Source organism: Cannabis sativa, chromosome 1, assembly GCF_029168945.1.
Source record: "Cannabis sativa cultivar Pink pepper isolate KNU-18-1 chromosome 1, ASM2916894v1, whole genome shotgun sequence".
Taxonomy (NCBI): domain Eukaryota; kingdom Viridiplantae; phylum Streptophyta; class Magnoliopsida; order Rosales; family Cannabaceae; genus Cannabis; species Cannabis sativa.
Genome location: NC_083601.1, coordinates 38,262,280 through 38,395,078, shown reverse-complemented (window position 1 = coordinate 38,395,078; position 132,799 = coordinate 38,262,280). Strand labels below are relative to the sequence as shown.

General features: G+C 30.4%; 13 protein-coding genes across 19 annotated transcripts; 8 read left to right on the top strand and 5 right to left on the bottom strand.

Annotated features, from left to right (window-relative positions):
- The first annotated feature begins 15,930 nt into the window (after positions 1-15,930).
- Positions 15,931-17,751, top strand: LOC115706788 (uncharacterized protein At5g39865). The gene has a single exon (XM_030634521.2). The coding sequence runs from the start codon at positions 16,468-16,470 to the stop codon at positions 17,329-17,331; it is 864 nt and encodes a 287-aa protein (XP_030490381.1). The 5' UTR covers positions 15,931-16,467; the 3' UTR covers positions 17,332-17,751.
- A 4,353-nt stretch (positions 17,752-22,104) lies between these two features.
- Positions 22,105-25,348, bottom strand: LOC115707188 (ribokinase). Its single transcript, XM_030635067.2, has 4 exons — positions 24,495-25,348; positions 23,136-23,321; positions 22,544-22,739; positions 22,105-22,452 (listed from the first exon to the last, which is right to left on the bottom strand). The coding sequence occupies exons 1-4, from the start codon at positions 25,155-25,157 to the stop codon at positions 22,361-22,363; spliced, it is 1,137 nt and encodes a 378-aa protein (XP_030490927.2). The 5' UTR covers positions 25,158-25,348; the 3' UTR covers positions 22,105-22,360.
- A 3,929-nt stretch (positions 25,349-29,277) lies between these two features.
- Positions 29,278-31,877, top strand: LOC115708089 (peptide methionine sulfoxide reductase B1, chloroplastic). The gene is made up of 5 exons (XM_030636274.2): positions 29,278-29,534; positions 29,824-29,938; positions 30,904-30,969; positions 31,047-31,244; positions 31,376-31,877. The coding sequence occupies exons 1-5, from the start codon at positions 29,339-29,341 to the stop codon at positions 31,413-31,415; spliced, it is 615 nt and encodes a 204-aa protein (XP_030492134.2). The 5' UTR covers positions 29,278-29,338; the 3' UTR covers positions 31,416-31,877.
- Positions 31,878-32,724: 847 nt separating this feature from the next.
- On the top strand, positions 32,725-39,806 carry LOC115707974 (SH2 domain-containing protein A). Of its 2 annotated transcripts, XM_030636097.2 has the most exons (13): positions 32,725-33,280; positions 33,931-34,119; positions 34,651-34,860; positions 34,976-35,065; positions 35,466-35,543; positions 35,648-35,812; positions 36,660-37,025; positions 37,098-37,378; positions 37,659-37,821; positions 37,989-38,338; positions 38,982-39,062; positions 39,156-39,222; positions 39,308-39,806. In XM_030636097.2, exons 1-12 carry the CDS (start codon positions 33,134-33,136, stop codon positions 39,172-39,174), a joined length of 2,139 nt encoding a protein of 712 aa, XP_030491957.2. In that variant the 5' UTR covers positions 32,725-33,133; the 3' UTR covers positions 39,175-39,222; positions 39,308-39,806. The 2 variants fall into 2 exon arrangements, with proteins under 2 accessions (XP_030491957.2, XP_030491956.2); XM_030636096.2 differs by having other exon boundaries at positions 39,156-39,806.
- Positions 39,807-44,122: 4,316 nt separating this feature from the next.
- LOC115704786 (putative pentatricopeptide repeat-containing protein At3g25060, mitochondrial) lies at positions 44,123-46,472 on the top strand. Its single transcript, XM_030631995.2, has one exon. The coding sequence runs from the start codon at positions 44,288-44,290 to the stop codon at positions 46,073-46,075; it is 1,788 nt and encodes a 595-aa protein (XP_030487855.2). The 5' UTR covers positions 44,123-44,287; the 3' UTR covers positions 46,076-46,472.
- Positions 46,473-47,663: 1,191 nt separating this feature from the next.
- On the top strand, positions 47,664-49,831 carry LOC115706776 (receptor-like serine/threonine-protein kinase At1g78530). Of its 5 annotated transcripts, none has more exons than XM_061114590.1 (6): positions 47,693-47,828; positions 48,129-48,267; positions 48,363-48,704; positions 48,925-49,179; positions 49,281-49,414; positions 49,625-49,831. In XM_061114590.1, the coding sequence occupies exons 2-6, from the start codon at positions 48,129-48,131 to the stop codon at positions 49,811-49,813; spliced, it is 1,059 nt and encodes a 352-aa protein (XP_060970573.1). In that variant the 5' UTR covers positions 47,693-47,828; the 3' UTR covers positions 49,814-49,831. The 5 variants fall into 5 exon arrangements, with proteins under 5 accessions (XP_030490374.2, XP_060970573.1, XP_030490371.2 ...); XM_030634511.2 differs by having other exon boundaries at positions 48,114-48,267; XM_030634510.2 differs by having other exon boundaries at positions 47,976-48,267.
- Positions 49,832-50,406: 575 nt separating this feature from the next.
- On the bottom strand, positions 50,407-52,914 carry LOC115706775 (fatty-acid-binding protein 3, chloroplastic). Its single transcript, XM_030634509.2, has 5 exons — positions 52,490-52,914; positions 51,854-51,955; positions 51,341-51,496; positions 50,976-51,190; positions 50,407-50,749 (listed from the first exon to the last, which is right to left on the bottom strand). The coding sequence occupies exons 1-5, from the start codon at positions 52,719-52,721 to the stop codon at positions 50,591-50,593; spliced, it is 864 nt and encodes a 287-aa protein (XP_030490369.2). The 5' UTR covers positions 52,722-52,914; the 3' UTR covers positions 50,407-50,590.
- A 2,626-nt stretch (positions 52,915-55,540) lies between these two features.
- On the top strand, positions 55,541-57,615 carry LOC115704733 (glucan endo-1,3-beta-D-glucosidase). 2 transcript variants are annotated; one of them, XM_030631942.2, is made up of 5 exons: positions 55,541-55,784; positions 55,882-55,991; positions 56,689-56,714; positions 56,792-57,032; positions 57,378-57,615. In XM_030631942.2, exons 2-5 carry the CDS (start codon positions 55,931-55,933, stop codon positions 57,401-57,403), a joined length of 354 nt encoding a protein of 117 aa, XP_030487802.1. In that variant the 5' UTR covers positions 55,541-55,784; positions 55,882-55,930; the 3' UTR covers positions 57,404-57,615. The 2 variants fall into 2 exon arrangements, with proteins under 2 accessions (XP_030487802.1, XP_030487801.1); XM_030631941.2 differs by having other exon boundaries at positions 55,625-55,991.
- Positions 57,616-62,551: 4,936 nt separating this feature from the next.
- Positions 62,552-66,215, top strand: LOC115706724 (solanesyl diphosphate synthase 2, chloroplastic). Its single transcript, XM_030634445.2, has 6 exons — positions 62,552-63,349; positions 63,436-63,557; positions 64,442-64,569; positions 64,659-64,762; positions 65,061-65,188; positions 65,364-66,215. The coding sequence occupies exons 1-6, from the start codon at positions 62,956-62,958 to the stop codon at positions 65,910-65,912; spliced, it is 1,425 nt and encodes a 474-aa protein (XP_030490305.2). The 5' UTR covers positions 62,552-62,955; the 3' UTR covers positions 65,913-66,215.
- Positions 66,216-66,687: 472 nt separating this feature from the next.
- LOC115706722 (mitochondrial ATP-independent inner membrane protease subunit 1a) lies at positions 66,688-68,816 on the top strand. Its single transcript, XM_030634439.2, has 4 exons — positions 66,688-66,939; positions 67,049-67,273; positions 68,249-68,359; positions 68,606-68,816. Exons 1-4 carry the CDS (start codon positions 66,703-66,705, stop codon positions 68,645-68,647), a joined length of 615 nt encoding a protein of 204 aa, XP_030490299.2. The 5' UTR covers positions 66,688-66,702; the 3' UTR covers positions 68,648-68,816.
- Positions 68,817-72,495: 3,679 nt separating this feature from the next.
- On the bottom strand, positions 72,496-78,474 carry LOC115706721 (cytochrome P450 CYP72A219). The gene is made up of 5 exons (XM_030634438.2): positions 78,106-78,474; positions 76,521-76,738; positions 73,933-74,192; positions 73,428-73,815; positions 72,496-73,104 (listed from the first exon to the last, which is right to left on the bottom strand). Exons 1-5 carry the CDS (start codon positions 78,395-78,397, stop codon positions 72,676-72,678), a joined length of 1,587 nt encoding a protein of 528 aa, XP_030490298.2. The 5' UTR covers positions 78,398-78,474; the 3' UTR covers positions 72,496-72,675.
- A 16,562-nt stretch (positions 78,475-95,036) lies between these two features.
- On the bottom strand, positions 95,037-100,249 carry LOC115708157 (cytochrome P450 CYP72A219). The gene is made up of 5 exons (XM_030636367.2): positions 99,768-100,249; positions 97,152-97,369; positions 96,453-96,712; positions 95,967-96,357; positions 95,037-95,568 (listed from the first exon to the last, which is right to left on the bottom strand). Exons 1-5 carry the CDS (start codon positions 100,054-100,056, stop codon positions 95,140-95,142), a joined length of 1,587 nt encoding a protein of 528 aa, XP_030492227.2. The 5' UTR covers positions 100,057-100,249; the 3' UTR covers positions 95,037-95,139.
- Positions 100,250-103,976: 3,727 nt separating this feature from the next.
- LOC115707772 (cytochrome P450 CYP72A219) lies at positions 103,977-111,386 on the bottom strand. Its single transcript, XM_030635828.2, has 5 exons — positions 110,998-111,386; positions 105,819-106,036; positions 105,478-105,737; positions 105,006-105,393; positions 103,977-104,467 (listed from the first exon to the last, which is right to left on the bottom strand). Exons 1-5 carry the CDS (start codon positions 111,278-111,280, stop codon positions 104,039-104,041), a joined length of 1,578 nt encoding a protein of 525 aa, XP_030491688.2. The 5' UTR covers positions 111,281-111,386; the 3' UTR covers positions 103,977-104,038.
- Positions 111,387-132,799: the final 21,413 nt, after the last annotated feature.

Here is a 132,799-nt window from a genome sequence, read left to right as displayed (position 1 = left end):
TTTTTATTCTTAAGTAGATATATCCATACTTTCCTAGAATAATCATCTACTATAGATAAAAAATAAGAACAACCACCATGAGTGCTGATTTTTTCTGGACCCCATAAATCAGAATGTACATACTCAAGTATTCTTTTAGAGTTGTGAGTACCTGCTGTGAACTTTAATCTGTGATGCTTTCCAAGTATGCAATGTTCACAAAAGTCTAGTTTACTCACTTTATCCTTACCCAACAGTTGTTGCTCACTCATGAGTTGCAAGCCTCGCTCACTTATATGCCCTAATCTTCTGTGCCATAGAGTAGCTATCTCTTCTTCTTTGTCGTTGTGAGTTGTAATGTTACAGCTTGAAATAGGAGAGCCTTGTAGGTAGTAAAGTCCACCATTTTTGATTCCTTTCATGATTGTTAATGCTCCTCTACTAAGCTTCATATGACCTGCCTCTACCTTACTCACAACACCCAAATCATCAAGCACACTAATAGAAATTAAATTTCTAGAAAGATTAGGCACATACCTCACTGCTGTTAGGGTTCTTACTATCCCATCGTACATTTTAAATCTGATAGATCCCGAGCCTTTAATCTCACAAGTCTGATTGTTTCCAAGGATTACTTTTCCTCCTTTAGATTCCCTATAATCAAACATATAACTCTTGTCATTAGTCATATGAAAAGTACAACCTGAATCTAAAATCCAATCATCTTTAAAAGATGATGCAACAATGTATACTTCACCACTATCAACACTTTCATAACCATCACCATAATTAGCTTGGTTATTTTTATGAAAATTAGGTTTAGAGTTAGAATTTTCTCCCTGTCCTTTATATTTATTTGGTTTGCCTTTGTTTAGAAAATAACAATCTCTCTTGAAATGCCCTGGCTTGCCACAGTTGTAGCATCCCGTAGGATCAGTTGGTTCTTTTGAATTTGATCTTCCCTTGTTGTGACTCTTTCCTTTGTGGTGATCTCTGCTGTGACTTTTACTTTTGTAGTGTCCATGTTTTCTTTGATTGGGTCTCCCTCTACTGAAGTTTACTTCTCCATTAGAACCTCCATGCTTCTCATTCTTGATCTCCAAGTCTTTTGACTTCAAGGCTGAAATTACTTCTTCTAAAGTAATTTCTGTCCTACCATATTTAATGGCATTCTTCACTTCTTTGTAGGATTCGGGTAATGAGTTTAAGATGATGATGGCTTGGTTCTCATCACTTAAAGCCTCATTTTCACCAGAATTAGCCAATTCAATATGTAACCTTAGAAATTCATCTAGGTTTTCATCAAGAGTCTTGCTAGTGCTCATCTTGAAACCAAAGATCCTTTCTTTAAGAAAGATCTTGTTGATTAAGGATTTCTTTTGAAACTGATCTTCAAGCTTTTTCCATATTTTTGCTGGTGTATCTTCTTTATCAACTAACCTGATAATAGCATCGTACAAGTTAAAAATGATTAAACCAAGAGTTTCAAGAAGTTCTTCTTGTGTAGATTTAGAAGTATTTTCTGGCCATTCTATAGGTTCACTAAGAACCCTAAGTAATTTGTTATGAGCAAGAAGAGCTCTAATCTTCTTCCTCCAAATCCTATAGTCCCCCGATCCATCAAACTTGTCAACATCTACTCTAATATTACTCATGTTTAATTGTTATAACAAGATAATAAAAGTAAGAATGTAACAAGACAAAGTTTAGGTTAGAGTTTTCCTTTTCTTGATAATTTCAGATTTTGCTTCTTCAATGTTTTGATGATCTTGCTTGTTTCTTGATGTTGTTTCCAGGTGTTGTTAAATCTTCTTGCTTCCCCGAGCTCTGATACCACTGTAGGAAATCAATGCAGTTTCCAAATGCCGAAACTACCCCCTACACCAACACCCAACAGTCATAAAGCAAGGGCATAATGGTATTTTTCTCTTTGTGCGGATCCAAAGAGAATATTCTCTCTCAAAACCGAATATGCCTCTTTGCAAAAATCTGATGCCCTTTTTTGAAAAACCAGATCTGCCTTTTATTACCAAAGTGCCATTAATGACCATATAAAACCTTCTTTTCTTTGTTCAAAGAAAACCCTAGCTGCCACACTTGTCTTTCACAGCCGGCCCTTCATTCCCCTTCTCTCCTTCTTCTCTTTTCTTTGAACAGCAACCAAAAAACCCCAGCTGCGTTTCTGCAAAATGCAGCAGCCAAGTCCTCTTCCTTTCCTTCCTTTCTTCTTGCTACAGCCCAGCCGAGACCCTTTCCTTTCTTCCTTTCTTTCTTGCTGCGACACTCCTCAACCAAGTCGTATTCTTCTTCTCCTTCAAGCTACGGTTGTAGCTTTCATGGCAGCCCTTTTATCTCTTCAAAAACCTGCAACACAACCACACAAATACAACCCGAAAATAGTAACAACAAAGATCTAAAATGATCTTTGTTGGTTATAGAAAAGAAAACCCGAAAAAACAATACAGAAAAATAAAGGAGAACACAACAAAGTTTGATCTCGGAGTTCCCCTTGAAATCAAGAGTACATCTCCGTCAAGCTTCCCTCAAAGACGCTTGATTCTTCACTATGCAAGTCCAAACCGATTACAAGGATTTTGGAGACTCCAAGCTACAAAGTCAGCTGGTAATCTCTTTGCTCTTTTCTCTCTTTTCTCTCTTTTATTTTTCTGGTATTGTTCATACAATTTCTCTCACTAACTCTCTCTATTTTTTTTCTCTCTTGTTTCTGAGGTGGGTTACACAAAGAAAACAAAGGTTGCTGGTTTTTTTTTTCTTTTTGGCCGAAATGTTGTGTTGCTGTAAAAATGAAGGTTGTATGTCTATTTATAATGTTGATGTTGTTGCTGGCTGTGTTTGTTTCTGATCTGAGAAAAGACTATATTCTGTTGAGATATTTTGCCTTGAATAGCTGAGAGTTTGTTAGAGTCTTGAGATATTTATTTGCTTCCTTTATTGTAAAGAAATAAAAGACCTAAGCCTAGGAAAACAGAACCGACAACTCTATGAGTTATAATGGTCTGTTGAGGCAATATAAAGAGGTCTATTTTATTTTTCCTTGTAACTTTATTTATGGGACGATAGTATGGGAATTTATCCAACATTTTATTTACAAAATATTTATGCCATTAATTATTAATTAATTAGGTATACATTAATCAATCATTCTCTGCCCTCAAAGTTAATTATTTAATTAAAAAAATTTAATGTTTATAGTTTAAACATATATAAAGAAATGCTAAAAGGCACCACTGGTGCCTAGCACCCTCCTACGTGTCAATATCGCTATTGGTGCAATTAAGTATCGGGTCCCATATAGTTTAATATAATAATTTTTATAGAGTATCGCTAGCCAATTGCAAGTCGACACATTTAGAAGGTGCTAGGCACCACTGATGCCCAATAGCAATGCTCATAATAATATCATCCGTAGATAACCTTATGAGTTCAAATTAATCCCAATTAGCGAGAGAAATTATATATTTGAAATATAAATGTTGGCATTCATCTTTCAAAATAAATGGTGTTTGGTCCCTTATAAATTATAGTGGTTTTACTCTTGTTTTCGTGTAATATCCCGATAAGCCTAATGGTGAATAATTAGGGTTTATATTTATATTATGAATTAATCAGGTAATAAGTGGGATTATGATCCTACTAATTTATTTCAGCATAAAATTTAAATTTTGCTATAAGTGAGTAAATAATCGTAATTTGTTAATTACGGAGATTTATATAGCATGTGTGAATGTAATATGAGCTATACGTGGAATAAAAATATTTTCAGGTTGGGCGACCCTGGAGACTCAATAAGTGGATACATAAGCGTAATTTGTTAATTACGGGGATTTACTTGAAATACGTGGATATAATATGAGTTATTTGTGAAATAAAAATATTTTCAAGTTTGGCGACCCTGGAGACCCGATTGGAGGCCAAAAATGTCACAACAGTTTTAGTTAGAAATATTGATGAGATTATTGGGATAAGTTGATTTTTGAAATATCGGGGTATTTTAGAGTACTCGAAGTTGACCAAATACCCTAGAAATAGAGATTTCTTAGTGGCTAAGAAATAATAAGATAGTTATTAATAATAAATTTTTTTATTAATATTATTATATTATTATATTATTATATTATTATTATTATTATAATATATATATAAAAACGAAACAGAAGTTTCGTTTTATTTAAATATATATATATATATTAAGTTTTAAGTTATAACAGAACAGAACAGAACGAACGACGAACGAAACCCTCGTTCTCCCTCCTTCGATAAAATTTTCTCCCCTTATATCCATTTTCTTAAATTTTCAATCCAAAACTTAGCGATCTAAGCTCTGGTAGTAGCAGGATAGCAAATCCTTGAAAAAGGAAAGCTTAAGGGCCGAGATCATCGGGGATAGTTCTCCACTTGGGTTGGTCGAAATATATGAATCTGGATTAAAGGTAAGAAAAGTATATTGTACTGAATAGTACGCTGTATATAATACAATTAGTATTGTTATGAATTGATCAATATTGAAATATAGTTAATATTGTTATATATTGAAAAGTATATTGTACTGCATAGTACGTTGTATGTAATACAATTAGTATTGTTATGAATTGATCAATATTGAGATATAGTTAATATTGTTATATATTGAAAAGATTGATTGGTTGAGTATTGATAATGTGATAATATTATGCATGTGATATGTGGGCTCACCTGATTAGGTGATGCAATTTTTCTGGTAACGTACTGGGCGTAAGTACAGGCGTTGGTGATATATGATGAGTACCGAGTGTAGGTACGGGCTCACCTGATTAGGTGATGCGATTTTCCTGGCGACGTACTGGGCGTAAGTACGGGCGTCAGTGACATGATAAGTACCGGGCGTAGGTACGAGCTCGTCTAATTAGACGATGCGATATATTGGTGCCAGATTGTGGCACGGGCTCACCTGATTAGGTGATGCAATTATATGATATATGGTGCAGGTTTTTAGGCATAGGCTCACCTGATTAGGTGATGCAGTTATGCGACATATGGGTGCCAGGCTATGGCACGGGCTTGCCTGATTAGGCGATACAATATAAGATCATCAGATTTAAGCATCGACTTGCCTGATTAGGCAGCATGATGTCATGAAGATGGTTGCTTTATAAGGTAACATATATATTATTTATATGATTAAATGAATATGAATTCCATTATTGGTATAATGGTTTTGTATTACCAAATATCTGTATACTAATGTTTATTCGTGACAGATGCCAGTAATGATTTGGATTTCATCTTATGAACAAAGTGTGATGGTTTGATTCTTATTGTGTATAAATGACAATATTCAAATAATAAACTATATGATTGTTATTATTACTTTTCTTGCTGAGTCCTTGTGACTCACGGGTGCTATGTGGTGCAGGTAAAGGCAAAGAAAAGCTAGATCAACCATGAGGTGACAGTCTTCTCCAGCAATGTACATATTGACCTCACTGGCCTGCGTGCCGAGTTGCCAGGAGTTGTTTTGGACTGGTTGTATCTGCTGTGTATTTTGATTTTTTTTATATTAAAATGGTTGTCGTATATATTTTTTTTTAGCAAAACTTTTTATAACAGGGATTCCCGGAACACACTTTTTATGCCGTTATAATGTCCGTTTTTAGTGTTTTATTTTAGTCAAGTTTTTAATATTATCACAGTTTTTAATAATTAATTATTCTATTAGTATTAAACTAGTTTATAAAATCACACACGTGGCGTCCCTATAGATTAGGGCGTTACAACTTGGTATCAGAGCAGCCATGGTTTTAAAGGTCCTGAAGACTGGTCGAATATGTACATTTGCTGCGAGGACAGGTCAACTCATGGTATACAGTAAGTATTTATATTATTTGCTATTGGATTACCTGCATAGGCAATTATAAAGTATGTTGGGAAAAGTAGCATACTGATAATTTTGATAATAATATGTGTATGGTATATGCATATTGATATTGATATCCGTCTGAGTTTTAAATAGTTAGAAGAAATATGTGATAAGTTATACAGTAAGGGCAATCAAATAGTCTGATTAGAGAGCTATTTGGGCTCAGGGCAAACAATATGGAAGACAATTATTCTACCGCCATAATGCGGGAACATGTAAATTACATTAGACAGGATATGATTAGACGACAAGGAGAAAAAAAAAATAAATCTGAGATTTGAAAAGATAACAGGCTCATCTTATGTCTGTTTTTATACTACCGACACTTCCTGTTGTACCACTAAATGTGGTGGAATATATGAAGCCAACTTACTAGTAGATCAGGAAGCAAAAATTAAATGATCCACAAGTTATGGGATAGAACGAAAGGTTCTAGGGTGACCATGATAGTGGTCAAAGTGAGTATAAGAGATGGTGACCTTATCTTGAGTGTTCAAGATGCAAAAAGGTGCCATTTGAACCAATGTAGAGCCAGATCTTGTTTTATTGTGGGGTAGTGGGTCATCTGAAAAGAGCCTGCCCACAGTTAAGAAAGATTGATGTTAAAGAAGAAAAGTGTACAGATCTTGCCCAAGCGCCAGTTATGATTCAAGGGGACCCGAATATCGGTCCTTCGGCTGACTCAAGTTAGAATTTATGGGCAATATTATAATTGTTATTGATATTAAACATTGTACATTTAGTTAGAGACATCAAGAAATCTGAATGGACTGTGCATGTATGTTATTTAGTGGTAACCCATTTAACAGGGTAGACAAATTAGAAAGATGACAATATGAGTTAAATTGTTGATATTCCCTAGTGGAATATAGAAAATGAGCAGTTAATGGAGGCATCGATTTAATTGATTCAAATAACAAAATCTTTTGTTTAGAAGTGATCTAGCGTTACCAAAGGTGGGGCAATTTATGAGTAATGTTTGGAATCCTAGATGAATTGAAGGTGACGATTGTGTAGTAATTTTGAGATTATGTAGGAGTGGGACTACCTATGTTAGCAAGAAGCATCTTGTTTTGGTAGCTCACCATGACGGAACTCCATGGTTGAGTGTCCTTGACTTGGGGTGGTTTCATTTAAGAAAATTTCCCATGAAGCGTGCGAGTAAGAGCAAAGTATGTTAGAAACACTTGGATTGGTCCGTTGGACCAGTCGTCAGTCCAGGAAACAACTAGAGTGATGCAGTCATGTATAAAAGCCATTAATTCGTGGGAATAAGGGCCCAATGGAGGCTTAAAGCAGTGACGTTACTGAGGTAACGTATAAAAGAACATCAGGAAGAGTAGTGGTATCACTAAGGTAAAGAAGATTACCTAAATTACTTAAGGTGATACGGTAATGATGGAGAGTACTTTATAATTGACTAGATAGTCAATATGGTATATAAGGAGACCATTGACATTCTGAGAAAAGATTACTTTATTGTGCAATTATGGAAAGGCATACTCACCCAGAATGGAGAAAAGCTTATGAATTGAGATGCAATTTAATAGACACGTAATTGAGTGATTGGTGGATATTGGATCACAAAGTAGGTTGTTTATTAAACAACGAGTTATATAATTGAGTGTAGAATAAGTTTTGAAGTGGTTAACGAAGTATGAAGATAGTGATGATTGCAGGAAAGCAATGGTATCATATGAACCAGGGAGTGAAACCTTAGTGGTGATGATGAAAAGAAACTTCGGGATCAAGGAATGATCTTTAATTAATTGTTATTAGTTGAGAATTCGGGAAATGGGTATTTCCGGTTTAGTTGTGGGTACACAGTATGAGCAGTGTTGCCTCTACTGTATATATTTAATCAAATTACCTTATAATGGTGGTTAATCGTAAATGATTGGAAAAAAAAAATTAATTAATTAAAAGTTGTGTCAATTCAAGGGAAATTGATACAAGTTAAAATAAGTGGAGATGAACAAGATTTAAGTTGACAATAAGATGGGAATTCCTCAAGTTTGAGTGAATAAAAACCGATGAGGAATTGCAAGAGATTTATGAAGGGAGTGATGGCAATTGAATTTTATTAATGAAAGAATGAAAGCAAGAAATACAATTAAGAACGACAAAAAAAAGGGGCATCTACTTTCTAATAACCCACCATGAGCTTACCTTGGAGTTAAGCATACTTAACTTGGGTAATCTCAATATGGGAAATCTTTTGGGGAGTCATCCCGGAAAGCGTATGAGTGAGGACAAAGTACGCTAGAATGATTCATATTAGGATGCGAATCGATAGTCGTTCCGAGATTATCAAGAGGAAGTGATGTGTTAATAAGTAGAGATTGACAAGGTATTGAGAGGAGTATATAGTAGTGGATGGAAATAAGAAGTGCTCTAATTGAAAATCTATCAGAAATGAATACTTAACTTGTTACTAAGTTAAGTCAGTAGATCAGCTTAGGAGATCTCATAGAAAGAATAGAAAGACATAATTACGAATTATGTACTATGGGATCTTATGATTTTGACCGAGTAGTAACGATTGGACATACAGAGTTAATATGTTGTCTATCAGTGTAGACAATTTATACTATAAATGAGAATACAGAATTCATACGAAGGAATAGTCTAATCTTGTAAAATTCCAAGGTTGATATTTTTGGCTATGATGTTAAGAATTAAAGAAGGTTATTGAGAACCATGGAAGTTAAAGCGAAAATAGTATAATGCTTTATTCTTGAAAGGTGGGTAACCCGTGAAGATCAATAGAATATTAGAAGTATATCTTGTGAGCATATTTGATAAAGGTTAGAATATCTTAGAATAATATCTTCCCTTATGAGGTGTTTATTTAAAAAGTGATAATTAAATGTACCACTGGTTAGGTACCTTAATAAGTGTGGTACAAGAGAAATATTATATACATGTTCACTGGATTAAATAGGCTAGATAGCCTATTAGCTAGCCTTAACTTGCGTCGTCCGAGTATATAATGTGTTTCATGTCTCCATGTTGAGAAAATATGAATCAGACTCGACCCATGTTCTTAGTTGTGACGATGTTAAACTTCAGACAAATTTATTATATGAGGAAAATATCTTGTCCAGGGTTTGGACTAGAAAGATGAAATTAGACAATTCTATTAGTTAAGAAAGTGCTATAAAAAAACAAAGATAGAAGTAGCAATTTGAGAATTAGAATCATAAATATGGGGGTAATATCCCGAATTGTTTAAATAAATTTCGAGGACGAAATTTTTATAAGGAGGGGATGGTTGTAATATCCCGATAAGTCTAATGGTAAATAATTAGGGTTTATATTTATATTATGAGTTAATCAAGTAATAAGTGGGAGTATGATCCTACTAATTTATTTCAGCATAAAATTTAAATTTTGCTATAAGTGAGTATATAATCGTAATTTGTTAATTATGGAGATTTATATAGCATGTGTGAATGTAATATGAGCTATACGTGGAATAAAAATATTTTCAGGTTGGGCGACCCTGGAGACTCAATAAGTGGATACATAAGCGTAATTTGTTAATTACGGGGATTTACTTGAAATACGTGGATATAATATGAGTTATTTGTGAAATAAAAATATTTTCAAGTTTGGCGACCCTGGAGACCCGATTGGAGGCCAAAAATGTCACAACAGTTTTAGTTAGAAATATTGATGAGATTATTGGGATAAGTTGATTTTTGAAATATCGGGGTATTTTAGAGTACTCGAAGTTGACCAAATACCCTAGAAATAGAGATTTCTTAGTGGCTAAGAAATAATAAGATAATTATTAATAATAAATTTTTTTATTAATATTATTATATTATTATATTATTATATTATTATTATTATTATAATATATATATAAAAACGAAACAGAAGTTTCGTTTTATTTAAATATATATATATATATTAAGTTTTAAGTTATAACAGAACAGAACAGAACGAACGACGAACGAAACCCTCGTTCTCCCTCCTTCGATAAAACTTTCTCCCCTTATATCCATTTTCTTAAATTTTCAATCCAAAACTTAGCGATCTAAGCTCTGGTAGTAGCAGGATAGCAAATCCTTGAAAAAGGAAAGCTTAAGGGCCGAGATCATCGGGGATAGTTCTCCACTTGGGTTGGTCGAAATATATGAATCTGGATTAAAGGTAAGAAAAGTATATTGTACTGAATAGTACGCTGTATATAATACAATTAGTATTGTTATGAATTGATCAATATTGAAATATAGTTAATATTGTTATATACTGAAAAGTATATTGTACTGCATAGTACGTTGTATGTAATACAATTAGTATTGTTATGAATTGATCAATATTGAGATATAGTTAATATTGTTATATATTGAAAAGATTGATTGGTTGAGTATTGATAATGTGATAATATTATGCATGTGATATGTGGGCTCACCTGATTAGGTGATGCAATTTTTCTGGTAACGTACTGGGCGTAAGTACAGGCGTTGGTGATATATGATGAGTACCGAGTGTAGGTACGGGCTCACCTGATTAGGTGATGCGATTTTCCTGGCGACGTACTGGGCGTAAGTACGGGCGTCAGTGACATGATAAGTACCGGGCGTAGGTACGAGCTCGTCTAATTAGACGATGCGATATATTGGTGCCAGATTGTGGCACGGGCTCACCTGATTAGGTGATGCAATTATATGATATATGGTGCAGGTTTTTAGGCATAGGCTCACCTGATTAGGTGATGCAGTTATGCGACATATGGGTGCCAGGCTATGGCACGGGCTTGCCTGATTAGGCGATACAATATAAGATCATCAGATTTAAGCATCGACTTGCCTGATTAGGCAGCATGATGTCATGAAGATGGTTGCTTTATAAGGTAACATATATATTATTTATATGATTAAATGAATATGAATTCCATTATTGGTATAATGGTTTTGTATTACCAAATATCTGTATACTAATGTTTATTCGTGACAGATGCCAGTAATGATTTGGATTTCATCTTATGAACAAAGTGTGATGGTTTGATTCTTATTGTGTATAAATGACAATATTCAAATAATAAACTATATGATTGTTATTATTACTTTTCTTGCTGAGTCCTTGTGACTCACGGGTGCTATGTGGTGCAGGTAAAGGCAAAGAAAAGCTAGATCAACCATGAGGTGACAGTCTTCTCCAGCAATGTACATATTGACCTCACTGGCCTGCGTGCCGAGTTGCCAGGAGTTGTTTTGGACTGGTTGTATCTGCTGTGTATTTTGATTTTTTTTATATTAAAATGGTTGTCGTATATATTTTTTTTAGCAAAACTTTTTATAACAGGGATTCCCGGAACACACTTTTTATGCCGTTATAATGTCCGTTTTTAGTGTTTTATTTTAGTCAAGTTTTTAATATTATCACAGTTTTTAATAATTAATTATTCTATTAGTATTAAACTAGTTTATAAAATCACACACGTGGCGTCCCTATAGATTAGGGCGTTACATTTCGTATCATCCATATTCTCTCAATCATGGAGAGTATCAATATATACTCCCCATTATAAGAGTTATATATTTTAGTAATGAAGATAAATTTCGTTAGTGAAGAATATTTTTTTTATCGTTGTTTCATGATACTTAAATATCGTTAGTGATATACTTGTAGTAAAGACATTTTGCCCTCAATAATAGCACTATTGGTGATGCTTATAATTCTTGTTGTGTCTCTTTATGAATAGTATTTTTGATGGATGAATTGTACGTGTTTGAGTTGAGCACTATAAATAAATTAATTAAGAACCATTAATATGTTAACTGTAAATATATATACACATGTTATAGCACTATTGAAATTTTTGCAATTAAAAGTTAAATATTTCATTATCAATAATATATATGTGTGGACATATGTTAATTAGAAAAAAGAACATAAGATGTATAAGGGAAACATATATACTAAATATTTTCCATCGGTATGCATGTTAACATTTTTGTTATAATTAAGTTTGCCTTGGGTAGAGGGCATTTGAATGAATGTGGTGCTACGTACTATTACTCGATCAGTCAACGTTATTGGCTAGCTTATAAACATATTGCAGCCATAATTGCAATATTTATTGTTGGCTAGTATCACATTTTTTATTTGTTTCTTTTTTCATTGCTAGTGCATGCATATTATAGTTCATAATAGTATTCCTATCCAAATACAGTAGAACCTCTATTCAAGAATATACTTGGGACCAAGTAAATTATATTCTGAGAGGTTATAACTAAATAGAGTTACACTAGAAAAAAAAAATTAAAAAACCAAAAAATATCAACGTAACAATAATAACAATAAATAATCATTAATACTATATCATAATAGATATATTTTAGAGTAAATATAATATTCATACATGTATTATAATTTAAAATAAAATTATTAATTTTACATAAATAAATTTACAAAATACATGTATATATTTTTATTAAGATGTAATTATTCTTATATAGAGGTATACTTTGGTAATAAGGGACTTAAAAAATGTATAACTAATTACAATTTAGAGGTTATTCTTATATATAACTGGTCCAAATTGGGACTTGATTTTTTATAACAAATTAGAGGTTATTCTTGAATAGAGTATTCTTAAATAGAGGTTCTACTGTATATATTACTAGATTTCGTGGACCCAAATTCTTAATAATGTTGTTCTATGTATGTTATGTGTGGCTTTGCTGTTTTTATTATTATTATTATTATTATTATTATTATTATTATTATATTTAAACAATAATAATATGTATATAGGACCACATGCATGATGAGAAAGAGCATTAATATTGCACCATTAGCTAATATCTCTAAAGATGTTATTTTATAATTGGTTAATAATAATTTCTAAATTAAATTATATAAGATCTAATAATTAATTAAACTAATAACGATATTCATACATATGAACGCATTAAGTAATACTACCTTTTAGTATTTCATCTTATAATTAATTAACGATTTTTTATAATATCTATTAAAATAAAATAAATAGAATCTTAATTGAGTTATACCAATAATCATATTATATCTTACAAAAGTGATACACATTATACTTTTAAGGCTAGTTAGTATTTTTTTCTCCTGAACTTTGACATGTATCAAATCATGCTACCTGAACTTTTTTAGTTGTTAAAAATTCCCCTTAAACTATTGCAATTGTTAGATTTAAGGACATTTGTCTAATTTCATCTAATTTTACTGTTTCGGTATTATTTATGTACTAAATCATGCTTTCTAAACTTTGATATCTACCAAATCATGCCCCTCAATTTTTTTACTAAAATTAGATAAAAGTGCTTAAACCTAACAATCTCATTTGACGACCTTAAAAATTCAGAGAACATAATTTAGTGAATATCAAAATTTCGGAAAAAAAATTCCTAATTAAACTACTTTTAAGCATTTCCCATATATATACTTCTTCCTTTCTCCCTGTCATTACACGTGCGTGTGTCTACTGTTAAGTGCAACAATAATCCAATATTCCAATTAATTTTTTTTTCTTTTCTTTTCTTTGAATATTCATTTTTTTTGTTTTTGAAATTAAATATCCATTATTTAAAGTTAAAATAGAATAATTTCACCTTTGCCAACTGATTAGCTAATCTATTATTACGGGATACAACTTTTTTAGTTGAAAAGAATTACTATCCTGTTTGGAATTTATTCATTAATTTGTTTTTCTAATAATACATATAATAATGACCTGGATAATATTAAGGATTATGTGATCTTGAGATATATAGTAATATAGACTTAAGATATGTTTCAAATGAAGGCTGATGTGATATCCACAGTATATATATTTCATTTATCATTTAATAAAAAATTAAAAAATATGCTATGTTTTATTTAAAATATGATATCCACAGTAAGTAGATTAATGGATTAATTAATAAGTTTGTAAAGATATGCGGCCTCGGCCAATTGTTTAGTATGTAAACTATGTCCACCTTATTTATTACCATATGGGAATTAATAATCATTATTTTTATTTTGAAAAGGAATTATAATAGAGATTTGTCTCTATACTCATTTACAGTAATTTAAGTTGTACAGTTATTAAAAAAACGAGTTGGTAATGCTAACAATTACTTAAAAAAAAGTGAGAAAGGGAGAAATTACACTTTTCAAATTATTGTAACTAATATGATGACATGTTATTTTTTAATTAGATTTTAAGTAAATAACGGTATAAGTATTTAAAATTTTAAATTTATAAACGGCATAAATTTAATGATTTTTTTAGGAATATAAGTAAACAATTTTTTTTAAACTATAATTTTACTTAAGTGTCATTCTATTTTGAATTTAATAAAAGAAGATTTGAAAGTAACTGGTACTACATGTTTCTGTTTAGACTTAATGATTTTAGAATCTGACCCTTATATTTGTGTGTTATGTTTAAGACAATAACAAAATCTCTATTAACGAAATTAGAAGAAAATTACTATTTTACAAATATTGAGTATTTATACTACTAAAAAAAATTATTGAATTTATGCCGCTTATAAACTTAAAATTTAAAGTAATTATATCGCTATTTAATAGATCAACCAACTATAATTATATAAATGTCCTTTATAGTCTTTTTCATCCTTAATTTTAATTATATAAAAACTGGATTTTCTATCACAAATACAAGTATATAATGGGAAAATGTGAAAAATTAGGAAAAATCAACTAATTCGAAAGTTGTGGAGAATTTCTCATCTCCCACACAATTCATGGAAAGTGACATAGTTACATGTAAGTGAAATCCATATCTTTTGGAAAGTAACATATTTACATTTAAGTGAAAGTAACATCTAACGTTCATCTGAAAAATTTTCAAAATCCTATTTTTAAAATTTTTAAATGTCATATTTACTATAAAATTATCTATATTAAAAAAAAAAAAAACAATTAGAAGTTATAGAGATTAAAATGGGCTTTGGAGAAAGGCTAGTGGGCTTGGACCTCCGGCTAGGGCCCTACTATTTGTTTAGTGTGTACTCTACTTTATGCCCATTTTTTTTCACTCATATTGTATTTTGTCATGTATAAATATGTGTTAAACATCTAACTAGGCATATTTTTACTGTATCAAAGTCTTTTTAAATTCCCTAAAATATTATTTTTAATTAAATCTGTTGCAATCTATCCAAAAATTAAATTAATTAAGAAAATCTATTGTGTGATGCACTCCCATCAAATAATATAGTGTTTCCAAATTTAGCTTTCCTAGCAAATTGTTTTGCATGTGTGTAGCCTCATTTTACATGTACTATTAGTGTTAATATATAATATACTATGTGTGTGATTATACATTTTCAATTTATACACTATATAATTAATCATAATTATAAATATTTTTTAATTGTTTGTTTGATATTAATAGTGTATAACTTTTTTTTTTTTTTGAATGAATAGTGTATAACTTGAGTGTGCATTATATATAAAAAGATTAAATGTGCAAATTGGATCTCAAAAAATAAAAAATGGATGTATCAGTCGAAGCTGCTGGGAAACTAAAAAAAGGCAAGAATTTTCTCTTCTTGTTAAAAAAAAGTAGTGGTGAAACGAAGATCTGGCTCATTGGGCAGTTTGGGTTAAAAAATAGATATGTATTGAGTTACTTTATTTGACAAAATCAAATGAGTTTAGTTTAACAGTTTAAAAATTAATTAGGAAAGTTTGAAAATAGAAAACTCAACCTGAAAATTAAGAAGATACCCCTCAAAAAAAAAAAAAACATAAAACGAATGTCCCACTGATTAATTTTTAAATTACCAAATATATTTGTCAATCCAAAATCCCCTTCTGTCTTTTATGAGTGGAAGATCATATATTATTATATTAAATAAATTATCCCACTTTTTAAATTATTATTATTTAAAAAGAAATTCTTTCAGTATGTGACTCTACACAGCCAATTTAAAAAACGTTTTTCTTTTTTCAAATTATTAAATAATAATGGAAGAAAACGCGCTTCTTTCCTTTTTCTAATTTCTATTTACTCTTCTTCATCACTCGATCAATCTATTCTTAAATTATTTTATTTATTTTATTAAAAAAGTGAGTTCTTCTGACAACCGAAAATTCTTTGCTTTCTGTCTACGTCTTTAGTTTTAGCTATGTTGGTAGTTTTGTCATAACAAACCCAAACGGAAAACAACTCAGTCCTTTCAGAAACAAAACCAAATACAACGAAATATTATCTTATCTAAAAAAACAAAACAAGAAAAACTAAAAACAAAAATTGAAAATAATCCCAATTTTTTTTCATATTCGTTTGTTTTTTTTCCTCATTACCTCACCTGCCTACTTTGTCATTTTACCAATTCCACCGCCCCCTATAACCGACCCAAATTCTAAAACCACAATTTTCTTCTGATGATCAATTATCTCTTCAGTTTGTTTCTCCAATTGATCAACGGTTGAGATTAATTTACTCTTCTTGATTGTCTAGAATTGAACCCTAAGCCTTGAGAAAAGTTTGCAGGAGGAAAGAGATAGCTAATAATAAGAAATTGAGTTTTGGAGGTGGGTTTTCGAAGCTTGATTCTGGTTCAATGGCGGATTACGGGAAGAAGCCCGTGTCCTCGGAGAAACCCAGGTTCTCTTTCTTCAATCGTTCGCTTTCCATGTACCCTCCGGCGGCGGCGGCGGTGATGGCCGACCCTGTTGATTCTCCCCTGAAGCCTACTCACACCAAAACCTCATCTCTCGAACGAACCAGCTCGTTCTCTAAATTCTACAATTCGATGGAGTCCGTTCGGTCCACGAGTAATTCAATCAAAGGGAAGGTAAAGAAGCTATGCAGTATCTTCGAGACGACGTCGAAGCCCGCTTTGACGGCACCTCCGAGCCCATCGGACGAACCAACGAATTTGCAATTTCAATCCAAGCTTAAATCCTCGAAATCGATGTGTTCCGATCACCGACTCTCCCCCTTGAACAGCTCCACAATTCGATTGCCTGGAACCGAGGACCGAATTGTCGTCTATCTAACTAGCTTGCGAGGGATTCGGAGAACGTATGAGGACTGTTACGCCGTTCGGATGATATTCAGGGGGTTTAGGGTTTGGGTGGATGAGCGTGATATATCGATGGATTCGGCGTACAGAAAAGAATTACAGAGTGTTCTGGGGGATAAGAACGTGGGCTTGCCTCAGGTGTTCATAAGGGGAAGCTATGTGGGAGGTGCAGAGGTGATCAAGCAGCTTTTCGAAACAGGGGAATTGGCGAAAATTCTCAAAGGTTTTCCGCTTCGGGCACCGGGATTTAGGTGTGATAGCTGTGGAGATGTAAGGTTTGTACCGTGCCTGAATTGCAGTGGGAGTAGGAAGGTGTTTGATGAAGATGAAGAAATGCTTAAAAGATGTTTGGAGTGCAATGAGAATGGACTAATTCGATGTCCTGATTGCTGTTCTTGAGCAAACTTGGGCGTTGAAATTCTACTCTGGTGCGTCTTTTAAATGCTCCTTTGTTGATAGAAGAATTACATTAATTTGATGTGAAGTAATAAATAAGATTACAGTATGTTATGGCTTGAATTTGGGATCCAAATATCTCTTTGGAGGATTTGTTGGTCTTCTTTTCTTGAATGTTCATTGGTTATTGGGATTGATGTTCATTCACTTGTTGAACAGCATTTGAATAACAATTTATGTTATAAAGAAATGCTTACTTTGGGTTTGTTGGTTGTGTTGAACACTGACCAGAGTGTCTTTTCTATGATAGTGTGTAAATATTTTAGTGTTGTAATTATTGCAAAGATTTGCAGTATTGCATACCATAAATTGTAATGAGATTGGATTTATATATAATATATATATATAACCTAAGTTCCAAAAGTTGGATTCGATTGGTACTCATGTTTCTGCAGCTTTTATGTATGCTAATGTTCTCGCAAGTTTGGTTGATGAATGATGGTGGTGAAGTGTTTAACAATGTGAATTACTCAAAATGCTTGATTTTGTTGTATACGAACTTTTGACCTCTAACCAGAGTTTTCAATCTTGTAACTCTTGGCATTATTCTTTGGGGTATATAGATTAAGAGTTGTTTGTTTTGTTGCTTTGTGCATGTTGCTCTATGAGGGAACTAAAAGGGTTTTTGTAGGAGGATGAAGTAGATTTGGGTCAATGAGTACAGGGATTTTTAGATTAGAATGAATCAAGTAATGGATTTAGAATTTTATTTGTTGTAAGTCTCATTTAGGCAAAAATTAGCTGGCTCATAGAATGATTATTATACAAACTGACCCACTTTTTGTCTTTCAAATTGAAATGCTAAACAAAGGAAGATGGTGTTGGTGTTGGTGTTTTCTACTTCTCATATTGGACACAACACACACACACACACAAAAAGGGTGTTATTTTCTCCTCTTCTTGCTTCCCTTGGTAATGTGATTCTTTTACTCCTCCCACATACAGTGTTAAAGATGATATTGTTCTTGGCTTATCGTTTATGTTCTTTATGTGGTGTGGCTATTAATTGATGTTTGTGCCATACTTTAATACCTTCCCGCTCACAGAGTAGCTCAAGTTGTCATATCTGAGTTGAATTGATAATGAACTCTCTCCACCAAAGGATTGACCTTAAAACTTTTTTTCATTTTCAAAATAGCCTATTTACCCAGATATGACATCCAGGACACACTGAATTTGTTAACTGTTGTACTCCACTCTTAATCAGCACACAAATTTTATTAGTAGGAAAATGATATTGGAAGCTGCTGAGGTTTTGGAAGAAGACGGTCTGTGTTATATACGTACCCTAATATGGTCTCATTACATAAAATTTTTATACCAATTTGCCAAACTAATGTGGTGAATTCAGTGTTAATTTGAATGCATATTGATATTGTAGGGTCAGATTTGGCTAAAATCATTATGAACAGATCATTGTAGAGAGGTTCCTAATCTCTCATATGTTGGAGTTCAATTTATCTGAAACTGAATCTTGTGAAACATCATGAATTGATCAAAACAAATTCGTAACCAGGGATAATTCATAAAAGCAAGAAATAACAATTGGGAGAACTAGCCTATGGAGATTCTCAACTCAACTGGAAAATTAGTCTCTTTTCAAAATACTAAAATGTATTTCGATTGACATTTCCTTTTCTTTGGACACTGACAACATAAGCATATTAACACTTGTTTTTATCTTATTTATATATAAAAAGGAAAGCCCTCATAATCAGAGGCAAAAACTTCTGCCGTATAACGACATCTTAAAAGAGGCAAAAATTTTGTTTGGGAAAATGGTAAAGTAGATGGTGGATGATAATTTTCACTGTTACAATTACTTACAGAATACTAAATAGTACTATAATAAAGCTCATAGTCTAGTAATGTTTATGTACCTAACCTTAATTCTTCTTATTACCAGAGGAGCCAAAGCCAATTAGCTCATCTTTGTTTTAATAACCCCAAAATCTTTTTTACTTTTTATTTCTTAAAAGGCAATGTTAGTAACAAACAAATTGCTTTTTCCCACCTCAGAAAAGAAGTGTAGAATTATGCTTTTCATAAAGAGCCTTTATTCTTTCGTCTTTTCTTACAATTATGCTATTGATTAGTAGACCAAAGATATCTTTGGTGGAGCTACATTTCGAGAATATTTCGAAAGACCCACATAATTAAAATCAATGTCATATTATTTCTTTGCTTTCCCACCCAAAATAAAATTATTAAGTTTCAATAACCTTCTCAAAATAGTTTCTCTTTTATCCAAGTGTTCAACATTTTTTTTCAAGTCAACTAAAGCCACTTCTTTTATACTAATTAATTATCAAATATAATATGCACAATTAGTATCTGTAAAATAAAACAAGCTAATGAATGATTAGTTACACTCAATATTAATATGGGTTTATTATTTATATATACTACAGTTTTCCCTAGCTCTATATTTTGGTGTTTCTTATTCTCATTGGGCCATCTAATACAATATTGCACCCTTTTCTTTCTTAAAAAACATCATTTGAACTGCTTTAAACCATAGCCTTAAATTTAATCTCTTTCTCCATCATAAGCACAACTAGTACTACTACTATGAGATTTCACTTCCTAGTCCTCAGATCTATCATATGAAGAAGTGCCTTCAAAATCAAATGACAGATTTACATTACATCTTTTGATAAATAAGAATTTACTTGCTTTTTGCTAGGAAATGTAAAAGGTACATTACTGCTACTAAGTCTAAAGTTGAACTACCAATACTACCAACAGTCAAATGCTGTCCTTTTTTCTTCACTCAAAACCAATAGTTTGAAAGCATTTTGAAATGTAAAAGTTTCCAATGAATTATAATTAAGATAGTATAATAACTTAATTAACATGTAAATGAATATATGTTATCAACAATTGTAAATATATATTTTTTAATATATATACTAATAAAAATCGTTGAAGATTTACCATTATCATTCTTTTTTTACCATAAGGGATAGTTTTGTAACAAAAATAAAGTCAAAGTTATATAAATGGTGGGTTATTTTACAATTAGAAGAAACGGAGACTTTGGCTTATTTTTATTTGTTTATTAGCTTCTCGTCCTCGAATTTTATAGTGGTATTGAGTCTTGTTTTATTTGTTTGTTCTCATTATTATATAAATTCTCAATGAGATTTTCTTATTATTATCCTTTCAGGTTACTGTTCATGGCTAAATATGTGCTCCATTAATTTGCAAGAAATTGTTTAAGAAAAAAATTGCTTCAAAAACAGAATCCTAATAAACAAATAAAACATGGTTTCATTAAAAAGAAAAATCCACTGAAATACTGTATTGATAACAACAAAATTAGTTCCAATATTTTATTTGCAGTCCCAGTTTAAACATAAAAACACAGTGAGAAATTCCAATAATTCCATTAAAAAATTTATTAAAATAACAATCAGAATAATGCTGAGGAAGTGAGGAAGTATTAATAATTATTCAGAAGAGGATAAGAGATAAATTTGTTAGTTAAAGAATACATAAAATTAAAAAGCTAATCATGATGATTGTCACAAGACAACATAATCATCTTTATTCATAGATATATAATATTGCTGAAAATTGATATTATGTCATTAAATTAAATATGTGTAGTGTAAAATTGAGTTTATTGATCTTATTGATTATTTCACTCCAGTATACAAAGTTAACCAAGCTTATTAATATAATCAAATGAAATTAAGAAACAAAGAATTATTACTATGGCAATCTTTGTAACTTTTTGGTCCTCATATTCCTCTTCTCTTGTGGAATGGAATTGCCTATGGGATTTGTTCCTGAATGTACTTCATGCAATCTTTTTCTGCTCGGTACTATTTCACCTTCATCCTGCAAAGAACATCATCAAAGATAAACAAAAAATTAGTTCATTTAGATATATATATCATGTATGGATGAATATATTAGTGTAAATATATAGGATATACATAAATGAGATACTTACCATGACTTTGAGCTGACCCTTTACGAATTCAGGTCTAGTTTTGTGAATTTTCTCAACATTTCCTAAGAATATGTATATGAACTTTCATTAGCCTTGAAATTTCAAATAGAGAGAAAGAGAAAGAGATAGAGAGAATTAGAGTACCTATACCTTTGTGTTGTAGTGCAGTAGCCATACTGGAGTGGGGAAATAGAAGTGAGAGTAGAAAGAATGAGAGGAGAATATTGAGTAAAGTTACAAGTTCATAGTGTCTCATTAGTGAGGGAAGAAGACTGAGGATTAAGTTTTGGTCAAAGATATAAGTGTTGATGGGAATTTTAAAAGAGAGGAAATGGTAACGTGGAAAGGCAAATTAAAAATGAAATTCAATAGTAATGACTTTGCTAGTGGGAGAAAAGAAAAAAACTTTGGCATAAGAGCCCTTGACAAGACATAAAATGGGGAAGACTAGCGTATTAATTGTTACCATATATTAAAATAGTCTCTCCTAGTACACAAGTTTATTTGTATTAAATAAATAAAATTATTTATCTTATTGGCTATTATAATGGATGAAGTCATCTGCAACGATTTTGGAAGTTGGCGTAGAAGCATGCATGCTTCTTCATTCAACACAAGCCAAGTCTTTTTTCTAGCTACGTATTGTGGTTTGTTTATGAAGTAACAAGAAGTAACCTTTCATATAATTTAGGCAAGTTACTCTTAAATATAATAATTAATGAATTGCATACCAGTAATACAGAAAAGCTGGCAAATGTAGAATAGTATGATCCAAATATTATTACAAATTTGGAAAGAAATAAATCATTCTTGAGTTAAGGTCGTTTTATTAAGTTGAATTCCATTGTCTCTTTACAAGCTTAACATTATAGTTTACTTATTGGTCACGTCATAATAAAAGTAAAGTCCAAATTTGATCATGAACTAGTTATTTGGTCACTTCTGGTGGCTTGCATTCATGCTTGCTTATGGTGAAAATTTAGAGTTCCGGTCATTGGATTCAATACCATCTCAACCAAACTGAAGAAGATTCAAAACTGATGTTCTGTCAGGCATGCTAGGAATGGCTCCCTTGACTTGAACACATAATGAAGCTGCCGCGGCTGTTGAAAAGAGGAGGCAGAAAATAAAAGTAATGAATTGTGAGAAGAAGCATAATCAAGGATCATTGAAGGGTTTTCGGGAATGCCATACCTGCAAATCTCAAGCATTCCTTCATGGACTTGCCCTCCACAAAAGCTACAGCAAAAGATGCAGTAAAGGTATCACCAGCTCCTGTAGTGTCTACAACTTTCTCAGCAGATATGACTGGTTGTTTGATTGGTTCTTCTCCTTTTGTAAAAAGAGCAGACCCTTTTTCCCCAAGCTTCACTAAGACTTGCTTAACACCCTGAGAATAGACATCAAGAACTTGTGGTAACTCTCAAACTTGAATGTTCCAGCACATCAAATGCAACTGAGTTTGTGTGTGTGACTCCAATATCAGTTAAACTAATATGATTTCACAAATATACAATACCGTATCAGGAAATGCCTCACAACAGGAGGGGGGTTGAATTTAATGAGAACAGAAAAATTCCTTTCAAAAAATAAAAAATAAAGCCTAATTAAGGTTTGGCTTCATTGTGCTCAAGAAATAAACTTTTATTAAAAATTCATCATAAAATAAGAAACCAAAGAAATGACAGATTAGTGTCTAAAAATGCCTAAAAAGTTGAGAAACTAAATGCAATTTTAAGGCATGATTCTATATTGGATCAAGTCTCCCCTTTTCACCAAAACTTACCATTTCATGGCATTTAACTACAGCTTGAGTAATCTGTTCAAATGTTTCAGTTGGCATTCCAGTCAAACGACGAAGTTCACTTTCATTTGGGCTAAAGATATCTACTGAATTCAGCAGTTCCTGCGGGACCGGAGAGTCCACTCCTCCAGCATCCAAAATGACTGGAACTCCAGCACTTCTGGCAGCCTATATATCATGAAATACAAAGCAATGAGTTTTGCTTTGAACACTGAGAAAATATGATGTCTCAGAATACAAGGAAGCAAGAAATAGACCGTAGAATTGAAAATCACATGCAACAAAACCAACATAGTTAAGTTCATTAAATATTCAAAACAAATGCAGATGGGGAAAAGTAAAACAAACAAAGCCAAAGAATAATTAATGATATAGGAAACAGAAAAGAGAGTGGACACAAGAAGAATATGGTATCCAAATTGGGATGAAAACTTTCAAGGATAGACGTTTGCAGAATTGTAGCAAAAACACAAACAAGGTCAGTTGTTAGCATGTAGAAAATACAAATGTGTCTTCATGAAAATAAAGACAATCCTGCATGTATAGGCTGTACAGTATAACTATTCATTATTTAAATTGTTAAGTGGAAGTATAACAAAACCTGCATGTATAGTAAGCTGTTTGAAATAGTTGTCTTTGGGAATTAAAAAAAAACATATTTCTGATGGCTGCTGTGTATATGAACACTTACAGTACCTGTCCTCTTCAAAAACAGGAATGCAATTCATTGAGTAATAACATTGTAAACAAAAGCCTAGGAACAAAGAGTTTCTAAATCAGGAAAAAAGTAACACTAACAGTATTTCATTGCTTAACAACACTAACAGTATTGGGAAGTCTAATTACCAATCATTTATTAGCATGATTTACAGCATGATCTCCTTCACAGAAAGGAAAAGGCATATACATAGAACAAACTACTACTAACGATGCCATTGGATATCTAGATTCAAAGAATAAAGGACATAGATTACAACAGTAAAACAGTTTTGTGGCTCTTTTCATAATGCTACAAAACTGTGTCTGAGAGGGCTGAGTACACCATTAACATTTTCAGAATTCATAATTAGCTTCAAACTCAAACTCATAATTCTAGCCAATTGGAGAAGTTTCCAGCGATTTGACCAATAGAGCAACTTCAGAGCATTAAAGAATCAGTTGACCGGCGGCAGCCAAGATAATATATCATCAACATAGATAACATATTCATAACATAAACTCACAAATTAACCAAATTTCTAATAAGCTCATACATAGTTAGTTTACTTACTCCCAACATGGAACCTCAAATAATAATAATAATAATTATAAAAGGTGAAAGTTTTAAATCCTTTCAATTACCTGGGCAACTTGAATGTTGACTGAATCCGGAATCTCTCTCTGAAGCAAAACAATCCCAGCATTCCTAACAAGCTCAGAATCCTTATCAGAAAGAGTCTCGGGCCAACAAGTCATGTTAGCACCACCAACAATGATGATCGAATTCTGACCGTCCGATTGGAGCATTACCACAGCATGCCCAGTTGGCGAAGCATCCACAGTACTCAACCGATCAAGACAAACCCCGCCATTTCCAAGAGCCTCGGTAATCAACTTACCATGGGCGTCATTACCGACTTGACCCACGAAGTAAGTCGGATAAGAGAGCTTGCCGCCGCAAGCGGCCTGGTTAGCGCCCTTTCCTCCCGCGAGTGTCTGCCCTGTCTTTGCTGAAATGGTCTCACCCTCCGCGGGAAGTCGGTCGATCTCCACGTAGATATCGGCATTGGCCGAACCCACCACAACCAGAGGCGGTGAGCTCGGAAGTGGGGTTAGCGGAGAAGGTGTTTCTGATCGATTTATGGCGAAACAAGGAAATGGGGTTGTTTTATTTAATGGGATTTGGTGATTATAGAAGTGAAATCGTGTGTTGGCGTTGAAAGATGTTGTTTGGTTAATTGAAGATGGGTTTATCTTGGGTTGGGGGCACCATTGATTTAATGTTGAAAAGGCTATTCCTTTCATTCTGGGGTTTGTTGTTGGGAGTTAGGAAGATGAAGAAGACCCTTATTCTGGTCCCAACTTCTTTAACTATTCTTAAATTGACCAATAGTTTATAGTCAGACTGGACTCCAGGTGGAACCTACCTACATTTTGTTCTTATCCGTTTTTATTCTTCCCAAGAATCACATTTCCAGTTACTAATTTCATAATGTCGTTTAGCATACTCTCCGGAATAATGTCGTTGTAGCGAAATTATGTCGTTTCCCTGAATGGGTATCGTTTCGTTTTTCCAAAATCATGGAAATAGTAATTCTAGTTTGCATACCCAGGAAAAAGAAGTTTCTAGTTGGCATTTCTTTAATAAATTATTTATTTAATTATTGTTTTCATACCCGAAACTCACACTGCAAATTTTGAATCAAAACAATAAAATAAAATAAAATGTACCATAAATTTAAAAAACTGGTAAATTTTATAATATCTGTGTGCAATTTAATTCGTTTTTTAATGATTTAAAACTGTAAATTGTACTGTACTGCATGATTTAAAAAAATACTAACTATAATTATACTGAATTTCAAACTGCAATTTTTATACAGTGGGAACAATTTTTACAATGTGATGCTTTGATGACCAGCCCTAAATTATCATTTAAATATATTTAACAAACAATTAGCAGAAATAAAAAAGATATTAGCAAACACAATAAATTTGCAAACAAAATAAGAGACCTTCCCATCAATATCAATCAATATCAATCAATATCAATATCAATATATAAAGGAAAGCACAAAACATCTTAAGTGGCATTTTAATCTTCTTCTATTCTCTATTCTCTATTTTTTTTCAATTTCTATTTTTTTAATACATATATTTTTAGTTTGAAGTAATTAATTCATTTCAAATTGATGTCTAGCCTTAATACTATTGGCCCTTTAATTATTATGTATTTTATTCTTAATTATATGTGTTATTTGAAAAGACCACCTATCATTAATTATGTAGATATTATTTTTTTGTATCAATTATATATTTTTGATAATTTTACACTAATGTCTATATAGATATTTTTTATTTATTTTTTTTTACTTTTTTAATTATTTATTTTTAATTTTTAATTAATAAAAAAACAAAATAATAAATCAACACTCTTTCTATAAAATATAAATAATTAATAATCAACATCAATCAATATAACTATATCTATATATAAAGGAAAACTTTAAAAAAGTGATGTGGCATCTCCTACTTTTAGGATTTTAATCTTTCAATTTTGTAGTTTTTTCACAATATTATTTATATTATTTACTTTTATTATACGTCTATCTATCTATACATAAATATAATAAAATGTAATTGAATTTAATATAAACTCCATAACCTCTCATATTAAAAACATTATTTATTATTATAATTAACATTAACATTAACATGATAGAATAGAATAAAATGTAATTGAATTGAATAAGTCACTTTTTATTAGTTTTTTACATTTATTTATTTTAATTATATATCTATACATTATTAATAAAATGTAACTTAGCTATAATCATTAATTTTAATCATAATCTCTAAAATTAAAAATATACTATTCACTATTATAATCAACATTAACATTATTGTAGAATATAATAAGTCTTTTTTTTCATATTAATTGATATCTATCATGGAATTGATTTTTATAATGTTTAACATTAATTATAATTGTAATATTTTATATTTCTCTTCCTCATTATGTATATAAATATATTTTACGTTTTATTTATTGTTATTATTATTTTAGTATTATTTTTATTGTTATGATTAATATATGCATGTAATTGTAAAATTGTTAATATATATATAATCAATAATATATCACTAATACAATACAAGTAACTCTTAAAATTCTCCCTAAACAACACTCACTTAGTAGTTAATAATGAAGTAAATTCAATAAATATATTTCATTTATTATATAAGTGTCTTTTGAATTCTATAGCCATGCTTCATCTATATTTAAAGAACATTCTTATGCTATTAGCATATTGCAAAAAGAAACAAAATATCAATACTTCATATAAAATCACTATTATTGTTTGTAGTTTTATTTCTTTGTTTTTAAAATATTCTTTAATAATTTTATTTTTTTTGTAGGAGCTACATTTCAGTTTGGAAGATTTTTTTACTTCTCTCTATTTAGAGAAACACAACCAATTGTTGATCGTTGATAGATATAATGATGATCACAATTATTTCTACAATTTTTTTCTATGTGAGTGAAAAGTAATTTTTATTTGTTAATTTTGTACATTTTCATAATCGAACTTCTCACTTTGTGTCATGTTCCAAAAAATAGAAGTTAATTTTACTAACTCTCACTTTTCTCTTTGCAGATATATTTGTTAAGTTTGTAGATGAAAGTTGCTACGAGTTCCTCCAAGAAAATTTATATGGTAATTTTGGTTAAATAAAAGTAAATCTCATCTCTCATGTATTTATTTCTTCAAATTTTAATCTCTTTTTCTTCTTCTTCTTATTTTTTTTTTTTTTTTGTTTTGTTTTGTGAGAATGAAATTTTAAATTTTCAAATTGTTTTATTGCTATTTTTTTTACAAATGTATTTAAATATATAGATATATATGTATACCATGAATTTGTAAGGTTTCTAATTTTATGCTATGATTTATGAATATATAAGTTGTATACATAAAATCACTTCTATTTACTAAAAAATTTTCAACATTTAATTTTTAAATTAGTGTTTTTTTGCTAAGTGGAGGATTAAGCTTCTCACTACAACCATTGAGTTCTTTAGAGAGGATAAAAGTCCTCTCTAAAGAGCTCTACCCAAAAAAACATAGTTTATCCAATATTCATCACTTACATAAATAGTAAGGAAATTTATGATATACTTTTCAATCAACTATTTGTATATATGCTCATTGTTGAAGAGAATTGTGAATTTTACTGTATTATTATTTCAATTCTTTTTTAAAAAAAATTATTTTAAAAGAAACATTGTATTTCTCTCTTTATATAGCAGAATTTTTGAGATGTCATGTGACAGTTTTCTCCTAATTTTATTTTTCTCAAATTGTTAAAATTTTTAGCTTTTTTCTTTTGATAATTAGTAGGAATAATTTTATTTCAACACTTAACCAAAGCCACAATATAATGAATTAGGCAACAAATAAATTAAATTAAAATATAAACTATAATACTTATATAGAGAAAGAAAGATAAAATTGGTTCGACAAATAAAGGTGATAAATTTAAATTTTTACATTTATTTTATTTTATTAATTTTATTCAAAAGAAAAAAAATTAACTTTATTATTTATTAATCTAATACTATTTCTTGGTAATATAACTTTGAGGATGTTAGTAAACATCATTTATCTTTTCAACTTTAACTTGAAATTAATATAAATGTACAAATATAAAATATATGTATTTTAATTTTTAAATGTGAAGTTAAAAAAAACACTCTTAAAAAAGCCCTAACTATATGCTAAGAATAAACCCTTAAAAAATTTTCTTTTTTTATCTCAGTCTCTTTTTTATTTTTATTTTTATTTCTAGAAAATAAAAATTGTAGCTAATAATTTGGTGTGTGGCATTAGTTACTATTATTAATTAATATAATAAAAATTTTATTGACTCTAATAAATATGATATTATTTAACTTTAAATTACATATAGAGCATTATATCAATTCCAAATCAATATCTATTCAAATTTAAGGCATATCGTTGTACTTCTATTTTGCAAGAGGACATTAGTATAAAATATAAAAGATCTAGGCAGAATACATGATTTACAAAGTAAAATTAATTAGAAGCAAAAAGAGAAAAAAATATATGAGGCAATACATAGAAAATAATAGAATAAAATGATGTTTTTAATTATAAACAGATCGCGCGAAGCGCGGATACGTTGCCTAGTTCATAAAATAAGAGAAAGTTTAATGTCCAATTACTCTATTTTTAAACATTATTAACCCGTCCAAACTACATTGATGAGTTAACACAGTCCCTCAACGTGGCAACAAGTTAGCCTCTATCTTAATCACCAGACAAACTGCCACGTGTAAACAAATATGATCAGGTGTTTCCAGCATGCCCATCAAAGAAGTCTTCCCCAGCTGATTATTTTTTCTTTTTTGGAAAATTAGGTAATAATTATTTTCATTCTTATAGTTCCTTTTTCATAGCTAAAAGATGGCTCCTTTACATTGTTTGAGCTTACAAACCACAACTGCTTTTATTTCTTCCAAAACCCCTACCGAATTCGGGTCGAAATCCAAGCTTTTCGCTCTGGGCTCTCACTCTTTAGCGAAAATTAGAAAGCCTTGCTTCTCTGTTCGTGCCATGGGTTCATCTTCTTCTTCCCCAAAATCTGACAGCAACATTCAAGGTCTCATCTTTCTTTTCCCTACTTTGAGTGAATTCATAGAGTTCATTTGATATATTACCTGGTGAATTTACCCATGGTAGCTCTCTCTCTCCTTGTTAATGTAAACTTGATTGAAAGCAAATACCCAGATAAGAAAATTGGTTATTTCTTGTCTATGGATGAATTACACCTATTTATCTTGTGTATTCAATTATGTGTTTTGACAATGGTATCACATAGATTAAACATAGTGCAGACAACTCAAGAGCTAACGTTGCAATCCTTGCTCAATTTTATAATTTGATTGCAGAGGCAGCAGGAGCAATTGACTATAAATCTTTAAGTGATCAAGAATGGAAGAAGAAGCTAAGTGGGGAGCAATTCTACGTTACTCGTCAAAAGGGAACAGAGAGAGCATTCACTGGGTATGACTATTTAAACCTTGAGTAAAACTGCTAGAGATGCTTTTAGCTCAGTGGCTTGAAATTATGGCACATCTTGCAATTTTTTGGTGTTAACTGCGAGTGTTCCTATGTTTACTCTTTTATCTTCTATGCTTACGGAGATTTTAGATTCATTTCATTAGACTTTGAAAATTATGGTGAAATTTTCGACCTTTGCTGTTACATTATGAAGAAAAATCACAAGTTTGGCTGACCTATTAACATATAGAAGGGCTTTTAAGGAACATAAGAACTTGAATTAATTCAATGTCCTGTATGGATTTTCAGTCTCGCTACTTTCTTGCAAGTTCTTCTAATTTTAAGAACTTTCTACTCTTTGAATTATGGTAGACATGTTGATTGCTTTTTAAATTTCCTCTAGATAAAAGAAATGAAGAATTTTGCTTCTATTTTAGTCCTACTTCAGAATAATTTTACAATTTTAATCTTTTGAATTCTAGTGTAGTTTCGGATTTGGATTCATTCACGGTACACTTGCTTGTATTATAAGCGTGTTTACATCAATGGATGAAAGAAATTGAAAATAAGAAAGACTTCCAAATCCTCTTGATGTAGAGATTATGATTGTCCAATTACTTGTGGTACAAGTTCATTACTGCTGTTTAGGGTGTTTCCTTTGTCATAACAGAAATTGAGTCCAAATAGAGTTTCCTGCCATTAACCGTTTGTGAAAAATGCATCTGCACAAAGGATTGAATGAGAAGAAGTTGTCACCATTCTTGATGCCTTCTCTAAAAATGGCATCTTTTTCAATATTAGGCAGTGGATCAGGATTAATAGGCTTACTATTCATTAAGCATAGTAGGTTAATTAAAACTATTCATGCTTTACACTAAAATCAGAAGTACTTGTGTTGATGCAAACTGATGATATTTTTGGTCTATGTACTTCAAACCATCTTATGCTACTTCGTTCTTCTTATTCAGGGAATACTGGAATACGAAAACGCCAGGAACTTACCATTGCATATGTTGTGACACACCACTCTTTGAGTAAGTATTTTAGTTAAGGCAAACTTGGTCATTTAGTGTTTTTGTAAACACTAATTCATCTGAAATTTCTGCTGCAGATCATCGACGAAATTTGACAGTGGAACTGGTTGGCCATCTTATTACCAGCCTATAGGAAACAATGTCAAGTCAAAATTAGATTTGTCAGTTATTTTCATGCCACGCCAGGAAGTTCTTTGCCAAGTTTGCGATGCTCATCTCGGCCATGTCTTTGATGACGGGCCACCACCCACTGGAAAACGATTCTGTATCAACAGGTAAATTTTTAAACAGCTATGTTAAAAGGCCTGGGCATGGTCTTTTCTTTCTCATTTCCCAAATCCAGTTCCCTGGTTATTTCTAAATTGAACCTTCTTTGTTTGTGTTTTGTTTATGTCTATCTCTGCAGTGCATCTCTGAAACTAAAGCCAAAAGTAGAAGGCAACTAGAAAGGGCAGTCTTTTATAAGCAAACTATGAGTATATATATATATATATTAAAGATCACTATAAGATGAAGAGAAGCACTTGGATTTATCTACAGCTTCTGTTCCTTGTTGGTTTTTCTAAGTTATTATGAGAATGTGGTAATCATGAATACATTACAGCTTAACACTTGTAGATTCTATACTGATAATATGGAGAAGGGGTAAATAAGCAAAAAATTCTACCAACTTATTAATATATTATTCATTATATTTTTTTTTCAAAACAAATAGTTATCTATGAATGATAGGAATGTAGATTTTTCTTATGGGGATAGCCTCACGGAGACCCGCCCCCCTCTAATGGAACGATGGTTTTTTGTCTAAATGGAGAATGAGGCGGGAATGGGATAACACTCCCTCACTTGACTGAGACCCATTAATATTTTATTTATATTTTAATAATATTTTATATTTTATGTTTGTATTTTTAGTATCAATTTTATAAATTTTAAGTTATGTTTTGAATAATAATTAGTATATTGAATAATAATTAATGTATAATAATTTAATTTTTATGAAGTTTAATATTTTTGTATATTTAAATTTTGGGAAATTATTTCATATGCTATTTTTTAGTTTTTTTTTAACAGTTTTAGTTGTAATTTAAGTTGTTCCTGCTATAGGGATTAAAAATGTAAAAAAAAATTATTTTGAAATGTAAACATAAATTTTTAAAATTTTTTTTAATATAAATTTTATTTTTATTTGAGGATTCTTTATCCCCATTAGGGATTGGGTGAAGAGATTAAAATCCTTAATTAGGTTGGGATGAGTAGAGCTCTCCCAAAAATTCTCCGTTCATTAATTTATCTTTTATTGGAATTTGCAGAATCTTAAGTGTCTCTTACAAATTTTGTGTTAATCACTCACTTATCACGTAGGTTTTTTTTTTCTTTCTTCTTTTCGCTTTTTTGTAGTGGCTGGACTAATTCTTGTTTAAAGGGTTTGTCTTACCATTTTTTTAATATGTAATTCTAGATTATATTATCTAGAGAATATGTCAACTTTTTCTTTTACAATATTTACTTACACATTGATCATCTGAATAATATCAAAGTATATATATTTCCACCAATCAGAACAAGAATATATTTATAAGACAATAATACTTTTTATTTATTTTAACTGGTATTTTAACTGTTATAAAAAGATTATATTATTTTTTTTAAATAAATTACTAATGTAAATTTGTTTGTTTTATAAATTTTTGTAAATAGAATTATATTTAAAAAGTCAATTAAATATCTGTATATGACATTCTCAATAAAAATGAAAAGAAAAGAATTATGACCTAATTCAATAAAAATATTTAAAGCCAAAAAGAGAAATTATTTATACATTTTGACGGAAACAGCTAATTTTTAAGCATAAAGCGTTTCCTAGTTCCTACCTTCCTAGGTTTCTAGTCAATGAAAAACAAAGCCGTCTTTACCAATAGAAGTTTGCCACGTCAAAGTCATTCCCGGTCTTTAAAATACCCTACTAGTGACTCACCCTACCGCGACGCACCAGATTATTACCCAATGTCATTCAGAGGAGTAGCGTACCAACCGTCAATTAACAGCGCCATTGGAAAACTGCTCAATTTCGCGGTTACTCTTACCAAAAAGTTTCTTCTTTTCCCTTTCATGTTTTTCTTTAGAGGTTTCGGAGAAGAAGAAGAAGAAGAGTAAAATCATCATGGGAGATGAACCAATGGAGCGAGATAATTACTTGGCCCTCAAAGATTTAAGACTTGAAATCGAAAGAGAAGATGAGAACTTTTCTGTCTGCTTTTGGATTTATCTCACCAACTCCACTGCATTCCCTGTTACACTTCTTCAAAAGGTTTCTCATTGCCCTTTTTCTCTCGGTCTCAACTTGTCCTCTTTATATCCTTTTATGAATGCCCCCGTTTTTGTTTCTGCCAAGAATTTTTTTTTTCTTTTTCCTGAAGGGTTTTACAGCGGTTTATGGTGTCTATGTATCTTTTCTTTTCTTTTTCAATGGTAAATTTTTGGTTCCTTTCATAGTTAGTTGAAGCTTAAAAAAAGTCTTTTTTTTTTTTTTATTTCCTTCTAAACACACACACCAAAAAATAAAAAATTTGTTGACTCATTGAATAGATTACTAGTTGTGAGCAAGAACTTGAAGCTCCTTTAGTTAATCATATACAGTCTAAGTCTGTTATATTTTCTCCTGTGTTCATTTCAGGTGGGAGAACTTTCAGTTGTATCTTTAAGTGTACCATCTGAGTTTTGCTGTTTTCAATGTCAATCTGGTTTCATCATTTCAGTTTATATGAGTGGCATTTTTTTCTTCATTTTTTCTTGTCATGCTAAGAGGGAAGGTGATTTGTACTAGCACATTTATACATATTGATAATTCTACTACACATTGATATCGTCTTCTAAGCAAGGACCATAGTTTCTTTCATTTCTTCTATGATAGTTTTGGTCTTGCAATTTATTGGGACATCTTTTTTTCAAATTATGCAGGTTCCCCAAGATGCCTCAGGCCATTCTCCTTTCCTTGTTATAAATGAAAAGGAAGTGATGCTTTTTCCATTACTTCCCTTGAACAATGAAGCTCAGAATTCTTCCAACCCTGCTTCATCATCTGAAGTTCCGTGTGCATCAGTAGAGACTGAGTTTCCTCTTGAAAAGTGGGTTCATTTTGGCTGTGAGGTATGTTCTGTTGATAAGTTAGAAACTTGTTTGGTTACTTCATTTTTTCTGAGTTTCGGCTAGATTTTACCCATCAGAGAATGGCAATATATGACATGGAGAAGATATTAACATGGTCTTATAATTCAGTTCTTTATGAAGATTGATTTTACGCCTTATTTATGCATAAGGTTTTGTGTTGTGGCCTTTGTTACTTCCAATCTTTATTACTTTGATGATGCTGGTATGTTTTCATAGGGTATATGGAAGGAATTCTGATAAAGAACAAATTTTTAGAACTTTATATGAACTTCATATTCAAGAGCTGACCTAGTGCACTTGGGTCTGATGCTGGCGCAATTGATGTTGCCTTAACATGTTGATAGTGTAGTATAGGCATAGGTTTCTTTGCTCGCAAATATTTCATTATCTCTTTTCTCGGAAGATGAACGATGTCTAATAGAAGTTCTTTAAAGTGACATATAAGCTATTTGGTCTTGTTTTGAAATTATTGTTGGCTTTGCCTTTATATATTTATTTTGTGGGGGATAGGTTCTGACTGACTGCATATTGCTACACATTGATGGAGAGTGTGTTGGAGAGAAGTCTCTCTCTTCTATATCTGAAAAAGATTGTGCTGTAAATTCCCCTGGAAAGATCACTTTGGTTGGTGGAGGTGGAGATGAGGCCAATGAACAGGGTTACATTTACAAATTAGAAATTTTGCGTACAACTTCATCCATCAAGGATCACTTTGCTAAGGTGTGTAAAAGTATATGCCTTGAATGAGGATTTTGTTTTTTCATGTTCCTCTCTTATTGCAATTCTCACCGAAAAAATATTTACATAACTTTCTTATAAGATTTTCTAATGCCAGGATCCACCGGTACAATTATCTATTGATAAGTCATCCGCATCTGAGATTGAAGAATGCCAAGGTGGTGTTTGGAGTATTATTGGAGGCAAGGTTAGACTAAATGTTTTTATGCTTTCATTATCCTGTAATATTAATTTAGGGACATTTGTAGATATCGTGTCATATAGTACTGTGTTTTATGTATGTGTGTGTTTAACCATTTTTCAATCACTAATTAGAAAGGGATGTGTGGGTGTGGGTGTCTGTGTGTGTGTTTAATCAGTTATCAATCACTATGGGATTTCATTTCTATTCTCTTTCATACAAGTTTGAATTTTAGATTTTCTGATCAACCTTGATTATAAAGCCTTTGCATTCTAATGGTTGCTTTTTACAGTAAACAAGTCCACTATAGAATCTTTCAAGTGTCATGATCTTGCCTTAGTATTAATAAGCTACTAATATTAGGATTATCTAATGAAGCTTGCTACTTTTGTTTATCATATCACAGGCATCCTGTCGCCGGAACTTTTCTTTAGATGTGGTCTTCCTTGATACCTCTGACCAGCCTGTAAGCAAGGAAATTGAGGTTTTCATCTGTCCTTTGAACATGACATGACACATCACTTTGTTTGATTTTTTCTATATTTGTACATTTGACGCTCACATCTACTTGTTTTTTGTATTTGATAGGTTGTGGCTTCACTTGTATACCTTGATAATGGAGCACCTGTTGAGAGAACAAGTGATGGAGAAGCTCCTCTTTTGGCAAGCTTTGATGGAATTGAATTTGCTTCTTATGATAAACCAAGTAAATTATTGCATGGGCGTGCATCTTTTAAGCTCAAAATATCTCAGGTGCTAAGATTAGTTTTTTGTTTTTCTATATTTTGTTCCCTGGAATATCTTGTGCTACACATTGTTACACCTTATCTCATAAAACAAAATTGTAATTAGTGAACTCGCCAGACCTTGGTGACAAGAGAACTAGATGAAGCCTAGCAAAATCATTTTAAGTTTCTCCATATAGTAGTTATTTCTTTGTTAAAAAAGTTAGTGTTTGTCAAAAAATCTGGGATCGTTGTTATCCGAGACTTTAGGATGTAACTCAAAGCAGCTGCTGCAGCCCAAGTTAATTGGCTTTATCTCGGAGATAGATTGTATTGTACCCTATCTATTCAGATTTGCTTCTGCCTTCCCCCCTCCTCTAGATTTAGTTAATGATGGTCATATATTAGTGTTTTCTGGTTCTTCTCCTGTACTAATGTTTTCATGTTCACATTCCATAAGGGACATATTTGGTTTAGGACTAATGGGTGTCTACATCAAAAGTGATAGTATATTTGTTTAAATGATATTTAGAAACCTGAAGAATACTGTGTATTTGAAGTTTCTTAACATATTTTTTCCTTTCCGTCTGGCCCTGGTATACTTTCTGGTCCTGTTACTTTTTCTCTTTTGTTGTAAGTTTAGATGTATTCTTATTTGGTGACATAACGATAGTATGCCCTATTTAGTATATCCACACCTTTATTTCTTATAGTATGGGATTGTCGTTTGTATGGTTTGACATTTTTCAGTCTTTAAATGGAGCAAACATAGATGTACTTTGTATTATTTTTCCTTATAAATGTTACATATATTTCCAGTTCTGTGCAAATTGGTTAATTGCCTGATTAGTTTCTCCCACTTCCCCCCGTTTCAGCTTTCATCCAAGTGTCAAAATAGGCTTTTCTGCATTAGGTTTCACTTGCCTAATATGGAAATCTATCCTTTCTTTGAGGCATTTTCTCCTCCAATACGTAGTATTTCACGAAACCGAAATACTCGAGTGTCCTCTACAATGTCAAAAAGGTCAAACTCTGTCCCCCATCAAGTATCTCAGTCACATGGAGTGGATGAAGATATGATGGATGTTGATCAAAATTCGTCACATGAAACAAAACCTAATCCGTCATCAAAGCGTTCAAAGTTGGGACAAGACAGAATTTCCACAACCTTTAGGGTTGATCCAACACTGGAGGCACATGACGATGAATGCAACTCTCATACCAAGATCGCTAATAATAAGGTATATACCATTTCCTTCTGATGTTAGAATTTTGTTTTTGGTCGGTGTTGTCTTCTGAGCAGATGGTTTCAGGTTGAAGATACTTTAATGACAAGTTCAAATGTAGACCCTGACAACTTTGATGAAGACAACTCCTCAACTGACTCTGAAAGTATAGAAGCTAGAAATTCAGCTCCCAAGAGTACTTCAAGTTCCAGAAATCCAATTCCAGATGCGACTATCTTTAAGTACTGCCTGGCAGGCTTAGCTGAGAGATCCCTTCTACTCAAGGAGATTGCAAACTCCGCTTCTAATAAAGAACTTTTAGATTTTGCAAATCAAGTCTCCCTATATTCAGGCTGTTCGCATCACAGGTAATCTACAAGGATCACTGTATCTCTTATACTTAGATGTATAGTTCTCCTTTTCAGAAACATTTTAGCTTGAGAAATATTATCTGGCCTGTGTTTCCTATGTCCTCATATCTGGCTTTCAAGAATGAAAGCCATTAAACAATGAGTACTATCAATGGACAAATCAAGTGGTCACAACTCTTGCCTTCGCCTTTTGTCTGTTTGCTGCCGTCATGCAACATCTCATCCTTTTTTTTTGAGAATACTTTGGTAATTCATTCTCTTTTAATGTTTACTTCAGGAACCAAATCATCATGGCAAAACGATTAGTTGAGGAAGGGAAAAAGGCTTGGAATTCAATCTCACCAAACAACAACAGGGTTCAATGGGAATGTGTGGTTTTTGTGATTGAAGAACATTTTATGAAAATTGCTTGTTGCAGTTCTCGGTCTCTCACACAACAGGTCCCTTTCTTTCTCTCGAATATATATCTAGATAGTCTGCTGCACACAGTAAAGAAAATATGTATTAATAACTTTCAAAGATTTATTTATATATTGGTATTTGGTTTGTAAACTTTTTCAGTCCTTTGGCATATAAGTTTCTCTAAAATCTCATTTCATCACTTCAGGACTTCAACCTTCTGAAGAGAATTGCAGGATGCGAAGAATATTTGACCCAAGAGAACTTTGAACGAATGTGGTGCTGGTTATACCCTGTGGCTTATACTTTATCAAGAGATTGGATAAATACAGCGTGGAGTTCTACATCACCTAGATGGATAGAGGGATTCATTACAAAGGAAGAAGCAGAATTATCACTGCAAGGACCGAAGGGTTTTCAAGAGCCTGGGACATTTATACTCCGGTTTCCAACTTCAAGGAGCTGGCCTCACCCAGATGCTGGTAGCTTAGTTGTGACATACATTGGAAGCGATTATACCCTTCACCACAAGCTTCTGTCTCTTGATCATTTATATAGGTTTGTAATTCATTATCTTTTGTCTTGCTATTGCTAAATTGCATCAATGAGTAAAATATTTCAAGGTGGGTCAATTTGCAAAAATAACTAGTTGAGTAGCAAGTACTCCTTGAATTCATGACCCACGAGATTGATGGATTGGTAAAATCACTGTTGATGGCAATATAGATGGTACTATGTCTTGTATGATGCAAGTACCAACAGTAGAAAGTCTAAAAAAAGGGCCAAGAAATTTATGTAAATCTTCCTCTATATTTAGATGTACAATCCATCCAAGATATAGAAATCATGGATTTTCTCAATCCTGGCATATCGCATTCGGTATGCTGACTTTGTTTAGGGAAAAGTGATCTTAACCTTTAGAAGAAATTATTGGTTTCTTGATTACAGTTCTGGTTTTTTCATCAGAAGACAATTTGGTTAGAAAGTATTGAATGCTGGATAATTTGGATGTCCATACTCACTACTTTGTCAATAGGAAAAAATATTCTTTCTCCAACAATCCCTTTAATGATCTGAATTAATATGTTAGCTTCATATTCATATTCATGTCCAACAATAATACATATTCATGTTAGCTTCATGTCATCTCTACAAGTAGTCGATCGACATGGATGACATTAATTTTCTATTTCTTTTTTAGTAACTGTGCAAGCGAAGATAAAGACGTAAAGCCTCTGCAGGACATGCTTCTTGAAGAACCGGAATTAACAAGATTGGGAAGGTAAGACACTTCAATGAATTAAATTTAATGTATTATTGCATGCACTGGCATATAATGTCGTCTAAACATTCACGTTGGTTGAAAATTTTGCAGGATTATAAGAAGTCACTGAGTGCTAGAGATGCCTTATCATCCTGTTCTATGGCAGATGGATTTTGGGGTTGGCTGCTGATATTTTTACTTATCTTTGTGTTTGGTATGTATATAACTTTTTTGTTTAATCATTGATTATTATTATTGTGAAGGAAGAGAAGAAAAATAGAGAGTAGCTAGAGGAGTGGTGCCTTTAGATTTCTTTTGCTTAGGAAACAAGCTTCTGAACAGTGTTGGCTTACAGCTACATGGGGTAGTCTGTCCCATCCCAACTACACAAAGAGTATTTGAAATTTTGTACTCCGTCGTCTCTAACCAAAATATGTATCACTAAAATTTAGCAAAGCTTAGCAAGGCTTATGTTTAAGGTAGGAGAACGAAATAACTGTCAATCCACCTCGCCGTCCAATCCATCAGAATCCATTTTTATGAAGTCTGGCCTTTCAAAATCCGCTGAAATTAGATTGGATCTGTTTATTGGACGGATGGGTTTGAATTGGAGTACTAACTAGGGGTGTACGTGGTTTAGTCAGTTTATGCTATATTTTACTCTATTCAATGTAAAGATTGAGTTACAAAAATTTAAGCGCAATCTATCCAATTAAGAAAAAAGAAAATAATAACCCGCGTAATGAAATTTATCGTTTTGTCGGTTAACCCGTTCAAACCGACCATTTTTTTTTTAATTTTTTTTTTTTAATTTTTACCTTCAATTGTTATATTTTAGTTAATTATAATAATGAGACAAATATATATAAATTGAATTTAAAGTTCAAATCAATCACCAAAAAATTATATTAGTTTCTATTTTATATTTTATAAATAGTTATATAAATTATATGATATCTATTCTATATAAAGTGTGCCTATATAACTGAATTCTCGGTTTATGAGAAATATATGGGTGACTTTTTATTTATATTAAAAATAAAATGGTTTATTATTAAAAATAAAATGATTTATGAGAAATTCATGGGTCACTTTTTATTTATATATAATAAAATAAAAAATAAATAAATCCCATTAAATCCAAAAAAAATTCTAGATTTTCTTTAATTACCGTATTTCTAACCCTATTTAATTATTTATGTCTCTTTTATAAACCCTATTTGATTAAAGTTAAGATTATAAGATTAATTTAAATTATTGTTCATATATTGATTAATCCCATTAATAAAAAATAATTCAATATAGGAACCTTATTTGATTAAAGTGAATTTTAATATATGAACCCTATATGATTAAATCACTTTATCAAATAGGGTTCATATATATTGAATTATTTTTTAATAATGGGATTAATCAATGTATGAACAATAATTTGAATTAATCTTATAATCTTATAATCTTAACTTTTTAATTCAATTAATAATTATTTGTCACATAATTATTAAGTCTTTTCCCTTTAATTTTCTTTTTGTTGATGATGCTAATTTATTCATATTAAGGTAGTGTTCTACTAGGGGATCTAACGAGTTTCGCCCCTTCGCTAATGGCCTCTAAGAGTTCAAATTCCAGTATTGTATAAATCTTCAATTTGTTCTATTTCTTATATTAACTGAAATTTTGCTACTTTTTTTTTTAATTTACAACTTTAATGTTTATATCTTATTAGGGACATTCATGGAAATTTGGATTTCTTTGAAATATACAATTAATGAGCATTACTTTTTGATCGTAGTGTGTTTTCCATGGCTGAAAACCTCAATAATCTCTATCATTTGATATCAAATAAAATAAAACTGTCATGATGTATACATTATGGTTATTTAATGAGTAATTAGTGTGTTGAAATTGTCAAGCTGATATTTAGAATTGTTTCTTTGTCAAAATTAATATTAAGTATACTCATATGTTTATAGGTTTATTTATTTTCTCTTAGATCAATCATGCTCATATAGCAAAAAAATCATACTCATATAGACATGTTATTTTCATTTTGTAATTTAGATCTTCTTAGTCATTATTTAGTTTACTTAAACCTTTTCCGATTATGGTAACTGAAGTTTTGTTTCTTTTAGGTACTCTATTACAAAGATCTGTATTACATGTATTATTTATTTTTGACTATGAAGAGGTGGATTTCTTTATTGGGAAACATATACGCTGACAAATTATCGTTCATATATTGAATAATTATTTTTGATTAATGTGATTCATATATATAACTGTGTATATTGAATTCTTTATTCAAATAATTATTTTTGATTTTTACGTGATTATTTATTGTTCATATATCTAGAACCCTATTTGATTAAAGTTAAAATTATAAGATTAATTAATTTATAATTTCTTCCTATACACATAATAATAATCTCACCTAATAACTAATAATATTTTTTCTTTAATTTTTAATTGTATCACTTTAAAATAACATAGAAAAAAAACTAGAATAAAATTTAGTATACGTGCCTTGCACGTAACTTTTTATTAGTATAAATATATATAGTAAAAACATATTAATGTATATAAACCGTCTTAATCAGGTTGATTGGACGGGTTGGTATTTTTTTAATCCGCCCAATATAAAGATTGGGCGGTTTTTCGGTTTATAATTTCTATTGAGTTATCTCGGTTTGGTTTGGGCAGGTTATTCAATGGGGCAGTGTACAAAAATTTATATACAACCCTAATACAAACAAGCTAAAGTCCACTTTGTACTTGCTAATTTTTTAAATTATCATTAATGTTTTACACAAATTATATTACAACTTTTTTTTTAATGTGATGACACATTCTGGATATTTTATAAATACCCAAAATGCCAAAAGAATTACAAAATCGATAGTAAGTAAATGAATTACTAAAAATTCATTTAGTTGCAGAGAACTTGTTATTCCTAACCACTAACAGTAATTCGATATCGAGTCATCGAAGAACCAACAAAAAAACATAACATAACAAAATTATGTCACACAGACAAGACTAAAACACTCAAAACTATGTCACAAAAACAAGACTAATCGCAGTAGCAAAAATCGAATCGTAATAGCAAAACACAACTCTGACCAAGTTACATTTATGCCTAGGGAAAGCTGGTGGGCCTAGCCAGAGAAAAAAAATAACTTCCTGCAGCTATAAATTTAGGAACGAGAATCCCTGATGTTTTAAATTAGTTCACAACTTTATCTTGTAATTATTTTTTTTAGTAAAATATAACTTTACAAAAACAAGAATCCTAAAAATTTGAAAAAAAAAATTGAGCATTCCTGTGTGTAAAGACTTGTCTGATTTGGGTCTAAGTTCTCACGAATTTGTTTTTAAACACCTTCCCAAAAAGTCTCATTCCAATGGAAATAGTGTTCATCATTTCCTTATATAACCAAGATCCTTCCCATTTCTAGCTAATGTGAGACTTTAGATGTACACCCAACACCGTACACCATACACTTTATTTGTTTTGGTATTTTAGAGAATATTTTAGTCTAATATTTTATTTCACAATTGTGTACGTTGTAATTATTTAAGACATTCTGTAAAATTGAGAAAAATTTAACACACCAAAATATAATAATCTGCTGTACAAGTGTCTATTTTATTTTATCAACGTGTGAAATAAATTATTTAAACATTGTTTTCTATTTTGTAAATTATATCGAATTTTTCAAAATTTTACATTAGAAAACAATGAATTTTTTATTTTTTTTTTAGAAACTGAACTCTTTTTAGGCGCTCACAGACTCTGTCACCCATACCCCCAATGTCGCCCTGCTTGCTTTCCCCCACTCGCAACACCACCTCAAGCTCAGCTTCTCTCTCATGAATGGATTCGTTTAGCAGAGCATCTCATGCCCCTTCGCACGACGCCAACCCTACTTGCTTCCCCTCACTCACTTACATCTCATCTCAGGCGTAGAGAAATATTTTTTTTTCTTTTTATGTTCTTTTAATCTATTCTTTGACTGTAGTCCGTAGGTGTGTTAATTTGTGTTTTATTTTTTATTACCGTATGAATAATGTTCCCATAACTTAGTTTTTTATTTTAATTATTGAGTGTTTATGTCAAGTTTAATAACATTTTTTGTTTTTTGTTTTTTGTTTTTTAACTTTTTAATCACAAAAATAAGAGTAGAATTTTTGTTTTTAAAAATTTTATTTTCAAAAAATAAAAATATGTTTTATGACCTTTTTTTTTTAAAAAAACAAAAAAATAAAAAATGTGTTCTCTAAAATTTATTTTTATTTATCTCAAAAATAAGATTTATTTTTATTTTTATTTATCTCAAAAAAATAAAAAGTTTATTTTTATTTATCTCTAAAGTTTAAAAATTTTATTTATCTCAAAATAAAGTTTATTTTTTTATTTTATTTTAAGTCGGATTTGGGTCTGGGTTCGGGTCCCAGGTCTGGGCCTGGGGTTTGAGGTTGGGGTCCAAGTTTGAGTCTGCGACCGGGGGTCGGGACTAGGTTTGGGATCCGAGTCCAGGTTTGGAATCTGGGTTGGGGTCTAAGGTTGAGACCGCGTTTGGGGCTGAAGTTTGAGTTTGGAGCAGGAACCTGACCTAAATCCCGAGTTTGAGGTTGGGGTCTGGGTCCAAGTTTGGCACTGGGGTCCATGTCCAGGGTTGAGGGCCAGAGTCCAAGTTCGAGTTCGAGTCCTAGCTTAGGGCTGGCTCTAGATCTGGGGGTTGGGTTTGGGTCCGGTTTTGAGTTCGAGTCTGGGTCTAGGTCTAGGTCTGGGTCTAAGGCTAGGGTCCGAGACTGTGTCCGGGGTTTGGAGCCAGGGTCTGGGTTTGAGGCCAGGGTCGGGGCTACAATCCTGGTCCGGTTTGAGTCTAGGTCAATTCAGACTCTAAAATATTGACTAAGAAAAACACTTGTGTTTAAAAAATTTGAGAGTAATTTTTTTTTTAATTTTTTAAATTTTAATTCTTAATAAAAAAATTAACAAGTTAAAATATTTCTAATTAAAGAAAGCATAAAACTATATGCTGGTTCCACGGTCTTGATAATGATAGGCATAGCAGGTTTTGATCAAGAAATCATCCAAGACATCACTTTTGTTCATGGGTTTTCAGTTTATCAGCTTCTATGAAGTTTTAGCTCATTCTTCAACTGCCATACATACTACAACTCTTCACTTCAGGAGGGTATATGTGTTGTTATTTGCTCCCCAAGCAATAAAAAGCTAAATGCGGTTGATTCCATGGACAAAGGGCTTAAGGTCTCTTATCTTATCTTGTGAAGATGAACAATCCTTAGCTAAGGTCCACGCTCTTATGATTTTGTCTGGCCACCGTGGAAACTTCAATGCCCTGCTTATAAAATCTTATGCACGCATTGCTGATACAGTGACAGCTCGCCGCCTGTTCGATAAAATGCCTCAACGAGGTGTAGATGTGTGGAATGCCATGATCATTGCTTATTCTCGAGAGCACAACTCTAATGAAGTCCTAAGGTTACATCGTCAGATGATCGCCGAAGGTGTTAGGCCAGATAGCTCTAGTTTTACGGTCGCTCTTAAGTCGTGTGCGTGCTTGTTGGATCTTAGATTAGGTGAAGAAATTTGGTTTAAGGCCATAGAATATGGCTACAAGTATGATGCTTTTGTGGGTTCATCTGTTTTGAACTTGTATGCAAAGTGTGGGAAGATAGATGATGCAGCGACCTTGTTCGATGAAATGCCAAAAAGGGATCTTGTTTGTTGGACATCCATGATAAGTGGGTTTGTCCGAAGTGGGAAGCCATTAAAAGCCGTTGATATTTATAGGCGAATGCAAAAAGGGGGTGTTGAAGCTGATGGGGTTGTCATGTTGGGGTTGATACAGGCTTGTGTGAGCCTTGGTAACTCAAAACTGGGGCTTTCTATTCACGGGCATTTGATTAGGAGAGATCAGCCTTTGGATGTAGTACTTCAAACCAGCCTTGTTGATATGTATACTAAGTTTGGAAATTTGGATTCAGCTTGTTTATTATTTAAAAGGATGACTCATAAGAATGTCGTCTCTTGGGGTGCTTTGATTTCTGGTTATGCTCAAAATGGTTTTGCTGTGGATGCTCTTAAAATGTTGGTAGAAATGCAAAGTAGTGGTTTTAATCCAGAATTTGTGTCTCTAGTGAGTGCACTTCTCTCTTGTGCTCAACTTGGTTTTTTGAAATTGGGTAAATCTATACATGGGTATATTGTCAAAAGGCTTGGATTTGATCAAGTTTCAGGCACTGCTGTAATTGACATGTACTCAAAGTGTGGATCTGTTTCCTATGCTCGTGCTGTATTTGATAAGACAAAGACTAAAGACTTGATATTTTGGAATGCAATGATTACAGGCTATGGAATTCATGGACTGGGAAGAGAAGCTTTACTGCTCTTCCTCAAGATGGCAGAAAATTTAAACCCCGACCACACAACTTTTGTTTCACTTCTTTCGGCCTTTAGTCACTCAGGTCTTGTAGAAGAAGGACTAAAATGGTTTCATCTTATGCAAAATGATTTCAAGATTCAACCAGGGGAAAAACATTATCTTTGTATGGTTGATCTTTTAGCTCGAGCAGGGCAAGTCGAAGAGGCTTATCAGCTAATATGTTCCATGGATACTGAACCTGGGCTTCCCATATGGGTTGCTCTCCTTGCAGGTTGTTACAATCATGGGAAGTTGTTAGTCGGAGAAATTGCTGCAAAAAATATACTTATGCTGAACCCAGATGACTTGGGAGTTTATGCTTTGATCTCAAACTTCTATGCCAAAGAAAATAATTGGAATGAAGTAGCTGATTTGAAAAACATCATGAAACATTCTGGAATAAAGAAAATACCTGGCTATAGTGCCGTGGAAGTGAAAGGAAACTTTCATTATTTTCTGATGGAAGATAACAGCCACCATCAACATAAAGCTATTCTTCATTTTCTGGATAAGTTGGATCATGAAATGAGATTTATGAAACATGTGCCAGAAGCTGAACTTCTGTGCCATGATTTTTAACCAGACCAAGAATCTTTACATACATTGTCCTCTTGAAACTGAGAGATTGATCAAATTTACTACAAAACAAGCTCGCCCCTGACTGAGGATGGGCATAGCTCTCTCATGACTTTGAATAATGAAGAGACTTGTCAAGCATAAGTAGAAAATTCAAATATGTGCTTCCTCTTGTTTGCTTATGCTGAAATCTAGAGCCTGAAGAAATGATAAGTGAGGCCAGGACCATGAAAGACTTCAGTAGTCAGTGAATACTCGGATAGGCATGATCATGATAAATTCAACCACCCCATATCACCTTTTTGAATTGAGTCTTCCAATAATTTTAAACATTTTATTAATATATTGTACTGTATTTTGTCTAATAATACTAAGAAAAATCAATTCTTTGTTCATGACATTTTCAAGATGTTAATCATCACCACCATAGCGAAACCAAGATATCCCGTGTCCTTTCAAAGATTTTCTATTTTTGGAAATGTATGGAAACATTCATAGTTGAAAGAAAACAAAAAAAATATAAAAGATAAACCATGATTAAAAATAAAACAAATTAATCAAGCAAAAGTTGAGAAAATTAATTTAATTTTTTATATTAATGTACAATAAACAAGATGTGATTTCAATCTGCAAAAGCTTTAATTTTTTCGAATTAATTTATGGCTAATTTTGATTTCAATCTGCATTGTGTGTAACAGGGCTCATTCATTAGCAAAATTGGCCTTGGCTAACTGTTTGTCTTTGGCCATAATCAGTTTTTAATCATGTGTTTGATTCGCATGTGTATTAGTGGGTTTCGCCATATATCAATACTATATCACTTTCTTCAAAATAATAAAAATAAACAATGCCAAACTTTTCAATTTTTAACTCTCAAAAGAGCCTTTTGAGTCTTTGACTAAGCAATTCTCACTAATTTTCTTTCACATTAAGCCAGTTGGGAGAAAGAAATGACCACATAATATGAGAACAGAAATAAGTACGCAGCTTCAATCTTATAAGTAAAGTTTCGCAAAGCCAGTTACTTCAACACAAATATAATGATTGCCAAGTGGTGCAACTGCAGAATATATGGGTACAGAAGATGGCATTCACAAGGCGCATGCCACCATCTTTTCTTTTCTTTTTTTTTTTAAGGAAAATAAATAATAATGTTTTTAAGACCCGAATGATACAGTTAATTGTTTAAGAAACACAACTTTTATATACTGCAAGACTATTTTTTTAAAAGAAAATCTAGTCGGCTAAACCTCAACCACAACAAGTTACAACTATTGTCTTATAATAATATATAGGTACAATGTTAACTGTGTATACTTATAATATAATATTTCAGATAAATCATTGCGTGGGGCTTCACGAAGGACTCGTGTGAGTTACCACACGTATTCAAAACAGTGCTGGCTCATAATCCATCGTAACAAAAATTCACGGGTTTCCTTAGTAATTAACCAATAATAATGTGTAGTTTATAATGTATGTTACATTATACACATACACCTATGAAAGAAGACAACATTTTGATCCCATCTCTGGGGTCACTATCTCATGTGAGTCAGTTGAACTCGGATGAAAATTAATGAAAAAAAAAACATGCCAACAAAATGTGGACAGCTACATAAGATAAACTAATAATGACCCGCCACCTAATTTGATTTTTCTGAGACACCACTTATCAATACCTTTGGCTTTAGCAACTTTCTCTCTTTAGTTTCTTCCTCATCTGATTCCTCTCCTTTCTTCAACTAATTTAAAGGTTAGTGATCTGTTTTCAACTCTACTTTATCTTTTTTTTTTTCCTTTTTAAATATATATGTATATATTGTTTCATTTCCAGAAAATAATGGAGATTTCAAGTAGTGATTGATGATGTCTTTCTTAATTACTATTCTTATATCTATAGATGCAATAGGAGTTTATCAAGTAATTCAGATGTCGGTCAATTTTCAACTTCTCCATGTGTTTTATATTAAACAACTGGACAGAAAGTGCACTACATTTAGCTCTTTTCATACCAAACTTGTCCAAATTTCAATCTCAGTTTGATAAAAAACAGATGGGAAATCCTCCAGTACTGATAGCATTCTACATAACGATCTCTGTCGTCGCCTTTGTTATATCAAAGATTGTCATCTCAATACTGCTCTATAAGAGATGGAAAAGAAAGCAAAGGGTGTATGAAGATGGACTCTCAGGTACATATAGAATTGACATGAAGTTATCAAAGTTTTTTTCAATAAATATTATGTATAATAAGCTTGATGTGGTTATGAAAGGCTTGTTTTTTTAGGTGGGAAAATTGTTATGTTTAGGTCTTCAACAAAGGAGTCTCAAAAATCAAATGCATTGTTTAAGAAAACACTTAGACTTAGCAACAAGGACATAATTGGACGTGGAGGCTATGGGACAGTTTATAAAGTGATGATAGATGAGTCCACAGCCTATGCTGTGAAAAGACTCAACAAAGGAGCAAATGACGAAAGAGATAGAGGTTTTGAGAGAGAATTGGAAGCAATGGGAGACATTAAGCATAGGAATATTGTCAATCTCCATGGATACTGCACAGCTTCTCATTACAATCTTCTTATTTATGAACTAATGCCTAATGGAAGCTTGGATTCATTTCTACATGGTATGCAGTATCTCTCTCTCTCTCAAAACAAAAAAAAAAGATACATTGAAGATTCAAGCCAAACCATGCTATACCACTTCTTTTCTTCTCATAGTTTTACTTGTAATTCAAGTTAAGTTGCGTAGATTTTAACTAAAGATAATAATCTGCTCTGGTATACATTGTTAGATAAGTGATGATCCCAAGAGTTAAGCTTATTAGAGCCTGTAATGTAATGCAGGGAAAGCTATGAACAAGAAGAATTTGGATTGGCCATCCAGATACAAAATAGCACTAGGTGCTGCAAGAGGAATTGCATACCTCCATCATGATTGCATCCCTCATATAATCCATAGAGACATCAAATCTAGCAACATTTTACTGGATCAAAACATGGAGGCTCGAGTTTCAGATTTCGGACTAGCCACGCTGATGGAACCGGATAAGACTCATGTTTCAACATTTGTAGCTGGAACATTTGGATATTTAGCTCCTGGTAGAAAAACAATGTGAACTTCTCTTGAGTCACTAATTCCACTTTCTTTTTTGCCAAGTACATGTATGATAAGCTTAACTGTTTGTTGGTTTGGTCTGCAGAATATTTTGACACAGGAAGAGCAACAGCAAAAGGGGATGTTTACAGCTTCGGTGTCGTTTTACTAGAGCTCTTAACTGGAAAGAGGCCAACAGATGAAGCGTTTATTGAGGAAGGAACCAAGCTTGTAACATGGGTGAGAACTGAACTCAAAACACTTTCTAGTGACTAAAATGTTAATTGAAAGAATGATTCAGATTTTATTTTCTTTCAAACGTCTGATTATTATGCAATGTTTGATATCTGCTATATTTCATCTCAGTTGTAGATATCATCGAGTGGTTATAAGAGAGATTATTCTTCCTAATTGTTGTGTTTAACTTAACCTGTTATTTGTTGGAGTCAGGTGAAGACAGTTGTTCAGGAGAAAAGGGAAGAGCTTGTACTTGACAGAAACCTAGACGATTTCCCAGTTGAGGAGATCAACAGTACATTCAATATTGCATTAATGTGCCTTGAGCCAGAACCATATAAGAGGCCTTCCATGGCTGACATTGTCAAGATGCTTGAACAAGTTAAAAAAGCAGAGCTATAATATACTTATTTTATTTATTAATTTATTATTTTTGCCATTTATTGAATTTTATTTTCTTCAGTCACATCAGCAAAACCAATCGTTAAACCCCACCAAAAATAAATAAATAAATGTAATCATTATCACTGAATTTTTGCCAAAAGGGTAACGAAATTTATAGGTTTAGTAATCTAGACAAAATCATACAAGAAAGTTGTATGATTGTCACAAATTTGAGAACTGCAAGTGCGAGAGAGTTATTAAAAAATGTGTAAACTCAACTGATTTCACAATTGTTATTAAAAAAATGCATAGTAACTAAAATTACTCCATGGCAGAGTCTCTGAAACGAATCTCTACACCCTCCGATTAAGGCATAGATACTAGAGCTTAGATTGCATCTATAATGGCCATGGATATTGCTTTCATAGGATGCATTCTAATCTTCCTGGGGAATGGTATAGTAGCTGGCAAAGAAGTTAGCATTCACCTAATCACCACTCATGTCAAAAGACAGATTAAATTTCCTATAAACAAGGTTAAGTTGGAAGTTGATAGATAAGAGATCTTATAACGCAAGTCTGTTAGAAACTGTAGTACTGAGGGTTTACCCGTTTCTGTTTTAATTTTCATGAATTATCATTGGAAGTATGCTACATATCCTAGGTCAAGTCCAAGGTACATTCATAGACACAAAAAAAGAGAATGAAGACTGGAGTGGTGATCATACAAACACATATTGAATGAAGTGAAATTTGCCGGACACATAATTATTTTTAAGAACTTTACTGACGAAAACTACTTGAGGATTGTCGCGATCCCGTTGGTGACCGAAGCTTTCAAGGAAGGAGAAACTGGAACATCTCCAAAGAATACATCAAAGAGAGAAGAACTTACATTTCCTGATTCAACTGTAGCATCCACACTAGATGGAAGCCCACCTGTTGAAACAGAAACCTGAAAATCACAAATAACATAATAAGATGAGAATGCAGATGAGGTAGAAATTAAGTGTTTAGTCCATGATAAATAAATTTCCTTTGTAACAAAACAGAAGGTCAAAATTGCAAAAAGGAAACAAAATAGAAAATGACAAAAAGAAATGAAAATCATTAAGTGCATATTCTGGTAGATACTTGAAGAGAAAAATCATTAATCATGTGACTGCTAGAATCAGACTTACGATCATTTTGGACGGGTTTAGCCAACTCAAATAAATGCAAGTTCCTTTTTTAAGAGGTCGTCCTTGGAAGATACTACGAAATGTGAGCTGCGCAGATTCATCAGCAGGAGTTGGTGATTTGATTCTTGGAGAAATGGCACCATCCAAGGCATCCCAGAATGTTTTACCATCTATGTCTCTAACAAGAACAATCTGTAATGATTTTTCCAAAGGAGCTGCATTCAAAAAAAAATTATGTTTCAAATGTCTTCTAATCCCTCTCTCTCTCTCTCTCTTCAAATGAGCTGGATCAATAAAAATATATCTCAACAATTACCATCACTCTATTCCTCCCTCCATCGTACACATTTTCATTTCCTTATTACCTTGAAAAATTGAGCTGAACAAAGACGAATCCTCTTGAAGTTCAGCAACTGAACGTCCTTTCCACGAGTCTAGTTCACTAAGAACGTCAGGGTTTATATAAAGGCCAGCAGCATAGACTTTAACGCCAACAATTGCAAAAACCTTTTCCCTGACTCCTGAAATTGTAGTCACATTAGCTATAATGCCACAGAGTCTTCAAAAAAGGAAAAAGGAGAAACAACATTAGAAATATTGGAATGTAACAATCTCAGTATAGGAATATGAAACATTGAAACTGTCTTAGTTGTATGAAAGTGACATCAATCGCTTTAAGTAAAATATATTGCAACATATAAAGACATTACTGTATGGTGTTCTTGATAAACAAAATAAGTGAAGCAACTGCACCTTACTAACAAGACATTCAATTCCTTTCACAATAAATAGAAACACTACTAAACTACATTGACCCTGGATCTCAATTTATAAAAATTCATTAACAGAATGCAATGCGATATATTGTAGAAACTAACCTGTTCCAAGCAATGACAAAGAACTTGAGCAACCTGGCAAATTCAAAGTTTTCTGAAATTTTACTTTGGTAGAAGGCTCCTCAGTGTATTCTACACTTCCAACTGCAGACATGGAAAGGTTTAAATCATAAAACATGTTAATACTTTTGTGATACAGTATTATTTCCCCTGTAAGTGTCCCACTATAGGAACAAATTCAGCTCTCCTTAATTCTCCACTACCAACTAGATAACAAATCTTAGGAAGCCCTTACTTTTTCACTAGTCAAAAGTTTCATTGTTAATTTTTCTCGCAATTCAACAAAGTATCCCGTCCATACAATTCCATAATAATTGGAAATTTTCTCAGAGAAGAAAAAGAAAACGAGAAACTATGCGTAGAACTTGTAAAATCATGGATCATTTACTTCTCTATCATAAAAATTGCAACTTAACTCCTAAAACTAAAACCCAAATGTCCAATTTACACTTATGGAATCGGTGAATGACTTCAACTTCAACATGGTCAGTGTATTCAGGCAAAACATAAGAAATGTAAAGAAAGTCCAGAAATTAACCATGCGTAACTAGAGTAAACAATGTATAGGAAACAAAGACAGAAGTAGAAAGGAAAACGTGAGAGCTCAATTCAATTCACCTGAAGATGATGAAGCACTAATGATGAAATGGGTCTGAGTTGCATTGTTTTTGGGAAGAGTGAAATGCAAAGCAAATGGGGATGAGAGGGCAGAGGAATAGTGGGTTTTGCGCAAATCGAAATCCAACCGTAAGTAGGGATTTGATTTCGTTTTCAGTAAACAAATTTTGGGTCTGGAAATAATGGGAGATTGAACCCATATGAACCTGCAATTGGCTTCAACTCCAAACATTTTGTTATTATTCTGTTGGGAATTTGGGACTGCTTCTTCGTCAATCCTTTCGTCCACCTATTTATTCCTTGTAACTGAAATTAACAACATCTCTGCCCTCCCAATAATATTATTCATCTACATTTTACCTTCTTTAATCTTTCACAAATTTGTCTTCAAACCTTCTTCTGTTCCTTTTGATTAACACTTACCTTTTGTTTTTTTACAGTTTTTTTTATGGAGATTTACAACCTCATGAAGTGGAAGCCGTTGGAATAAAAGAGGCCCTGAGTTGGATCAAAGACAACGATTGGCCTAGTGTGATAATGGGGTCGGATTGTCGTAGAGTTGTGTTGGATCTTCAAGAAAATAAAGATATGGCCTCTCCTTATGGTCATATAATTTTAGAGTGTAAGGCTTTGTTAGCTAGCCTCTATTATTGATGTTTCTTTTAACTTTATTAAGCGGTCTGCTAATAAGGTTGCGCATTCTTTGGCGCAATCTTCTCTTATTGAGGTTGACCGTGTTTTTAGTAGTGTTGAGTTATCTACTGTAATTGCTTCCTTTGTTTTGGAAGATTTAATTTAATGAAATTTCATTATTATTAAAAAAAAATAATATTGTTTTGAAACAACAAAAAAAAATAATTTGTATTATTATAAAAGAAATAATCATAGTATTTTCCTATAGCAACAAGCTTAAAAGAACAGTAAAATAAAAGTGATTCTACAATGTACTCTCTTAAAAAAAATGTAGTGATACACCTTCTACTTGTTTCAGCATCCTAAAAAAAAATTTTAGTCTATTTTTTTTTTCCATATTCATGTATGTTGTAGCTATTTAAGATATCGTACAAAATTTTGAAAAATTCGAAATAATTTACAATATAGAAAATAATGTTCAAACAATTTATTTTATACGCGTATAAAATAAAATAGTCACGCGTGTAATACACTGTTTGAACGTAGTTTTCGGTGTGTTAAACTTTTGCAAGATGTCTTAAATAACTATAATTTACATGACTATGAGAAAAAATTATTTCGGATACTAAAACGGATACAAATATATTGGTGCATCCCTTAAGGAGTGTATTATAGAATTAGGTCATTAACTTTTATATATATAGAGATTTTACGTATAATAATATAAAATTCAATTACTTATCTAAACTAAATAAAAATACTAATTAATTTGATTGGATGTTAGATGTATTGGATTTTTGGACACCCCATCCACCATCCGATATGATGCAATTGGATATTTAAAAATAACATCCAATTTGATCTGGTCACAATTGAATATCTAATGTTTGGCGGTCAATTCTTATTGGATTGGATCGATTTATGCACACCCCTAAATATAACGTTCAAGTTTCAATAGACAGTAAAATTTTTATTCAAGAATATAGTTGAGACTAAGTAAATTATATTCTAATTGAGATGTTAGAACTAAATAGAGTTACACTAGAAAAAAAAATTAAAATACCAAAAAATATCAATGTAACAATAATAATAATAAACAATTATTAATACTATATCATAATAAAATTATTTTAAGTAAATATAATGTTTGTACATATATTATAATTTAGAATAAAATTATTAATTGTATGTAAATAAATTTACAAAATATATGCATATATTTTATTTAAGATGTAAGTATTCTTGTATAGAGGTATATTTTATTAATACGAGACTTAGAAAATATATAACTAATTATAATTTAGAGATTATTTAATTGGCCCTAGACTTGATTTTTTTTAATAATAAATTAAAGATTATTCTTGAATAGAGTATTCTTCGATAGAAGTTCTACTGTAACACTTTATTGAAATTTATGGAAATGAAAAGTTATATATGACCTTAATAGTTAATATTCTCTATACAAATGTTAAAAGATATCTTTGCTGTTTAATATTTTTTTTTTTGTGTTATATTGTTATTGATTATTAAGAATCGAATCACAAATTACTTGAAAAATAGATTTTAAAGAATATTACTAACTAATTATAGAGTGCTACCTATAAACATTAATATTGTTGTATCCAAATAACTTAAAAAATAGATTTTAAGGCACCTTGTGCTTGTGCGTGGCAACCTAAATGTGTAGTGAAAAAAATGTCCTACAATATAACGCCAACTATTACGGCGTACACACATTGCATGCAGATGTGGGTGATGACAATTAATTTGAAGGATTGGAAATAGATAAAGGCACCACCTGCTGATTGGGTTGAGCTTGGTCATTTTTTTATATAAGTAGTTGAGGTTGGTCATTGGTTTAACCATCCCATCAAAAAAGAAAAAGGTTAAAGTTTGAAGTTTGAATGGGACCCCCTGACTGCATCATCACAATCCACACACCCCTCATTAACATATTTTGATTTGGTTCCAACAACTCCTTACTTCCCAATAAACAAAACAATAACATTGAAAAATGAAATGGAATGTCACAATTTTATTATTAGTACTATTATTGTTATTTTTCTCAACAACTTTAATGCTTGGAATTTGGGGATTGCATTTCTAGTTTGCAACTACCTTAAAATATTACAATATATTTGTCCAAATTACTAACGTTCGTTACAAGCCGGGTACGAACATGATCTAGTGTAAACTGAGCACATAACATTTTTCCATTGCTAAAACTATCAAATTCATCTCAACATAAACCAATCCAGGAATATAATTAATCACAGAAATGTGAGCCTTTCTTTTCGTTTTAAAATGTTGGCCAAAGCTTTTTATTTAATTTTTTGAGAAAGCCAAAAGACTAAAGCTTATTTAACTTTTGGTAAATCCAAGGAGCATAAGATGAGAGGTCCAAGTCCAATTGCGAAAAGAGAATTTGAAAGGACAATGGTACGAGAGAAAAGAGAATTAAGCTAATCAAAGTCATAAAGTTCACGCCCAACCAATCACTTCTTAGCTCACCTTTTCCACTTGTTCCATTTTCTCTGAGATCAAAATGATTCTTATTTCTTAATCCCCGTTTAGGCTATATATAACAGCTCATATCCATAAATATAGCCGTTATTAGCCCATTTGACACCTTTTGATTTCAGTTTAAAAGCCTCAACTTTTGGTATACTCAAGTAACCAAAACCCAACCATTAAAAGTAGCTTTTTTCATTCATCATTTTCATTCCATACTTCTAACATTCTCTGTTTGTCTTAAACAGCTATATATACTTGCTAGAGTAGTCTTCAAAGTCATCATAGTACAAATCAATGGCTAATAAAGCAGCTTTGGCTCTCCCCCTTTGGCTCCTCCTTTTATCCTTCACTTCAGGTTTGTTTGTTCACCATAGTAGTTATGACTCCTATAAAGATAAATTTTCTCAGGGTTACCTTTATTTGGACTGATGTTTTAATTGATTTTATTATATGAGCCATTTTTTTAGTTTCAGTTTTTTAACCAGTTTGGAACTCAGATTTCAGGGGGAAAACAAATGAATTAATTCCAAAGCATTTCATTTTCTTTTGTTGGGAGTTTTAAGAAAAATGAGAGATTATATTCTTAGAAAAATAGATTTTTTTTTTCTAATTTAAATAAAATCTTGTATCAAATCAGAAAGAGAAATGATAAAATGAAGCTTATTACAAAATTTTAGGAAAATGTTTTCCCCATACTTTTCACTATTGTTTACTCTAGTAAAATGTTTTTGTACTAAACTCTCGCATCCAAACATAGCATCTTTTTTCAATTTAACTTTGGCTACTATTTTGGAACTTAGGGTCAAATATTTTAATTTATTGGTGGGATATAATTATTGGATATCTTAATCTTATCATGTACCCTCTGCATTGTTTGTTTCAATAAAATTTGGTACAGTTTTTCTTTCATCATTTAAGGGTTGCTTTCTTTTCTTAATTAAAATGATTTAGCCTCAAGTGGGGTCCTTTCAAAATGGGCACAACATCATCATAATTATTGCCTTATCATGCAATATATGTCTCTGATTTAACTTTGGTCTTCCTTTTTGCAGAAACTCTGCTAATGGTGCATGGACAGGTATACATACATTAATTTTGAAGAATATGTTGCATATTGTTGGTTGAATATATAATAATTATAATTTGATGATATAGGAACAGAAAACTTGGTGTGTGGCAAAACCATCAACAGAAGCAGCAGCACTTCAAGGAATTTTAGACTATGCATGTTCACAAGTGGATTGCAGTATCATGGAAAAGGGGTGCCCTTGTTCCTTACCAGACAACCTCATTAACCGTGCCTCCATAGCCATGAATCTCTACTACCAAGCCAATGGAAGAAACCGCTGGAATTGTATTTTCAGAAACTCTGCTCTTGTCGTTGTAACCGACCCAAGTAAGCAATAACGCCAAAATATATCTATTATTCAATTACATATGGCAACTTCTTTTACAACAATTTCTGTGCCTGATTTTGAAATGTGATGATAACAAGTTGTTTGTATTCATAAATTATTAATTAATTTCATAGTATTTAATTCTATTTTATGGGTTATGAGACAGTACTATGCCCTACAAAATGAGTTTTTAAACATTTTTATTATTTTCTCAAAAAAAAACAAATCATATATTTTGGTCGGTGGTGCTGTGTAATTGTCCTAAATTATTATCCTGTTATTATTTGGTTGTTTATTTACTTTTGTTTTTACTAAAACGAATTATTGTATTGATGATTTTGCAGGTTATGGTAAGTGCATTTACGCTTGATGCAAAATTTCCCAGAAAGAAAAGTTTTGCTTTAAAAAAAATGTAAGGCAATTTATGGGTTTTCTTGGGTTGTAATCTCCTTTAAGAACAACTAGTCTATGAAGATTGTGTTTAGCTGATAAATTTGGTACTGAACTAATTAAGTGTCAATTTACTGACACTGTACTTATTTCCTTCTAGACTCCAATAGTCAATATTGTCTTTCTTTCAAATTTATGGTTATGTTGTTCCAAATATTTAATGGGAGCGGGGCTGCATAATTATTATATCAGTATAAAAAAAATATAGGTATTAACCTATAGATAATAGATGCACTAATTAAAATTTGAATTAACTTTGAAGATAGTCAGATGTGTACAAACCAATATACACTAATTAATAGCAAAAGAAGGATTACCTATCAAATTTGACTATATTAAAGGTTGATAGACATTTTATAAATGAATCTTGATTCACGAGTTCTTGGCAAAATTACTTGTAATTCGGAAATCACAAGCCAAAAAGAATTGTTTGTGATTATATTGTCTAAAATTAGTGAACTCTCAAGGAAAATTTATGTGGAAGCTTAAAAATATAATAAGATAAAAGTAATTTATTTTAAGATATAATTCATATATATCTTATATTGACACAAATAATTTTAAGTCAATAATCTTGCTTGACACAAATCCTTGTATAACCACTACCAAATTTTAGTAAATATTCAAAGGAAATTATACCTACTTATTATTATTATTATTAAACATTGATTACGATTCATTGCCTTCTACAACGAGAGGAGGGATTTTACGGGGTCCCTCAATTTCTTATAAATTAATTTTTATGTTTATATATTTTTAAATATTTAGTTTTTGCCCGGTATAATTAATATTTTTCATTTATACTCTTCACATATTTTTCTTTTATTCCCATCAAATTTATATTTTTTATCCCATATAATTGAATTTTCATCTCACATAAATTTATTTTTATTCCTATGAAGTTTGCAGTTTTCATATATTTAAATATTCACATATTTTTATTTTTTTGTTTATACAACTTATATTTTTCATTTATACTCCTTTAACAAAGGAAATTTTTTTTGCCCCACTGAAAAGTGCGGCTGGCTCCACGACTTTTCTACACATACGCATACTTACTCTTGATCACTTATACTGTTTTTGTGGAGGAAAAAAGAGAGAGAAGTGGAGAAAGAAAAATAAAAAGAAATAAATTGTTAGAGAGAAAATAACTAATATATATTTTAAATCATATTAAAATATTTTTTTAATGTAACATAAAGTGTTATAATTTAAAATAATTTGTCCTTTTTTTTTCATTAGCGCTTCTTAATATTTTTTTTACATCTTGACTCCTCTTAATATATGAGACTGGCATTGTTCCTATAATGAAACATGTATTCTAATTTATGACCTAAGAAACAATATGGATGAATGGGAGACTATTTCCCAAATTTCCAAGTAATTTTAATGTTAAATTAATGTCACATAAATGGTATTTTTTTGATCGTCCTAACCTGTGATGAAAATTTGTAGGAGGATAAAATTTTGAAGCCTTTTATATATACTTAAATAAAAAAAAAAAGATTTATATACATATATAACATAATAAATGATTGAATGTGTTTATAATGGGACTTGAACTAAGGATTACAACATTAATATCATGCTCTACTAATTAAGCTAAACTCTTTCTTTGATTTTATGGGTAATAAAGATTAATTAAGTATAAAATTTATAAATAATGGCCTTTTAAAGAGTGTGAACTCTTAGTACGGATCTAGTCTGCCTATGTCTAGAGCTAAACTTATGTGTGATGCGCGAGATCATATATAATCATGTAGAGACATATAAGTACATGATTAACTTGATTGTTTACAAATCAAACTTTATATAAAAATTTTGAGTATTTTTATTTTTTATTTATAATAATATATTTTTATTTTTTTTTCCCATAAAATTTATATTTCTTATTTTGCGCTTACATATTTTTGTTTTGATTTTTGTCCATATAAAATTTATATTTTTTCTCCAATCAAAATTATATTTGTCCGTTAAAACATTTAAAAATAACATAAAATTTAGAGTATGCACTAGTAGTGTATATTAATATAATTCTCTATATAAAAAAATAATAATTATAATATTGTATCAAATCATCACCGTAAATATTTCCTCAAAAAAAAAAAAATCATCACCATAAATATTATAATTTTTTTTATATATATACTTGAATTATTATTATTTTTAGCTATTAACATTAACCGTTAGATTTGTTTACTTGCTATTTTATCATCATGATCTTTAGCTACTCAATAATAAAATATATTAATAATAATAAAAAAAAATATAAAGAATTATATTTAATATATTTTCCATAAAAGTTAAATTAACATTAATAAAATATTAGTTTATACATAAATTAACAAAAATCCAACATTATTGTAGTATGGACTCTCTTTGTATACTCTGCAGTCTGCGGTGTCAATCAATGCCAATTGGCAACGCAATTAGTAATAATAATAAAATCCTTTTACAAGAAATTTATCTTCAACATTTGATAAGAGTAGGTAGTTGATGAATGGTGATCTATTATAGATTGTACATTTAAGTCAAAGGAATGAAAATACAAGTTGGTAGATTCCAAGATACCATTTCTAAATTATTAATTGGATATTACCAACTAAAAACAAATGATAAAATAACATTTTCTTAATGACTAAATTAATAAATTAGAATATAGTATATTTTCATATTAAACCTTGTATTTTCTTATCTATATATTTATTATAAAACTATTATGAATAATAAATAAAATAAATAAAAAAATGTAGATGAAGAAAGGAAAATAAAGTGAAAGAATTTTTTCAGTGTTTTATTTTGATAGAATAATCTCTTATTTATATAAATACTAGTAAATAATTCGCGTTTTGCGGCGAATATTTAAAAAAACTTATACTTATAAAATAATTATATTTTTAATTTATTTAATAATAACTAAGTAATAATATTATATCAAATTTAACCTTACCAATTTTTAATATATTTTTTCTTTTTTAATATAAGAAGTTAGAGTAATTTGCGATATAAATACTTAAGTTTAACTTTCAGTTATAAATAAATAACTAAGTTTAATTTTTGACGGTTATAATTCTGGAACTTTTGTAAGTACTTGGCTATTAAGTATTAAGTAAATTGCCACGTGTCACTTTCTAATTAGTGCAAGTCATCAACTTTTTTATTTTTTAAAAAATAATTTAATTATACTAATAAGAAAATGACACGTGGATAATGACTTAAAATTTAATGATCAGGTACCTACAGAGTTCAAAAAATATAACTTAGATATTATTACCACAAAAAATTAAACTTAGATATTTATTTGCAACTTGGAGTGTTAAACTTAAGTATTTATGCCGCAAATTACTCTAAGAAGTTATTATAATATAATTTTACCTAAAAAATTTGTAACAACTTTAAGAATATAAAAATCTCTAAAATATAAAAGAAATAAAATATTGCCACATGATATTAAAAATCACGTATATCATTTAAAATTTGAAATATTATATTTAAGAAAAATATTTTAAATTTGATAATTATTTTTATGTATAATGGATAGTTATTTGTTTTTCTTTTTGTTAAATTTTGATAATTAGTTAGGGATTCATAATAGGAAAAATAAAATGATATGTAACATGCATTAAACACAGAATTTCTATAAACTATCCAAACCATATAGGTACTCTCGTCTTATATCAAAATTCAGTTTTATTTCACTATAGTATAATCGACGCTTACTTCTCAGATCTTGCATCAAAATCATAGACATTTAATTGATGATCAAGCAATTAAAAGTAATTAAGTACGAATGAAATATAATACATAGAAATTGAGAGAAAATTAAATCATATTAAAACCACAAATCAATATCAAACAATCTCCATCTAGACCCTAATGAAATGTTTAGCTACTCATGTTCATTGTAGCAATTTCACACATATTCATTTAGAATAAAAGAAGAAAATAATGCTGAAAAACCATGTTAAGAAAGCCTTCAATATTGATTTTACTCTTCGAAATTTGTACTCCCTGATTACTTTCGATTTCCTACTAGATTGCTTACTGAAATCCACTGGAGTTCACTTCTTATATAGCCAATGAGGGATAGAAAAAGATAACATAAGATAGCACATGCAAAAAACTTATTCAGTTTCGAATTAGATAGGAAAGATAAGCCCACGCTAAAAAAATCCTATTTCTCTTTGAACTAGGGGGCTGGGTTTGGAGTCAGGGTAGGGCCAAGGCTGGGGTCCAGATTCAAGTCCAAGTCTAGAGGTTGGGGCCAAGGTTGGGGCTGGGGTTTGAGTTTGGGGTTTGGGTTTGGGTTCTATTTAAAAAAAAATTGAAAGAGACATTTTTTTGTTTTTTAAAATTTTAAATTTTTTGAAAATTAAAAACAATTTTATAGAAGAAGAGTGCTAATTAAAATCTCTTAGTCAACCTCTATGCTTGAAGTCACATGCCAGAATATTTTTTTTTCATAGCAGTATTTGATATATTTACAGTATCATTTTATAAATTTTTGAAATTTTTTGAATTATTTACAATATTGAAAATATAATTCTTGATATTTCCGTTTACCACACGTATTCAAAAAATTTCAAATGTATTTTCGACATTGTAAACTATTCGAAAATTTTCAAAAATTTACAGAGATGATGTTGTAATCATAACAAATACTATCGTGAAAAAAAATTTCCAACATGTGTTTTTGGGCATTGAAGTTAACAAAGAGATTATAATAGGAGTTTGACGGTAGCACTCATCTTTAGAGAATTTGTATTTTGAAAATATTTTTACTATTTTAATTAAAAAATAAAAAATTAATTGAAAAGTGTTACTAAATATTTTAATTATTTAATTGAGGTGTGACGGGTGCATATTATACTTGTAGGTATTTATTTTTTCTCCATTTTTAGTTTGGAAAAAGACCCTTTCTTTTCTGACAAATGGAAAAAGACCTTGAGTATGGTAGGAAAAGGTCCACAAATCACGATTTCTTTGTTGCAAAATGTGTATGGTATACAAAATAACGTGTAGATGTAGTCTATTATATGGAGAAATACGACCGACGTTACAATGGTTCTATCTAATCTATCGGTGGCATAATTGATGCCTATGCTAATGCTATGGTCCTTAATTCTTATTTTATTTTTAAACGGATTCTGATTTTATTTCTAAGAAATTATTTTATTCTATTTTATTTTTGGGAAAGAAATATTTATTTGCTTAATAATATTATTTGGCTAGGATTGAGTCGATTGACCAATAATAAATAACACAAAATTTGACTCCTTTCTCAAATAAGGGTGTCATTATACGATACTAGCACTTTGTCCTAGAGTCACTCACCTTTTTCTGTGTACAAAAATGATAAGGAAGTAGGAACCAAAGAAAGAAAAATTATGTGGGCTACTTGGATCCACTCAATCTCAACTCCAACATGTGTTCTATGTTAAAAGCGAAGCTTCTAAGCCAATGAACTAATATATGAAAGTTCAATTTTTTTTTTCTCAACTTCTCTTCATTACCCATTTGTCTTTTCCTGACTCCTTTCTTGTTGGTGTTTGGTTTAGTTTGAGCAGAATTTACATTTGGGTTTTTGATTTCAGAGTGTTTTCTGAAGATTTCGGTTTCTGGGTCTTGCTTACAGCAATGATGTCTACTTACCATAATCTTGATTTGGGAAGGACTGTTTTGGATTTGGTTGCTTGTGGCTGTTCTTCTAGCTCTTCATTCGAAAGGTCTTCAGTTAGAAATTACTCCAAGGTAATTTCTAAGGGAAATAGTAGAGTTTATGGAGTTCGGAGATTGGTTACCACTCGTCGGGACCGGACTCTTTGTCGAGTCTCTTCCATGAAAACAGTTGAGCCTCTGCTTAATGGTAATAACGCATTATAGCTTTTCGTTTATATGTAACTTTATGAGATATAATTTGTAACTTAAATACTCGTACTTGAACCTATACAGGTGCTACTCAAGGTCCTCCACGAGTTTTGAATTTGGAGGAGCCAAAAAAGTCCATTTCCTTAACAAATTTGTTTGAAGTGGTTGCTGATGACCTCCTGACTTTGAACCGTAATCTTCAGTCGGTGAGTACTTTTTGTTGGAGTTATTCTGGGATGTTTTTGTATCCATGTATGATCTATGTCGTGTTGCCATTCACTTCTTTCACAGCTATTTTTTATGCCTGCTAAGCTTGGCACAGCTCCAACTTATACTTTTGGAGTTAGTTATACTTTTGTGGTAGATTTGTATATAGAAAATGATATCAAAGGTTGTATGATTGTCTATTCATAAAGTCTTTAAGCGAAATCACTAGGCAGTTCCAATCTTTTCTCATGAATCAAAATTCAGAAATTGGTTCCTATGCTCCTGACAATACCCTGTATAAGAGACAGAACATATCTTGTTTTATGAGTGTAATTTGAGCTGGTGTGTAGAAATATTAGAGAGCTTATTTAAGGTACTACATAAGTTACTCACTTTCTTCTGTGCTGGTCGGAATTCTTACATGAATACCTAAATATATCAATGGCTGCCTACATAATTTGGACTTAGTTACATCTAGTATGTCACTGGCACCCTCTTCTTATTATCCCAACAGAAATCGTTCATCGCTTGTCCTTCCTTAAGCCTAAAAAAAAAAAGAAGGAATCAGATACAATTTACAAATTTAATAACATCTTGTTTGTTGCTGCATAGTGTATTGGGGCATAATAAGCTCTAAAGTGGTCTATGATTCTTTCTTTAATCTTTTGACATATTACTTTAATGAGAGATAGACAGTAAGTTCATCTGGAATTTGAAGTGTATTATGGCATCAGCTGATTGTCCAATGTGATTTGCAATAGAATATATAGATTTTAACAGAATATGTTGATATATAGATCCTTGAAAAAATATACTGTGCTGCATTGTAAGAATAAGCTCAGTTACACCCTTGATAATTTATTTGATGAAAATGCTTGTGTAGGTTGTTGGAGCAGAAAACCCAGTTCTGATGTCTGCTGCTGAGCAAATATTTGGTGCTGGTGGGAAGAGAATGAGACCAGCTTTGGTGTTTTTAGTTTCAAGAGCAACAGCAGAATTAGCTGGGCTGAAGTGAGTATTTTCAAGGTATCTTCTAATATTTCGATGTCATATGTCCAACTGTACAGAATATAAGCTTCATTTAAAACTGCTTGCTTCAGGGAACTTACCACAGAGCACAGGCGTTTGGCAGAGATTATTGAGATGATTCATACAGCTAGCTTGATACATGATGATGTGTTGGATGATAGTGATATGCGTCGAGGTATGTATTTGCATCCTTACAGGAAAATTCATACTTGAGTTTCACTTCAGTCAAAACGCTCACGAGTACTGCATAACCTAGTGAATATGAGTCTATAGAGAGAACTCCAAGATCTTGTACTTCTTTCTTTCAACTTGAAAAACTTGTTAGTTTGATGATAATATCAACTGAACTGATTAGATTCAATTACATCCTCTGAACTTCTACCCTTTATTTTGCTTATACACTCTGCTCGCAGATTTTCCCTTATCACATTATTTTAGTTTTTCTGAAAGTCAGTATGATCTGAACTGTACAGGGAAGGAAACTGTTCATCAATTGTATGGTACAAGAGTGGCAGTACTTGCAGGAGATTTCATGTTTGCACAGTCATCATGGTATCTTGCAAATCTTGAAAACCTTGAAGTCATTAAACTCATTAGCCAGGTAAATAAATTGCGTTGAATATTCATATTCGGGAAGCCTGAATTTATAACTACAGAGTTTCATTATTGATTTGAATCTTGGAAAGGCCATTCCAATTCGATTTCAATCCATGGAATTAGGGTGCATTCATTATTTAACCTATAATTTATATGTAATTATTTTAGTTCTTTGGCAGGTAATCAAAGATTTTGCAAGTGGCGAAATAAAGCAAGCGTCGAGCTTGTTTGATTGTGATGTCGAACTTGAGGAGTACTTGATCAAGAGCTACTACAAAACAGCGTCCTTAATTGCTGCTAGTACCAAAGGCGCTGCAATTTTTAGTGGGGTCGAAAGCTATATAGCTGGGAAAATGTACGAATATGGTAGGAATCTCGGTCTGTCCTTCCAAGTTGTTGATGATATCTTGGACTTTACACAATCAGCAGAGCAGCTGGGGAAGCCAGCAGGCAGTGATCTTGCGAAAGGGAACCTAACAGCGCCTGTAATTTTCGCACTTGAGAAAGAGCCAAAACTTAGAGAGATCATAGAGTCGGAATTCAGTGAGACTGGTTCTCTTGACGAAGCCATTGAGTTAGTCAAGAGTTGTGGTGGTATTGAGAAGGCACAGGAGTTGGCAAAGGAAAAGGCTGATGTTGCAATCCAAAATCTGCAATGTCTTCCTCAGAGCTCTTTTCGAAGAGCTTTGGAGGACATGGTGATGTTTAATCTTGAAAGGATTGACTGACTTAGCCAAATTTCAAACCTACGAAAGCTCTGATGGGAAAACCATTATTATAGAAGAAGAAGAAGGTCCTCTGGCTTTGAGGAACAAGTATCAGTGAGTCTTCTTCTGCTTGATGGCAAGCTGCTTGTGACTGTTTGTACATTTATAGAAAGGGGTAGCTCATTATATTGTTTACTAAAAATACATTTTTGTTGCAGAATTGAAAAAAAAAAGTGAAAAAAAGAAGAATAATTTCTAAAATTCTTGTAGAATAAATCTCCAAGGTAATAATTAATCAATAATAGTGTTCAGCCATTTTATCAATCCAGTAACTTGTTATATCTTCCCCTTTTTTCTCCAGCATTGGATGCATTAATCATATAGTGAGGAAAACAATTCTATAGTGTACACCAATGACCCTTGCTTTGACAATGAAATAATATTAAGGGTAATGATTAATGATATGTACACACAAAATTAACATATAAAATTAATACACATTTATGTGGTAAGTAAATTCCAAAAATAGCTTGTCACATGGGTGTGTCTTATGTTTGTGTGTAAAATAAATTATGTGTGTACATATTATTACTCATAAAAAGAATAAAAGTAACACAATTCTTTTTTCGAGTTTTATTTTTTTATTTATTTATTTTTGATTATAAGCTTATTTTCAGCAAAAGGTTTTTTGTTTTTCAATCAAAACCGGACCAATTTTTAAATCTGCAGCGTAGTTAAAAATCAATACAAAAATTGTGATGTGGTACTATTCGAATTTTGACCTGATACTAGTATATTTTCCGAATTTTCGATGGGTTGGCCCATGATCCATGAGCAAGCCCATCAAAACTTGCCTTGGTCCTTTCTAGTCCTTTTGGTTGGTCTTTCTTCTTCTTCACCAACAGGACTCCAAGGCCGCGTGAGCAGTGAGCTTCTTATGGGACAATGGCGGAGCTTAGCAAAGGAGGCAATGGATCGAGGTTTAATTGTAGCAAATTTCTGCTCCCTCCTCCACATAACCAACACCTATCTCTGCTCCTGCAACCTCGTCCGTTCTCAATCTTTCCCCAATTGTCTCGGCTTAGTCATGTTTTTCTTCTTCCTTTTTTCCGGAGATCATTATATAAGAAAGGCCGGTTTTTATTTGGTATTTGCAGGTGCACGGACCTAGTATGCTCCCTACCTTGAATGTAACCGGCGACGTGGTAATCACTGAACACGTGTCCCATCGGCTTGGGAAGCTGGGTCGCGGCGATTTAGTATTGGTCCGCTCGCCGGAAAACCCTGGAAAAATAATGACCAAGCGCATTGTGGGCATGGAGGGTGATCGAGTCTCTTACTTTCTCGACCCAAATTTCGGTGAAAGGTGTCGAACTGCTGTGGTAAGTGAGTAATTTAGCTTCTTCTTAAAGACTCTTGCTTTGCTCTCACTTCCCCCTTGTTCAAAATTAAATTTGGTTGCCCATTATTGTGATATTATATGGGTTTTTTCACTTGTAAATTGACTTTGGGTAGGTGTTGGGAATGAGTTTGCCTTTGGAAAAAAAGCTCAGAAGAAGTAAAAATATAACTTTCTAGACGTGTTGTAATTGAGTATTTTAGTCAGTATCGTTATACAAATGGAATTGGCTATAGGTATGAAAAAGAGTTTCATAAGCTAATGTTTTCCTATTATTGTTTGGCCTTAGCGACTTGAGTGAAACAGTGACTAAGTTTGACTCTAAATTGTGTCATATATCTGCAGTTTCAGAATAAAAGTGAAAGAAGCTTTTAAACCTTCATAGTCTTTTAGATACATTGGGGATGGTATAAAATAAATATAATCTAGGTGTAAACTTACGCATTTTATGTTATACTTGTATCATCTTATTTCTACACATCTTCAATACTAAATCTTATTTCTACAATAAGAAAAATAAAGAAATACTAAATCTTATTTCTTTTGACAGTGGTTTAAGTTTGAAGTTTCAACATTGTATTGTAGCAAACTGATAATGACTTTATCTAATATTCACTAGCATTATTTAAAAAGCGGAATATTTCTTTTGTAAAGTAAGGATCTTGTTAATTGGGAAATCATGTTATCAAATAAAATTGATAGTATTTTGTCATAATACGAAGTGGATCTTACTAATGTTTTTACTTAGTTGGTATTGAAATTAATTATAAGCTTTGACTTATGCTGGTGGGAAGATCAACTTTCTGGGGTGTTTCTTACATGTTACTATACCTTTCTTTCCTTTGTTTTTTTTTTTGTTCTATTGTCATTGTAAAATCTGTTTCATATTAGGTTTGACTAAAGCATTTCATTTTTGTTCTTAGTATTTCCTTATTTGCTTTGATTTTGTATAAATTAGGTCCCCAAGGGGCATGTTTGGATTCAAGGGGATAACATATACGTCTCCAATGATTCACGACATTTTGGCCCTGTACCTTATGGCCTTATTCAAGGAAAAGTGTTTCTCAGGGTAATGTTTTTACAGCTATTTAAGTCACCATTTTTTGAACTGCAATGTGTAATATTCCCACTTATTCTCAACTGTAAATGGAGTTTGCTACTTTAGCATGCATGTTAATCTTCTGTGCCATAAACAATTATTGCTTTTGAAGAATTTGCATGAAAACGAACCTGCATTCACTTTCTCTACTTAAACAACTGTATCAATTTTGCCAAGTGCAGCTCAACATTTCAAATATTTTCTTCCTGTAATTAGGTATGGCCCCCTGATGGCTTTGGACTCCTGGGGAATGATTGAAGGAAGTATAGATTTATTTAAGGTATACAATATGGAAATTACTTGTATTCCTAATGCATGCCTTTTAGTTTTTCTTCCCTGTTTCTATTATAAGAAGGTTGTTACTTCACTTTGAATGGGATGAAACCCATTGATTTTATAAATGAGAAAAGTATTATTTCATGATTTACATTTCATTCTATAGTTTGATACTATAGTTGTTGGTCTTACTTTTCCAGGACTTCTTTTGTATGTTCATTTGAGTCTTTTCTTCTTCCCTAAATGGCATTTACTCTCTTTCTCCAGTTTGGCCTGTTAACAATTTTTTTTTGAAATATAGTGAAATTAGTTTTTTTTTTTTTTGGAAACGATAGTGAGATTAGTTTCAATTTCAATACTCAAATCCTAATTCTGAAACCAAAACGAAAAAAATTATCAAACATCACAAGTTTAGTATGGGTTAACATTTTCGTTTAGGAGTAATTATAAGGAAATCAAAACTGCAAATTATGGATGCAATGTGAGAATGAATCACAAATTATTGCTATGTCTTACTCACATTGCATAAACTAAGATCAATAAAGCATTGAAATTTCAACTTTAAAGGACGCACTCAATCGATCCCACAATATATTAGTTGGTAGCATTAATCGATAAATAAAGGATACAATTCAGCTTCAATAACAATAAAAGGGCCGCGATTCTGGGCCTTGAGAGAATATATAAAGTAAGTAGGGTTGAGGCCCATTGTGAAAGGGTGGTGCTATATATAACAAGAGAAGGGTATCGAACTACTTCATTGCCTTGAGAGAACACGGCGTCGGAGTTTATAAAAACGGTGGCGCTGATGTTCCGTTGCAGGCATATAGTAATTTCTTCACAGGCTTTTTCTTTTTCTCATTCTCTCCTATTCCTTGTGAGATTTGATTAGAAATCGTCTGTGACATTCTTGCTGTTACTTTTTATTATTTATATCTTCTTCTTCGTCTTACTTTAGGCCGTTCCAAATGGGTTTTCGTTCTGATTTTTCAATCTTGCGATGACTCAATTTCACCCGGCCAATATTTGATTATTTTCGGGGCAGCTACAGGTTTTGACATGTTTTCTCGTGTTTTCAACGTTTAATTTGTTTCAGTTTAACTGAACCTTAACTGCCCTAAATTTTAAAATTTGTATTTGATTATTTTTCTTGTATATTATTTGATTTTGTGGCTTCTCTATGGTATGTATATGGTTTGAAAACTGAAAATAAGCATAAAAAACCGCATTAGATTTTGTAACAACTGCAATATAGAAGGGTTGAGATGCTTAAAGAGTGGATCTCGTTCCATGTTTATGTTATTGGTAACAAACAACGAAACCATTGTCCAAACTGACAACCAACACTGCCCTGCCGCTCTCCTACTCCAGATCTTCAAATGTTTTTAACAGCTATTTTTGGTTTGTCATTGCATTTTTTTTTATCTTGGTGGGGAAGGAGAAATGGTCCTAAAATATAGGAAAAAAAGAGTGGAAAATAAAAACAAAAATTATCTTTTTAAAATAATTTAATTATAGGGAATATTATAAAGGAAAAAATGATTGAAGAGAAATGTATAAAGTTAAATTTTGTTCATGTATTAAAGTTCAAGCAAATGCAAAACCACCTGAGACAAATGGATTAAAGTTGAATTTTGATGCTGCAGTGAATATTCAAACCAAGAAACTTGGTGATAACCAGTGGAAGAAAATTAGATTCATCAGCTTTTTAAATTTAATTTTGAATGTTCCTTGTTTTTTTTTTTTTTAAATTATTGGTTCACATGTTGAGAGATATACTAATTAAGTTGTTTACAGAGAAGCAAAATATGCTCTAAAAAATTGGATGGTGATATTTGTTGGACAGAAAAAATCTCTCATCCCATTTTCTCTATTTTTTTTTAAACGATTTTTAAGTTATAATAATAGTGACTCTTTTTTACTATGTGAAACATTACCTTGTTTGTTTGGAGGGTTTACGCTTGCAATGTCATTCCCTTAGTAATATAACCACCGAGGGTAATGTTCATACCTTAAAAAAGGTAGGATTGAATTATTACCTTTTATCATATTAATTTGAATAATATTTTTAAATTAATAAATAAATTTAAATACTAATAATATTCTCATTTATTATAAATAAAATATTACGATATATATATTTAGTATGTGAGATCTGTTTTATTTAATTGAGTTATTTTATATTATTAGCAATAACATATATATTTATTATACAAAAAAATTTATGCGGATAGTGTACATAAATAACTTATCGAACAAAAATAAATAATATAGTGATAAAATATATAAAAATATTCATTTTAATTAATAAAAAATACAATAAAATTTAATGTTTACTAATTAATAAATATATTTCTTTAATAAATAACTATTTTATATTTATATGTAATTAACATTAAATAGATATTTTGTCAAAAAAAAAACATTAAATAGATATAATAAAAAATATTTTTATTTTAATTTTCAAAATAATATATATATATACTAGCAAAAAGTTACGTGCGAGGCACGTATATTAAATTTTATGTTAGTTTTTTTCTATGTTATTTGAAAGTGATACAATTAAAAATTAAAGAAAAAATATTATTAATTATTAGGTGAGATTATTATTATGTGTATCTAAATATTATAGTTTATAATGTTGTCAATTAAAAGTGAATACCGAATGCAATATATTAGTGTTTAAGAAAGCTTGATGATTTAAATATGTTTTTAAGTTAATCCAAAAATAAATTAAAAATTGATGTTCCAATACTTAAAGAAACATTACTTAAATAGGTGTAAGATAAAAAAAAAAAAAAAATCAATCTCTAAATTGTTGATAATTGAAGATAGCATTTGTTTAAAAATTGTAAATAAGAAAACTAATGATAGTCATTGGTGGATTTCAATCTTTATTTGCTTCGATAGAGACAATAGTGTAATTTTTGTATTTTGCACTTTTCATTCTAGCCGGGTCCGCATATATCTGGATTGTCCATTTTTTCGTTGATAAATTGAATATGGTAACAAAAAGTGATAGTATTCTATAACAAAATACTATTAAATTATTTGAATTTAAATTATTTTAAAATACTATATTTTATTAAAATAAAACTCTATACGATTAAAATTTCATATTTATCTTTATTCAAAAAGAAAAAAAATTGATAAAAAAAAAAAAAAAAGAAAAGTTTCTATTATTATCTCTACTGCCTTTCTAGATGTGAATAATTGTCTCTTCTTTCCTCCATATTCTTCTTTATTTTTTTGTATATTGTGTTTGCAGCATATATGTAAATTATCACGTAACTTTAAAAAACTTTGCTTCTGTAAACTAATGCATATGTCGAGCACTTAGAATCATTTGTTAGTTGTAAACTTTGTTGGGTTTTTTTCGCCATTGATGCTTGGTTTTGTGAACTTTGATAAAAGTCACGCTTCTTTTTTATTATTATTATTACTTATATATTTTGTTATTAAGTTGTGAAGAAGAAAAAAGAGAAATGCAGATTGGAATATTATGTGTGATCACATGGGAATGTCCAAATTGTAATAGGAAAAGGAATACAATAAATAATTAAAGAAAACTCAATAAGCAAAAATCCAATTGTATTTTTTTGGATTTAATGAGATTTATTTTATTACATATTACCTTACACAACCAAACACAGTTTACACATTTTTCTATAATAATATTCTCCTTCATAATATTCCCTATAATCAAATTATTTTGAATACCTCATACCAAACACCCCCTTATAGTTATTTGATTGTAGTGGAGCATATAAACCGTCCATAGGAAAAGTAATTGGACTGGCAAAAGCTACCCTATATTACCATCCACGATATAAGGGTAACCATAATGTTATATATTAATTACTAAGTTTTCAGCAACTTTATTCGTAATAATATAATACTGCTTAAAACAAGATATGTTTACTGATACATAAAGTTTTTGAGAAAGAAAAGGTCATGCAATTTATTTGTAACTATATAAATTTATTGCGAGTTGGTTGCTACAATTAAATTTAATAACGCTTTTGTAGAATTAAGTGAGCACCAAATTCTGGCTGAAGTATGAGAACGGTTATAGGAGCATGCGCATAGGCGGGTGAGAGTTCAAAAATAAAGCGTTGTAGTATTAAGGCTATGGCCATTTTGGCTTCAATCAAAGCAAAGTTTTGGCCAATGCAAATTCGAGGTCCCCAACCGAAGGGAAAGAAGGAAACTTGCCCTTTGGTGGCCTTGGAAACTCCTTCTGCAAACCTCTCTGGGTTGAACTCTTTGGCATCCTCTCCCCAAAACTCCCTATCACAGTGAACAAGGATGGTAGGTATTGACAATTCTACCCCTGCTGGTATTGACATATTCCCAAGCTGTGTTTTCTCGTGCACAGTGCGATTGATAAAGATTGCCGGTGGGTAAAGCCTTAGAACTTCATATAAAATCATCGTCACCTGCATCCGTCATTTATATGAATATACATTCACAAAATTACACTAAAAAATCGGGTCTCAAGAAAATATAATTGACAATCAAATTTATTATGAACTTAAAAATACTGGGACGCTTTATTTCATTTACTATTATTTCTTTAAACGAAATTCTAATTTTTTAATGAATTATGATCTTATGCATTTTATATTATTGTTTACATAGAACTTTTTTAATATACTCATCACATAACAATTGTGAAATAATGAGTTAATATAAAAGTTGAAATACTTTATTGCAATTAAACAGTAAAACAACAAGGTGATATATATATATATATACTTACAACTTTAAGGTGTGATAAGCCTTCGAAGTCCGGAGTGTTATCGCCAAAGACCTGCAAAACCTCATCTCTTGCGCGAGCTTGCCAATGAGGAAACCTACTTAAAAGGACCATAGTCCAAACAAGTAAGCTTGAAGTGGTCTCTTGGCCAGCAAAGTAAAACAACTTACATTCCTCAATTACATCTCTAATACTCATTCCAACGTTCTTGTTGTTCCCATGTTCTTTAATTTCTTTGAAATTGGACTCCATCATTATGCCTAACAAGTCATCGTGGCCAGCTTCTCCGGCTCTCATTGCTTTTTCTCTCTTATTGATCAACTCTTTCAAAAGAGTTTGTACTTGCCTGTCTATTTGTTTCATTCTCTTGTTTAACTTAGTTGGCAAAAATCTGTCAGTAGATGCACAATTAAAGAGATATATATATATATATATATGTAGCTATTTATATATTTTAAAATAAGGGAATGTAAGTAGTAATAATTTATATATATTTTTATATATGCACCTCCATCCGGGAATATAAACAGTCTGTATAGCTTTATTAGCAAGTTCAGCTTGCTCTTTTTGGAGTTGGAAAAGGGCCTTAGCTTCTTCATAGCTACTCCCAAAAGCAGTTCGAGAAATGACATCTCCAGTCAGATTTTGAAGGTAAGGCCACACATCTATCTCACCAAATTCTTTGTCATTTCCATTCTGCTTCACCATTAATTGCTCCCATTTCGTTAACATTTCATTGCAGCTTACATAGAATGCTGGAACCATATGCTGCAATTATGTATATAGATATTTACATCATAATATATCAATCAAAAGTAAATCAATTTTCTACACCTCCTCAATGAGTATTTCTGTAAACCCCTTATTTATTTTGGCATATTGAAGAGTTTTTTAGTCAATTTTTTTTTTCATGATCATGTATCTTGTAGAACCACCTTGTAAATTTTCAAAAAATGAGTAATTTATAATGCCGAAAATAAGATTTATATATTTTATTGCATAAACAACTATTTATCTTATACGCATGGTACATAACTATTTAGATTTAATTTTTGGCACTGTAAACTATTTACAATATTTTTTGAAAATTTACAAATTATCTTAAATAGCTACAACATACGCGATCATAAAGAAAAAATTAAATTAATTTCTTTTTTGCTTTGTTTTGAGTTTTTTTTTTAAATGCCAAAACAGATAAAGATCTACAAAAACAACCTTTCGTTTGGAACGCCGTATTAGGTCGTATTGTATTGTATTGTATTATATTGAATTGGATTATATATCATATTTTTATATAATACTATGTTAAACTTTAATTTATAGTAAAATATTATATATTTAGGTGTCCATGAAAGTTATTACCACATATAGCTTTACATAAAAATATTGCATAAAATACAATTCAATATAATACAATACAATACAATACGACCTAATACGGCGTTCCAAACGAGCCCTTAGGGATCAACCGTAAAATTTTTCTATATATATTATAGGGTAAATCTTCATTGGAGACCCTTCAAAAGCTATTTAGATACACCCTCAAATAAAGAATTTGTATTGGCTAAAAAGTGAGTCCATATTATTATGATGAGTGTTAGAGTCAACTTCATATATTACAACTTCTTAGTTAACATACATTCTCGAAAATATATGGCAGAATATTTTTTTTTAAATAATTTTTTTTCACGGCGATGTTCGTTATAGATACAACATCTTTTCTGTATATTTTTGAAAATTTTCGAATAGTTTACAATAACGAAATAATATTTGATTTTTTTTTAATATGAGTGATGAACTATAATATCAAGAACTCTGTTTTCGATATTGTAAATTATTTAGAATTTTTTAAAAATTTACAGAGATGATATTATAACTACAAAGAATGTCATTATAATTTTTTTTTTTTAAAAAATATTTCAACATGTGATTTCAGACGTGGAAGTTCTAACAAGTTGTAATTAGTACTCTTCTAATATTATTTGGTGGAGTGTTGCGTAGGGAATATATATATTTGTAATTTTTTTACTGAGTTAGTATAAACGTGAAGTAAGCAATTATTTGAATTTTATTTTTAGCACTGTAAACTATTCAGAATTTATTAAAAATTTAAATGTGATTCTAAATATATGTACAATGTACACGATTATGATGAAAAAAAATTAGACTAGAAAAAATTCTGAATGTTGAAGCATATAGGGGTCTACTAAAACACACCTTTAGGGGGTGTACTAGACAGTACAATTCCTAAAGGGTTGTTTCGATAGACACCTTATTTATTTCAATATTCATGAAATTTTTTTAGTCTATTTTTTTATGATCGTGTATATTATAATTATTTAGGATTAATTACTTGTAAATTTTCAAAAAATTTCTAATAATTTATAATGTCGAAAATAAAATTTAAATATTTTATTGCAAGCACGACTTATTTATTTTTTTTTATACTAGTAGTAAATAATTGTTTGAATTTTATTTTTGTACTATAAACTACTTAAAAAAATTTTAAAAGGCTAACTAACAATTTTTCTCCCGAACTATTAAGATCGTTAAATTTAAGGACTTTTGTCTAATTTTAGTAAAAAAAATTCTAATATGGATGAAAGTTCACGGGGATGATTTAGTACATATCAAAGTTTGAGGGGCATAATTTAATAGATATTAAAGTCTGGGGAGCATGTTTTAGAACATAAACACTCACTGAAACAGTAAAATTGAATGAAATTAGACAGAAGTCCTTAAATTTAACAATCTCAATAGTTCAGGGGAAATTTTTAACGGCCAAAAAAATTCAGGGGGTATGATTTGGTATATGTCAAAATTCGGGGAAAAAAACTGTTAATTAGCCTTTTAAAAATTTACCAAAAATTTTAAATAGCTACATTACATTGTATTTGATTTTGGGAAAAAAACAATCAACTAAAATGTCTACTACATAAAATAATTTTTTTTTTTAAAAAATGAACCAATATTATTTATTTAAAAAGGTAAAAATCTTAATCATTTCTTCTAGTAATTATTTGACAAAATTGGTTAAGTGTAGGAGACCACACTATACCCCAGATTTTTTCTATATTATAATACTATATTTTATACCTTTAATTTCTCCAGATGGAAAGCTTGATTGATAATCCTTCGATGTTTGACCCATTTCTCCCCCTCATAATCTGATAGACCAGTAGCTAACAAATATACAATTGGATTGACACGTGGTTTTGGAAAATCACCTAATTTCATCAAAATATCTTTGACGTGTTCTGGGTTTGTGATGTTTACTCTTGGAGTCGGTCCAATCCATATGAATGAATCTTTACCTGAATTGATATTAATTGTTAATATTATTGAATTCATCAACATCAACACTAGTAAAAAATTCTCCATAGTCAACTCATGATGAGGTAATATTGCACATGTGACGTATAATCATATAAATGTGTGTTTGTTTGTCCACTAAATTATACTATATATAAGCGATTATTCTAAATCGTCGACCGATCCTTACCTGATAATTTTCTACTAATGCCCATTAAGTTCTGTGACGGTCGGCGTCGACAGTTATAATAACCCACAACAATATCATACCCGACAGTTGGGAAATTCTTTTTTTTTAGTAGTGATAAAGAGACCACGAAAAATTATTTCGATAAATTCTCTTATCTATATTATTTAGGAGATTTTTTAATTTATTTTTCTTCATAATTCTATACATTATCAAAAATATAATTCAAATAGTTATTTACTATATGTAAAATAATTATGTGTAAAATATTTAAATCTTATTTTTGATACTATAAATTATTAAAAAAAATATATAAAAATAATTCTGTATAGTAAGAACATTTAGGATTATTAAAAGAAAAAGCTAATTTAGAAAACTTTTCTTAGTACAAATAAGTTATACCACAAGAATTAAGATCTCCGATTAAAAAGTGATGTATTAAATTTTAATAGATTTAACACAGTATAAAACCCTTATTTTTAACCGGGATCTTGATTCCTACAAGAGCATCCCTTCCACCTTCGACTGGCGAATACTTTACCTATGTGCTATTATATAAATATATATGTTGAAAACCAGTAATTGAAATTCTTTTGCAATGGAAACGAGAATAAAGTTTTATACAATGACACGTGTAATTGTGTGTGATATAATAGGTAGCCTTTTGTTATAAATTTGGAACCATATATCACTAGTACACATGCAAGTAAAAAAGTCAAGTCCCAAAAACAGTCAAATATACTGTTATCAGTCTTTTTAATATGACAAATTATTAATAAATAATTAATTTCAAAGTGTTATATTAATATAGTATTAAGTATTTTAATGTGCCAAATAGAAATATTTAAAAAATATCAAAAGGTACTAATAATTAATGTATTAATTTATTAAATATTATTAATTAATTGTAAAATGCTATCTCTAAATAGTACTAAGTATGATACTTTATACTAATATTCTGAATACTTTAAAATACTCAATACTACAAAAGGTGCATTTCAATATCACATCTTATAAATTTTATTTTTATAAATAATATAAAAAAACTGTTAACTAATTATTAAGTGTTAATTAAATACTGCTACCAAGCCTATAGCAAATTAAAAGATAAGTAATTACATAGCATAATTATCAGAAACTAATAATTAGCATTATTAAGTAATTAAGTAAGTAAATAAATACCGTATTTGTTGACTGTGAGATGGAGAAAAGGGATAATCCGAGGAACGACGTCGTCCGAGAGATTAATGGGTTTGGACTTGGCTTCTTTCATCATTTTAGAGCTTTCTTTCAGGTCTCCAAACAGAACTCTGTAAGGAGTCCCTTTAAAGCCTTGTTTTTTGAGATACTTTTCAAGCCTTTTGGGCCTCAACCATACCCAATTCACAACTCTCCAAATCCATGTCACAACTATTATTATCCAAATTAATTTAGCACATAGTGAAAGGATTGATAATGAGATTGAGACCTCCATTTCTTTATCTTTTATTTTATTTTTTTCTTTGGTATAGTAGGAGTTGAGGTAGAAAATAATGGGTATTTATAAGAGTAAAACTAAAAGGGTATAACTACACTATTGGTTGCTGTTTATTAGTAAGTGGTTGGAGAAACAGTAGAGAAAGAGTGTAATGACTAATGAGAGCCTATAATTTTCTATTCATCTAGAAGAACCGAAGCCTTGAGTGTGTAATATTGTATGGGGTTTTGATTTATTAACAAGGTAATTAGGTTTTTTTGTCCCTTGAGATATATATCGAATCATGTAACTTGAATTTTTAAGGTCGTTAAAAATGTTCCTTAAACTATTAAAATTGTTGAATTTAAGGATTTTTTTTTCAATTTTAGTAAAAAAGTTTAACATAGATGAAAGTTCAAGGATATTATTTAGTACATGTCAATGTTCGAGGGACATGATTTAGTAGATATCAAAGTCTGAGTAGCATGGTTTAGTACAAAAACAGTTACTGAAATAGTAAAATTGAATGAAATTAAACAAAAGTCTTTAAATTTAACAATCTCAATAATTTAAGAGTATTTTTAACGACATTAAGAATTTAAGGGTTCGTTTGGAACGCCGTATTAGGTCGTATTGTATTATATTGAATTAGATTATATATCATATTTTTATATAATACTATGTTAAACTTTAATTTATACTAAAATATTATATATTTAGGTGTCCATAAAAGTTAATATCACACATCGTTTTACATAAAAATATTGCATAAAATATAATTTAATATAATACAATACAATACACTACGACCTAATACAACGTTTCAAACGAGCTCTAATGTATAATTTAATACATGTCAAAAGTCAGAAAGTAAAAATTTTAATTAACCTATCAATAAGGAAAGGACACAATGTGAAGAGTAAAAAAAAGGGAAATTTGCGGCAAAAGTCCCCAAAAAGTTCACGTTGATACAGATTAGTCCCCAAGGTCCAAAAATAGCGGCAATAGTCCTCAAGGTCACACTTTTTATTTGTCCGTTGGTCTCCAAGTTAACAGATCTGTTAAACCCAATTCAAATGCCACGTGTCGAAATATTATTGGTGGATATTATTATTTTAATTTAAAAAAATAAAAATAAAAATTAATAAATAATTTTAAAAAAATTTCTTTTTTTTTCTTTTTCTTTTCTTTTTCTTTTTCTTTCTTTTCTTCTTCGTTTTCTTCTTCTTCAACCCAACCTAATCAGCCCTAACCTCACTCCAGCCCCGAAACCCAGCCATCCCGACTGCTAACTCCGGCCAGCCCTAACCTCACTCCGACTACGGCTTCGGTCGCCGTTCCTGCGATACTGATCCTCGGTTCTCGCTCGGCGCCGGTCGAATGTCGTTGGATGCGAGTCGTATGCCATTTGACGACCCAAGATACTCCTTCGACGAGCCTCGAGCTTCTTGGGATGGTTACTTGATTGGCCGCACATTTTCCAAAATGCCCACCTCTTCTGATGTTAACAAACTTGCTCAGTCCTTTCAGGCTTAGGGAAACAAGCTTGCCGAGGTAACCCAATTCTTTTTTCTTAGAAAAGATTCAGTTTTGTGTTGAAAAATCATCGTATGTAGCGAATTCCGTGATGGGTTTTTGTGAAATGCTCCTAAATTGATTGATTTTATTATTTTGAAAGATAAAGATTGGATTTTTATGAACTCAAAGAAAAAAAGAACATTTTTCTGGAAAACCTAAGCAAAATCGTTTGATGAAAATGAAGTTGAAATGTGCTTATTTTTTATTGTTTCTGCATAATAATAACAATGCAATTATGGTTTTAAAGGATGGAGAGTACCGTGAAGCATTGGGGAAATGGGAGACAGCTCTTCTGTTGAATCCTCAAAATGCAGTTTTACATGAACAGAAAGCTCAAATTTTACTTGAATTGGGAGATGCATGGAGTGCTCTCAAAGCAGCTTCTCGTGTGTGATATTGCCTAGCTCATTTCATATCGTATGTATTTTTTTTAGTAACATTTCATTTGTTGTGCTTGGTAATGATGTGATGATTTTTTAGTACCATTATAATTCTCTATTGGGCATCATTGAACAGTCGGGATGGCTGGGTTTCGGGGCTGGAGTGAGGTTAGGGCTGGCTGGAGTGAGGTTAGGGCTGATTAGGTTGGGTTGAAAAAGAAGAAAACGAAGAAGAAAAGAAAGAAAAAGAGAAAGAAAAGAAAAAGAAAAAAAAAAGAAATTTTTTTAAAATTATTTATTAATTTTTATTTTTATTTTTTTAAATTAAAATAATAATATCCACCAATAATGTTTCGACACGTGGCATTTGAATTGGGTTTAACGGATCTGTTAACTTGGAGACCACGGACAAATAAAAAGTGTGACCTTGAGGACTATTGCCGCTATTTTTGGACCTTGGGGACTAATCTGTATCAACGTGAACTTTTTGGGGACTTTTGCCGCAAATTTCCCTAAAAAAAAAGATGGAAGACAGAAAGGACACAGATTTTCTTCTGGTCGTAATAGGCTGCCACGTGACCTCAGATTTACAATGCATCATACTATTTTATTAATAGAAAATCTTTATTCCATATTTGAGACCTACGTAAGTGGACAGGTCCACTAACCTCTTTTATTTATTTGTGAACAAGACCGTTTTTTCTCGAAAGCAACAACAAAATTTATTGATAAAATAAAAAAAAATAATAATAACAATGTCTGTCATATAGGTGTTTTTTTTTTTTTTTTTTTTTTTTTTTTTAAGAATATGTCATATAGGTATACTTACATTAAAAAAAAAGTAAATAACGACATAAGTACTCAAAGTTTTAAGTTTGTAAGTGGCATAAACTCAATGATTTTTTTTAGTGGCATAAGTACCTAATATTTATAAAACTGTAATTTTTCTCTATTTTCTTCAGTACAAGCTCCTTTTTAAATTTATTAAAAAAAGATTTGGAAGTAAATGATACTACATATTTTTCGTCCAGACCAAATAATCTAAAATTCGGGTCTTATATGTGTCCTATTTAAGACAATAACAGAGTCTGTACTGATGAAACTGAAAGAAAATTACAGTTTTATAAACATTGGGTACTTATACCACTAAAAAAAATCATTGGGTTTATGCCGCTTACAAACCTAAAATTTTGATTACTTATGCCACTATTTACCCTTAAAAAAATGAGACTATTTTTAATATAAAAAAATTAACAATTAATAAAGTCATTAAAACTATTTTTAATGAGACTTAGTACCAAAGAAGAAAACACATATGCTAAAATTGTCTTGTCTTGCAAAATAACCATATCATTTAAAGTCTGTAAAACTTTAAAAATTTAATTTCAATAACTATAACTTTAATACTCAAGAACTTACAATAATACTAGTCAATTCAAAACATCCTAAACCCTAGCAGCAAGACCTATCCAAGGCTAAAGTGGCCTAGATCCGTACCTAGAGTCTACCTATTTTAGAGACCCAAATAATTTTTTTTTTTAAAAATACTATTTATATTTATAATATGTGCTAAATTTTTTTTCTTATAACACATTTTAGAACCGATCTTGCCTAGTAGTGGTGTTCATCAAATCGCTCAAATCGCACAAGCCGCCCACACCGTACCACGCTGTATAAAAAATGCGATTTAAATTTTTTACAGTGCAGTTGCAATTTTTATTTTTTCTAAACCGCGCAATGCAGTGCAGTTTGCAGTTTTGAATTTAATAATTACAATTCAAACTGCACCGCACTATATATTACAAAGTTACCAATTTTTACAATGTGATATTTATTCTTTTTTTCATATAAGAACAAATGTAAATAATATAAGCATATATTACTTTATTTTTTAGAAGCAATTCAATATATATGACTTAATAATATTATACATGTTATAATGTTAAAATTTTAATATTTTTTTTTTGTTTTGTATTGTTAAAGCTTTATTAGTTTGATTTTTAAACTTTTATTATAGTATTTGATAATGATGATAGTGTAAATGGCTTAAATCGTACCACACCGTATTTTTGCGGTTTTAAAATCTTGCGGTGCGGTTGCAATTTAAAAAATTATAAAAACTGCACACGCAGTTTAATTTCAAAAATTGACTATAATTCGCACCACCTGCACCACGAATATAACCATCAAAACTATAAACCGTCATCAAATATCATTAAATATTAACTTATCATAGCATCGAAAAATAAAATTAATCAATAACAAAGAATTGTGAATTTGAAGACATAAAATTGACCTATAACAGTCATCAATATGATTTCTTAAACAAATAAAGACATAATTCTTGAAACCAAAGAATTTTATAATTTCTTTTTTGATGCGGTGAACAAAGTCACACATGATTAACAATGTAGCAAAATTATAATCGACGGTGGAACCTCTTCGAACTAGTATAGATAATTGTCTAACCAAATGGCATGTTTCTCCAAATCATGAGCGGTAGAATTCTTAACGCGAGCCACATAAGACAATATAATAATTATCGCAAAGCTAGCGCAACTGAAAAAACATAACAAACACCAAATCAGAAAATACAGTTATATTATAGTGACAATTTTTAAAATAAAAAATTAATATAAAAACTTAAAATTTAACACACAACCCAAAGCACAAGCTCAACATTACTAAAAAACTAAAAAACAACAAAATTCCAAGTATAACTAGCCAAAGGTATTACCCTTTGGCTAGTAACAAACTAACACCCTAATTTGAAAATGCTGAAAAATAATAACAAATAGATTATTTGAAAATTAAATTTATCGAAAAAATTTATGTAATTATAGACCCTCCACAAAATAACTTACAAAATAACAAAAAAATAAAACTCTATTATCGCACAATAAAGTGAATAAAGATAGTGTGAAAAAACGATGGTAAACCACTACAAAAAATAACTACTTTTATTAGTGACAACTTTTTAGTCACAACATAAAAATATGAGTTTTAGTTACAACAAAAAGTTACTTGTGACTAAAATATAGTATTTAGCTACAAGTTGTCACTGATTTAGTTTTAGTCACAACAAGTATTGTGACTAAAAACACATTTAGTCACAATAAATTGTAATTTTTGTGACTAATACTTTTAGCCAGTGATTTTTTAGTCACAACATAAGAATGATGATTTATAATTAATTACATTTTTTTTTTTACTTTTAATCACAAATTTTGTTGTGACTAAAAGTAAAATTTTTGGTAGTGCCAAACCATAATAAATATAAGGACTTAAAAAAACTTGAAATACTTATCTGTTAAAATTAAAAAAGTCGTTGAAGTAAAAATTATGAGCACAAAATTACCATACCATTGAGTATGGTTATTAGCATATATACTTTAAACATATAATTACTTTTCTTGAGTATGGTTATTAGCACAAAATTATAATCACTTTTCTTGTCCATTGATCATACCACAAAATTATCCCAAACAAATAGGGACAAGCCATAATAATTATATGACACAAAAAAAACTATAAAAAAGCACAAAAGTTATAAAAGGCACCAAAATTATCAAAAAATTAGTCCAAAAAATGAGTATAGTTATTAGCATATATACTTTAAACATATAATTTTGTCCTTTATAAAAGTGAAAATAATAATAATAATAATAATTGTTGATTAAAATCCACTTATAACCAGTCCCTTTACAATAAATATCCACATCAGCAAAGCAAAATAAAAACAAGTAAACAAAACAGTCCTAGGGTGGCTTCGCCTCTAGTGGATCAAATCTTAGTAGTTAGTTACAACTGAAAGTGTAACTAACTCCTAAGATCTTGATCAACCGACTCTACAACATTATAAATACATAGATCAAAGCAAATAAACCTAGATCTATTACACAGAACACAAAACAGAGAGAAAGAGAGAAGTGATGAAGGTTATACCCTAGCCTCGAGCTCCCAAATCCAAGATCCAGAGAGAACTGGTCCAGATCTGAGAGTAAAACTCTCGTGGTGAGGATTATTGAGCAAGGAGAAGTACATGCACAAGAAGAACACAAAGTCAGATTCAGATTTCACAGAATAGAAAGAGAGAAAACAATAAACTTGTAAAAGCAACAAAATCGAGTCTTACCTGATCGATTTTGTGACAGGAAGCTCCAAAATCATTGTATTGCACCATTGTTGATAGTGGATATCAAGCTAATCTCTGAGACGAGCTTGACAGAGACGTAGCCCTAATTCTGGGGTGAACTCTAACAAATCTGGTGTTTTCTCTCCCTCACTCTTGTTTTTCATTATACTAAATCTAAATCCAAGTGTGTGTGGGTTAGATTCTGGGTTTCTGGCTTAGAATCGAGCAAGTTCTCAAAGAGAACTTGCTCTGCTAGGGTTTCGAATCAGAGAGAGGCTGTGTGTGTTGTGTTTGGTGTTTTAGGATTCTAGACTCTTCTATTGAGTCTTTGAACCAAAGGTTCAAAATGACACTGAGTTTAGTGTCGTGGGGTGTTGAACGGTGCCGTTTAATCTAAGGGTTTACTTAGACTAGGAAAGGTCATTTTTGACCTTGATGCTGATATTGTTGCCTTTGTTGGTGTAGGGTTAAAACAGTAAAATCCTACAACAATAATAATAATAATAATAATAATAATAATAATAATAATAATAATAATAATAATAATAATAATAATAATAATAATAATACTTCATTAACATGGAAACACAATGGAATAATTGTCAATTTATATAATTAATATGGTAATAATAATTGCCATTATTAATATACAAAATAAAATAATAATAATAAAATTAAAATTACAATTATATATTAACCATCACAAGCTAGATTCAAAATTTTAATTATAAAATTATTTTGATAATTGAAAAAGTAGAATTTTTACTGTTTATAATTCGTAAATATCTCTTTATAGTCATTTTACAGTATCTAAGAGTTATTTTACTATAATGCACACCCTTAAAATAGATGTACTGATACATCTTTATCTAATATTTTAGTATCCAAAATAATTTTTTAGTCAAATTTTTTCTCATGGTCATGTAAATTATAGTTATTTAAGACATTCTGCAAAATTTTAAGAAATTCGGAGAAGTTTAACATGCCAAAAACTACGTTCAAATAGTGTATTACACTCGTGATTATTTTATTTTATACGCGTGTAAAATAGACTATTTGAAATTTGTTTTCTATATTGTAAATCATTATGTATTTCTCAAAATTTTGTATGATATCTTAAATAATAATATAAAAAAATTAAACTAAAAAATTATTCTGGATGTCAAGTAGATGGTGCATCCAGGGACAGACCCACTAGTAATCATGTGGGACTAACAAAAATATTGTCTTTTAAAAAATTAAATGTAACTTTTTTAATTTGATAATTATATACCAAAATAGTAGAAAAACATCCCACAAAATTAAATAAATTTTTTAAGAGTGATTATAATGTTAGTATAAATATTTTTTTAATGATAAATAAGCCCCCATAAGATAAAATTTTTGGGTCCATCACTAGGTGCATTAGTACATCTCTTTTTAAATGAGTGCATTGTAATAAAAAATGCTTTAAAAAAATTGTAATAAAAAATTAAATAGAAAACCTAGCTAGTTGTACTGATTGACCATGAGCACCGAAATTTTGACAAAAAAATCAGTTACTCTATATTCAATGAAAAAAAAAGAAGGGAAATTTGTTAAAATATACTTAAAAATTTAGACTATTCTTTTAATATACTACCTTTAAATAAATACTCTAAATATTCTCCAAATACCCTAAAACCCCAAAATTACCCTTACAAATTCAAAAGCTCTCTTCTCCCACTCTCTCTGTCTAACTTCCCCCCCCCCCCCCCCCTCTCTATGTTATTCTCATCCAGCCTCAAACCTTTTAAGTCCCGACTGTTCACGTGCTCCGACCGACCAAGATGACCCACGACCGAGAAGACCCATGACGACTCGCGACGACCCATGAGAAGCACCCAAGACAACCCACGACCACCGTATTTTTTTTTTCTGGTTTTTGATCCATACAACGCTTGTTTTTTGCATTTTTTTTTTAGTTTTTGACGATATCGCGAAACATCGCGAAATCATGAAACATATCTAAATGTCTCCAATTCACAACAATGCATGTTCTTTGCATTTTTTTTTCTGGTGGTTTTGACGATGTCGCGAAACATCGCAAAATCGTAAAAATATCTCTAAATGTCTCCATTTCATAACATCACGAAATACATCGCGAATATCATCGCTGAACATCGTTAAATATCGCAAATCATCACTAAACTTCATCTCTGACCTCAGATTTGTGTAATCATTGCAAATACATCGTTAAATATTGCAAAATATCGCAAAAAACTGATAAACTAGAAGAAAAAAACGCAAAAAACGAGAGAAGTTTTTTTGAAATGTAAGACGACCGAACAACACTAGCTCCGGTGATGGGTCGTCCGATTGGTAGAGTGTGTGTGTGTGGTGTGAGTATCCTAGAGAGAGAGAGCAGAGAGATACAAGAGATAAAATGAGATGGATGTTTGATTTTTATTTGTTTATGGGTAAAATTGGATGAGAAAAATGGTGTAAATATATTTTGCATGATGCAAAATATGCTAGCATATTTTTAGTAAATAAATTAATTTTAAACCTATAATAGAATTACCCGGCCAAGTAAATGTTTTTTTTATGTACAGATTAAAGAGAAGAAGAAGAATAAGTCTATACAAATTATGTATATATTTATTGGGGTTAGGTTTAAAATAATTATTTGCAAGAAAGGGAATACAATGATGATTAATGTTTTCGCGTCTTTCCCTTGCAAGGCCATCTAGAATTTGTATTTGCACATCAAAATTTTTTTTTTTAAATGACAAATTATATTATAACGCGTTTTAGATCTATTCAAGAGTCTATAATATTAAGAGGGGACATGTAGTCAAATTGGAAGTTGTTAATTATATAATCATTTTCTTTGAATATAATTATATATTCGTATTAAAATATAATTCTCTCTCCATTTTTTAAATCTGCACTACTTTATTTATAACACATCTAATTTGAACCACTTGAGATTAACTCAAGTGGTTATAGGTGGGTGTGTGCGTGTTGGAAGTCCTAGGTTCGAGTTACAAGTAAAACATGGTTGTAATATATAAACGCTTAAATTAAAAAAAAAAAAAACCACATCTAATTTGCATTCAAATCTAATCTGCAATAGTATAAAATTGAATATCAATTATATATTTTGAATATTAATTACTTTTTAATATAAAATTATTCAATATCAATTAAAATACATATATTTTTGCATCACCAATATAAGTTGATCATGACAAGTAAAATAAATTATCCATATTTATTGGCCGGACTATCATCTAATTTGAAAGCTCCAAATTACTTAATCACTACGCTTGATTATCATGTTTCAATTTAATCAAATTATCAATTTATTTAATCAATTCAAGAATTAATTGATAAATTTTAGACATAAAGAGAAGATTTGCAAGCAATTCTCATGTATAAAAAACACATTTCGATCGGGTAATACTTGAGTTCCGTAAACTAAGGTAAATAACTAAACTAAAATGATATGCAAATTTACAATAATTTCCAGTCTTACAATCTTGTAAGATCCTTACAGAAGTAATTACTCCAAACAACCAAAACCCTTGGCAACTCAAGCAATATCTTCTTGCTTCAAATCTGATGAGGATACAATTGAAATCTCTTGAGTCTTAACTCATCATCTTCAAGTCATGATCAACAACTTTGAATCTCCATTCACGAAGTTCTGAGCTTTAACCTCCAAAACAAAGAAAGATAGAAGACAAAACAATGAAGCTCAACTTAAAGAATCTCCGATCAAAAAGTTAGTTATTGCCGAAAATAGTAGGAACTATTTGTAAGTAATAACAAAAAACTAAAAGAGCTATAATAGAAAGACCTAAAAAGTCTGACATGGACAACACTAACACTACAAAAAACTGTTACTTAGTGACAATTTTTTAATCACAACATAAGTTTTTTGTGACTAAATGTGACTTTAAGTTACAACAAAAAGTTACTAGTGATTAAAACATATATAGTATTTAGTTACAAGTTGTCACTAATTTAGTTTTAGTCACAAACAAATATTGTGACTTAAAACACATTTAGTCGTAATAAATTGTAATTCTTGTGACTAATATTTTTAGCCATGGATCTTTTTGTCACAACACAATAATGATAATTTATAATTAGTCACAACTTTTTTATTTTTAGTTACAAATTTTGTTGTGACTAAAAATAAAAATTTTGGTAGTGAGAATCGTAAAAAACTAATTACAGCAGTCTAACATGCTAGACATGACTCGACAAAATCTGTCATGAAAACACCTAGATCTTACATAATTGACTATCATTAAAACACTTCAGGAATCTAATTTCAGTTTTTCCTCTTCATATAGTCAACAACGTACAACTACTACATGTCGACATGCATGCATATTAAATTTATGTACTTTGTCTAATGTAATAAGGAAAGAAATTCTCAAGTCAATATGTATGACTAGATGATCACCATGTCCCAAAAGACTTAAAAAGCTTTTACCCTATAACTTAGTGTACTTTACACGTAATTTGAACATCAAATTTTAATACACCATACGTCTTTAACATACTTTTGCTAAATTAATCAATTACGTTTATGTGGAATTAGTTCTGAGCACCATATTGTGTTTGCAAGGTATAGAGTGAGAGCTTAAAAGTGAAGCCTTGTAGAATAAAAGCTATGGCTATTTTTGGTTCAGTCAAGACAAAGTTTTAATTAGTGGATGCAAATCCAAGGTCCAACTGAAGAGAAATTATAATAAGATCAGTAAAGATTTTGATTTATTTTTTCTGTTTGACTATTATAATAATAAAAATCAATAAAAAATTCTTTTTTAAAGTTTACTTATTATTAAAAAATTGTGAAGAAATTAGAAATTATTAAAATTATCAAAACTTAAAATAACTTCTGAAAAATTATTTTTTATCCAAGCATCTCCGTATCATGACATTTTTTTTAATACCATAGCTAAACAAAAGAAACTTATAAATTAAGCCAAGGTTAATATCTTAGGGTGATTCTACAATACACTCCCTTAAAAGGGATGTACTGATACACTCTTGACTTGTTTCGGCATCCAAAAAAAAAATTTAGTGTAATTTTTTTTTTTCATATTCATGTACGTTATAGCTATTTAAGATAACCTACAAAATTTTGAGAAATTCCAAATAATTTATAATATAGAAAACAATGTTCAAACAGTTTATTTTACACGCGTATAAAATAAAATAGTCACGCGTGCAATACACTATTTGAACGTAGTTCTCGTCGTGTTAAACTTTTCCAAATTTTTTAAAATTTTGCAGGATGTCTTAAATAACTATAACGTACATGACCATGAGAAAAAATTTGACTAAAAAATTATTTCAGGTGCTAAAACAGATAAAGGTGCATCAATATATCCATTTTAAAAGGGTGCATGGTAGAATTTCCCAATATCTTATATGCGGAAGGGAGACTATAAATTATTATTATTATTATTTTGACATTATGGGAGGGTGATTCAATATTTACCTTCAGTATTGTAAAAAAAATCTAACTTTAGATATCCAAATTAGCATATATTAAATGTGCCAATTTTAGTCAAGAAAAAAAAGTTAGTAAAATTTAAAACAAGTGAGGTCACCTATGACGCTTGTATTCTTTAATATATGTTATTTAGAGTGGACTTAGTTATAGATGTAATATTATCTAAAATAATAAATAATTAGCTAAATTTAAGTGAAAACATCTTCCTATTCTAGTGGTCATAAGTTTGAATCTAGTTTGAATCTTATTTTTCAACTTTTTTTCTAATAAATAAAATGTAAATACCCGTGGAAAAAAGAAGTGAAAGGATTCAAAATATGATTTCCCATGTAAATTTAAAGTATCTTAACTAATTGTTCTATTTAATTATTATGTATATATGAAAATAATAATTATAAATTAATATATTTTTAAATCAGATGGTGGACTTAAGTCCTCCCTCCCCCTAAGTCTACCAATGGGTACAATGTCCTATATATAATTTTATATATAAAATTTTGTTAACTAATCACATGTTATCTCAAGTAATATTTAATTTTATTCCTTTTATACGTTTCTTTTAACGCTTTTATTTTAATTTTAAAATATTTCAGTAGTAAATACTTTTTAAAAATTATTAAAATAATATTATTTTATTATTTAATATATATTGAATAATTATTTTTTTTTTATTTCATGACAAAATAATAAAAAAGAAAAAGAAAGTTTAAATAATATATATGTAAAGATTGTCTTATTTATGTATTATTAGAGTATCTTTAATGGAGGATCAAATAAATAATGCAAATGTAAAATATAGTTCACTTTGTCAAAAGTCTACTTTAATAGTATGCTAAATTATGATGCAAAAATCTCACATAATCAAAAGTGTTCTAAATTTGCATCACAATATAGCATGATGCAAAATTTGCATCACAATAAATACTATACTTTTATATTTACTATTATATCATTTTTAATATTTTATTATTAAATTTTAGCTAACATACTCCTTTCCATAAAATAGTTTATAATATTATTATCTTATTATTAAATTTTACATTTAGATTTGCATTATTATTATTTCATATTTTTTAATAAATTATGAAGTGAGCATTAAGTAATATATTAAATTTTGCATCAAAATTTATAATTATGCATTAGAGTACAATATTAAAAATTAATACAAATAGAGTTCCATTTTTGCATCTCGAATAATAAATGAGCATCTATTAAAAGATGTAAATTAAAGTATATCAATGCCATTAGTATTGTTTGAAATCTGAAAAAAAAAAAACCATAAAAAACGCTATAGATGTTAGCAACTGCAATAGAAGAGTTGCAATGCTTATATGGGTGAATGTCGTTCAATGGTTATGTTATTAATTGGTACCAAACAACGACACCATTGTCCAAACAGGCAACCAACACTGCCGTTCTCTCACACCAGATCTTCAAATGTTTTTCATAGCTATTTTTGGTTTGTCATTGCATTTTTTTTTTTGGATCTTGGTGGGGAAAGAGAAATGGTCCTAATATATATGAGAAAAAAAAAGTGGAAAATAAAAACGAAAAAATTGTGTAAAAAATTTCATTCAATAAGAGTTAGATTGGTTTGTTATTGAAAAATTATTTTTTCTGAAAAAAAAGTGATTTGGAAACAAAAATTTTAAATTTGTATTGATCTGTTGTAATGTGATATTGCAATTTAATGTTTTTGAATTTTAAAAAATTAAATTTGTGATTGGTTGAAAAATATTTAGAGAGTTTTTATATTCTACGTGAAAAATTGTGTTTGTACAAATACCGATAATTTTATTAAATTTTAGTAAAAACTCAATTGTAATAGTTTGTAACAACATATTGCAATCTTATCACCGCAAATCACAAATTTGTAGAATCAAACTAGAACCAAAAAATAAATAAATTCAGAATTTAAAAAATTTGACACAAGAGAATTATACGTGCTATCAGTATTCTTTCAAAACAGTACTCCTAGTCTACGGGGATAAAATCAATTAGTAAAGTCTCAATTAATTCCAAATACAATTGACTTAACAGTGAACTCCCATTGTCTTTGATGTGTGAGTGCTTACTTCCTCCTGAAGTAAGGCTTAAACTAGTCTTCTCTTGAAGACCTTTCTCTTGTTCACTCAAGTTCTTCAACCAATCCTAAGAGGAGCATAAAAACAATAGCATAAACACTAGGTTCTCACAGAAAAAACTCCCCCTTCTTACAAATAAAAAAATATGTAATAATGAAACTAGAATAAGTCAAAATTGTTTCGTTGCTCTCTAGGTCCTATTGATAGAACATATCAACCCTAGAGATAGCTAAAAACACGATTTCCCAACTGTACAAAATTTTCTTCATAAATTTTCTAATTTGCAGCATCAAAATCAAATTCTGCAGTAGCAGATTAGGTCTAGAAAGAAAATAACTTTTCAAATTAGACTAAGATCATGAACTTAGACTTCAATCTTTACCAAATAAAGTTTGTTCGATCGGCTAAAAACATGTCGAAACTGAATTCATCAATAAGAAAAAAAAGAAAAGTCAAGTCTCTCAAAAATAGACAACTTTTCATATAGAAAATTTGTACGAGAAATTTCCTAAACAATTACAACCAATTGGGAATAGAATTTTCTATAAAAGAATTGGAGTAATTAGAGCACGAAATTATCACAATAAAATTAATTTAATTGCTCAATAAAAACTTAAATTAATTAAAAAAATATTTTATTAATTAATTTGCCGAAAAAGACTTTACACTACAATTTGAAAACATAAAAACTATAAAAGTAGTGTTGTTTTATATTAGTCTAAAACTCAAACTAATATTGAGATTTGACTCAACCAATCAAGAATAATTGTGAACTCCCACCTCTTTTAAGTTCTTTAGAATATAACTGTTTTCAGACTTAAACCAAACATACCCTAACATTTTCTTGATTTTTCTTATATTCTTTGTACTATTTTTTCCTAATCTAAATCCAACTTCCAACTTTGAGAATGTGTCTCGCAAATTTTATCTAGCTTCTATTTAATAATAAACTTACCATATATATGAAAGATCATGATATTTTAAACTTTCAAAATTTGTAAGTATTATTGTGCCTAATGGGTTTTCGATTGCTAACTAAATATTTGGAGAATTACCATTCAGCCAAGAACCGAAGGCAACCATCAGAACCAATTAAATGCCTCCACATCCGTTCCAATTCGAAGTTCCATACGAGTTGACAAAATTCCTTGGAAGCCACATGAGACGAATGGATTAAAGATGAACTTTGATGCTGACCATGATGGAAGAGAAGTTGCTACTCTTTCAAAACCAATTGCAAGGGAATTTCAGAAGTAATGAGATGAAAGCCGAGGCTCTTTAGTCTTTTCCACAGTGTCAATTGGGTGAATCAACTGCAAGTATCAATTACTCATTGAGACTGATGCTATGTATGTAAGTTTCCTTTATTTTGCCTACTACATGTAAAGAATTATTTAGCTTTTCCAATTTAATTTTAAATGTTTGTTGTTTTTTATCTTTTTTTTTTTTTTTCTAGAGTTATTGTCTTATATGTTCGGAGACCCACTATAATCAACTCACGGATTAACAAAATATGCTCTAAAGTTGAATAGTGACATTTGTATGGGGGAAATCTCTCATCCTATTTTATCTATTATTGTAAACGATTTGTGAGTTATAACAATAGAAAGTACTATTGTGATTTGTGACTTGTAGGAGGGATGAAAATGTAATTATAGTTATTTGGTAGTTAGAGTGTGCAAAACGTACCCCATACAATATAAGGGTAACCATAATGTTATATATTCATTACTAAGACGTTATTTTGTTGTATATTCAAAAGTGAGAATAGAAAAAAAAAATCATTTTAAAAAATTAATGGTATTTGGCTATTTAAATTTATTTTTAGATTTTTTTACTAAAAAAATTTAATATCCTACACCATATATCTCGGACCCAGACCCTGGACCTCGGTCTGAACCTAGACCCGGACCCTAACTGCAGACCTCAGACCCCGAACCCGGATCCAATGTAGCTAGTCTGAGGTCCGGGGTCCAGGGTCCGAGCCTGGGTCCAAGTGATTCGTTATTCCGGGATCTAGGTTTGAGGTCCGGGTTAGTGCGGGGGTTTGGGTCCGGGTGAGGTTCAGGTTCAGACTCGGGTCCAAGTCGGGGTTCGGGTCCAAGGTCCGAGTATGTGAGAATAAATGTAAAATATACAATATTAGACAAAAAAATTGTTTTTAAAAATAGAAAACAACATTTTGATGTTTTCTAGTTTTTTAAAACTGAGTTTTCAAAAAACTGCTTTTAAAAAATTTAGCCAAACATTCTCTGTTAGTTTTTAAAAGCTGTTTTCTATTTTTAAAAATTGAAAACACTTTTTAAGTTATGAAGCCAAATGTTTTCAAAATTGTGTCTTCAAAAGTGTAAATAGAAAACATTTTTTTTGTCATTTTAAAAAATTTAGTGGTATTCAGTTCAGGTTTTATAAAATACTTTTAGGATTTTTTTACTAAATTTTTTTTTTCAATATCCTACACCATACTATGACATGAACCCATCCTATCTCGAACCGAACCTTGTACCCAGACCCGGACCTTGACCCAAACCCAGACCCTAGAACCCGGTCCGAACCCAGACCTGGATTCGCACCTGCAACCTGCACTAGGTCTAAGGTTCTGGGTCGGGTCCAAGTCTGGGGTCTGGGATACAGGTCTGTTGTTTGGGTCTATATTGTCTAGGGTCCGAGTACATGTCGGTGTTCGGGGTTCAAGTTTGGGGTCCGAGTCAAGATCTGGTTTCGGGGTTCGGGTCCAGAATCCCGATATGTGAAATGTAAAATATAATTAATATGTTACACGAAAAAATCTTTTTGAAAATAGAAAACAACATTGTGATTTTTTGTCTTTTAGAAAAATTATTTTTAAAAAATTTGGCCAAATGACCTTTATTAATTTTGAAAAATTATTTTCTGTTTTTAAAAAGTGAGAACTATTTCTAAGTTAAAACATCCTTTAAATTTCTCAACTTTTGGGTTCGTAATAGTATAATAATACTGCTCAAAACAAGTAAATGTATACTCATTCATTAAGTTCTCGAGAAAATAAAAGTCATGCAATTTATTTGTAACTATAGATAAACTTATTCGTGAGTAGGCTGCTACAATTAATAACGTTTATGTAGAATTAAGTGAGCACCATATTGTGGCTGAAGTGTAAGAATGGCTATAGGAGCATGAGCATAGGAGGGTGAGAGTTCAAAAGTGAAGCGTTGTAGTATCAAGGCCATGGCCATTTTGGCTTCAACCATAGCAAGGTTTTGGCCGACGCAAATCCGAGGTCCCCAACCGAAGGGAAAGAAGGAAACTTGCCCTTTGGTGGCCTTGGATACTCCTTCTGCAAATCTCTCTGGCTTGAACTCCTTGGCATCCTCTCCCCACAACTCCGTATCACAGTGAACAAGGATGGCAGGTAATGACAATTCTACCCCTGCTGGTATTGATATATTTCCAAGCTGTGTTTTCTCGTGCACAGTGCGATTGATAAAGATTGCCGGTGGGTAAAGCCTTAGAACTTCATAAAAAATCATTGTCACCTGCATCAGTCATTCATATGAATATACATTCACAAAATTACACTAAAAAATAATCAGGTCTGGCATTTTTTTTGTTTAGTAACTCACTCAAGATAATAAAATTGACAAACAAGTTTTTTATGAGCTTAAAAATTTTGGGACGCTTTATTTCCTTTACTATTATTTCTTTAAACCAAATTCTAAATTTTTAATGAATAACCTTATGCATTTTATATTATTATATATATGACAAAATATTTTTATATAGTACTTTTTTAATATACTCATCACATAACAATTGTGAAATAATGAATTAATATAAAAGCTGAAATACTTTATTGCAAAATTAAAGAATACAACAATAAGGTGATATATATATATACATATATATATATATATATATATATATATATACTTACAACTTTAAGGTGTGATAAGCCTTCGAAGTCCGGAGTCATGTTATCGCCAAAGACTTGCAAAACCTCATCTCTTGCGCGAGCTTGCCAATGAGGAAACCTACTTAAAAGGACCATAGTCCAAACAAGTAAGACAGAGGTGGTCTCTTGGCCAGCAAAGTAAAACAACTTACATTCCTCAATTACATCTTTAATACTCATTCCAACGTTCTTGTTGTTCCCATGTTCTTTAATTTCTTTGAAATTGGACTCCATCATTATGCCTAACAAATCATCGTTGGCAGCTTCTCCGGCTCTCATTGCATTTTCTCTTTTATTGATCAACTCTTTCAAAAGAGTTTGTACTTGCTTATCTAATTGTTTCATTCTCTTGTTCAACGTAGTTGGCACAAATCTGTACACGTAAATATACAATTAAAGATATATAGTTATTTAGCTTATAATAAATGAATGCAAGTAGTAATAATATATATGTATTTGTATATAGACCTCCATCCGGGAACATAAACAGTCCTTAGAGCTTTCATAGCAAGTTCAGCTTGCTCTTTTTGGAGTTGGAAAATGGTCTTAGCTTCTTCATAGCTACTCCCAAAAGCAGTTCTAGAAATGACATCTCCAGTCATATTTTGAAGATAAGGCCACACATCTATCTCACCACATTCTTTGTCACTTCCATTCTGCTTCACCATTAATTGCTCCCATTTCGTTAACATTTCATTGCAGCTTACATAGAATGCTGGAACCATATGCTGCAATTATGTATATAGACATTTATATTATAAATAAATTGTATGTCTATAGTACACCATTAAAAAATTGTTTTTGTAGATTTTTTATCTATTTTTGATATTCAGAATAATTTTTTATTCTAATTAATAATTGTTTACATTATTTAAAATTATTTGTAAATTTTAGAAAATTATTAAAATAAACTTTAAATATTTTACTGCACGTAATTATTTTTTCTATAAGTCTCCTAAGTAATTATTTTAATTTTATTTTTGATATATAATAATAATTCAAAATTTTTAAAATTTAAAAGTAATTTTAAATACAAGGTATACATTGATAAAAAAAAAAATGGATAATTATTTTTTTCTCTAAATGCGAAAAAGACAAGGGTATAGTAGAGCAATCAATCTCTTGAATTTTCAAAAAGCAAATTGGTTTGTGACTAAATGTATATACCTTTAACTTCTCCATGTGGAAAGCTTGATTGATCAACCTTCGATGTTTGACCCATTTATCACCCTCATAATTTGCTAGACCAGTAGCTAGCAAAAGTACAAGTGGATTGACACGTGGTTTTGGAAAATCATCCAATTTTGTCAAAATATCTTTCAAGAGTTGTGGGTTTGTGATGTTTACTCTTGGCGTCGGTCCAATCCATATAAATGAATCCTTACCTGAATTCATGTTAATGCTATTATTCAATTCATCATCAACACAGTCACACACTATAGTAATAGAATTTAAATAATAAATTATTTATAGAGCGTTTATTAATATTTTTATTTTTAATTACAAAAATAAATGTAAAATTTATATTTTGATAATTTGTATTTTTAAAAAATAAAAATATATTCTATAACAATTTTTTATTTTTAATTTAAAAAACAAAAATTAAAAGTGTGTTCTATAATTTTTATTTTTAATTTTATTTTAGTTAGGTCTAAGTTCGGGTCTAGGGTCATAATTGTGGTCTGTGTTTAGGACTAGGGCTGAAGGCGAAATTCGGGTCCTAAAGTCCAAATTGAGATTGGAATCTAAAATATTAATTAAAAAAATATTTAAAAAATTTTAAAAGTAATTTTTTTTTTATTTTCAAATTTTAATTTTTAATTAAAAAAATTAAAAAGTAAAAATAATTTTATAAAATATATTTTTACTTTTTTAATTAAAAGAATAAAAAATTAATTAAAAAATTATTACTACATCTTTAATTGTGTGATGTGTAACAATAAGAAATTAATGTTTAACAGATAATTATTAGTTATTCAATTCCTTCTATACTTTATCATTTTATGTTATATTGCACCCATGACACTTAATTATCGTTCTCTAATATTGAGGACCTACGTGAGTTATGATTTAAAATATTTGTAGAATTTATTCCAAAGAAATTAATGAAGCAAAAAAAATTAAGAAGATATGAATTCTGACAAGTGTATTTAATTTTTTTTTTCCTCTAATTTAATATAAAATGAGCATTGCTATTAGATACCAGTATTATCTAACACCTTTAGATGTATCATTTTGTGATTGGCCATATTTCATAAAAGTTCTTATATCAAATTATATAAAACTCAAGTGACGTTTGGTTGGAGGTAATGAAATAGAATGAAATCGAAAGGAAACAATTTTCATTCTATTCGTTTGTTTGGTTACATTTAAAACTATTGGAATACCATTCCGATGGAATAACCTTTCTATCAATTTGGTGGAATGACTATTTCGTTTTAAAATGGAAAGAAAGATCATTCCAATGCAAGATTTGAAAATATTTAATAATTTTTTCTATTAATTTTTTTATGCATTTTAATTTTTATTCCATTCTATTCCTATTCCAATTGATCTCATTCTCATTCTTATTCTTATATTTTTATTTTTTTCTAACCAACGCCACCTCAATAATTAATTAGACCAATATTAATAGTGACACGTAGAAAATTCCTAAAAACCATTGGTACTTGTAAACATTTATCTAATAAAATTAGTGTTTTTCTTCTCTTGAACAAATGAAGTTGGTGTTTCACCAATCAATTTTCTTAAGCAATCAAAATTAGAATAAGGTTTTATGAAGTGACACATGTAATTTTATGTGTATTAGTAACAAGCAAGTTCAAAGATGGAGCAGCAAGCAAGAGCCACGCCCAAAGACCTTCACCCTAGCCTAAAAAGCCATTTAAGAAAATGGTCCCAAATTTATTTTTAAAATATTATATTTTATAATTTATTATTATTATTTAATAATAATAATAATAATTTTATTATTATTTAATTTATTTTTTTAAGATATTATATTAATATTTTATTAAAAATCTTAATTATATTTTCTAAATACATATATTTAAGATTTTTTACGTACAATTATATATCAAAAAAATATATGTAAAAAAAAGGGTAAATACCATTTTGGACTCTCTGTTTTGCAAAAGTTACCAATTGGACCCTGTGTTTTGTTAAATGACAAAATGGACCCTGTATTTTCTAAAATAGTACAAATAGGACCCTGAGCTTAATTTTTGACAACTTTTTTTTTAATACAACAACTTGAAGACAATGCTTAATACGAACAGATACAAAAAATGTAAACAGTTTTGTCATAGCACTTTTAGATTAGATTATAATTAAACTTTATTTTGACAAAAAATCAATTCAGGGTCCTATTTGTACTATTTTAGAAAATACAGGGTTCATTTTGTCATTTAACAAAATACAGGGTCCAATTAGTAACTTTTGCAAAACAGAGGATCCAAAATAGTATTTACCCTAAAAAAAAATTCATTAAAAAAAAAATCCAACTTAATTTTTTTCCCCGAATTGGGTTGAGACGAGCCGGTTAAAGGTAGGCATACGTTATTAATTTGGAACCATATATAGCAGTAGTACACAATTACACATGCAGATAACAATGACATAAAAGCAAAAGTAGTACTAAAAACAGCCATACTAAATATAGCATGACGAAAATATAATAAAGGAAAAGATAAGTATTACACAATATATAGCTAGCTAGAAACTAAGCATTATTATTACTGAAAACATTATTAAAGTAGTTAGTTATAATAAGTAAATAAGTACCATATTTCTTGACTGTGAGATCGAGAAAAGGGAAAATCCGAGGATTGACGTCGTCTGAGAGATTGATGGGTTTGGAAGTGGCTTCTTTGATCAATTTAGAGCTTTCCTTCAGGTCTCCAAACAGAAACCTGTAAGGATTCCCTTTAAAGCCTTGTTTTCTAAGGCCTTTTTCAAGCCTTTTGGGCCTCAACCATACCCAATCCACAACCCTCCAAATCCATGTCACAGCTATTAGTATACCAACTAAGCTAGCACACAGTGAAAGGATTGATGATGAGGAGACCTCCATTTCTTTATCTTTTATTTTATTTTTTTTCTTTGGTATAGTAGGAGTTGAGGTAGAAAATAATGGGTATTTATAAGAGTAAAAACTAAAAGGGTATAACTACACTATTGGTTGCTGTTTATTAGTGAGTGGTTGGAGAAACAGTAGAGAAAGAGTGTAATGAGAGCCTATAATCTTTTATTCATCTAGAAGAACCGAAGCCTTGAGTCATGCGGCTTTGATTTGTTAATAATGATATGTCGAAGAAAACGACACATGAGATGAGATGAGATGAGCGTGTGAGTGAAAAATGAGATGGAAGATAGAAACGACACAGATTTTCATAATCCGTTGCCACGTGGCCTCAATTTGCAATACATACTTGAGGCCTACGTAACAGGACAGGTCCACTAATTAATCTCATTCGTTGAATTGTCCATATGAAATATTTGTAAATAAGACTAAAATTGATGTAGTATTATTGATACGTCTATTATCAGAGTGTTAATTAAATTGATAGCTAATTATAAAAAGAAATAGTTTTTTCTTAAAATTTATGGCATGAGATGAACGATGAATGCGATCAAAATTGAATAAATTAAGTATTAAAATTCTAGAAAAAAAAAAATTAATGCAACAAATATAACTGTAGTGATACATATTTGGTCATAATAACTGATTTAGAATGTAACTGATTTAGAATGATTAAGAACTTGATATTTATTTCTTACAAGTCTACATTTTATGAATTTGTAAATTGAATTTAAGAGTATTAGTTTTATGGAATTTGAATTATAAATTAGGGTTGAATTGATATTTCATACCAATTTTTTTACAATTTAACTCTCTGTCAATTATACTTTTCGTGACGTCGTCAAAATTAAAACTTAGGTGTGGGTCAGAGTTTGGAGGTAATTGGAGTGAGGGATAGGGTTGGGGGTAGATCTCGAAGATGCCCATGGGTTCCACTTTGGAGTTTTCGCATTGTCTACTAATGCGGAAGTGGAATCAAGATCTCCTGGTGTCGAGATACTGTGTTAAACCAATCTAAGTTTGATACGTCAACTAATTTTTTATTTATTAAAAAATTAACCATCTATATATACAATTTTTTTCCCTTAAAATGCTCAAATTAATTGATGGGTTATAATGAGATTAGTTTAATACACTGTTAACAGAAGATCTTAATTCGCGGCAATGACCTCGAGGAGACATTTTGGTGGTTTTGGGGGGTATGCAAATGATGTGGCATATGCATAAGTCTATTACTAGTTTGATAGGAGTTCGTATTTGCCCAGACATTTGTCCTAAATTCTTAAGTGTTCATATAACAATTAATTTGATTTAATATATTACCACATATTTCTTAAAAAAATAAATAAAATTAAAAAAAACTATAAAAATTTATATAAAATTATTATATTCAAAATATTTTTTTTTTTTGAAAAGGTATATTCAATATACTTTGATTAACACATTATCATTTCAACCAATTTATGTGCTATAAATTCCAAATTATAACTAATTTAATAAAGATAAATATATATGATTATAAATTATAATTCTATTGAAATAAACCAATTAATTTATATTATTGATCACTCTTACGTCAACAATATTCACAAGTAAAATCTGATGAGCTTCCTTATCAAAAAAAAATAAATAAATAAATAAATAAAATCTGATGAGCGAAGCTGATCCATACTTGGCAGGACCCTCATCATCTAATTAGATATGATTACTGCAGGAACCCAATTTCAGTTTTTCCTCTCCATATAGTCAACAGTACAACTATGACATGCACATTTAATATAGAAGATATTTTATGGTGTGATAAATGTAATTATGGATGATTAACGATTTTTTATATTATTTATTATTAAATTAAAATATATAAAATTTAAGATTAATTTATACTAATAATAATATGTAATATTTTATGGTGTTTGACACGATACTGCCTTAGCATTTCTCTTAATATATATGTACGTACTTCTAATATATAGTAAGGAAATAAATTCACAAGTCAATATGTATGACTAGACCATGTCGGAGGGTTAAAAAGCTTTAGCTTAGTGTGGATTCAGTGTACACTTAACAAATATTACATCATTTGTTGTATATACTTTCTGCTACATTAATTAATTACGTTTATATATGTAGAATTAGGTGAGCACAATATTTTGGCTACAGGGAATAAATTATGTAAATTATTTTTAATTTTTAATTTTTTATTATTTTTTTTATTTGTTATCTAAACTTTTCTAAATCACTTTTTTATCCTATATATAAAAAGTTAAAAACTAAGCGAAACAAGTATGCAGAACGAAATTTATAAATTATTATTATTATTATTATTATTATTTTATATGGAAGAGTTATTCAATATTTTACTAAAAGAAAGCTCTATTAGTATGAATTAATAATGTGCCAACTTAAGTCAAATTTACTTTGCTTAAAAAAAATGGTTAAGTAAAATTTAAAACAAGTGAGGTAATCTATGACGCGTGTGAGGAATGCTAATTGGGTATTTTACCCTTTAACCTAACTTTGAATATGGTGTAAATACATAAATATAGTATATATTAAGAGTGTGCTTTCCATTCCAAAAAAAAAAAAAATAGTGTGCTTCCGAGTTGGAAATAAAAATATAATTTAGATATGAGTCATATGACTAACTTATTTTGTCTTTTTCCTTAAAAAAAAAAAAAAAAACTTATTTTGTCTTTATATAGTTATAGTTAAGGAGAGCATGTTAATTGTTCCAGGTATAATATTATTTTTAGTCTATTTTAATATTAAATTGTATATTATAATTAATGTCAGTGGATATAAGTTGCATTATCTCATCTACTCATTTTTTTTACTTATTTCTGTAATTTTTTTTAATTAAATTTTATTTTAAATCATATATTTAATAAAAATTATTAATTAAAATTTTGATTGTTAGATAATAATTTAGATACTTTTTTTTAAGTGGTACTAAATAGTATCTTAGGTTTAATTTTTATGAAATAAAACATAATATAATAATTTAACTGATATTATGACCAGGCTAATTTATTATTATTTTTTTGTACTAAAATTTAGTATCAGATTAGTTATATTAAAAGAAAATTGATAAAAAATTAAGCTCCAAGATATTATTTTGTACCAATTTTAAAATATAATACATGATTTATTATTTAACAAAAAGTAAAAAATCCAATTAATTATTTTACAAAACACAATGTCAAAATGATCAATATTTGGTGGAAGCAATATTAGCTAAAGCTAGCTATTCACGGTCGGAACATGTACCAAAAGAAAAGCATAATTTAAAAGTTTGATCATAAATATTCTAATTGAAACCATATCATATATAGCAAGATGATGAGGTGGTGTGGCTGAAAAGTCTATGAAAAAAAAGAAGAAGATCAAACTGATTAAATTGCCAAAATTTAAATTATCTTTCATATTAAAATATGAAAGGTAAAATATATAACAATAAACAAATTAAACGGACAAAAATGGAAAAATGATGCAGGTTGGAAGAGCTAGTATAGATACTTAGTGTTCGTGTAAGTTTTACCAACAAATCATGATCTTTCATTTCCAAGTTGGCATAAACAAAAGGGATTGACTAATTGAAGGTGAAAAAAGATAATACTACTATAAAATTGGACTTTAAAGATGGTTTTTAAAGTTTTTCAGTGTCAATTTTGGCAAAATTCGTTACTATACACTATTCTAAACGATGTTATAAGAGTAAAAAACAACCGACAGCATACGAACCCTTTGCGTACTAAACTAATCTAAAATTATGTTTTTCTTTTCAATCATTTTAATAAATATGCAATTTTAAAAAAGAATTGAAATAAAAAATTTACCTTTTCACATAATATGTTTAGTTATATAACATATAATAAATATGATAAATAGTTTAAGAAATTCATCACACAAAATAATCAAAAAACTATACATATATGAGTTCTCAAACATACACAATATTCACCTAGTTACAATGTTAATTACGTTTATGTATAATTAAGTGAGCACCATATTGTGGCTGAAGGGTAATAACAGTTGCAGGAGCATGAGCATAAGAGGGTGAAAATTCAAAAGTAAAGCGTTGTAGAATCAAGGCCATGGCCATTTTGGCTTCATTCAAAGCAAAATTTTGGCCTATGCAAATTCGAGGCCCCCAACCAAAGGGGAAAAAGGAAACTTGGCCCTTGGTGGCCTTAGAAACTCCTTCTGCAAACCTCTCTGGCTTGAACTCTTTGGCATCTTCTCCCCATAACTCGGTATCATAGTGAACAAGGATAGTTGGTAATAACACTTGTACTCCTGCTGGTAATGTCAAATTCCCAAGTTGTGTCTGCTTGTGCACTCTTCGAGCCAGAGAAATTACAGGCGGATAAAGCCTTAGAACTTCGTACAAAATCATAGTAACCTACATATATTTATATCCATGTAAAGATATATATCATAACAAAATAAGTAACATATGTATACCTATATTAAATATATGAGCACTGGTATTAAGTACTAGTAGTACCTAAAACTATGTAGATGTAACATTTTGTGATTGATTAGCACTATCCCATAAAATTTTTTATATAAAATTATATGAGACTCGATAATACTTAATTGTACCAATAATAATATTACACCTTAAAAATTAATAAACACCACTCACAGAGGGAGAATATATAAGATGAAAGAGCAAAATTGTAAAGAAATTAATTTGGGACTAATTATCAATCATAACTATATAAATGGCTTAACACTCTACTATGTTGAGAATCATGAGGTTCTATCTTAAAATTAATTGGTCATGAGTGGAGTAGCCTATATTCTTATATATAGCTCAATACCTTACCATTTATTCTATGTGAGACAATGTCCACAGTAGTCGAGCCTTTACATTTCTCTAAATAAATATATATATATATATATATATAAATATACATATATATATCTGTACTTACAACTTTGAGGTGTGCTAGTCCATCAAAATCCGGACTGTTATCACCAAAGACTTGCAAAACCTCGTCTCTAGCCCGAGCTTGCCAATGAGGAAACCTACTTAACATGATCATGGTCCAATTGAGTAAGACAGAGGTGGTCTCTTGGCCAGCAAAGTAAAACAACTTACATTCCTCAATTACATCTTTAATACTCATTCCAACATTCTTGTTGTTCCCATGTTCTTTAATTTCTTTGAAATTGGACTCCATTAGTATGCCTAACAAGTCATCGTTAGGAGCTTCTCCGGCTTTCATTGCCTTCTCTCTTTTATTGATCAATTCCTTTAAAAGAGTTTGCACTTGACAGTCAATTTGTTGCATCCTCCTGTTTAACTTAGTTGGCACAAATCTGCATATATAAAAAAGAGTTCGTCGTTTGTATTTTTATAATTAATAATAACAATGAAAATATATATATTGATTCATGTTGCACCTCCATCCGGGAATATAGACATTTTGTATAGCTTTAATAGCAAGTTCAGCTTGTTCTTTTTGGAGCTGGAAAAGGGTCTTAGCTTCCTCATAGCTACTCCCAAAAGCAGTTCTAGAAATGACATCTCCAGTCATATTTTCTAGGTAAGGCCACACATCTATCTCACCACATTCATTGTCACTTCCATTCTGCTTCACCATTAATTGCTCCCATTTCGTTAACATTTCATTGCAGCTTACATAGAATGCTGGAACCATATGCTGCAATTATACATAAAAATATTTATATTATATTATAAATAAATATATCAATAAAAAATGAATTTATATATATATATATACCTTTATCTTCTCCATATGGAAAGCTGGATTGATAATCTTTCTATGTTTGGCCCATTTGTGGCCATCATAATTTGCTAGACCCTTTACAAGCAACTCTATGAGTGGATTAGAATGTGGTTTGGGAAAATCACCTAACTTCATGAAAACGTCTTTTATGTTTTCTGGGTTTGCGATGAGTACTCTTGGTGTTGGTCCAAACCACATAAATGAATCTTTACCTGAATTAATATTGTTATTGGATTGATCATCAAACACTATGATATATTTATTAATTATAATTACTAATTATATATGTCCATTTCAAAAAAAACAAAAAAACTAATCATGTGAAATCGATCTAATTAGTTAAATAATTAGACCATCTCCAAGAATATGTAAATTTTGTACAAAAAGTAGATTTGTGATGTTTTTACATCAAATTTTACTATTGTGCTCCAATACATAATTGTAATTTTTAATGTAAAATTTAATATGTTATTTAATACTTACTTAATAATTTATTAAAAACCACTTGAGGCTAGCTAATTAAGTGACCATAGGAGGGTGCGTGTGTGTTGGAGGTCATGGTTCGAGTCCCAAATTATGTATTGTGTAATATATAAACGCTTATGTAAGCTTTTTGCATCATGATTTAGTACACTATTGGAGTAGACTTTTAACAAAATAAATTATATTTTACATTTGTATCACTTATTTGAATCTTCGATGCTATTATGTACGTGTGCAACCAATAATTTTAATATAACTAGCGTTATTTGTTCATTTGATATTTATTTAGGGTTAAGTTGAAAAATGCCTCTTTTATTAATCAATTAACTAAATTTGTCTCTAATTTTATATTTATTTGAAACATACCTCTTTTTATGTGTATTGTACCCAAAATACCCAGACATAAGAGAGTCACATGGAGCGTATCTTGAAATTACAGGGGCAAAATTGGTACAATGTTTAAAAAAAGAGGTAAAAATAATAGACTTTAAAAAAGAGGGTAAAAATGAAAGAGAACAACATAAAAAGGGTATAGAGTGTAATTTCCTCATTTATTTATATATACATCCAGGGCCGGCCCAAGCATTGGAAATTTAGGCAGTTTGGGCCATTGCATAAGGCTCTCATTCTTTTAAGGCTCGATTTTTTTTTTTTTTTTTTTTAAAAGAAAATGCCTATTTTTTTTTCCTATTATATATACATCAATAAAAAATTTATAATTGAAAATTTATGAACGAATCTTAAACAAAAAACTAATAGAATTGTAGTTTTAATGTATACAGTTTTTTTTTAAAGATCCTAATTTTAAAATTTTGTACAAGGCCCCCAAAACCCTTGGATCGACCCTACATGCATGTATACACCTTTCGATTAGCCTCCTTCTATCATACACACTCATTTATTTATCTATATATTTATAATTATAATTTACGGTGGGTAACATCCAATTCAATCTAATTGAACCGAACTGATCCAATCCAATCTATTTACAAAAAAAATGGATATCCAATTATAATTGGATTGGATTAGATACTAAAAGTTGAATTCTAATTGGATTTGATCGGTTATTGAATGTCAATCTTAAAATCTAAAAACCGATGCAATCCAAATACATTTATATATATTAAAAAATTATTTAAATTAATTTATATAATAAAAAATAAAAAAATATATATTAATTATATTTTTAGTGACTTTTTTTTTTGTCAAATTTGTAACACTTGGTTGTTCTATGTATTTATTTTCATGATTTTTTGTTATATTTTATTACTTAGAAATATTGTTGTTTTAGTTATTTCAAACATTTAGTTACATTACACGTGTAACAATAATATTTTTATGGAGTAGTAAACTTAAAAATTAATGGTGTTATTTTACGTATTTATTTTCATATTTTAAGTTAATATTAAAAATTAAGTTTGTAATTAGATATCCAATTAAAAAATTGATCCAATCCAATCAGCAATTAGATCAGATTGGATTGGATTTTGAGGTCTAATTGGATTGGATCGGATAATAATTTTTTAAATCCAATTACTAATTGAATTGGATCAGATGAGAAAAAAAAATATTAGATTGGATCGAATGCCCACCCCTAATTGAAACCATATCCTTTAATATGTTGAGATTATATTAATTAATCTTATATAAAAAAAAAATATAAGATATTATACATTTTTGTTTTTTATTTTTTTAATCACAAAATGAAAGTAAAATTTTTATTTTTAAAAATTTTGTTTTTAAGAAACAAAAATTTTATAAAACATGTTTTTGAAAAATATTTTCACTTTTCTATTTTTAAAAACAGAAAATTGATTAAAAAAGTGTTAACAAACGCCACTTAAGTAAATATTATCGTTATACTTAGAGCATCTCCAATAATAGCATCCTTTAAGGATATTAAAAATTTACGCATCATATAGAAATATAATATTTTATTTTATCTCTCTTCCACATCATTTTTGGTACTCTTTCTTTTAAAAATATTTCAATGTATAGCACTCTTTAAAAATGTTATAATTATAATTTCACACATTATTATTTTATATATTCTAATTTTTAGCTACAATAACTTTTTAGTTTTAATTTTTTTATTAAAAATTAATGAATAGCATTAATCCTACAGCATAGCATCCATGTAAATTTTTAAAATGACATCATCCTCTCTCCAATGGTATAGCATCTCAATGTTTTGCCACATAATATGTCCATCTCACCAAACATCTTTTAAAATTTTATCATTGGAGATACTCTTATGGCCGCGTTATAATATTAATTAAAATAAGAATCTAATTTCTTAGAAATTAATTGAAACTTAAAAAAAATATATGAATGTGTGTGTATACACAATGGCGGAGGCAGTCAAATATTTTAGTGAGGGTAAAAAAAATTAAAGTATTAATAAAAAATATAAAAATAAATATATGTAAAAATAAAAGTAAAAAATATAAATTTTCTAAGAATACAAATAAGAATATATGTGTTAAAAAATAATAAAGTATAAATTTTATAGGGACAAATATAAAAATACTTAAGAACATAAATAAAAAAAAAATTATTTTTATAAGATCAAAATACAAAATATTCAAAAAAAAAAAATATATAAACAAAAAGTTAAAAGGAGCAAATGACCCCACACCCCCTCCCTTTCTTTGGCCAGTGTGTATGAAGGACCACTATATACATAGTGACGTGAATATTTTTGTATCAGATGAACCCAGTGACAAGTTTGCCTTGTGCAGCTTAATTATTATAAAAAAAATTATTTATATTATTTTAAATAAAAATTATTTTCAATTTTAATAAATTTATTTAATTTTGGAGGGATTTAAGTATTATAAAAAATATACATGAGGGCTTTTTTTTATTATTGTGGTGTATAACTATCAACTTTAAAAATTTCTTTTATACTTTCTCAATTGGAATTTTCGTTTTTCAGTGGGGCCGGGGCTTTAAGCTTGCCAGTGAGTCCGTCCCCATTGTGAACCAGCTATTTCAAAAGACTGACATATATATCACTGGATATATATATATATATTTTGAATACATATATAACATGTTTTTTATGTTAATTAATTAATGTTTAAGAATATGCTTATTGTAATAACTAACGCTTGATAATTCCAGGATGCAACTGGACTTTCTATATTAAAAGAAAAATATATATTTTCTACAACTCCTAAATAGAAAAAATTACTTCACATATAAATATAGATTCTGCATGCGTGTAACTTCCTTTATGATAAACACAATAATTAAGTAAACTCTTTAAAAGAAAAAATATATAAAAGAAGGAGAGCTGAAGTGACAGTGTAATGTTTCATGTTTGTATATAATATATGGTAATAATTTATAGCTAGAAGTAAGATATAGGCAGGCAATACGTTTTTAATTTGGACCATATATAAATCAGAGGTAGTCAGGAACACAGATAACACAGGTAATCCAAGTAGCACTAAAAACATGTTTAGCTTGAAAAGATAATAAATGAAAAGATAAGATAATTAAGTAACTGTGTGTATCAAATTAACCTGTGCACGTATAAATTTAATGGCAAGTCATTTTTAACATGTCAGATCTATCTTAAACAAAAATGACTAATTTATTAAAGTTGTTACCATATTATAAGTGTGTTAAATATATATATATATGGAAGAGGTTTCAATGGTTACATTTTTATTGTAACCATCATGGTTACATTTTTTTAAGCCATTGGATTACTATTAAATGGTTGTGATTAATTTGGAAATTAAATAAAAATAAATAATAAATAACTTGTAACCTGAAAGTAACCTAATCATTTATTTCCTTATAAAACTTTAATTAAGATTAATTATATTTTAAAATTAAATTAATTATAATTATTAATTAATTTTTTACAATTTATTACTATATAAGGATCTTTTAGCAATTTATTTTTTTTTATACTTAAATTATTTAAAATTTTATAGCAAAACTTTTTATAATTTAAAATTATACACATATAATTTCATAATTTAAATTTTATTATACTTGTAATCTTAATTTTAAATTATTACACTTAATTATTTAATTTTTTTTATTTAAATATTTAAAAAGTAAAAAATAAAATAAGTTGAAGGATTTTTTAGAAAAAAAATGGATGCACTTGTTATCGATTGATTAGCTTGAGGCCTCATACTTAGTTCATATAATTGTAACAAAATAATTAAATATCATTTAAAAATAATTAATTATTTGAAAATTTATTATAAGAAGAGAATTTTAATTTGTGTCAAAAGAAGTTTAATTTTTGTAAAAAAAATAAATTTTATTGTAAATGTTATAATTAAATGGCTTAATTATTAAAATAATTCAAGTAAGGATTTAAATATAAATATTAATTGCTAAAAGAGGTCTTTTTAAATATTTAATTAATTTTTTTAAGAAAATAGTTAATTATAATTAAATAATTCTAAAAAAGGAATGTCTATTTAATTAATTATTTTAAGAAAATAATTAATTATAATTAATTAAATCTAAAAAAGGAAAGTCTACCTATTAGTAACCTGCTATTACAGGTTAAAGAAAAATGTAACCATATGGTTACAATAAAAATGTAACCATTGAATAGTCACCCATATATATATATCATTACTCATATATATATTTGTCTAGCTTGAAAAATATTGTAAACATTTATATTATAGTAATCATAATTAAATAAACATACCATAATTGTTGACTGTGTCAAGGACAAAAGGGAAAATCCGTGGAACGACATCGTCTGAGAGATTGATGGATTTGGACCTTGCCTCTTTGATCATCTTAAAGCTCTCTCTCAAGTCTCCAAACAGAAATCTGTAAGGGGTGCCCTTAAGACCTTGCTTTCTAAGGCACTTTTCAAGCCTTTTAGGTCTAAACCATACCCAGTTCGCAGCTCTCAAAATCCATGTCACAGTTATGACTATGCCAAGTAATTTAGTACATAGTGAACAAACAGAGGAGACCTCCATTTCTTTTCTGCTTTTTTTACTTTTTTTGGTGAGACTACTTATTATTGATGAAGATATGTGGGTATTTATTTATTCGTAAGAGAGAGAGAGAGAGAGAGAGAGAGAGAGAGAGAGAGAGAGAGAGAGAGAGAGAGAGAGAGAGAGAGAGAGAGAGAGAGAGAAAGAAACTGAGTGGTTGGAGAAAAGAGAGAGAAAGAGAGAGTTAATAATTTTTTTCAACAATGTATTAACGTACAACTATAAAAGAAAACGACGTTAATCAAAAAAAAAAAAAAAAAATAAAACGACAACATGATATTACATGATCATTGATAAGGGTGAGGCGAAAAGATGAGAAGAACAATACGAGTTTTCTTCTGGTCATAATTCGTTGCCATCTGTCATGTACGTCGTGGCCTTAGTATTGTAAACAGGAGAATTGCATCTCTAACTAGACAACATTTATAATTAAATGTCGAAACTAATATATTATCCTATAAATTTACATAAAATTTAACACATTTTACTATAAAAAAATATTTTCAAAGTTGATCACTCTAAAATTTATTAACTATAATCTTACATCACATTAAATAAGATAGAGTGATTCTACAATAAACCCCTTTAAAAGGGATGTACTGATACACCCTTGACTTGTTTCGGCATTCAGAAAATTTTTTTAGCTTAATTTTTTTTCATATTCATGTACGTTATAACTATTCAAGATAACCTACAAAATTTTGAGAAATTTCGATTAATTTACAATATAAAAATAATGTTCAAACAGTCTATTTTACACGCTTATAAAATAAAATAGTCACGCGTACAATACACTGTTTGAACGTAGTTTTTGGCGTGTTAAACATTTCCAAATTTCTTAAAATTTTGCAGGATGTCTTAAATAACTATAACGTATATGACCATGAGAAAAAATTTGACTAAAAAATTATTTCGGGTGCTAAAACAGATAAGGGTGCATCAATGTATCCATTTTAAGGGGTGCGTTATAGAATTTCCCAATAAGATAAATAGTAGTACAAGTACCTATTCAAATATCAATATTTATTTTTAGAAATATAAATATCAATATTAGTAAAATTATAATTTTCCTCTCATTTTATCAATACACTCTATTTTAAATTTATTAAACAAAATTAAAAGTAATTAATTCTACATATTTATATTTAGACCCAATAATTTAAAATTTAGGTCATATATACCTTATTAAATAATATGTACTCCACGTTTTGTGAACAAACATAAATATATATTATCCTATAGTATATCTAATTTTTTTAGATAAAGTGATTAAGATCACTTATGAATTTACGATGTAGACATCCACCACCGATGCTAGAACCTCCTCGAATCAGGATAGCTCATCGTCTAATCGCAGAGCATACTTTGCCAAGCCATGGGCCGCTAAATTCTCAGAGCGAGCCACATGGGACAAAACTACCCCCAGATTTTTAGACAATAAAGCTATAACATCTTCAAACAACGCTCCTAACTCGTTGAAATACATCTTCCTGTTGTTGATAGCCGTCACCAAAGCTAACAAATCTGCATAAACTACATGAATTGGAAGACTACACATATGAGCCCAATTGAGTCCAACCAACATGGTTAAAGTTTCAGCCTGTAACACTGAAATTTCACCTGAAAATACTCAGAACACCAAAAAAAATATTTATAATTAGAAAATTATCAAACTGATCAAAATCAATCAAACACCAAAACTAAACAACTAGATCCCCTATAAAATTACTAGAAGTAGCCAAAGGGAATACCCTTTGGCTAGTAGCAACTAAACTCTTTTATTTTACTTCATAATCGTCTAAGGATCACTATCCTTTACTAAAACCCTAAGACCTAAAAAAGATTTTGATATGTAATCTAATAACAACAAATAAACCCTGCAATGCTCCCATAACTTAGGATATCAAAAAATTTCATTTAGAAATAAACAAAATAATAAAATAAGCAACGAATAATATTTTTAACGTACCCACTATGATTAATCTTTGAGGGGTTTGCTCAATGCAGCATAGACTATATTATCTTCTGACAATATAACAACACATAATCCAACTAAGCTCGTGGTGCTCAGTACCGCAAAAAATTTCCTTTAAAAACTTTTATTTTTCATGAAAACATGGAACAATTAATCATGTTACTCTAAATAATTAGGCTCAACCTATAAAAATAAGCGCAGAAGCCTTGAAAGGCATCAAAGCCGATAAAATTGTGGCGCAACAAATCTTCACAATGTATAAAATATTAATTTGTTAACTATTTGACTAATAATAATTGCTTACAATTAAAAAATAATAATAGAAATAAATATATAGACTATTATAACTTAATTTAAAACTAAAACGAAAGAAAATAAATATAATAATAGGAAGAGGTTTCAATGGTTACATTTTTATTGTAATCATCATGGTTACATTTTTTTAAGTCATTGGATTACTATTGAATGGTTGTGATTAATTTAGAAATTAAATAAAAATAAATAATAAATAACTTGTAACCTGAAAGTAACCTAATCATTTATTTCCTTATAAAACTTTAATTAAGATTAATTATATTTTAGAATTAAATTAATTATAATTATTAATTAATTTTTTGCAATTTATTACTATATAAGGATCTTTTAGCAATTTATTTTTTTTATACTTAAATTATTTAAAATTTTATAGCAAAACTTTTTATAATTTAAAATTATACACATATAATTTGATAATTTAAATTTTATTATACTTGTAATCTTAATTTTAAATTATTTCACTTAATTATTTATTTTTTTATTTAAATATTTAAAAAGTAAAAAATAAAATAAGTTGAAGGATTTTTTAGAAAAAAAAATGGCTGCACTTGTTATCGATTGATTAGCTTGAGGCCTCATACTTAGTTCATATAATTGTAACAAAATAATTAAATATCATGTAAAAATAATTAATTATTTGAAAATTTATTATAAGAAGAACATTGTAATTTGTGTCAAAAGAAGTTTAATTTTTGTAAAAAAAAATAAATTTTATTGTAAATATTATAATTAAAGGACTTAATTATTAAAATAATTCAAGTAAGGATTTAAATATAAATATTAATTGCTAAAAGAGGTCTTGTTGAATATTTAATTAATTATTTTAAGAAAATAGTTAATTATAATTAATTAATTCTAAAAAAGGAATGTCTACTATTTAATTAATTATTTTTAAAAAAATAGTTAATTATAATTAATTAATTCTAAAAAAGGAAAGTCTACCTATTAGTAACCTGCTATTACAGGTCAAAGAAAAATGTAACCATATGGTTACAATAAAAATGTAACCATTGAATAGTCACCCATAATAATAATATAGTAAAGTATAAAAATATTATTAATAAAATCACGTAATTAATTAATGGACTTAATAAATGTTGTTTCAAACCACCAAATTAAAATATCTTTATAAAATACATTATGTGCATATAAATTAATAAATAATTAATAAGATTATCAAATCTAATAAAACTCCTAAAATAAGGCTCAAAATCTATAACATATCTAATTTAATATAAGATATTGTATAATTTTTATTTGATTATTTGAAAAGTATATATAGAAATTGAATCAAGAATAAACTAAGCAGTTTTAATTTAGATATTTTTCTCTCACTATCATTTATTTCCAACCCAACAACTAATTTGTTTTTTGTCTCTTTTCTTTTCCCTCCCTTTTTCTCCTCAACAAATTTAGTAACATTCAAAACAAATGAAATCAGCAATGACGCATGTGATCAATGTAGGAATAGGCTTTGCCTGCTGTTATTTATAATTTTTTTAAAAATTTATATAAAAAAATTATGTATGCAATTTAACTAAAATTGATATTATATAAGCTCACTTGTTGGCTAAGTTTATTCTTACGGTGAATAGTGAATGTATTTGGTTAGAGAAAATTCCACCTCCACTTATAATTGTTATATGTAATTTGTTTTCAAGTTAATATTAGTGGGAAATTCTATTATGCACCATCTTAAAAGGGATACACTGATACATCTCTATCTGTTTTAGTATCTGAAATAATTTTTTAGTCAAATTTTTTCTTATGGTCATGTAAATTATACTTATTTAAGACATCCTGCAAAATTTTAAGAGGTTCAGAAAATTTTAACACGTCGAAAATTGCGTTCAAGTAGTGTGTTTCACGCGTGACTATTTTATTTTATACGCGTGTAAAATAGACTGTTTGAACATTGTTTTCTATATTATAAATTATTCCAAATTTCTTAAAATTTTGTAGGATATCTTAAATAGCTATAACGTACATGAATATAAAAAAAATTAGACTAAAAAATTTTTCTGGAGGCCGAAACAAGTAGAGGGTGCATCAATACATCCATTTTAAGGGGGTGCATTGTAGAATCACCCAATATTAGTCTTTTCTCAAAAAAAAAAAAAGTTAAAATATAATATTTTTTAATCCTTTTTAGTTATATAAAAATTTTACGATTAACAAAAATAATTTATAATAATAAAAAAAAACCTCACATTAAGTTATGCATTATAATTAAATAAATCTTCACTTTTTCTTAATTTACACTTAAAAAATATGATTTTTTTTAATAAGCTAAATATTAATAATAACTTACTTTCAAATAATTAAAAATGTCATTTTATAATCATTAAAATTTATATTTTATCTTACAAAATTAATACATTAACAATTTTGTACTAAATCAAAGGTTTATATTTTGATAATAACATAATTTTTTCCGAATATTAAAAATAATATAATTTTATCATCATTTAAATTTATATATTTTGCCTTAAAAATATTATACAATTTCAGTTTGAAACATTACCTAACATATTTATTATTTATTTTTTAAAAATAAATATATAAATAATCAATAATAACAAACGTTTATATTTGACCTAGAGTGGAGGCAAAATATAGTCTTTCACATGCTATTATTTGATATATCAATTGTAAATGATTATTATATCATTTGCTTTAATTATTGTTACTTTTTTTTAAATGCTCAATTTTATGAATTAAAGTTAAAACAAAAGATTAAATATTTCATGAAAAGGAAAAAAAATAATTAAATAACATTCCATAATGAAACACCACCACTCACAGTTTAATTACAATGTATATGATGCAATTTAATTTAATTTTATCAAATTACTAATACTATAATTAATGATCTTGTATTATCAAACAATAATAATATATAATAAAATTACAATATTATTTATATAATATAAAAGCCTATTATTATTATATATTAATTAAATGGCTAATCTATTTTTATCGTTAATTAAGAATTTCTATAACAACTTTCTATTATGCAGACCTTTCATATTCCTTATCCTAATAGCATTAATTAAAAAAAATGGAATAAATAAAGTTGTCATGTATACAAAAGAGACACTCCATGGTAAATTATATTCTTTATAATAACTTTTGAAATTCCATAACATATCTAAATAAATTTAAATACTTAATCCATAATATTTAAATAAATCAAGAGACATAATTGTATTGCACACACTAAATAACAAACATGTCTTTTGAATTTTCTATGAGAACTAAAAATATTGGTGCAATTAATAATGATGATAAAAATAACAAAAATATTAAATAAATAAGAGAATGGAGAAAAAATTAAAAAATAAATAAATAATAATTCATAATCTTATTATTAAATAAAAAGAATACTATTAATATTAACAAAGAATACTATTAATTTACCGAGGACATTTCAACTTCTAACGAGGACTTTTGTCCTCGTTAGAGACCCTGTTTTTTGTAGTGAACAAAATGAATTAAAAACATGTAACACAAATAATAATAGAATAAGTTAAAAAAAAAATAATGTAATGAATAAACAAAATAGAGAAAATATTAATCTTATGATGGAGTACTATTACTGAATGATAAAAAAAAACTGAAAAAAAATAATATTAATTAAATATCTTATATAAATTATTATATCTTCTTATTTTGCCCACTCAATTTTAAGTGAATAATTATTATTACTGATAATTAATAATTAAAATAAAAGCATAAGTAAAATAACTTAGTTTTAAAAAATCACAAAAAAAAAAAAAGAAAAATAACAATTCTCAAAATATAAAATGTCTTCTCACCTCTTAATTGTATCTATAAATATAATTATATCACATATTAAAATAAATGAGTCAACCTAATTAATTAAAAATATACATATATACATATAATATTATGGATATTTAAAGTATCATGAAATAGAGAATATATAATCAAACAAAAATAGAAATTAGAAAATAAATAATTTAGAGATATAATTGTATAAGAAAAAAAAACATTATAGAGGGATAGTTTTTTAATATAAATTCAAAAATAACTATATATATTATTTTATTATTAATATATTTATTATATTTTGTTTTGTGATATTTTATTGACAAATAAAAAAATTGGTCTACACAACAAAATTAAATTATAAAAATAATAATAATAATAATAATAATAATAATAATAATAATAATAATAATAATAATAATAATAATAATAATAATAATAAAGAGCATAGGCAATAAAAAAAATAAGAGTATATATATTAGAATTAGTATGACATGCATAACATATTATGTTTGTAAGAGAGAAGAATAGTGATAAGAAAAATAAGAAAGAATTGATATATAATTTTACTTATAGATCACTATATAAATAAAATTTAAAATCTAATATTTTTATATAATTCATAGAAAGACATTACAAAGAAGAAAAAAAAGAAGAAAGTAATTATACCAGATCATATATGTATCTTTGTATTTAACTTGTTATGTGTGGTGAATCCTCACCCTCAAAACAAGTTGTTACAGCAGTAACAATGTTCAAGAAACACAAATCAAAATTAAAACCAATCACAAAACCAAAACTTGAACTTAATTGAAATAAGACAAAGAAAACTTAACTCAATAATGGATCTTTATTGAATAGGAATAGTCAGTAGTACACAATAGATTGAGCCCAAGATTACAACTCAACACAGTAAGTAATTACAAAAAAATGCCTCACATTGAGGGAAATCACTTCAAGAGTGATACTCCCTTTTTACATCCCTCCACACACACTCACTATGATCTTGGACTCTCTCTCTCTAAACTGAATCTAAAGTATGAGCTTTGGAGATTAGAGATCAGAACTCTCAACTCAGACCTCTCTGTTTAGAATAAAGGAACCCCTATATATAGTTGTTGGTGGGTCCCCTTTAAGTTGGTATTAAACCCAACTGTCATAAATTGCAGCAGCTTTCTTCAGATTCATCTGATAGGCAAATAGATGGACATACTGACTTGAGAGGTTAAGTGAGTTTATGTAACGCCCTAAATAATTAGGCACGCTACCCAAAATGATTATGAAACCCTAATCCCCTAACCGGGATTACTAATTAAAAACAGCGCAAAATTTAAACTTTTATATTAAACAGACTGAAAATAAACTTGTAATATATTTAAACTTTTTCAAACATAGTTGGGATCCCAAAAATATTTACAAAATTATTACAAGTTCTTTCTTACTAGCCGACCTAAGCGGCAAAACAGAATACAAAAGTCAACACTGTTAGACCCATAACCCGCTTGGTCTGAAGTGGCATGAACATGTACATTCTTCGCCCTGCTCCTGAAACTCATGGCTGATCAGCTAATGCCTTACCCTTTCCCCGCACAAGAGAGCACCCGTGAGCCAAGCCCAAGAAGACAATATAAATCATAACAAATATATTATGCTCATTCACATATGTCTGTATAGCACAGACCTGATCATTATTTCATCATGCCCATTTATGTCTACGTGGCGTAGACCTATGTGTTGCGCTCACACATCTAATTAAATCTACATGACGTAGACCCACGTGTTACTCTCACACGTCTAAATACATTAAGGCCTTAGAAGTGGTTCATCTCGGTTATGAGTACCGAGTCCAACCTGATTATGCCTTGAGCGCATAATCCTTAAATCTCATTTCAATTAACATGGCATGGCATTTATACACATATATCACTAGGGTAATAACCCTAGGCTATTAGACCGTTCCTATTAGGGTAATAACCCTAATCCCGGTTACTTAAACATTCATGCATATCATTCTCAACATAAGTGCCACTGCGCATACTCTACGTGCTAATCACTGTCTTACCTGTTGTCCCGCAATAGTAGAGATTCCAAATCCCCGGGTGCTCCTGACCAGGTGCCGGTAATCCTAGTCACACACAATCCGGGATTTTCACAAATAGGGTTAACCCCTGATTTCACATTCATAAAATAAATTCATGGCATTTCAAATACATATAATCACATAGAGCTCGAAAAGAGCTTTCCAACGGTATAAAGAACGTCCCAAACGGAGTCCCGAGTCAAAAGTTATGGCCAAAACAAAATTGAGAAAAACAGAATTTCTCCTTTGCCCGGATCCAGTCGCGACGGCCGAAAATCCCGTCGCAACGACTGGGTTTAGAACACCCCAAAACTCAATTTTTAAGGTCTTAAACATGTTAATTTTCCATAACTTCGAACCTCAATCGTACCATACCCAAAATTAACTTCTTACAGTTAAAAAAACAACACAACAAACATCAATTCTAACATTAATCAACAACACCCAACCAAAGCTCCAAAGCTTGAGCAAAATCAACAAAATTCCATTAACAAGAACTTGAACTCCAACTTCAAACAATAAATTTCAGAGCTCAACACCAGAAAATTACACTAATCAAATCCTCTAATTTCTGTCCAAACCTAACCCAAACAAACATATGAATTTAAAGCTTAAAGCATGCTCAAGACAACCCCACCAACCAAGAACATGCATCACAAATTCAATACCACAACCACAAAATATTTTCATGCTTTTCAACAAATAATTTCAGCAATAAATCTCAGATTAAAACCAGAGAAAGTTACCTCAAACTCAATCCAAGAACAAGCTCAAAAATCTACAAACTCAAAGCTTCAATTCAAGGCCAAATCCAAGCAATTTCTTCAAAAATCAAAATTGAAAAAGAAAAGGGTTTGAGAGAGGGGGGGGGTCGGCCAAGAGAGTTACAACCAGAAAATTCCATTTTCTTTTTCATTTTTGTCAAAAATGCCATTTCACACACTTATCTCATAAAGCCAAATTACTAAAATGCCATTAGGGCCATATAACTTCCACTTTAAACATACAAGGGCAAAAATGGCATTAACACACAATTTCAAACCCAATTAAATTTCAGATTATCAAATATCAATTAAAATGCCAATTAATTCAATCTAATTTTCATTTCGGGCCCGAACCCGGTTCTGCCCGAAATACCCGGTTGTGACTATACCGCGCCAACCTGTCAGAACACACCTGAAAAGACAACACAGGCATATTATATAATAATATAGTTCTATTAAGCACGTAATTAACTTAATTTCATCAATTTACCCTTCTCGGGTCATAATTACCAAAATGCCCCTGGCTCACCAACGGAGTCTTAACATGTTAAATTCATATAATTTCACATATGTTGAACTATATAATAATATAATTCCTCAATTAACTCATAATTATCTAGTTAGGGTTTTGCTAATCCTTTTCTTAATCCCGGGTATTACAATTTAATCCCAACAGTTCCACCTGATTAGAGTCACTTAATCTCTAATCCAATGAAATAAATGAGGACATCAAATGTCCTGAATGCTCAACAAGTTTAGACAGTGCCTAAACTTGTCTCTAGTTACACTTTTGGTGAAAATATCTGCATGGTTATCATGTGTGCTTATTTTCTTCACTTGCACCTTCTTGGATGACACATTATCCCTTATGAAGTGTAACTTGATATCAATGTGCTTTGACCTCTCATGGAACATTGGATTTTTCATGAGATGTAAAGCACTTTGATTGTCACAATAAACTGTGATATCCTCAGATTTGAAACCTAACTCCTCTGTCAACCCCTTAAGCCATATAGCCTCCTTGATGGCTTCTGTAGCAGCCATGTATTCAGCTTCTGTAGATGACAAGGCTACTACTTTCTGTAGGTTAGATTTCCAGCTGATGCAGCCCCTAAGAGTAGTGAACACAAACCCTGTTAGGCTCCTTCTAGTGTCTAGGTTTGCTGCAAAATCTGAGTCCATAAAACCAGTGATTTCTTCCTTGTACTGGATCTCCTTACTGAACACAATACCATTGTCCAGAGTACCCTTTAGGTACCTCATTGTCCATTTCAGTGCTTCCCAATGTTCAGGGCCTGGGTCTGAAATGTACCTACTTAGCACACTCATGGCATGAGCTAAGTCAGGTCTTGAACACACCATGGAGTACATGAGACTCCCAACACAACTTGCATAGGGAACATTGCTCATCTTGGCTCTTTCTGCATCTGTTTTTGGTGACTGAGATGCAGACAACTTAAAGTGTTGAGCAAGTGGTGTTGCAACAGGTTTGCACTTGTCCATGCCAAACTTGTTCAATACTTTCTTCAGGTAGGCAGCTTGAGAAAGTACCATCATGCCAGGTCTAGATCTCTTTATGTCTATCCCAAGAATTCTCTTTGCTTTGCCCAGATCTTTCATCTCAAACCCATCACTGAGTTTCATTTTCAACTTGTCAATCTCTGACTTTTCTTTGCTAAAGATCAGTATATCATCAACATATAGTAGCAAATAGGTTTGATTATTGAAATACACACATGAGTCATACTTACTTTTAGTGTATCAAATATTTAGCATATAAGTGTCAAACCTCAAGTTCCATTGCCTAGGTGCCTGCTTGAGGCCATAAAGAGACTTCTTAAGTAAACATACCTCATCTGGATTCCCATTGTCAAAGCCCTCAGGCTGTTGCATATAGATTTCCTCTTCTAACTCACCATGCAAAAAGGCTGTTCTTACATCCATCTGTTCAATCTCTAGGTCCATGCTTGCTGCCTTTGCCATCATGGCTCTAATTGAAGCTTGCTTCACCACTGGAGAGAAAATCTCTTTGTAATCGATGCCTTCTTTCTGAGTGAACCCCTTGGCAACTAACCTTGCCTTGAATCTGGTAGGCTCATTCCCTAAACCTTCTTTATGCTTGAAAAGCCATTTACATCCTACCAGCTTGTAGAACTCTGGTTTCTTCACAACAATCCAGGTTCTATTCTTCCTAAGAGACTGCATCTCTTCTTGGATGGCCTGTAGCCATGCAACAGCATCTTTACTTCTCATAGCTTCTTCAAAGCTAGTGGGTTCTAAACTGTCAACCTCTTCTGCAATCATAAGTGCATATGCAATGAATTAAGCATAACCAAAACGATCAGGGACTTTTCTCTGTCTTCTCTCTCTATCTCTAGCTAATTGATAGCTGCTGAGTTCCTGCTCATCTTCATTGTCTTCCCTTTCAGTTGCCTCAGTTCCATCTGGAACAGCATTAGTTGGTGTTGTAGGAGCAACCTGCTCCACCTCAATCTGGACATTCTCATCTAAACCAGCTTCGCTGTCTTTACAAGTGCTCTTGGTTTTCATGGCCATTTCATCTTCCTTGAAAACCACATCTCTACTAATCAAGCACTTCTTGAATCCAGGTTCTAAACACCACACTCTATATCCCTTAACCCCTTCAGGGTAGCCTAGAAACATGCATCTCAATGCTCTAGGTTGCAACTTATCTTGTCTAACATGCACAAATGCAGTACATCCATACACTTTCAAGTGATCTAAATTTGGGGATTTACCTGTCCATAACTCTTGTGGGATCTTGAAGTTGTTTGGCACAGATGGTGATCTATTGATTAGGTAACATGCAGTTTTAAGAGCTTCTGCCCAAAAGGTTCTGTCCAAACCAGCTCCTAGTAACATGCACCTAACCCTCTCAATCAATGTTCTATTCATCCTCTCAGCAACACCATTTTGCTGAGGGGTTTTGATCACAGTTCTATGTCTCTCGATTCCCATTGTGGCACACAATCCCTTGAACTCATTTGAGCAGTACTCAAGACCATTGTCAGTTCTTAGTACCTTGATTTTGTTCCCAGTCTGGTTTTCTAGTAGCCTCTTCCATGTATCAAAGGTTCCTAGAGCCTCATCTTTGCTTTTCAACAAATACACCCAGACTTTCCTACTGTAATCACCAATAATACTCATAAAGTAGTGTGCTCCACCTTTGGTTGGAATCCTAGATGGCCCCCAAAGGTCAGAATGGACATAAGCTAACCTTTCTGTGGTGGTGTGTTCTGCCTTGTTGAACTTCAATCTACAAGCCTTCCCCAAAACACATTCATCACAAAACTCAAGTTTTTCTGTTAGCTTCTCCTTGACCAGTCCTTGCCTGTTCATTTCCTCAAGTCCTCTCTGACTTACATGCCCCAATCTGAGGTGCCATAGCCTTGCTTGACTGTGTTTGGTTGAGTCCAAAACAGGTGCTGCTAATTCTGAGATTGTCTTTCCATCCAAGAAATACAATCCATTACTCAACCTTCCTCTCAACACAGTTCCTGTGCCTTGGGCAATTTTCATTACACCTTCCTCAACTTTGACAACATACCCCAATTTGTCAAACATACCAATAGAGAGAAGATTTCTTTTGAGATCTGGAACATACCTGACCTGCTGCAAGGTCAACATGACTTCATCATGATTCTTTAACAAGATTGTTCCCACACCTTTGATCTCACACGCTTTGTTGTTCCCAAGAAGAACTGAGCCCCCATGACTCTCTGAAAGAGTCCTAAACAGTCCTTTGTTTGGTGTCATATGAAATGAACACCCTGAATCTAGAATCCAATCTCCACCTGAATCTGAACTAGACATTACAAGAACATTAGATGACACTGTAAGTGCATCAGACGACCCATAGCCATCAGCTACATCAGCAACTCCTTGCTTCCTAGACTTGTGATGATTTTCCTTCTTCAGTTTAGCCTTCAAAGTCAAACACTCATTTCTAAAGTGGCCCTCCTTCTTGCAATAATAACATTGCTTTCCTGCAGCTCCATTAGAGCTTGGCCCTCCTGTGGAGTTTCTAGAAGTGGATCTTGAATGGTTACCTCTGTAGCCATTAGAGTTCTGATTTCCCTTGAATTCCCTCTTGGGGAATTTTCCCTTAACAATGAGTAATCCTTCCCCATTGACCTCATCTTTCTCATCTCCCTTCTTCTGAATTTCTTTCGAATTCAATGCAGCCTTAACCTCTGCATAGTCAGAGTTTCTTTGCCATAGAAGATCGTATCAACAAAGTGCTCATACATCTTGGGAAGTGAACTTAACAGGATTATAGCCTGGTCTTCATCATCAATTTTCACCCCAAGATTATTCAAATCTAGAATGATTCTATTAAAATCATCTAGATGTCTTCTCAATTCCTTTGACTCATCCATTCGAAGTGTGTACAACTTCTTCTTAAGATATAACTTGTTTGCAAGAGATTTCTTCATGTAGATTGATGCCAACTTGTTCCAAAGACCCAAGGCCTTGTCTTCATCTGAAACTTCTCTCAAAACCTCATCACCAAGACTGAGTAGGATGGCACTATGTGCCTTGGCTTCAATCTCAAGTTTCTTCTTATTGTCTTCAATTAATTTCATGGCTTCATCATCAAGTGCCTCATAAATCCCTTGGTGAACTAGAAAGGCCTTCATTTTGATTCTCCATAGGCTGAAATCATTCGAGCCATTGAACTTATCCACCTCAAACCTTGCTGAAGCCATTAAAACCAATTCTTAATTGCTTGAATATGGTTCTTGAAAGTTTGAGTTTGATTCTTGAAATGTTGAAGATGAATCTTGATTGGTTGAATGTGATTCTTGAACTCTAAACCCTGAGCTCTGATACCATTTGTGGTGAATCCTCACCCTCAAAACAAGTTGTTACAGCAGTAACAATGTTCAAGAAACACAAATCAAAACTAAAACCAATCACAAAACCAAAACTTGAACTTAATTGAAATAAGACAAAGAAAACTTAACTCAATAATGGATGAATAATGGATCTTTATTGAATAGGAATAGTCAGTAGTACACAATAGATTGAGCCCAAGATTACAACTCAACACAGTAAGTAATTACAAAGAAATGCCTCACATTGAGGGAAATCACTTCAAGAGTGATACTCCATTTTTACATCCCTCTACACACACTCACTATGATCTTGGACTCTCTCTCTCTAAACTGAATCTAAAGTATGAGCTTTGGAGATTAGAGATCAGAACTCTCAACTCAGACCTCTCTGTTTAGAATAAAGGAACCCCTATATAGTTGCAGGTGGGTCCCCTTTAAGTTGGTATTAAACCCAACTGTCATAAATTGCAGTAGCTTTCTTCAGATTCATTTGATAGGCAAATAGATGGACATACTGACTTGAAAGATTAAGTGAGTTTAATCCCAACATTATGATATGATTATATATGTATATATGAATTACGTATAATAATTCATTAAAAAGATGATAGAGATATGTATTTTTGTATTTCAATTTTTGTTCTAGTTATATATTGTTAATACTTACTATTATACTTCTTCTTCAAATCTATATATTTCTATATATAGTGAGTAATATGCAAGAATTAAAGAGTTGTAGGGAAGTGAAAAAGTTGTAACTAATTTTTTTTTATTTTACTTATTTATGTTAGTGATAAATATGCAATAATAATAATAATAATAAGAAGAAGAAGAAGAAGAAGAAGAAGAAGAAGGTTATGAAATAGTGAAAAGGTAATTGAATTATTATTGTTGTTATTATTAAGTATAAATATAAAATAGATAACACTACAACATTGAACACCATTAGCGGCGGACCCCTCTGCCGCTATTGGTGCCATTTTTGGCCGCTAAAGGGCATTAGCGGCGGACCTCGGCCGCTATTGGCCTGCCGCTAATGCTTGGCCGCTATTAAGAGTATTAGCGGCCAAAAAAGGGGTCCGCCGCTAATACTATTAATAGCGGCGGAGCAATAGCGGCGGGGCCCCGCCGCTAATGCCCTTTGTCAGTTTCGTGTTTCGAGACTGACAAAGGGCATTAGCGGCGGAGTCCCGCCGCTAATGCTTTACCGCTAATACCCGTCAGAATTAAAAAAAAAATAATAAATATTTGTAAAAATTTATTTATATATTAATAAATAATTATTTATATAAATATTTAATAAATAAAATCTAATTAATATAATTATAACAATTTAATAAAATTTATTGATAATTTAAAATTGTCTCCAAGGTAATTAACTTTAACATATTAATCCTAATAAAATATTGTCTCAAAATTAAACATATTAATCCAAAAATCGCCGGTGGTGGTGGTCGGTGGTTCACTGTCAACTGCTTCGACTGTGGTGGTGGTGCGTCAACGCCGTCGGGGTGGTGGTGCGTCGGGGCAGCCAAGGGGGGGGGGGGGGGTCAGCCGAAGGGGGAAATTGGTTTTTGAATTTTGGAAAGAAAAAAGAAAAATAGGGGAAATGGGATTGATGGAGTATTTATAATGGGGGTAGCGGCGGACTATTAGCGGCGGGGGTCCGCCGCTAATAGTAATAAAAAATAATAAAAAAAAGAATTATTACTATTAGTGGCGGACCCCCGCCGCTAATAGTCCGCCGCTAATAATTTTGAATTAGATGAGCGGGATTTATCCCGCCCATTTATTAGCGGCGGAGCAATTGCGGCGGGGTCCGCCGCTAATAGTAATAGCGGCAGAGTAATTGCGGCGGGATCCGCCGCTACTAGTATTAGCGACAGGCATTGCCGCTAATGCCCGCCGCTAATAAAATTTCAAAAAAAATAAAAAAAATTCGGCCACAATTAGCGGCGGACAGTGGAGTCCACCGCCGCTAATTATGATAATTGTTGTAGTGTAAAAATATAAATTTTTAACAAAAAAAAAATAGATAGAGTAAATAAATTGTAACCTAATTCTTTAAAACTCTGCTATATATATATGATGTATACTAAATAATAATAATAACATTAAATTGATATTAATTTTCGTAAATAGCATTACTATATTAACATTTAATCCACAATTAATTAATATATTTATTCTAAAATTAATTACATACTACTTATTTTTAATAATAAATTAAAAAAATATCAACTATCAATTAGTTATTAAAATATATTTAACCATTTTAATATTATTAACTAATTTTTTTTTTTTGTACTATTACATTTTTGGGTGACTATTCAATAGTTATATTTTAAGGTTACATTTTTTTATAACCTACTATAACATGTCACTTACAGGTAAACTTTCTATTTTTAGACTTAAATAAATTAATTTTTTAATTAAAATATTTAATAAAACTTTTTTAGAAATTAATATAATTTTTTTTTTATTTTAAAAAATAAATCAAATCAAGTTAGTATCAGGTTACAAGTAATTTATTAATTATTTTTATTAAATTTTTAAATTAATCATACGTCTAATAATGATTCAATGATTAAAAATAAATGTAACTATCATGGTTACATATTTAATGTAACTGTAAGAATCGTTATTTTCTGTAGTGATAAATTATGTCCAGTTGCATTCCAGTTGCGTCTGGGACTCGTAGTGTTTTGTCTGGGGTTCGTACTGTTAGTGTTAGTCCACGTCAGCAAAGATATTTTAGGTTTTAATTGTTCAGATGGTAACAGCTGTCTAATTCAGGTTTCTTGGTTTAGCTGGGTATAAATACGATTTATAGGTATTATGTTGACTAACTTTTTGATCGGAGATTAGGGATTACGTTTCTTTCTTCTTGTTTCTTCTTTATGTTCCATGACAGGTGATCTTTGAGCTTGGAGGTATTACTCCATAGTTGCAGATCAGAGCTTGAAGATGTTGAGTTTAGACTGAAGGGATTTCAGTATCATCTTCATCACCAGATCTGAAAGGAGTTCAGATTGAAGAAGTGTTGAAGAGAGCTCATCATTCACACAAGGGATCTTGTGTCTCCAATCAAGGGTCTTGGTTGGTATGGGTATAGATTCACTGTATTTTGTAAAAGAGTGTATTGTTTACAATATTGTTGGTTTTTGTAAGATACATCTTTGAATATAGTGAAAGTTATTACCCTGGTTCGGGGAGCCCAAGCACTAGCCGCCTAGAATGAGTTTCTAGGGCAGGTGAAGCTTGTAAAATTCTGGTGTTGAATCTTTGATTTGTTCTTTTTATATTCAAGCTTAAATCAAGATAAAATCAATCTAAATATGAAAAACATTGGTTAGACAAGAACTTGGGGCTTACTTTTGGTATCAGAGCCAGCTATTTCTGTTAGAAATATTGATCCTTAGGGTTCTTGCAAGATTCGTTATTCTGAAATTCATTGTTGCTGCAATTCTTGATTTATTTGCATTTTTTTCTTTCTACAACACCCAGTTAGAACTAACCCCCTCTCCAGACACGACTCTGGGAGTATACTGCTCTCTATCTTTGTTTTGTTTTTCCTTGTTCGTACAGGAATGGAGATGTTCAGAGAAGGAGGGTCCACATCATGACCCCCAATGCTGGAAGGTGCCAATTACCCATACTGGAAAACCAAAATGCGAGCATTCTTGTGGGCGGTGAATGAAAGAGTTTGGATGGCCATAGAAGATGGTTGGACATGCCCAACGATGATGGATAACTGTGTCACCAAACCAAAACCTATGAGCTTGTGGACTCCAAATGAGATGGACATGGCCAATTTTAATTCGAAGGCCATGCATGCTTTCTTCAATGCAGTGTCCACAAATCAATTGAAGGTCATTGCGAACTGTGAGATGGCCAAAGAGGCTTGGGAAAAACTACGAATTAAAAATGAAGGAACAGATATAGTAAAGAAATCTCGTCTTCGTGCTTTAGCAAAAGCGTTTGAAGATTTATCAATGGAGGAAGAAGAAACGGTGGCTGAGTTCCATGCCAAATTGTGTGACATATCAAATGAGTCTTATGCTTTGGGAAAGACTTATTCAAATGCAAAGTTGGTTCGTAAAGTTCTTGGAGTTCTACCTAGGATATTTATGTCTAAAGTAACCTCCATTGAAGAAATGAGAAACGTGGAGGAACTGGATCTTGATGAACTGATTGGATCCTTGCAGAATTATGAAATGTCCTTAACAAGGTGGAAGAAAGAAAAAAAGAATGATGTGAACAAAGAAAAAGGGGACAACAGTATTGTGTTCATTCACAAAGAAGAAAAGAAGTTTATCTTAGATGTGTCTGCTGGTTTCTCAGATGAAGTTGTAGATCTGCTGACCAAGAACTATGCAAAATTCTTGAAAAAAAAAAAGGGTACAAGAAAGTGTATTCTGAGGGTAAGGAAAATGTTCCCAAAAGAAATCCTCTTGAGAACTTCAGGCATGGTCAGCAACCCAGTGACAATAAGAGCACGGGCATTCAGTGTAGAGAATGTGATGGGTTTGGACACATTCAGGCCGAGTGTGCCAACACTCTCAAAAAGAAGAAAGCCTTTGTTGCCACCTGGAGCGATTGTGACGAAGAAAAAGATTCTGTTGCAACCAAAAGTTTTGATGAGGATAAACAGGTACTGGCTTTCATGGCTCAAAGTCATCATTATGTTGAATCTGAGGATGATGGAGTCTCCACTGTGTCTGAAGCCGACAGCAATGGAAGACAAAATGCATATAAAGAGATATTTGCTTAGTGGGAATATATGACCAAGCAGATTAGAGGTCTGAATAGTGCCAAGGAGCAGATAGAGTCTGAAAAAGTCAAGCTGGAGGACACTGTTAAGAATCTCAACAAACTTCTTGATGAGAAGGACAATGATGTCTACAAGCTTTCAGCTGAACTCGTAAGAGCTAAACAGGCTTTAGAGTTTATCCCTCTAGGAACGGCTGCCATCAATCAAACTCTTCAACTTCAAAAACCTTATGGTGATCGAACCTCTATCGGATACAAGATGTTGTATAAGCAAGCACTACTACAAAAAACGCTTTTTATCCCGGTTTTTAAGGGCATTTTATCCCGGTTTTCGCTAAAATAAAAACCGGGATATATGCCAGTGGGATAAAAAGTCATATAAAAACCGGGATTAAATGTCAAAAATATAATTAAAAAAATAAACCAAAAAAAAAATTATACTCGTTCCATAAAATTAAAACAGAATTGGATATATATAATCGATATACACTCAAAACAAAAATTCATTTACAGATTAATTAAAAAAAAATACCAAATATTTTGAACTAAAATATTCCCATTAATCAATAAAATTCAATACATATAGCTCTAATATGGGTTTGGAGCTCAATACAAACCTAGAAAAATTCAATACTATCAACACTACGCTGAAGTTTGTTGTTCAACGCCGTTCGACTGCAAGAAAAAAAAAAGAGCAAGTGAGCCACATAGAAACAGAGAAGTAAAAAGTGATATCAACCTTTGGTTTTCGGGGTTGGGATCTCGAATCTACATTTTGAGTGGTTGGATCGAGATATTAAATGAAGAAAAAAAATAGCAGAGCCTTCATCATTTGTCGTCGATTTTTTAGTTCAGTCGTGGCTTGAGCTTTAGAGGTTGCAGAAAAAAAAATAGCAGATTCAGAGGTTGAGATGCTTGAGCACGAAGAAGAAAAAAAAATAGCAGAGAAAGAATGCACTGCCGCTTAGAGAGAGATAAGAGAGAGAGACGGCTGGAGTGAATGAGATGTAAATAAAACCCTAAAACCTAATGTTCTTTTTATATGTGTAAAGGCCCAACAACATTAAAAGGCCCAGATATTCTGGGACTTTTTATCCTGATTTTTACATAAAAACCGGGATAAAAAGTCTCACTTAAAAACTAAAGTTACGTTTGGCAAACGCATAAAATTAGCCCTTTCAACACCGTTTTTTATCCGTTTTCCAAACAAGGCCCTTGTTCCAAAATTTTTTTTAAGGCTCCAAATGTAAAAGTGGGATTAAAAGTTTTTATCCCACTTTTTATTTTTTTTCATGTGTAAAAACTGGGATAAAAAGTCCTATTTGTTGTAGTGAAGGAGATAACTTGGGGGTAGAAGAGTCCATTACACCAGTGGTTAACCTAGACAAAAAGGATGAGAAGCAATCATCATTTCCCTCGACACCTGAGTCCTCAGACCCCACTGGAAAATTCAATGTTCCATCTCGACCTACCAAGGTGAAGTTAGAAGGAAGAAGAATTGCCCCGGAGAATATATCTCAGATGGAGAGATTCATCCCAGTGTGTCATTTCTGTAACAGGAGGGGTCATATTCGACCCAGATGCTATAAGCTGCAGAACTACTTGAAAGCTATGATCAATCGCCCTAAAGTTTTCAAAAACCCAATAAAACTCGAAAGGAAGGATCTCAAAGTGAGTGGAGATTGAGGTCTGATCGTGAATCGAATGTTGGGTTGGTAGCTCAAGTTTCACTGTCTGCATTTCTGGAAGGACAGTGGTACTTGGATAGTGGTTGCTCTCGACACATGACTGGCAACAAGAAATTGTTAGTCAATTACAAAGAAGCAAAGGAGGGAGCTGTCACTTTTGGTGATGGAAATAAGGGCTAGATTATTGGAAAAGGAGACTTGGTGATGAGTAGAGCTGCACCTCTTACTGAAGTACTGTATGTGAAAGGACTCAAGGCAAATCTGATAAGCATCAGTCAACTTTGTGATGCAAATTACACTGTAAGTTTTTCTAAAACTCATTGTTTAGTTTCATCTGATGGGTACTCAGTCTTAACAGGGAAGAGATCTAGTGATGGTATATATTTGTTGGACAATGTTGTCCTACGTAATAGTGCATCATTGGATAAATCAGATATTGGAGATTTTACTGCTATTCCAAAAGTTTTAACCAAAAGAAATAAGAGTTTTAAATCATCACCTCGTCTTTCAAGAGCTCATTCACTATTATTAGTGCTATGGTATGGTCTTCTAAACCTTATACTGTTGAATCTTGGGCTTAAACAAAGAAATGATGATGTTTTTGTCCTAGTGTATGCTGGTTTTGATTATGTTGTACATCGTACTCCCCTGCTTCAAAAGAAATATGATACACACACGATATGTTGTCTAGTGTTCCTCATTGCTTGTTTATGTGTCATCATGTGTGATAATGAAAGTTCCACAAACATTCCTCAAAATGCATGTTGACTCAAAATATATAGATAACAAATATCATTGTTTAAAATTGGTTGAGTAAAAATACATTGGATAATCACATATTATTCTTGATGCTCTCTTGGATTTTTGTTTACAAAGCCTTGAATTCTCGTATTAATGTGTGCAACTTGAGAAGTTTTTTTTATGTGTTCAATCTGATTAATTTGTTGTGGTATATGATCACTATCTCTCTCAGTTAATTGTTCAGCTAAGCCTTGATTGCTATCATTTTTTTCTATGAGGTACTTCATGTCCCATCTACAGGTTCTCTAGTTCTATCAAGGAAGCTCTAAATAGGTGAATTTTTCAGGATCTTTTGAACCTTTATTTTTCCCAGCTAAAAAGGCTACCTCTTTTAGATGCAACGGGAAGAGCTCTCTTTAGTCCATTTACTAATAAGTAGTATGCTCCTTCTATATTAATATTTCTGATTAAAAGAGGACGGCTACATCTCTGAGGGAGAGTGAAAGTCGTTGCT

Bases quoted from the DNA above. Each gene is read 5' to 3' on its own strand.
- LOC115706788 (XM_030634521.2), top strand. From the start codon at position 16,468: ATGGCGGATTACGGGAAGAAGCCCGTGTCCTCGGAGAAACCCAGGTTC.
- LOC115707188 (XM_030635067.2), bottom strand. From the start codon at position 25,157: ATGAAAGGAATAGCCTTTTCAACATTAAATCAATGGTGCCCCCAACCC. The intron at 23,322-24,494 runs GTAATTGAAAGG...CATGATATATAG, and splicing joins TCAACATTCAAGTTGCCCAG to GCTGCCAGAAGTGCTGGAGT. The intron at 22,453-22,543 runs GTATGGCATTCC...TCTTTTCAACAG, and splicing joins GGAATGCTTGAGATTTGCAG to CCGCGGCAGCTTCATTATGT.
- LOC115708089 (XM_030636274.2), top strand. From the start codon at position 29,339: ATGGCTCCTTTACATTGTTTGAGCTTACAAACCACAACTGCTTTTATT. The intron at 29,535-29,823 runs GTCTCATCTTTC...ATTTGATTGCAG, and splicing joins ATCTGACAGCAACATTCAAG to AGGCAGCAGGAGCAATTGAC. The intron at 30,970-31,046 runs GTAAGTATTTTA...TTTCTGCTGCAG, and splicing joins TGTGACACACCACTCTTTGA to ATCATCGACGAAATTTGACA.
- LOC115707974 (XM_030636097.2), top strand. From the start codon at position 33,134: ATGGGAGATGAACCAATGGAGCGAGATAATTACTTGGCCCTCAAAGAT. The intron at 35,066-35,465 runs GTTAGACTAAAT...ATCATATCACAG, and splicing joins GGAGTATTATTGGAGGCAAG to GCATCCTGTCGCCGGAACTT. The intron at 37,379-37,658 runs GTAATCTACAAG...TGTTTACTTCAG, and splicing joins TCAGGCTGTTCGCATCACAG to GAACCAAATCATCATGGCAA.
- LOC115704786 (XM_030631995.2), top strand. From the start codon at position 44,288: ATGCGGTTGATTCCATGGACAAAGGGCTTAAGGTCTCTTATCTTATCT.
- LOC115706776 (XM_030634510.2), top strand. From the start codon at position 48,030: ATGTGTTTTATATTAAACAACTGGACAGAAAGTGCACTACATTTAGCT. The intron at 49,180-49,280 runs GTAGAAAAACAA...TTTGGTCTGCAG, and splicing joins ATTTGGATATTTAGCTCCTG to AATATTTTGACACAGGAAGA. The intron at 49,415-49,624 runs GTGAGAACTGAA...TGTTGGAGTCAG, and splicing joins GAACCAAGCTTGTAACATGG to GTGAAGACAGTTGTTCAGGA.
- LOC115706775 (XM_030634509.2), bottom strand. From the start codon at position 52,721: ATGTTTGGAGTTGAAGCCAATTGCAGGTTCATATGGGTTCAATCTCCC. The intron at 51,497-51,853 runs GTTAGTTTCTAC...CTACAATTTCAG, and splicing joins TTTGTCATTGCTTGGAACAG to GAGTCAGGGAAAAGGTTTTT. The intron at 50,750-50,975 runs GTAAGTCTGATT...TGTGATTTTCAG, and splicing joins TAAACCCGTCCAAAATGATC to GTTTCTGTTTCAACAGGTGG.
- LOC115704733 (XM_030631942.2), top strand. From the start codon at position 55,931: ATGGCTAATAAAGCAGCTTTGGCTCTCCCCCTTTGGCTCCTCCTTTTA. The intron at 56,715-56,791 runs GTATACATACAT...TTGATGATATAG, and splicing joins TGCTAATGGTGCATGGACAG to GAACAGAAAACTTGGTGTGT. The intron at 57,033-57,377 runs GTAAGCAATAAC...ATGATTTTGCAG, and splicing joins TGTCGTTGTAACCGACCCAA to GTTATGGTAAGTGCATTTAC.
- LOC115706724 (XM_030634445.2), top strand. From the start codon at position 62,956: ATGAAAGTTCAATTTTTTTTTTCTCAACTTCTCTTCATTACCCATTTG. The intron at 64,763-65,060 runs GTATGTATTTGC...TGAACTGTACAG, and splicing joins TGATAGTGATATGCGTCGAG to GGAAGGAAACTGTTCATCAA. The intron at 65,189-65,363 runs GTAAATAAATTG...GTTCTTTGGCAG, and splicing joins TCATTAAACTCATTAGCCAG to GTAATCAAAGATTTTGCAAG.
- LOC115706722 (XM_030634439.2), top strand. From the start codon at position 66,703: ATGGGTTGGCCCATGATCCATGAGCAAGCCCATCAAAACTTGCCTTGG. The intron at 67,274-68,248 runs GTAAGTGAGTAA...TGTATAAATTAG, and splicing joins AAAGGTGTCGAACTGCTGTG to GTCCCCAAGGGGCATGTTTG. The intron at 68,360-68,605 runs GTAATGTTTTTA...TCCTGTAATTAG, and splicing joins AAGGAAAAGTGTTTCTCAGG to GTATGGCCCCCTGATGGCTT.
- LOC115706721 (XM_030634438.2), bottom strand. From the start codon at position 78,397: ATGGAGGTCTCAATCTCATTATCAATCCTTTCACTATGTGCTAAATTA. The intron at 74,193-76,520 runs GTATAAAATATA...ACATAATTGCAG, and splicing joins TCCATCTGGAGAAATTAAAG to CATATGGTTCCAGCATTCTA. The intron at 73,816-73,932 runs GTGCATATATAA...ATCTACTGACAG, and splicing joins GTTTATATTCCCGGATGGAG to ATTTTTGCCAACTAAGTTAA.
- LOC115708157 (XM_030636367.2), bottom strand. From the start codon at position 100,056: ATGGAGGTCTCCTCATCATCAATCCTTTCACTGTGTGCTAGCTTAGTT. The intron at 96,358-96,452 runs GTCTATATACAA...TTACGTGTACAG, and splicing joins GTTTATGTTCCCGGATGGAG to ATTTGTGCCAACTACGTTGA. The intron at 95,569-95,966 runs GTAAGTATATAT...TGACTGATGCAG, and splicing joins GCTTATCACACCTTAAAGTT to GTGACAATGATTTTTTATGA.
- LOC115707772 (XM_030635828.2), bottom strand. From the start codon at position 111,280: ATGGAGGTCTCCTCTGTTTGTTCACTATGTACTAAATTACTTGGCATA. The intron at 105,394-105,477 runs GTGCAACATGAA...TTATATATGCAG, and splicing joins GTCTATATTCCCGGATGGAG to ATTTGTGCCAACTAAGTTAA. The intron at 104,468-105,005 runs GTAAGTACAGAT...AAATATATGTAG, and splicing joins GACTAGCACACCTCAAAGTT to GTTACTATGATTTTGTACGA.